Below are 134,422 nucleotides of genomic sequence, written 5' to 3'. Positions count from 1 at the left end.
TCTACACAAGTGACCAAATTCATGTATCTGACATTCAATCTAAAATCTGCGATAAAGAATTTGATCGCTAGTGTGGAGGGCCGTTAACTTCACAGCACACGAATAATAATGAGTACTGTAATTTATTAAGAATCTATCATTAAAGAAGATGATAATACTAAAATATATATACACGAAAAATGAAACAGAACAAGACATAGAATATAAAAATAAAATGGTCACAACTAGGAATTTAACACAAGATCTTTGTCTTACCGGAATAGCGTCTTTAGCCACTCGACCATTGTGGTCACACTAGTTGTGACTATTATCTTTTTTTAATTTTATGTGTCGTGTTCTGTTTCATGTTTCTTTTAGATTTGCTAGTATTATCTTCTTCTTCAATGATGTATTACATTGATGGGTAAACCTTCATAAGTTAAAGAAAAGTTGTCTCAATAAATAAATTTTTAATTCAAATTTAAAAATGGTTATTTTTGTTCCTAATACTTGATCTTCGTTGTTGTTATTATTTAAATTTAAATTTGCCAATCTTTTGCCCGGGTTTATTTCGATTACTGTATAATAATGACTAGCCATTTAATAAATAAAGATTCGAAATTTTAAAATTGGAAATTCATATATGTCATACGGCATATATTCTGGTCTAGTAATGTGTAATTTCTATCACCTAAGAAATTCTAAAAATATAGTACTTTAGGATTCATATGTCTTATACTGATTTATTAATGTGGAAATTCTAACTATACAATTGTAAATGTTCTCAAAAATGCCCTGGAAAGAATCTCAGACTTGTGATATCTCGAAAGAAACCATTCGTCTGTTCTGAATGCAATTACTAATGTTATCCAAATTGACCCTGGTAATAAATTACATCTTTGCGATTCTTTCAAGGATAAAAAAACCATCCTGTCACTTCGAATGCAATCAACAATGTTCTCAAAATTTGTTTTGACAGCATCGCCATTCCATTGTAAGAATATTATGTACTAAATACACAATTTGGCTGCCCTGAAACGGGAATCCTTCCCCAAGTGACAGACAAAGGTTCATTTTGTTTTTTATTGTTTGTAATTTATATATATATATATATATATATATATATATAAAATAAATAAATAAATAATAACACTTTTCATATTATTGGTAATCCGGTTAAAAACAGGGTTGCAGGCCGTTTCCTGATAAACTTTGTAAATTCCTAATACATTTGAACACGTGTACCTGCATTTCCCTTGATAACATATAATTTTTATGAACACGTGTTCCGACATCATGATAATATATTCGTATCTTACTCAAAGTTTATCAGGAAACATATCAATTGATTTGTGAAAGTCCTGCAATCCCGTATTTAACCGGATTACCGAAAATTTGAAGAGATTCTTAATAAATTAGCAACACTCATTTTTATTAGTGCAGAAAAAATTCTGACATATAGCGCCAGTCTTGGGTTTTCACTCAGAATGTAAGTGTCAAAAATGCAATCTGTTAAAACATCAAAAAAGTTTAATAAACAAACCCAGCAAATGACGGGTATGAAAGTTACTTAAGACGTGACTTCCTATCCGAATTCCGAACTGGTGAGATATGAATTTGGTATACATTTTTTTATTCTCGAAATTGAAAGTCTGCAAGAAAATCATCAAGTTTGAAATCTATTACAAATGCCGATGTTTTTGTATAAATCAAAAGAAATTTCCTTTTTTAATACGAATACCGCAGAAGAGTCTCAACTTTTCCCTACCGTCTGGAGCCGGTGAGACTATGGCATCCCCAATCGGGGTAAATTGTGAGGCTGAAGGTTGTGGCGAAGGGAAGGAGATGGGGAAAAGGATGAGCGGGGAATACCTGGCTATTAATATCTGGCCACCAAACAACGTTTCAATTCTAAATGTCAACGTCTTACACCACGGCGATACTGAGAGTATCTTCAATTCTGGAACATCCCGCAAGTATACTATATATTATTTTTAAATTAATAAATGGTGAAAGAACACAAATTAATCAAATAAAATTTACTTGATCACGCTGGGATTTGAACCCGCGACCTTCGGCTTGCTAGTTGAGAGCTTTACCCCTCGACCATGGAAGCCGTTAGTCGATCTCTAATGATGTCTATGGATGTGACTTATTTTATTTATTTTTATTTTAAATTACAAAATGTAGGCTTTGCCAATTATTTGTGTCAGCAGGGAGCAGTTGAGACTCTTGTGCAGTACAGACATAAAAATAAAATTTCATTTACATCAGGATAACAGAGCTGCATTTCGAATTTTTCAGATTTTTCAGATGGGTAGTATCTGGCTATTCTGATCTGGTCACCAAACACAGCTTAAGTAATTTAAAGCAACGTTTTAATTCTGAATGCTGATCTTTACACCAGGAAACCACTCTGGGAAAAAAGATTTAGAAAAGATCTTTGATTAAATCTTTAATTTCGTAATATTTTTGCAAGAATCGGTAGATTGTGTAGGGGATGTTAATTTCAGGTGCGGTGCACATAAAAATACGTATTCCATATATTATTGCAGGCAGTAAGGTAGTTGTGAGATTGTACAGAAGGTGCAGCCTGTTTAGCCCAGAAACTCTGACTTCACGTGTCGGGGGAAATAATTTGAATCGTAAACATTAACCGGTTCATATTTCAGGTGAACTTCAGCGCTTGTCAAAATTTACCATTAATATCTCTAAAATAATATCACTAATATTTTAAAATGATAAGAAAAAACATTTGGTTGCGAATGGAGAATGTTGTTTGTCAGATTTTTTAACCTTTCCGTAACCAAGTTAAAATAATATAAACCATTTCAATCTCAAGATGACACAATAGCATTGTCATAATATTTGAACTGTTTAGACACTTGAAATTTTTTTTTAAATAATTTTTTTCTACGTGTTTTAACCCTTCAGGCCTCAGAAGGACATTACTAGCCACAAACATTATATTCCATTATAGCCTCTGGAGGACAGATCTGACCGGTGCGTCCGTACATTACGATATGATCGCCATTTTAAAGATAAATAATTATTCTTTACAGTTTGTATCAAATATTCATCCATTATTGCATGGATATTTTTTATTTTTAAATGTCATAGTGCATGATTACGAATTTTGGCATTTTTTCATTGACAGTTGAAAGTTAAAAAATTATTTATATTTTTTTTGGTATAAAAACTGGAGTGACAGTTTTATTATTTATTACCTACACCAAAGGAATATGTTTTATAAATATCTAATTATTTCAAAATTATGGACGTTCCGAGTCAAAATATCTGGGTATTTTTTTTTGACATTTTCATGTTTGATATTAAAAATTTATTATTTAGAAAGATCTATGTTTTTTCACCTGCAAATATTTCAAAAATAATCTTATCTTATTTTTAAAATAGTATTCTTTTAATAATAACTTAAAAAATAAGTAATATGTAGCACATTTTAGATATCTCGGGAGCATTCCAAAATTTGAAGATAATTCAACATGTCGTTGGGACTAGTTGGTAAAAATATTTAAAAACCTGAAGGGTTAAATAAAATTATTTGTCTTATTTATAGACCTTTAAACCTGAAATAAGGATAACAAAATCATTCAACCATCAAATTTAATATTAGGCCTTCTTCGAATCGTAGAAATATTAATACTAATACAATTCTTAGCTTTATTTTTGTGATTACGTGCTTCGACACGTTAGAAATAGTTGAAACCTGAAATTTTGTTACTGCTGTTCCAGTTACCGGAGACCGATACAAAACCGGTACTTTATCAAGTTATACCAGAAGGGGGAGAGTTGCCAGAGAATTTACGAATAAAAGGTAGCGGTTCTTTCAACTTATATATTTTTTCGCCTTTTTACAATTTTTGTAATCTTTTTTCGTTTTCTATAAACATTCCGAAAGAAAGCAGTTACAAAAATAATCGAATAATTAAATAAACCAAATAAATAACCAACTAACTAACTAACCATCATGCCGTTTCCCTGCAGGGGTAGGAAGAGAGGACAGACCGCCAAACAACTTGATCATGCAACACACTTCTTGCCTCATTCACATTCACATATTGTCTTATACATACTTTTCTATTTTTCTGACTCTTGACTCCCGAATCGAGTATCTGATTCACTTGATCGTGCCATGTCCTCCTCGGGCGTCCCCGACTTCTGCTATCATTCGTATTTGCATCAAATATCCTCCTTACACTCTTTTCTTCACTCATTCGGACTACATACCCAAACCATCTAAGTATCCCTTTCTTAATCTTACTCACTACGCTTACATCAGCCTTGCACTATTTGCGGATTCCTAACACGATCTAAAATGGTTTATACTAACCAAACCAAATAACAACAAATCAAATGCCTTAGAAATCATATCGACGTTACCAGTGACAGCAAAGGAACTGGTTCTTTATAACCGGGACCAGAATATCGAATATATTTTCATTATTTCGTAACATGCTATGTAATTGATGATTTTGATGTAAAACATATTTTTTTACGAAAAGCTAATAGTTAAGGCTGGTATTATATGACGTATATTTTATTCCACGATATTAAGGATTAAAGAAGCTAGGTAATGTCTTTTGCTATCTTGGATATAGTAAGGAACCTTATTATTAGAATAAACAATCCACTTTGCGCTACAATATTTGGTATTATATTAGGTACATAAATATTTGTCGACAGCAAAAGCATTTCATTGCTATCTCTGGTGGGACCTTACAATGGGTGCATTTTTAAAACGTCTTCACGTGAAAAGTTTCGAGACAGAGGCGTGGCAGTTTGAGAAGCCGTGCAATAGAGAAATGGGCTTACGAAGAAGAAAGTTAACGTCGAACAGCTGACTGCCTTACCGAACCGGTCACGTGGTACACTCACTCACAGACACACACAACCACCAACCAGCTAACCAACACATTCACAACACTGAATATTGCATGGTTGTATTTATATCGTTTACTTGGGAAGAGGATCTTTTATCATGTTGAATATTCAATCATCTCTATAGTACTATAGTATGATCTTAAACTAACCAAATGAGCTGTTTTCCGACATTAAACTATATTGATATTTTTTTACTTTTCGTTCGATGACTTTCATGGCCGTGTATTAAAGATTCTCGGCTACGAATTCAAAGGTCACGAGTTCTACTTCGGGCATATGCAAACACATTTTCTTTTAAGGCTCAGTTAAAAGGGTGTAAAAAGAAAAAGAAGATTCCGAGGGAGCGAACACGGAGAAAAATGAATATTGCTGATTTATTAAAATCCGGTTGAAAACGGCATTGCAGGCCTCTTCGTGTTAAACTTTTATTACATTCCTAAATTATCAAAACACGTGTTCATGCAATTGCATTTGCCCTGATAATATATGATGACGAAATGCGAAAATATAACGATTTTTAAGCGAATAAAAATCTTTTTTTTACTTAAAGTTTAACACGAAACCTGTCAATTCATTCGTTAAGGGCCTTCAGTCCAGTTTTTAAGAGGATTACGAATAATTTGAAGGAATTTTCAATAAAATAGCAATATTTTATAACAGCAAGTTTTCTGCGTGTGCAAATATTAAAAAAAAGATTATTTATTTATTTCAACAAGGCTTTTACATACATATATATAAAAAATATTTACGAAATTGCACACGCAAATAGTGCAGGAAACGACTGAATAAAACAATTGCACAAAATTAAATAGAAAGACAAATCACTGAACTTGATCCACACAGCATGCAGGCACAAAACATAAAAAACCCAAAATATTTTTTTTCCCCTTGTCGACAAAATTATTATGTGTTAGTCAAATTAAATACCTTTATTAAAATATTCCACTAACTGATGAAAAAAACTTCAATAAGGTATGTTTATATATTGAAATTGATGTACTCCACTTCTAAGGGATTGCCTTCACTGGCTTCGATGCCCTGATAGAATAGAGTTTAAGATCTGCTTAATGACCTTTAAATCATTGCAAGGAATGGCGCCAGCCTATATATCGGAACTATGTATCGGACAAAACTTTAGCAATAGACTTAAGCTTACTCTAAGGTCAGCAGATCTAGATGTTAGTAATCGTCTAATCGAACTTTCTAGGTCAAATCGAGCTGTTTACTATGATCGTTCTTTTAGTGTAACAGTCCCGCTCATCTGGAATAGACTTCCTTCAGCTCATACTAATCTCCAGAATTTGGCTGAATTTAAACGGGCTTTAAAAACAAAATTATTTAAAAAATCTTACCATTCATAAATTTTAACTTATTTTCAATATTTTATAATAAGCCATATTCTAAAACTTCCGGTAATTGTTTGGTTTCGGTTGTCTCCTTATTGTACCTTTTTAAAGTGTCTGCTCAGAAAATTCTCATTTCTGAGCACAAACTGCTTCCTGTTTTATATTATGTTTTAGTTTTAATATTCATGTTTTGTCCTGTCCTGCTGTTATTGTTATTCTAAGTTTTGCCATCACTTTATATAAACAGTGTATTTAGTGTTATAATATTAGATCTGTATTGGTTAAGGCACACTGTAGGAATAATTTTAAGAACCACTTATACTGAATTATCTTTGTTTACGTTTGTTATACGAGTAGTTAGGCGCACTTGAAGTGAAATGACACTAAACTGCGCTATATAAATGCCATGTTATTATTATTATTATTAAATATATCAACAACATCGTAGTATTTGTTTCCTAGCTGTTGAATTGTAGTATTGGGACATTGATGTAGACTTTATATATACATTACATTATATCGAATAATAAGCGACAATTGTAAAAAAATATTAAATTTAACACAACTTATGTATTTTATTTTATTTATTTATTATCACTATCAAAAACATATCTAGATAAATATAAATAAATAAATATAAATAAATATTAAATATAAATACTATTCAAGGTAATATATAAGAATAGTAATAGAAATAATGGCACAGTAATAAAGAGACAATAATAGTAGGTAATAGACAATAAGTAGGATATAACCTGTCTAACTAGTCACTAGGCGAACCTGTATCGAGGCAGAATTGTATGCAAAATTAATTCATACGTTTTCTATGGTTTACCAATACTTATAACATGAGTTCCCTTAAAATTATAAAACCACTCGAGCGATTTAAGGCATTTTATGCCAAGTTTGCACAAATTTTTGAGCGATCGTAATTTATGTAACCTAAAAATATTGGATAAATGGGAAAATCTAGGTGGATTCATTGGCTTTAAGCCTCAGTAAACAGTTTTAAATGTTTCCATGTTAATATCTGGCAGATCCCAATGCGTTAAACTCGGAACAACAAAGAGTCAATTTTTGCCAATTAGTTATGGTGTCCCACAAGGCAATGTTATAGGTCCAACGCTCTTCCTAATATATATAAATGAGTTGTGTAACCTAGATATCGATGCCACTATTGTCAGTTTCGCCGATGACACAGTCCTTCTATTTCAATCAAAAGACTAGCCTACAGTATACGCCAAAGCGGAAAAAGGAATTCAAAAGGTAAAACATTGGCGCGACTCTAATTCACTAACTCTTAATATACCTAAAACAAAATACACACTATTCAGTCTCATAAATATCCCAAAGTCAAACCTAAGTCTAACTTTGAAAATACACAAATGCAAAAATTCATCTCTTAACCGGAATTGTGACTGCCCATGCTTAAAACAAGTAAACAATATTAAATATTTAGGTATAACTTTTGACACAAACTTTAATTGGAAACAACATATTCATAACACCAGGAATACAATCCGCAAATCTATATACTTTTTCAAACAAACACGCAATTTTATTGACCTTAAACTTTTAAAATAAGTCTATTACTCACTATGCCAATCACACATAGAATACGGAATTCTAGCTTGTGGTAATGCTTCTTCTAGTGCCCTAAAATAATTCTTAAGGTTCTTCTGTCTACCGGCACTGATACGATCTTCAATACTATCAATGTTATGGACATAAAACAGCTGTATGTAAGATCCATCTTGGTCAACTTACACCAGAACAATAAATCACTATACAAACCAACACAAGCTATTCACAATACCCGAGCCAAAAACAAAGAACTTCTTCAAACTCCTTTTGCTAAAACCTCACTCGGACAAAGACATTTTAAAAACATAGCTTGCAAACTATACAATACACTACCAACTACGATCAGACAAAATTAGAAACAATGACAAAATTTAAACACGAAATAAAGAAATGGATTGCAATCACAGGGCGTCCCACTATTGCAAGCATATGCAAACCAAATTGCACATAGACAACAAGTACTATTTACACACGACCAAATTCAAACATAATTAAAATGATCTATTTATATTTTCCCACATTTGTAATGAACACAGTCTTAACAGGATTAACCCAACCGTTGTTTTGATTGTATTGAAATTATTTTGTATTATTTTTATATTTTGTATTTACCCTTATTGATATTCACTTAACTATATGTATATACATCGATGTACTCTATGTCTGTTTCGACACAGGTTTACCCTAGTGAGACAGGCATCGAAAAACCACTTGTAAAAAACTTTATACAGGTAAATAAATAAAAATAAAAAATATTTTGAGGAATGGTATTAAATAAATACTGTGGTAAATGTATATACAGGTTTTCCAATAAGAGGTGTTATTTTAATATTCAATCGTAAAAGATCAATGGTTTCGTTGCTTGCGTAGCACGTAGCGCCGTTTTGTTGAAAGTAAACGTTGTCTAGATCAATACCATCCAATTTCGGCCATAAAAAAATCATTAATCATCTCTCGATAGCGCAATCCATTCACATTAACTGTTGCTCCAGCCTCATTTTCGAAAAAGTAAGGTCCAATGACTCCGCTGGACCATAAACCGTACCAAACAGTCACAAATTGAAGATAAAGAGGCTTTTGTACAATAATTCTTGGGTTTTCCGAGCCACAGATGCGACAATTTTGCTTGTTGACGAAGCCACCGATGTGGAAATGGGCCTCATCACTCAAGATGATTTGCATTTGATTCACTCAAGTGAATTTTAATAATTTAATGCGTTGTTGAAGCATGTATCGTTCCATTTTTATTAATGGCGTAGTTTTTACTTGTCAAATGTCAAAAAATGACAGCTTCAAAAGTAACATCTACCGAAATAGCGGGCTATTCAAAATAACACCTCTTATTGGAAAATCCTTTATATGACACCAATTACTTGAGTGGTTAGTAAAATTGAGCAAAAATCTCACGATATCTGAGGTAAGTAGCATTTAAAGAAACACTTTGATTTTCACGTTCAGGTTTGTTTTTTTTTTAATTTTCGGAGCATACTTTGCGGTTATCTTCCATGATGGGAATTTCATATAATAAATTTTTGAACTCAGCATCTGAATAGAGATTATCTTCAAAAAATACATATTTATTTTAAGAGATTTAAAACTTTAAGTTTCAAGTGAAGTTTTGTAAAATTGTGTGCGTTTTCCAAATTTAATTAGGGTAAAAATGTCAAAATTTAGTGTATTTGCGACTTGTTTGAGTGGTAGAAAGTCTAGTACCGCCCTAGTGAATGACATCATTTACAATCAAAACGTTGCTTGAAAAATAAGAAAAATGCATTATTACTTAGTGACAAGATCGATAGATAGTCAGTCAGTTTCTAACTGACTCATCCCCCCTTAAACTGGACATGCCATAATCCCATTCGCATCGGGCAGTTGGGACTCTTGTGTTTGTATTCGCATTACCCCTCAGGCTAATATGTTCGCTTTGGAGAACAACTCATATGGTCTCACATCATTGTGTCTCCCTCACTCTCATGGTAAGAAATGTGATCTAAACGGTCTTAGAAAGAGAAAACATCAGAAGGATTAAAATTACACCCCTATGAAACCAAAGGTTCCGAACGCATTCGCAAAAAAGTGAGGTTACAGTAAATGAGTACAACCACAGACATAGGAATTAATAGACGAGAAGATAATGGCGAGGGGTAAATCAACTGTTGAAGAACGAAGGGAGTAAGGCTGACTGTGATTCGTCAATAAATCAATCTGACATTAAATAGGCATCTCGCATTATAATATCACCATTTACTTCTTAAAAGTAAAATCTGCTTTTGAATGAATAGACATTTTTACATGGGAGCGCAAATTACTCGCCACGTTATGAACAAATTTGGGAAGTCCAAATTCGGCAAAAAAAATCGGTTCTATTTTCAGAGTCGAATATTTCGTTTAAGTATTTAGTTAAGACACTTTTATAAATGTTCATAATTTACTTCCCAGCAACCAACCAGCTTTGTGTTTCGCGTCCAGACGTTTCTCGATGTGATAGTATATGTTTCTAAAACTGATCTATATTATACGATGTGAATATGCTTAAAATAAAGTAAAATAATGCTTATATATGGAATGTAATACGACAATTGGGTTAATTCTCTTTTTCAAATCTATTTTTACAAGTTTTCATAGTACAAGTCAACATTTTGCCGTGTTATTTCGTAAAATGAACCGATGATGCCTCGACCATAGTTCGCACAAGAATGATGACGTCACGTTTTCAAATTTCACTTGAGGCCATACGCGAGCACAGCCGGCTCCAATGGAACCGGTATGGGGAGTGGGGATAATACGCTTTTAATCACTTAGGGCAGGTCTACTAATATTCATATGTCTATGAGTACAACACATTTTACTGATATTTTTTTTTGTTATTAATAATTTCATTTTTAATTTTTTAATGTTTGCATTCATAATTTTAATAAATCAAAAAAATAATATTTCAAAAATTTTTTTTCCCATTTGATATCTGGTGATTTGACGTGTTGTTGTTCTTGTATTGTTTTGTATTTATTTTACTTATATAATGCACTTACATAGTGTTGATTGACTAGCTGATCATTTGTGGAAAAGTGAGTGGAAGGGTTAAGTTTTTTCCTTTGGGGAAGACTTAGCCCGGACAACTAAATCGGAAGTTTAAAAAAAAATAATATTTAAATGAGATTAAAAGAATTTGGCATTCTCAGACTATAAAAATATTACCATTTGTTATTTCGGCTACTGGCATTATACCTAACTCTCTCATTAAAAATTTAGGCGTATTAGATCTATCAAAAAATTTATATATAGATGCAAAAGTCGGTCATTTTGAATACATGTAGGATAACGAAAGATTTTTCAAACATTTGTGTTGAGGGATCAGTAGGATTTATAGGCCCTGTTAGGAGTTCTTCCATGCCGAACACTCTGATATGAAAATATCTGGAGTCGGTGAATTATTTTCCCATTTGATATCTGGTGAGTTGACGTGTTGTTCTTGTATTGTTTTGTATTTATTTTGCTTTTATAATGCACTTGCATAATTTTGATTGACTAGATGATCATTTGTGGAAAAGTGTGTGGAAGGGTTTAGTTTTTCCTATGGGGAAGATTTAACCCGGACATAAAATCCAAATAAATGAAATATTTCATTTCTATTTCCGATTTTATGTCCGGGTTGAATACACACAAATTCGAAGAAATTATGCTAGTGGCCTAAGGAGTTAAGCAAGACACACACAAAATAGCGATCGGCAATACTAGTTCTTCAGAGCACAATTCATTAAAATAACTGTAAAACAGACAAATAATATTCTGAAAAAATGGACGCCACAAAGACCCATCCAAAAGCAAAATCATTAAATGAATTTGCATTTTTAACACTTCTTGCTATTCAATTAACACTGTAATATTTCAATAAATTATTTGAGAATTTCGATCAGTCACTGTTCAAAAAACTATTCAACGGTTGAATGGGTTTCCTTTGTGAGCGAGCCAATTGACAAATAACATTGAACTAACTTCAAGATCAATGCCCCAATCAATCTAAATATATATAACTGTTTGTTTGTTTATTTGTTTGTTTGTTTGTTTGTCCACTATAGACTCAAACACTACCGTAGCTTTTATGCTGAAAATTACAAAACTTGCTTTTATTATTGCAAGGAGTGTTTAGAGAATGGTTTGAAGACAGAGACGCCCGAGGAATACTTCGAATTGTCTCTGCACTTGAAAGAGATACGGAGTTAAATAAAAGTCGATGTAATGTAGTTTTTTAGTAGTATCATTGTGGTGTATAGTAGTGAATGTAGTCAAAGGGTAAGGCTCTCGGCTAGCCAGCTAGAGATCACGGGTTCGAATCCCGGTGTGCAAGAGTCAATTTTCACAAAGGGGCCGTTCAAGTATTATGTAAGCACTATAGGGGGGCAGGGGGGTCTTTGCTTTGCTTATTTTTGATGACATGGGGGGGTCGAGATAGTGATTAAGTCAGCACTGCTAAGCAGTAGTTATTTTTTTTACACACTGGCAACTCACACATTGTCTATGTTTGAAAACAGAATACATATTCGGGGATTCCCACAAATAATTAATAAGCTTAGGTACTCGCTTAAAAAACAGAATACATTAATAGAAAAATGCATATAGGTACCAATTTTTACGTAAGCATGGGAGGGGGGGGGGTAAGAGCTTTGCTTACTTTTGGTGACAAGGGGGAAGAGGGGGTAAATAATTGTAATAAATCTGCTTACGTAATACTTGAACGGCCCCAAATCACAAATCACAAATTATTCACTTTAAGATACTCTCAGTATCGCCTTGGTGTAAGATCACCGTTCAGAATTGTCACGTTGCTTAGAATAGCTTTGACCGTGTTTGGTGACCAGATCTGAATGGCCAGGTACTTCCCAACCTTCCTCACTCTTCTCCTTCCTCTCCTCACAACACACCCTAATTGGGGATGCGATAGCCTCACTGGCTCCAGATGGTTGAGAGCAGTTTTTTTTAATTTTTTTTTTATAGTGAATACCTCACAAGAGTCCCAACTGCTCCCGTCTGGAGCCAGTGAGACTATGGCATCCCCAATTGGGGGATGTTGTGAGGCTGAAGGAAAGTGGGGAAGGGAAAGAGGAAGGTGGGGAAGTACCTGGCTATTCAGATCTAGTCACTAAACACGGCTAAAGCCATTTGGAGCAACGTTTCAATTCTGAATGGTGGTCTTACACCAGGGCGATACTGGTAGTATTGGGACTCATGTGCATTTTCACGCATTAAAAAACGTTCTTTGGAATAATATTATCTCCACCTTAAAAATGGATCCAATTTTCAGGTAGGTACACTTTAATCCATAACCTCAAAACTTTACTCCAAACTATTCATATTCCCGAGTAACGCCGGGTACACGTCAGCCAGTACCATTATAAATTTGAGAAACAATTTTTTTTTATATTTAGAAAAATATTGCATTTAGGATTTAAGGTTTAATGGCTACGTCATTAATGCACCCACTCAAAGCACAGAGGCACTTCCAACTAATACATTATTAAATAAAGATTAAGAAATCAATTGTGACATAATTCTGTATTCGATCCTTCCAATCAAAGGAAGTATTCTTTCCTATTATTTGTGTTTAGTTACTTCATCTGCGTTTAAAAAATATTCCCTGCGCCAAGCAATTTGATGGGCATTTATAAAAAAGGAAAATTAATAATACCACTGTTCATGAATCTCTCGTACATTCCTTTGACCCTTTGCCGCAAACGTATGCAGCTATTTTAAAGAAACAATTATATTGCGTTCCTTTTCAATCCGGCTAAAACTGAAACTAAACGCAAATAACGGAAAAAGAGATAACGTCAAAAGGGCTGATCTTTTGATGGAAGGGCCCGAATACTCTATTAAAGTCACCATAATTGACTTCGTACACTTTATGTTGCTCTTTTGACTGCTTTTTAATTTATTAGATATTTGACAGCGGCTCGCTGCGGCTTTGCTGCGCGGGCGTCGTGGGTACGTAGATATTTAAAAAAATTAAACGCTACAACAATAGACGATTTAAAAATGTCTAAAATCATAATGTGGTCAAAAATAAATAATAATTACAGTAAATTCGGTATTATTAAATATTCGTAACTGACTAGGATACATTAGTAAAATAATTTTTCAATCATTCAGAGTTGTGAATACTCTCAGAATTTCCTTCGTGAGAGACCATCATCCAAAATTGAAACATTTAGCTTTAAATAGTTTTAGTCGTGTTTGGTGACCAAATCTGAATAGCCAGGTACTAACCAACGTTTCTTTTCCCCATGTTCTTCCTTTCCTTACTCCCTTGAGTCATACAGCATACCCCAAATGAGGATGCCATCGTTATTAGCAGTAAGAATTGGTAATCAAATAAAAAATTAAAACCTATTTTAATATAAATTGCATAAATAATTTAATTCGAATTTCGATTTAATAGAATTGTCCCTGCACTTGAAAGAGATACAGAGTTAAATAAAAGTCGATGTAATGTAGTTTTTTAGTAGTATCATTGTGGTGTATAGTAGTGAATGTAGTCAAAGGGTAAGGCTCTCGGCTAGCCAGCTAGAGATCACGGGTTCGAATCCCGGCGTGCAAGAGTCAATTTTCACAAATCACAAATTATTCACTTTAAGATACTCTCAGTATCGCCTTGGTGTAAGACCACTGTTCAGAATTGAAACGTTGCTTGAAATGGCTTTGACCGTGTTTGGTGACCAGATCTGAATAGCCAGGTACTTCCCAACATTCCTCCCCCATCTCCTTCCTCTCCTCACAACATACCCTAATTGGGTATGCCATAGCCTCACTGGCTCCAGATGGTTGAGAGCAGTTGGGACTCATGTGCAGTTTCACGCATTAAAAAATGTTCTTTGGAATAATATTATCTTCTTCTTCTTCTTCTTTATGTGCCGTTCCAGGTCCCCCCGACGTTGGCGATCACTCTTGAAAATGTCTCTTTGTCTTGCGCTGCCCGGAATAGCTCCTCCACACTTCTAATGCCGGTCCACTCTCGTATATTTCGCAGCCAAGACATTTGTCTCCTACCAGGCCCGCTGCGACCCTCTATCTTGCCTTTCAATATTAACTGGAGCAAGTGATACTTCTCCCCTCGAAGTACATGTCCCAGATATGAAATTTGTCTCCACCTTAAAAATAGATCCAATTTTCAGATAGGTACACTTTAATCCATAACCTCAAAACTTTACTCCAAACTATTCATATCCCCGAGTAACGCCGGGTACACGTCAGCCAGTACCATTATAAATTTGAGAATCAAAATTTTTTTTATATTTAGAAAAATATTGCATTTATGATTTAAGGTTTAATGGCTACGTCATTAATGCACCCACTCAAAGCACAGAGGCACTTCCAACTAATACATTATTAAATTAAGATTAAGAAATCAATTGTGACATAATTCTGTATTCGATCCTTCCAATCAAAGGAAGTATCCTTTCCTATTATTTGTGTTTAGTTACTTCATCTGCGTTTAAAAAATATTCCCTGCGCCAAGCAATTTGATGGGCATTTATAAAAAAGGAAAATTAATAATACCACTGTTCATGAATCTCTCGTACATTCCTTTGACCCTTTGCCGCAAACGTATGCAGCTATTTTAAAGAAACAATTATATTGCGTTCCTTTTCAATCCGGCTAAAACTGAAACTAAACGCAAATAACGGAAAAAGAGATAACGTCAAAAGGGCTGATCTTTTGATGGAAGGGCCCGAATACTCTATTAAAGTCACCATAATTGACTTCGTACACTTTATGTTGCTCTTTTGACTGCTTTTTAATTTATTAGATATTTGACAGCGGCTCGCTGCGGCTTTGCTGCGCGGGCGTCGTGGGTACGTAGATATTTAAAAAAATTAAACGCTACAACAATAGACGATTTAAAAATGTCTAAAATCATAATGTGGTCAAAAATAAATAATAATTACAGTAAATTCGGTATTATTAAATATTCGTAACTGACTAGGATACATTAGTAAAATAATTTTTCAATCATTCAGAGTTGTGAATACTCTCAGAATTTCCTTCGTGAGAGACCATCATCCAAAATTGAAACATTTAGCTTTAAATAGTTTTAGTCGTGTTTGGTGACCAAATCTGAATAGCCAGGTACTAACCAACGTTTCTTTTCCCCATGTTCTTCCTTTCCTTACTCCCTTGAGTCATACAGCATACCCCAAATGAGGATGCCATCGTTATTAGCAGTAAGAATTGGTAATCAAATAAAAAATTAAAACCTATTTTAATATAAATTGCATAAATAATTTAATTCTGAAGGCCACAAAAGAATGGAAAAACTTAGTTAATCTTATTCCGATCTATTAAAATCCTGTAAAAACGGGACAGCAGTCTTTTCCTAATAAAATATTTATACTTACAGAATATATTGGAACACGTGTTCATGCACCTTCGTTTACCTGTAAATATATAATATAATCATTTTTACGAACTTTTGTTCCAACGTCGCATTAGTAAATTCCTTTTTAATTAAAGTTTAATATGAAACCTATCAATTCATTCGTTAAGGGTCTGCAGTCCCGTTTTTAACAGGTTTACGAATAATTTGAAAAGATTTTTAATAAGTTTGCAATATTTTATATCAGTAAGTTTTCTCCTTGTATGGTTGGGGATAGTTTGTGGAGGTCGAAGTGGGACGCTGAGATAATTCAGCCAGTCGATGGCATCGGGAGTCACTTGGATGTGTCTCTGGGTACATTGTGTTTAGAATATACCTACCCACATTATCACAGTTCTGAACCCTTTAGGCCCCATTAATGTATCGTATATGCACAACGGCTATGACTGCACCGGATACTGGTTAGTCAGGTCAATGTCTTAAAAATATCAACTCCCCCTATTCTCTATCAAAATCCTCCTTCAACCAGACTCAAGAAATGTGACACAAGTCACAGCTACAAATCACCGCTCAATACCCGGGAGTCACTTGAGTCAACGCAATCAGAGACTTATTTAGTATCCATCGGTGCTCCGCGAGAGAAAGGCATCTTCTAGCTGCAGCCTAGCCTATAGAAGCCGTTGAATCATTTCTCCAAACTCGCGTCATCCGCTCAGATCGCCGGAGAAATTGTCGCTCGGTGGGAACACGCTTGTTTCTTGACTTATCGTGAAATTGTTTTTTTGAATTCGCGTTTTCTGGTTGAGCTTGAGTTTTTATTTTATATCTTTTGAACATAACTGCCCTAAAAATCATACATACCGAAACAACTTTTGCATCAATATTAACGTGTTTTGAATTTGTCATTATTTTCTGAGCTGATGTGAATTTTTAATGTGTTACTTCCGAGTTGTTTTAAAATTCCAACGAGAATATTGATCTTGACATTTTAAACTCTGTTAAAAATAAGGTAAACATTAATTAAAATTTTAACGTTAACAAGTGATTAAAATCTTATGTTGAATAAAGTTCACCATTCTTATTATAGCATTCATGCTGAGTTATCATGATATTTAAACTTGATTTCCAAGCGTAACACAACATTCAATATTTTGCTACTTGCCAGAGTGTTAAAGAGTGACAAACTTTGAATCTATTAAGTATAATATAACATGACTATAGTTACGTAAAAAATTTGAGTGTCTACCCAAATATCATTAACTTCGTATATATAAGTGACAGCTGATTTTATCTCACTGTAAAAGGCGTTTAAGACAGACGTAAAATGACATTGAAAGTGAGTGATTTACTTCGAAGAAGTATTTCAAATATTTTAGATTTAAAGACTACGTTATTCTTTGCTGTTTTCGTATTGTTATGTTTACATTCTACAAAGGCAGATGATCGGATAGTGTTTGAAGATGAGACATTAGAAAAAACTGACACCATTGTAGATCAGGTAGATTTCGGGGAAGCACAACCAAGGTATTATAACGATAGACCTTCAGATCATAACAGATGGACTCTTATTAGTAAAACACCTGTTATACCCTTAAATGGAGGTCAAAATAACCCGAAAAGGGTTCAATATTATGAAAACCCAAATCAAAATGGTTTCAATCCAAACAGAAAGAAGTACTATCTAACGACTATTCGTAAACCATTTGACGACAGATATGACGACAAGCCATACATCGTCAAACTAAAACCAGAAAGTCCAGTGAGATATATTGCAAATAAAATCAGCTTTGGAAATAATCAGGACGGAATAAACACAGAAAAAGATCAGCTGAATGGATTTGACGACCAAAAATTTGTCTCAACTTTGACTACAACAGAAAAACCGTTCAACATATTCAAGCCATCGAACATAAAACAAGATTTTGCAATATCTTCACAGAGCGAGTCACTTATTAAGCCCATCTTGGAAACAATCAATAAATACATCACTAACTCCACAGTGGGTTCTGTTGAAGGAAGCAAACTGAAGCCATTGATCTACTACGTGGACGACGATAAGAAGGCTGTGCAGGACTATAACGGAGGAAACGGAAGTAGTGTTAATAGTGAAAATGGCGGTGAAAGGAAGCCAGTGGCTGGAGGAAGCATTAAAAAACCCAAACCTGATGTAGGACATTTCTACGATGATGTACCACTCAAGTCGAAGTTTTTTGAGGATCTTGGATGTAAGTACCAAAACCAAATTATTTAATATTTGTTTATTTTTGTTAGGCAGAAATTTACTGTTAGCCTATTTTCTATTTATGTACATAATAAAAATAGGCAAATAGTCAAACTTTGTGATAAAGCAAACATATTATTATAAGTATGTCAAAACACATCATTGAATAAAAATCAGGTAAGTAATGTGTACTTTACGATATCCCAATAAGTTGTGTTGATATAAAATCATAGATTTCCATACAATGATAATCAAAATAAACTTATAATAAGAAACTTGAGTGAACAATATAATGGCTTAAATGCCTATAATATGTTGTATTTTCTTTTATTATAATTGAGTACGAGTAGAATTAATAATTCTTCATTCAGGACACTCGGACGTCCTGTGATTGGTTGGTGGGTTCTGACAGCACTTAAGAAGCTACCTCTTTTTTTGGTAGAAATTAAGTTAAATATGCGGATAATTTTGTGAAAAATAACAAAAAATAAATAAATATACACAAGTAATTAAATCACCATCGAATTACTGTACCTACTATACTGAAGCCAGACAAAACTAATTATTTTAAATTGAATTATAATATTATTATTGATTATCATCGCTAAGCACCCAGTATCTTGGGGCTGATGTGAGGTAAGAGGAAACTGACTAACGTGAGGCATATTAATGATTTGCCAATACCAAAAATATTTATATATTTCTAGTTGTGTGTGTTCACTAAATATTTTTTCATATACTTTTAAATAAATATTTTCTTCATTCGTATTATCCTTACCGGATGTAAATATCTTAACAAGTAATAGAACATTGAACGAATAACTCTGATGCTTGAGAAGTTTAACATTTACGAGTAGTAGTTTTTTGTGTAAATACCGCACAAGATTCCCAACTGCTCCTGACCGTCTGAAGCCAGTGAGACTATGGCCTCCCCAAGTGGGGACTGTTGTTTTTTTTATATTAACTCCACACAGGAGGCCCTGAAGAAAATAATTTCCCTCAGGGCCTATGTCATCTTTGGGGATGCTGTGTGGAGGGTCTTACTGTGGAGAGGAAGGAGTGAACATGGGTCTTGAAGAGTCCCATGTTGTAGGAGGGAGGAAACACAGAGGCTGGCAGTTCGTTCCACAGCCAAGCTGTTGAACTTAAGAACGAATCGTAGAAGCGACCCGTTCTCATGTGACAAATGTCAACTGTGTACAAATGTTTGGCGTGTATCCCGACTACGCACCAGTGCCGAAGGGATCAATGACGCTAGTTCCTCAGAGCATCTTCCATTGTAATACCGATAGAACAAGGACAGCATACCTATCTGACACCTGTGCTCTAAAGATTGCAGTCCGTTTGTTAAGATTGGGGAATCTATCAAACGGACCGCTATTGTGATGCTAAGTTAAAGGTAGTGTGGAGGAGAAGGATATGGGAGGAAGAAGGTGTGGAAGTACTTGGTTATTCATATCTGGTATCATAGCCATTAGTAACATTGATAGTATCTTCCATTCAATATCATGTGGTAGTTTTTCACACAATTTAATTCTACTATCTTACACCACAAACAAAATTTTAAAACAACACATTACAAGATCTACATTTTATTTTCTTTAAAATTCAAACATGGTTAGAATAATAGCATTTTGATCGCCAAATTTAATAATAATTACACATCCAAGTTTCATATATCCGGCTCACTGTCCATTTCACCATGATGCAATGGGAAATACCATCGCATTTTGACTAAGTATCTACCGTCTGAAAATTATGCAAGAAAACTGACAACACACTTACAAAATAATATGTACTTGATGTTACTAATCACGCCATACGATGGACGTATCTACAAATGTATGGTAGTGTAATATTGATAGTTATTATTTGTGGTGTTGAGTTATGAGAATTTGTTTCGCAATGAAATTTCCCGGATGTCTCGAATATATTTGGTAACCTGAGACGCATTTTACCAGTTTGGATTAAAGACAAATTATGTTTGAATCATAGTAGACAATGCATGGAGATGTTAAGCCCTACGGATGTGTGTATACATGGTTTGGTAAACATAGGCATCGATGTGTGTTTGTTTTACTAACATGGGTAATATGTAGGTTTATCAACAAGGAGAAGATTTAGTTTTATTAACTAAAAGAAGTAGTTTTATTAACAAGGGGAAGATGCAGTTTTATTAACGAGTGTAAGATGTAGTTTTATTAACGAGTGGAAAATGTGGTTTTATTAACAAGATAAAGATGTTGTTTTATTTACAAAGAAAAGATGTAGTTTTACTTACAAGGGAAAGATGTAGTTTTATTAACAATGGAAAGATGTAGTTTTATTAAAAAGGGGAATATATAGTTTTATTAACAAGGGGGAGATGTAGTTTTTGTAAGGGGAATGTTTAGGGGGTTCAGAAACTGAAATGTTATGACTGTTCCTTATTTATATCAAAACTAGGTGACGTGTACCCGGCCTTGCTCGGGGACTTAGAAATGGTTTAGAGGAAAGTTTTGTGGCTATGAGGCCTTTTAAGATATAATTTTTAGTAGTACATTATTTTGATATATAAGGTTAACAATGTAAACACCCAACAATATGTTTTTATGACTTAATTACAAAACATCGACTTTTTCATACGTTTTATAATTAAATCTATATCTAAATGATAGTGAAAACCCTATCAAAATCTGTTGCATACTTTAGAAAAGCTCAGCGCACAAACAGACAGACGTGAAATTCAGGGATAAATATTCTCCATATTAAAAATGTTTTCAATTTAGAAGGCAGGTAAAAATATATATAACTTAGAAGCCTTAGAAATAAAATAAAAATCAACAAAAATGATTATCTTACAATCTCATTTTAGATATGTTTCCTTTCACCGTCCGTTCTATCTCCTCCCTCCACTCTTCACTAATCTTTAGTCACGCTTCCACCCCCACTTCAACACTTACTAATATATTATATTCACCCATTGTTTTGTAATGTCAAGTTAGTATATTTTGCTCTGAAGAATGAAAGGTTGTCCCGAAACCTGTTGGCATATGTGACAAAAATGTAGTGTTTCAAACAAGGTAACATTGTTTCATTTATTAGAATTAACAAAGCTATACGCTAGTCATATTATTATCGATAATCTACAGTACCTACGTGTATCTTTAGCCAAAGTGGGCCACTTTCCTTGTGAAGGAAGGTGTTCCGACCGCATGCATAAGACATCAACGCACGACAAGTCCGAGACACGAAACCCGTATTAACGTGAATTAATTAAATTTAATGTCTGGCTATTTAAGAGCTTGAATTTTTATTACTGAGATGCACCAAATTCATGAAAATTGGTGCTACAAAATCAATCGTTTAAATACGATTAATTTTTTAATATTCTATGTGGTCGTGCGGTTAACTCCTGACAGGCCAAGATCCCAAACAAAACGTCTGTAACCAAGTGGGTCTTCCGAGGACCCCATGAATTTTTCTGTCTTATGGGCTTTTAAATTATAGAAATCTCAATTATTCAGTCAATTATTAACAGTAACTTACGTATGTGCGCAGGAATACGTACAATACTAAAATGATATGTCAAGTATTTAAGCTAATAATATAAGGAGGATAGTAATTTTGGGTACTACCAACTCCCCCACGTGGCTCTGGGATACCTAGTTGGAAATAAAAGTCATCATATATATTTTAAAAATATCTTTTTTTTTCATATTTCCGGTACTTTTCTATACTTTCAGTATCACCACGGCAAGAAACAACCATTTGAAAGTCAAACGTTGCTCGAAATAGCTTGAGAAGTGTTTAGTGACCAGGTTTGAATTGCCGGATCCTACGAAAACTTTATTTTCCCTCCCACCTCCTTAAGCCTCACTAAATACGATAATGATGATGCTCAAGTCCTACTGGCTTTGCGCAAGGATCAGGCAGTTTGTTTGTTTCCTTTTTTTGACAAATTAATCGGCACTTCTAAGCTGAATAACTTTTTAGAGAAATAACGTACCAATTCCGGACTGGAAAAAACCTCATCAAAAAGGTATCAAGCGGCCAGAACTCTACTACTCTACTCGCCGTTTGAGAGTTATTACTAGTTCACGAAGTATTATTTTTTCTATGTAATATAATAATTCTTTCTATGTAATATAATAATTCTTTCTATGTAATATAATAATTCTTTCTATGTAATATAATAATTCTTTCTATGTAATATAATAATTCTTTCTATGTAATATAATAATTCTTTCTATGTAATATAATAATTCTTTCTTAGTATAAAATTTTATCCTCTCATCAATAGATGCATTTTCCCGCATTGTTGCATCAAAATGTTATTTTTTTTATTACTTTTATCCGTTTTGAATTAACATAATATTATTTAACACGAATTCTAAATATTCGACAGGACACAGTGGCGTAATCACGAACTGTCGGGCTCCTGGGCGAACCTGTTTTTTTTATTTTTTTTTTGTTATAGTGAATACCTCACAAGAGTCCCAACTGCTCCCGTCTGGAGCCAGTGAGACTATGGCATCCCCAATTGGGGGATGTTGTGAGGCTGAAGGTAAGTGGGGAAGGGAAAGAGGAAGGTGGGGAAGTACCTGGCTATTCAGATCTAGTCACTAAACACGTCTAAAGCCATTTGGAGCAACGTTTCAATTCTGAATGGTGGTCTTACACCAGGGCGATACTGGTAGTATCTTCCACTCTGGAACGTGCCGCAAATCTGATAGTATTATTGTCCCAGCGTCTGGACGATGTAGGCCCTCTGATTGGTCAAATTAAAATTGTCTGTTTCGGGTAACTTGAATATTAAGACACGATTCCATACTAAAATAGGATCGCCTCATAATAATACGAGATTTCTTCAAAAGCATCGTTTCTGCTCATATAATTTTTGGATAATATCGAAGAAAATATGTTTTAGAAAGTTCATAATCCATTGGATTAATTACATTACAATGAAAATTCTCCACAGTTACGTGATTATGTTTGACGTTTATAAAAATTCACGCGTTTCTTCAAGATGGCCGACAGAGCGCACCTCTGGCGGTTTAAAAACGAACCAAATGCCTGGCGCGAATATTTAAATATGCAGCTCACAATACTTGACTACTTACCATTAACAAGCGTTTTATAAGAAGATTTCTTCTGGAAGCTTATCACTTTGTAATGGCATTTATCATTATTATTTACATTTTTTTTTTAATTAATTATATCTGATTTTATATTGGCATGTTTTCTAATTTCTAAAATTTCAAAATTATTTATTTACGATGCTTTATATCCTGAGTAAAGTATTTTAAGACCTGAATTTTTATCGAAAATGTGATCATTATTCAAAAGATTATTTGCAAACTCAGATTCACTATTTCCATTTATAGCCCTGCGATATTCTTTAGTTCTGACTTCAAAGTTTCTATTAGTTCTACCTTTGTAAAAGAAATTAAAATCATCTCAATTGAGTTTTTAAACTCCTGATTTTTTTGTTTGAATTTTGCTATCTTTATTATTAAGAATATATTTCTTCATTGTTATTAGTGTAAAACGCCAGTTGAATGGTACCAGGATTGTTTATATATATAATTTTAGAAGTATCGTTATCCACAAACAGAATTCTACGCCATTGTTTATTTCTATCTTTAGAAAGACCGTTTGAAGAGAATGTGTTTAATTTTTTTATTTAGTATTTCAACTATCAATTTATTAGAATAACCGTTATTAAATGCTATTTGTCTTATGAATATATTGTTTTATGGTTATATGCTATTTGTTTTTTTCAGGTCTTAAAATACTTCACTATAAATAATTTTGAAATTTTAGAAATGAGGAAACATATTAATATAAAAGAAGATATAATTAACAAGAATTTTTTTATAAACTCTCTTTTAAATATTTTCCCACTCAACTGGTCTTTCCCGTCTAACGATATTGTTATTCCTAATTATTATAAACCCAGCCTACTCTTACCCCTCCCCCCTCCTTCCACTTCTTCTTTCCCAATTGCAATCTATATTTAATTTTTGACTTCGGTGTATACACAATAAAATGTAAACATTATATTTATTTATTTATTGGACAATTTGCATAGCGCCGCTTTTGTGAGATATCACCTCAGGGGCGCTATATTGTAATAATCTACCTTTATATATAGATTTTTACTCTCCTGATGAAGGTGTATATATAATCTAGCTTTAAACTTTATTAGATACAGTAACAGTTGTAGGTAAAGAATTACCACCAGTTGGAGTAAAATTAACACATTTTAATTAAACCGACTGCTAATGTCATCGCACAATTACCCTCCTTTTATTCATAAACACGGGTACAATTAATCGATATGTAATAATCTATTATTTAAGTCAACTTTGTTAAAACTATCTTTAATTGTGACAAACTAAACGATATTGATTCAACTTATAGACATTGACGGTTGTAACACATATTCAAGCACTGCAAGTCTCCTATGAGCTAATTATATTAGGTACGATAACAGTTAATATCAGTTGTAGACATGTAGTCAATAATAGTGTTTCATTTGAAATAATCCATCACAAATACGTAAAATTTCATTTATTCAAACAACTGTCATTCTTATTATGCGTAAATTTAGCATGTTATTATTAATTAACTCCTTCCTGTTCCGTGTTTTAACAATATATATACCTACTCACCCTCTCTCTGTGAATGTTCTAATATCTATCTATTAAATGTAACTGTTGTTAATATCACATAAAATGGGCGAAGCCCAACTAAGAGCCGCCCGCAGGGCCTAGCAGAAAAAAACCCGCGGAGCGGGTTTTTAACTGCTAGTATACTATATATTATTTTAATTAATTAATTGTGAAATAACACAAATCAATCAAATAAAATTTATCTGCGCACGCCGGGTTCGAACCCGCGACCTTCGGAATGGCAGTCCAATGCGTTACCACTGGACTATGCCGGCCGTCAACGGGGTATTTATATTAAATCGATCTCCTAGCAAATAAAGAACCCAAGCGGACTTGATTTGGTTACTTTATTGTACATTTGTGTTTTAAATGTCCTACACTTTTACATTAATGATTTTTTGTATATTTTGGTACATGTTAGGTTAAGGGTTTGATTTAGTGGTCGCTCTTGTTTGTTTTGTGGTTAACTTTGGAGTCGTATTTTGATTGATTTGAAAATACAGGTTAAAGCATGTTTTTTTTGATAAACAGTTCCTTTAAAACTAGTGTTAACGGCGCCATTTTTTCCCTTGTTAAAATTAGGGTTTATTGTATTTTTCTCCTGTTCTAGGGTTTACATTGGTATTAATTTATATTCTTGATACTTCTTGGTGAAAATTTGCACTCTTAACGTAAAAAATAAAAGGAAATTTTCTGTCTACGTCAAAAAATATGCAATATAAAACGCAAGGGTAACGTTGGAGACATCAGCTAGTAATAAATAAAATAAATAAACTTCAATATTTAGCGCTACAGGCGAAATGTTTTGATCACCTTGCAACTACGTTTTGAGTAATGAATTACATTCAATTTCAATATTGTACTTTCACTGTTTTTTTTACTTCCGAAAAAAAGATGTTAAAATTACGACAGTGACAGAATTTTTATTTTATATTTCTGCTGACGATATTTTTTTATAAAAATGACATGATCATTTTTAAGTTGACGTCACGCCGTTCAACATTAGTGGTAAGCGTCTTACCACACATTGGCGTTATATATGCCATAATGACGTTTGCAGCCAGTTGGAACCGTTTCGAAATGCACTCTTAGAGAGTTTTTTAAATCAATAATTACAATAATCGTAATCAAAAAAATAAACTTCCAGACATTGTGACTGCATTCATAGTCAGTGAAAATACTCCATTCAGATTTGTAGCAGAGAGAGTATTAATATTCAATTCTCGCCACTACCCAACAGCCCAGCTGTAAGACAATAGATACGCCACTGTAACGATGACACGCTAACAAACCATCATAACACCAGTAAAATCATTTTATCATAATTTAATTATTGATTCACTAATTCGTATGCAAAAGTTTACCTAAGAGTAATAAGTTTATACGATCAACCTACATATTTTTTTATTCTACAAAGGTTACAAAATATTATGTTATGAGATAGAAACTGCCTTCAAATATTTAACATTAAAAATATTTGCATACTAATATGATGAGGGTCAAAATAACTATTATTTACAGTTATGGTCACAATTCAAGAAATATTTTGTCATAATACAGTGCTGGAGTTCAGCTGGAATAAACCAGAACGCTGATACATCAACAAATTTGGGAACCATTGATTGGATAACCAACACTTTTAGTGGTGATTATCCAATCAATCATATCCCTAGTTCTGGTGATTTGGCAGGGGTGCCCGTGTTCATCGGGTGCAGAGATGTGCAAAATGGGTACACAAAACCATTTGAAATGCAAAATGGAAATGGGTCAAAACTTTTCCATTTGAAAATGCAAAATGCAAAATGGTTTTTAGAAAAGCATTTCAAATGCAAAATGCAAAATACCTATTTTCAAAATGCATTAAAAATGCAAAATGGTTTCTCAGGTCAAACAATTAAAATAATTATAGAATTTTTGAACAATTTTGTCATTTAATAATGGACATCAATGTAGAACAAACATATTACATGATGGTAAATCCAAAAACACCACGACTACAGATTATGAAACCACAAAAAATTTGCACGGGACTAATGTTGCCCACGTAAAAACATAGAAACTGCTATCTAACATTTAATATTACAGCGTCGGTCATGTTCAGTATTTGAATCAGTATTTTTGTAATGGAATTACTCAATTGCCAGGGCTCCTACCAGAGAGCAACTTGACGAATGTAAATTATCTCTCATAGCGAGGTTGAGGACTGACTGATATTTGGGGCTTATGAAAAAAAAGATGAGTGGAGAAAGTAGGAAGAATGTTGCAAAAAAGCATTTAAAATGGAAAATGCATCGAGAAAAGCATTTAAAATGCAAAATGCAAAATGGTTTTTAAAAAAGCATTTAAAATGCAAAATGGAAAATACCCATTTTGCATTTTGCATTTCCATTTGAAATGGATTTATTTGAAATAAAGCACATCTCTGATCGGGTGAGTGTGTTCAGGATGCCCACCAGTTAAGTGGCGTTCGTGATCGGGAGAAGCAGGTTTGGGGAGACCCTAAGACCTCTCCGACTGGTCTCTCGACCTATCGCTTTGCGCCGTAGTGGGAGGAATATATTCATTCGTCCATCACTCCTGGAAACACGGATCCTTAGATTCCTAACCACCCCTCATACCCCTTTCCTTCCCAAAACATCCTCTCTTTCCTTTCCTCAAAAAGACCCTCCACATAGCATGACATGGGGCTTAAGTCAAATTAATTTCCTAAGGGCCTCTTGTGTAGGGTTACTGTAAAAGAAATCAATAATAATACTAAAAACGAAGGTAAATATGATATAGAAGGACTATTTAAGTACAGGGTTTTCCAATAAGAGGTGTTATTTTGATATTCAATCGTAAAAGATCAATGGTTAGGTTGCTTGTGTGGCACGTAGCGCCGTTTTGTTGAAAGTAAACGTTGTTTAGATCAATACCATCCAATTCCGGCCATAAAAAATCATTAATCATCTCTCAATAGCGCAATCCATTCACCGTAACTGTTTCTCCAGCCTCATTTTCAAAAAAGTAAGGTCCAATGACTCTGCCGGACCATAAACCGCACCAAACAGTCACACGTTGAAGATAAAGAGGCTTTTCAACAATAACTCTTGTGTTTTCCGAGCCCCAGATGCGACAATTTTGCTAGTTGACGAAGCCACCGAGGTGGAAATGGGCCTCATCACTCAAGATGATTTGCATTTGATTCACTCAAGTGAATTTTAATAATTTCAATGCGTTGTTGAAGCGTGTATCGTTCCATTTTTATTAATGACGTAGTTTCTACTTGTCAAATGTCAAAAAATAACAGCTTCAAAAGTAACATCTACCGAAATAGCGGGATATTCAAAATAACACATCTTATTGAAAAACCCTGTAGTTAGGTGTATAGGTATAGGTAAAGGCTGGGCGCCTACACACATATCTGAGTATATAAGCAAAAATAGTTTGGATAAACTATGTTAGCGACATCTTTCTTCAGGCGGTTTCATACTAAAAATAGTTCCTGGTCTATCTTCTTTGTGTTGGCGGTTTCATACTAAAAATAGTTCCTGGTCTATCTTCTTTGTTTCTTTGTGTTGGCGGTTTCACACTAAAGATAGTTCCTGGTCTATCTTCTTTGTTTCTTTGTGTTGGCGGTTTCATACTAAAGATAGTTCCTGGTCTATCTTCTTTGTTTCTTTGTGTTGGCGGTTTCATACTAAAGATAGTTCCTGGTCTATCTTCTTTGTTTCTTTGTGTTGGCGGTTTCATACTAAAGATAGTTCCTGGTCTATCTTCTTTGTTTCTTTGTGTTGGCGGTTTCATACTAAAAATAGTTCCTGGTCTATCTTCTTTGTTTCTTTGTGTTGGCGGTTTCATACTAAAGATAGTTCCTGGTCTATCTTCTTTGTTTCTTTGTGTTGGCGGTTTCATACTAAAGATAGTTCCTGGTCTATCTTCTTTGTTTCTTTGTGTTGGCGGTTTCATACTAAAGATAGTTCCTGGTCTATCTTCTTTGTTTCTTTGTGTTGGCGGTTTCATACTAAAAATAGTTCCTGGTCTATCTTCTTTGTTTCTTTGTGTTGGCGGTTTCACACTAAAGATAGTTCCTGGTCTATCTTCTTTGTTTCTTTGTGTTGGCGGTTTCATACTAAAGATAGTTCCTGGTCTATCTTCTTTGTTTCTTTGTGTTGGCGGTTTCATACTAAAAATAGTTCCTGGTCTATCTTCTTTGTTTCTTTGTGTTGGCGGTTTCATACTGAAGATAGTTCCTGGTCTATCTTCTTTGTTTCTTTGTGTTGGCGGTTTCATACTAAAGATAGTTCCTGGTCTATCTTCTTTGTTTCTTTGTGTTGGCGGTTTCATACTAAAGATAGTTCCTGGTCTATCTTCTTTGTTTCTTTGTGTTGGCGGTTTCATACTAAAAATAGTTCCTGGTCTATCTTCTTTGTTTCTTTGTGTTGGCGGTTTCATACTAAAGATAGTTCCTGGTCTATCTTCTTTGTTTCTTTGTGTTGGCGGTTTCATACTAAAGATAGTTCCTGGTCTATCTTCTTTGTTTCTTTGTGTTGGCGGTTTCATACTAAAGATAGTTCCTGGTCTATCTTCTTTGTTTTTTTTGTGTTGGCGGTTTCATACTAAAGATAGTTCCTGGTCTATCTTCTTTGTTTCTTTGTGTTGGCTGTTTCATACTAAAGATAGTTCCTGGTCTATCTTCTTTGTTTCTTTGTGTTGGCTGTTTCATACTAAAGATAGTTCCTGGTCTATCTTCTTTGTTTCTTTGTGTTGGCTGTTTCATACTAAAGATAGTTCCTGGTCTATCTTCTTTGTTTCTTTGTGTTGGCTGTTTCATACTAAAGATAGTTCCTGGTCTATCTTCTTTGTTTCTTTGTGTTGGCTGTTTCATACTAAAGATAGTTCCTGGTCTATCTTCTTTGTTTCTTTGTGTTGGCTGTTTCATACTAAAGATAGTTCCTGGTCTATCTTCTTTGTTTCTTTGTGTTGGCTGTTTCATACTAAAGATAGTTCCTGGTCTATCTTCTTTGTTTCTTTGTGTTGGCTGTTTCATACTAAAGATAGTTCCTGGTCTATCTTCTTTGTTTCTTTGTGCTGGCGGTTTCATACCTAAAATAGTTCATGTCCTTTCTTCCTTGTTATTTTATTTTATGGTCCCTAAAGTTGCTGCTGCAACCAACTGACGAGGGTAAGCGGAGAGGTTGGACCACCACACAGCTCTTTGCTTCATTCATATTAATATATCGTCTCGTACATTCAGTTCTTTTGACTCTTGCCATGATCTTTAATTCCTATTTATCGGTCATATAGAAATAATAATACATAACAAACATAGAATGATTGACACTGACCAAATATTCAACATTTACTTTGACGTACTCGATTTACGCCAAATATACATAAAAAAAACACTACTTAAGTACATTTTTGACCAACAAAATTAAATTTTAACAACCACAAACTAACATTAATATAACAGTTAGACAATTGTACATACAAAACATTTAAAAAAAACTATGTCGATAAACACAAAATCTTTGGACACAGACACCATAAATACCAGGCAATAAAATTATTCAACAACCATTGACACAAAAAAAGAGGGAAACAAAATTTAGACATGGATTAAAGAACAATTTTGTTTTTGTTTTTACTCATTATTTTTATTTCTTAACATTTCATTAAAGTTCGTTTAATTAAATTAATTTCAATACAGTCCTTTTTATTTTTAAAATCGTAAAATAGGGGCCCAAGCACCCAAGGCTGAGATTACCAAATAATGTTGTTGTTTTTTTAAATACTACTAATATATCAATAAATGAATAAAATAATTGTAGAAGATAATGATAATAAATTTACACAAAACATGAAAGAGAAAAATATTAATTTCCCCTGCAAAAAATTAACCTTTTTACCTAAAAACTACCTTAAAACATTGGAATTTTGAAAAAAAGGAATTTATCTTTTTTACTCATAAAAACATATAGAAACTCCCCCCGAAGTTAGCGAACTTTACGACCACTGTATTATATACGGACATTGATGGATATAACCTTCAAAATAAGTTAAAAGAAAAAGTTGTTCATAGAAATTTTTTATTTTAAAATATTCTTTTCCTCTTTGACATATATAAGTGTTGGCATCAGCACCCCATTATGGACTGCTTGCCTCGCTTTTTGTAATCAAATTTTAACTAATAGTAGTTAGAATTTGATTATCATGCTCGTACCATGTTTTCGTCAGGCGTCCTTGACTTCTACCTTCCACACAAATTAATGCTTCACGAAAAGTGATAACTTAAGGTCGAACCGCAAACTGAATGCTTTCTACAAAAATATGTAAAACAAAGTCATTACATTTTTCATATTAAAGTAAGAGTGAACAATTTTCTCAAACTTTATCTTGACAGAGAAGGCATAGCTCAATTTAAAGCCGTAGATTAAATAATGTTGGTACCGAGAGTTAAATAGAATTTCTACGTGCTTACATTGTCAGCATCAGCGTCTGGTGGTAATTTGCCATTGAAAGTGCCGTAAAAAGTATGAAATTACCTCAGAAAAAGAAGAAACTTTTTTCGAGTAGCCGATGCGAATAATGTGGACACCTTTCATTATTTCTCCTTTGCAGAGAGCGAGAGTGAAAGTTTGCTTAACTTCTATTAGCGGCCAAGGTGGGCCAAGGTAGATTATATTTCTATCTCAGAGTTGGGTGTGGTTTTTTAGTGCTCGGGAACACATTCAACACATATTTTCAATAAATGCATATTATGCAGATGAAGTGTCAATGGCTGCCTACGCCAGTGGCGGCTCTAGCACTCCTTCTATGGTGGAGATCGACATTTTTTTCGTGTAGAGAAAATATGTCCAAAATGAATTTTGCTATTATCTCCGAAACCGTTGGGTTTTTAGTTCCCGTTTAAACCACCAGAGGTTCTCTATGACCCGATAGGCAATCACCAGTACGTACAGTCTTGTTGGTATTGCCGTTTGTTCATTTGAGTCATCGCTTTTGTTTGCCAGTCACTTAACTTCATTAAACCTTGAGGTCTCTGGCATATTAACCGTTATATTTCTTAAAAACGGTGTCAGAAAGTCGTAGAATTTGAAAGTATTCCCGGTTCTTAATAAATTCCAAATTAATTTCTGAACGTAATCGATAGCTAAAACTCAATAATACACTCACCTGATATCGTAGATTTCCATCCCATCAAAATGATTAGAAATATTATATATATTAAATATTATATTTGTCTATAGAATGTGTAGAACTAATTAACTCCGCCCACCTTTAACCATCTCCACTTCTTCCACTGTTCAATTGTAATCTATATTTAATTTTTTACTTTAGTATATACTTGCTCCTGATGATGTAAACATTGTTCATGAAACATGTAGAGGTTATATATATATTAAAGTTAGGTAAACAAAGTTATTTGTGTATTATTCTAATAAATAATGACATCACAAAGTGATAAGCTTTTAGAAGAAATTTTCTTCGAAAAATTAATTAATAAGCTTTGAAAATTTTTAAAAGCATCTCTTTGAATTTAAATTTTGTTTTCGGGATAAATACAAATCTTAAAAGTGAAAATTATCCCACTTCCCGACATCCGATTGAGATTGTTGTCAATGACAATGCATTCTGTCAACTTTTGATATACTTTACTTTTACGCAAGCATTCCTCTGAAAATGACATTGCAGCAATTAATACTAATTAATATACTAAATAAATATCGGTCCTACACGATCGGGATTCGGCTCAATTGTTGGCGTGGTTGCCTCCAGTCCTTGGGGAGGAAGGTTCAATCCGCATTCAAACCAAAAAAATATGTTCATATACATGAAAATGGATGTAAATAAAACACCGATATTATTTTTTATACTAAATGTCGACTGGGTTTCGCTATAAGCGTAGCTTCTTCAGGGCTACAGAATGTAATATTTAACTAAACACCCCTGAAGAAGCTACGGTTGTAGCGAAACCCAATCGGCAATCAAGCTTAAAAATGAAAGTTGTGTTTACGTTTATTGAGTTCTTGTTTTATTTTAAATTATAATTTCACATCACAAATGAACAAAAAAATAGATGTAGGTATCATGGAAGAAAAAACGGTCACGTTCATTTTTTTTCCTTTAGTCGGTTTTTAGAATATCTAGTGGGTATCGTTCTCCGCGAAGAAGAAAAGAGGTTCGGTGGCGGAATTGAATAACCCTCCCGTCATTATTATTGGGCTGTTGATGGCACCTAAATCTTTTTTTTATTTTCTCTGATATTCTTATAATGACTGTTGCCAAATATAAATAGGTTTTTCTCATTACAAGACTTCTTTTGTCATCACTTGGTATATAAAGTTAGGGAAATTATATCACCACTTGGTTGAGCAATGTTGTGAGGTGGGTTAAAAAAGGAGCTCTATAAAAATGCTCGGATTTATAACAAATCCGACAGCTTTTTAAATTATATTTACACACATTTTTCGACTTGATAAAGTTTGGATAAGCGACATCTGTTGAAAAAAAGAGAAAGGTAGTAATGGTTCATATCTATGATAAAACAAAACTGACGCCAGTTGAACAGTGCTGTCACCTAGCGAGTTTCCACAAATTTTCATAATTTGATAAAATAATATTGTATTTGTTTTTTTTCTTCTTTCAAACATCCAAACCCTTCGGCAGCTTGAACGGTTATTGTGTTTTAGTTTTTCGGGTTATAAAGGTTCCACTGTTTCACCAAACTTTTATGTACTATTATTTTCTTTTACTATAAAAATACTTGTATTTTAAAATAAGTAAAAACTAACGATTTTTAATTGTTTCAAAACATTTACAAAATGTTGTTGTTTCTCAAAACTTACACAACTGGTTACACCTTTATTATCCTAATGAGGTATTCACCAACCTTTTGATAGCTTATCCATAAGATAACGTTTTAATTACCAAATGCAAAGGGTAGAAAACTCGGCTGACTTATCCGATATATATATCCGGGATCCATGATAACTAAACACAGTGACAATTCAACACACTTTTAAAAAGTGATATAAAGTCATAAGAAACGATGAAAAAAAAAAATTTTTTAACCTAACCTAACCTAACTTAACCTAGCCTACTTAACCCAGTTAATAAAGTTTTTGTTTCGTCACTTTCCAAGACTTTATATAACTTTTTAAAGATGTGATGAATTATTATTGTGATGATATAACCGGTCATCATATATTCGCTATTCTTAGGTTTGATCACTGAATTGCAAAATCGGACCTAATAAAGATTATATCAATCATCCAAAATATGCGTTATCCTATGGATAAGCGAAATAGCCTCTAAGTGGCATTTATGGAATCCATTCTCCATTATCCAGAATATCGAGACTAGTCAACTTGTCCAGACTCGAATTTTAAATCATTGTTGCCAGTCTATACGCAAATAATCTATTAAGAAGGTACTTATCTATTTAGGTACTTTCAATGAATATGATATAAATCATGAACAAAATTATCAAAATAATAATAGAATAATCAAAATATATCAAGTTCAAATTATGATATAAAATTATTAATAAAAAAATGTATTTTTTGTACATGTACGTTAGGGTGTCCCAAAAAAATTAAAGTTGTTATTTTTGAACGCATACCCTCTAATTTTGTTTGAATAATGACAAAACACTTATAAAAAAAAATTCGTTTACTTTGAACAACTGCAACCCGTGCCGACTTGCATCGAAAGATGTCAGTACTTGTACATTAAGACGCCAGCGAGCAAACGTGTTGATGAGCTTGTAGTAACTTGCTATTTTGTTAGTAAACGAAAATCACTCGTTCAGGCAAGATGTAGTTAGATTTACGCACTTCTAAAAAGAGTATATTTTTAATAGGAGTCGTAAAACACCAAATATCGGGTTCTAAACTGCCATCTAATGGACAAGTTCGTGAAGTTTTGTTCTACAATATCCAAAAAGTGAATTTAACTGTCAATATATACCAAATATAGCCATAGTTGGTTTTTTAAAGCTGTGTTTGAAGTAAAAATCAGTAAAGTGACTACAAGCCCTGACATACCACTCTTCAAAAAGTTTCGAGATAACTGTAAAAATGTTGATCCCGATAAAATTCAGTGCTACAGAGAAAATCTCACATTGCACCTAACCGCTTCCGAAATCGATGATTTGCTTGACTTTTACAGTACTGCACTGACAACAAAAATACTTGGAGATGACTATTGAGAGTTTTTAGAGCTCTGTGTGATAGTTTTAGGAGGAGATACAGCGAGAAAATTTAAGATTCGGCCTCCAGGTGCTCGATGGATGGCAAAGGCGCTTTATTCCTTGAAAATATCATTAATTTGTGCGCAATTTAAAATTACCGGTAAGGATAAGGCGGCACTTTTAGACGTTTGCCTGTTTATAGCAACATCCTATGTCAAGCCATGGTTACAATGTATCATAGCAGTTAAAGTACCTTACCAGGACTTGTGCTTTTTGAAATCGATGAAGGCTTAAGAAAAAATTGACGAAAACATCTCAATGGCAGCTTTATTTCTATTCAGTAAGCAGTTATGGTATTTGACCGATGAAGGATCTATTTTATCGCTGTTTGACGACGCTGTGGATCAAACAACTAAAATAAAAATGCTCGAAATATCAAAAAAAATAATTTATCAACCCATGACAAACGTTACATTCCATCGAAGGAAGATTTTGATGGTAAGTTTATAAAGTAGTTTAAATTATGTTTTGTATTGAGGTTTTTTTCATATCATAATTTAGTGACTTTTGTTTCAGAGAAAAATATTTACGACTTCATTTCAGTCAAGAGCAAGTATTTGTTTGATCGTCTGAACACAGATCCCAGTTTTCTTAACGAATTCCCTACGATGTGGTCAAATAATGCTTCGTATCAAGAAGTCAGAAAGAAGGTGTCGCCGCTGAGGGTAGTGAATGATACAGCTGAAAGAACTGTTAAATTAATGCAAGATTTTCATGGCTTAATCTCACGGTCAAAGAAGAACAAAAATAATTTTTGTTACGATGCGTTCAGGAACACCGGAAAATTTATCCTGACTGTAAAAAACAAACTATGAAGAAAAAATTTAATCAATAAACCATTTTTAAATATAAAATACTACATAATTGAACATTTGTGCATTTTTAAATTTATTTATCCGACAAAAATGAAAGTTGAAAATCCTTCCATATTAACTCTGTACCATATGTTTGGCATCAAGTCGGCACGGGTTTCTGGTGTTCAATCAAAATAATATTTATTATATGAGTTATTGGGATCAAACGAAATAAAAAAGAGGGTATGCATATTTAAATTCATGAAAAAAAAATTCTTCCTAAGAGAAAGTCAGTAGGATAGAGCCACGGGTAGTAGCCATACTCCCTCAGGTAGAGGAATCTCAGAAATTTCTCAAAAATCTTAAGTACAATTACAGAATTAAATTGCTCAAGTTTCGCGTTTATTTTGGTACAATGTTCAGATCAAAACCAATATTATATGCATCATATAGGCAAGTTAATACACGTATATTTAAAAAAAATGGTTGACTTGTTAACGGCAATAACCTTTTATTATTTATTGTTTTTTGGTGTCACCTCACTGTTTAAGATATATTCATTTTGCACACTATAGCAAGCGATCTCTCAAGACTTTCTGCAAACTTTGCATAATATGCCAATAATCGTATTTATTTAAAAGGATGTCCAAAATTTAAGAATTTTGACAAAAGAGAAATATCTACTTCTACACATACACATATTATGAATCTGCATGTGAGAATGGCATCAATTTAGATAAGTAATCATTTTGGAACTTTTCGGTACAAATCCATGGTGTTTGTTTGAAATAATGTCAAGTTTGATCAAGAACAAGCGTATCTCATTCACAATTATTCTTTAAATAGTTCAAATGATATTATAAAACTTACATGTCTCTAATTTTTCTGGTTTGAGTTAATCACCTTTTTAATAGATGGGTGAAATTAAAGCTCTTTTCCAATCTGTAGGGAGTTTTCCGTTAAAAAGATTGTTGCATAATCAAAGCAAAAGGATGACTGAGAGTAGCTGCATACTTTTTGAAAACAATGAAGAGGAATTTTATTGGGGCCAGCAGTATTACCATCTCATCATGTCAACCCTTTCAAAATATTGCTGATATTGTGTTATTTTGCTTAGTGAGCTATCTGCATAGATTGCTTGACTTATGGTTACTATAGTGTTGTGTGGTTTATTGATAGAGGTTTTCTCAAATTATGTTGCAATGGTGTTCGCTATGTCTATCTCGCTGGTATCTGTTTCATTGGAGAAGTCATAAAGTATGGAACGAGTAGACACAAAATGGTTTCAATCGTCTGTACACAAGCTCAAAACTTTGTCTGCCAGTTTTTTTTTGTTGGTATTCCAACAGTAAAAAAGTTAGTAAAAGTCACCGCGCAGTCAAAAGTAACCCCAGTATCGCCACGGCGGCGCGGTCACGGACAAACTAGGACCGTGGTGAGAGCTACCACAGACGCGAGCAATAAACACAGCGAACATTCAACGCCCACGTAGGTACCGCAGAGGTACCTGGCTATCCATGCCCACCAGCCACTAGTCACTGGCCACTTTCACTCTCAGACTTGTTAACTGCAAATAAACGATTCTCAGTAACCGAGAAAAACAGTATTCATCTTTGTGAGTTTTGTTTAACTTTCAATTTCACGAAAAATGTATAATTAGACGGAAAGTAAATATTTGCATGTTTGTGGTTTGTGTTATAGGCCGTATAGGGTATCGTAACAAATTTTGAATTTTGATGACCTTATAATAATACAGATGAATCGCTCGCATACAACACGTTTCAATCTTGTTATACGACCTCAAAGAGAATTTTCCAGTGAAATAAAAAAATAAAAAATTTATATAATTAAAAGAACTGCAAGGCTTTTCGAATATTCAAATTCCTTGTTTTTCAATGATACGAAGGCTTAAGCAAGAGAGAAGTTGTTTCTCAGTAACGCTTCGCAAGGATATAGCTGCTGACATCATATACACAAAAACACATCACTTCTGTTTTAATAACGAAATTTGACACTATCCTCCTACTATTGAAAGAAATCCTGTAAAACATAAGAAAAACCAAAATAACGAAATTAACGCCTCTAAGATTTTTTCTTAAAATTTAGAAGGGTTGCAAAGAAGGGGTTGTAAATTTTAAATATGTTTTAGCGATAGATTTATGGCAGAAAAGAGAGAGTCAAGGGCACAAAATTGAAGGTCTATGCCAACTACAAGCTGGTGTGCGTAACTTCGTTAGTCTTGTAAGAAATTAAGGTTTATATGGCTTGAGGTCTGTGGTTCATTTCCCAGCGCGTTCTACTTTAGGGTCAACAACAATGGATATTTACTTGGAAAGCAAAAATTACGGTTATTAACGTTTTGCTTTTTATAAACCAATTTCCCTTTTTATGGGCCAGATCCAGCGATAGTGGGCGGATACAGAACCTACGTCAAAATTAAAATGGACATTCCGATGTATTTTCGAATATTAAACAGATAAATATGGAAGAGAAATTACAAGTTTCAAAGTAATTAAATGATCAACTACAAGTATCTAAAAATGTACTGAGAACAAAGATGTATCTATATGACCCAAGAAACTGGGTTGTACAGAACAGACATTCGAACAGTTTCCAGTCGGGATTTGGTCATCTGTGAGTTTACACTCCAAAGTACGTGATTTGTCTGCTTGATCGAACGGGGAAGACTGATTGGGATATTCGTTAATGCAAAAAATGTCAAAATAGCGAGGTTAGCAGTCCATAATAGTGTGCCCATACCAGCACAGATACATGACTGTGATGCATGGAAAAAATGAGAGTTTATTAAGATAGTAAAATGTATAATATACCTCATATGCATATATGTCAGCAACATGTCATTGGTACCAATTATTGTACTAACTTTTATAATTTTGTAACTATTGTCATCTATGTAATTATGTACTGTTTGTTTCTGCAATAAACAAAATAAATAAATAAATAAATAAGTTACATTACGTAGCTTCACACAGTAAGCCCTGAGCAAAGTTATTTCCTTCATAGCCTATGCCATGTTTGGGGATGTGTGTGGAGGGTTTTGTTCAAAGAATCAAAGGACAGGAAGTTCTGGGAAGGAAACAGGTATGATGGGTGGCTAGGAATCTGAGGGTCCTTGTGTCCAGGAGTGACGGACTTATGAATCCATTTCTTCCACTGCCGTGCAGAGCGATGGATTGATAGAGTCCTTTTGAATAGGTCTAAGGGTCTCTCTTAACTCGTGTCTCCTGATCCGGTATGTGCAGGTGACGCATCCGCCGCTAAGACCTAGAAAAACCTCACCCTATGAACCCGCGCACCCCCGATAAGGCACCAAACGTAGCGAACTGCTTGGGGTGACATTTGGCAGAGGTGTTGGTTAGACAATAAATGGTTTGCGGGGCGGTGGTACCAAAACCCGAATCTCAAATTGAGATAACATATTATCAACAAAAAATAACAGAAAAAATTATAAAAACGATTTCTTATCAACGTTCCCGAGTCCGATCGCATCTGCAAGCGATCTCGCTAACGTAGAAACAACATTCCACATCGAATAAATTAAGAACAATTAATCGTTGAGGAGTGGTGTTCGTTTATTGGCGATCTGTAGTCATGCTTCGGTACGGTAAAGAAAGTGAAAAGTTACTGACATTATCGACAAAACCTCTAGCGATCGAGTGTTCTAGATACCCAGGGCGTAGATTAGCAAAACCTCTGTCTTATTACACTATTGGAAGCACGGTGCAAACATTTTGCGTATTACCATCAACATAATGTACACAGATGATAGCATTCAGGTGTCGGCTACAAAAGCATCGGCTTGTTTGCCATCAACGAATGATACTTAATTAACATAATGTCTTTGAGCTGTATTGGAAGACATTGTTCCTATGTGGAACGTAGTCAATCTCTTGTTGCCAAAAAGTATTTGAGCGCTTGCTTCTTGCATACTAATGTCATGACAACAATTGAGTCTTACAAAGTGAAAGGCTCTCGTTATGAAATAAATAACAATTAAAGAATAAATTAGACTCCCGAGGTTGGACGTTAACACTGTCTCAAAATAGAGTATCTACAACTAAAATAAATATTGGACAGTGATTTTTAGTTCCATGTTAATATTCTGTGTGTGTCACCCTGGTAAAATGCAACCTTCTATTATTGATTTTTTGGTGACACAAAGTATTTTTCAATGCATCTATGTGAACTTGACTATTATTTTCAGTAATGAATTAATGCAAATCTTAGAAGCGGAATTTAACACACTTTACGACATCCGATCAAGCTGAAATTCGGCTCGCAGATAGAATAGACTCTTTGTCGATGACAATGCATTCTATCAACTTTTGGTGGTAATCACGCACATACATTTCAGCAGTTTATATACGAAATAAATATATGTCCTACCTTTTGCCAGGTTTTATATTTTTATAAATATTTTTAAAAAAAAATACTATTTTGGTGACTTTCTCAACTATTATACTATGCTCATTCCCGTATTATAGCAGTGGCACATGATTCGTGTAAGAATAACAATAATAATAAAATATAACGAAAAAGGAAATTGTTATGGTAAAAGTAAAATTTAAAAAATGCACATCTTATAGAAACCATATTAGAAATGGAAAGATAAAACTAAATTAATGATAGTGTAGGATAAATTATAGGGATTTTACATCTCCCGAAAATAATGACAACATTACTTTTACCCACATTCTTGTGAGGCTAGTATCATAAATAATATAAATAATTCATTCTATCTCCATTGGTCTAGTCGCCGGTTTAGCCCTAAATCTAAAGCTAAGCTAGGTACTCATGCATTCCTTAAAGAAGACTCGTCCCCTTTCAAATAGCCAATGTTGAACACGGATGTTGAAAAGGGATATAGAATTAATTGACTTTATATCGGTTTTCAATGCATTGTATATTTTAGGAGCGATGAACCAGGATTGTCGTTGAGCGAATGTGGTTCTAGTTTTAGGGAGCACGCATCCCAGGTTTGATGAAAAGCGGGTGAAATTCTGGATGTTGTGGAGACATCAGCAGGTTATTTTTCCGTATATAGCACAAACGTGGCTAAGTAAATAACTGGCGAAAATCTAAGACCCTAATTTTAGCAAATAGTTCATTTGAGGGGTGGGTAGGTTGGCATTTATAAATAATTCTCAAAATTAGTTTTTGCACTGTAATAACTAAAACTTTGTAGAGTTTTAGGCTCCAGTTCTGGGTAGGAAGGTTTAATCTTCAGTCAAAATAAAAAAAATATTATTATAATTTTTAAAAAAAACACGGGTTGATTTTTTTTAGATTCTTCGTACATTTTATGAAACTTTTTTTTAGCTTTCTAAATATTTTTATAAATATTAGTTATGAACTTTATAATTTCTTTATAAAAGGAGAAACCATTCTGAAATAGCTATTTTATGTGAATAACGCATAAGAGTCCCAACTGCTCCCAACTGTCTGTAGCCATGAGCATCCCCATTATAAGGCTGAAGGTTACGGGGAGGTAAAGGAATGCGGAAGAGGAAGTGAGGGAGTACCTGGCTATTCAAATCAGGTCCCCAAACACGGTTAAAGCCATTTTAAGCAATGTTTTATTTTTGAATGGTGGTCTTACACCAGGGCAATACTGAGAGTATCTTCCACTCTGGAAAGTTTATTAACTAGCCCCAGAAAAAAAACGTCGATTCGAATGGAAAATTCTATTTAAAATACAAATTATATCATCAATAATCATAATTCATTTGCACACCGCATTTCCATTTATTAACATGTGTATAATGTTACTTTCCTTTACAGTTATGTGATCGATTGATAGTAATGGTAAGCTCTCTGTTATCAGTACTAATAATACCTCTTTTCAAATTATTTTTGAGCTACGTAGTGATAAATATTTGAAAAAAATATCGGTTTTCAAAAAAAGACTCCTAAAAATAAAATAAAAAATCATGTTATATTAATGGCACCTAATAGTACTACAGTAAACAAACACCATACGACATTAAGTTTTGACTTAGCGATCTGGAGACGTTTTTTTAGTTTTAACCGTCATTAGAATATATTTTATACAAGCGACATTTAGATATTTGGATTAGAGCGATTCCGATAGTAAAATATTTAAAAAATAAACTTATTTCTCACAACTTTTTACACAATATTATTCAAGCGAGATTATGAAATTGCTTAAAAAGAGATTTGCATCTTTAAATTAAAATGATATAATTTTTTTTAAATGGCAGTTTGCCGAAAAAATAAGTAATTCTGTTGGTTTGGATTCAAAGTTTTAACGGCCATATTGGTTAGTAATCAAAACTCACATAAAATTTGCCTGGGCCTGGATAACAACTTGGGAAAATTACTCAAAAATACTTAGAGATAGAGATCATATATTGAGCCACTCGGGCATTTACCAACTATGTTGTAATGATTGTCCATCGTTCTACATAGGTAAGACAACTATAAAATAAATATTAGAATCACGAAACATCTAAGATGTTTAAATAACAATAATTTTTCAGTGTCAAATCATCTCATTTCCACCGATCATACTTTTAATAAGGACAAATAGGTTAAAATTCTTCACCGTAATAATGAAGGCAAAATATTGAATTATTTAGAAGTACTCGAAATCAGAAAATTTCTAAATAATAAATATATTATAATGAAAAAGTCAATTAATCTATCATTCAGTCTGATTAGATATATTTCCAGTTAAGGCGATGCACTACGTCGTGTAATATTTTAAATTGAGCCGCTATCAATAACGACCCTAACGTAGGTGGCGATAAGGTTTAAATTCCCGCTTAACACCACCCGCCTGTTTTGATTTATGCAAGAAAAAAACATGGCAAAAAAGTGCCTTTTATTTTATTTTGTGGATGTTCAGGCATAAATATTTTTTTTTCGATAATTATATAAATAACTTAATTTGCCACATTATACAATAAAATCATAACCGATAATGGGTTCGTAAGTAGAAGATTTTGAACTTTAAAGCAGTTTTAATAGGCCTTTACATTATTTTTTTCTGGTCTTATAAAAAGACTTATCTAAAAAAAACTCGATTATTTCAAAGGCCAAGATGTATTCTACTCGCAGTATATAATTAAAGCAACTGAAACATTTCTAGGCGACCAAATTTTCAAACCAAAAACACGTGATTTTGCATTACTACGTATGGCATCGCCTTAACCGCTCTGTTCTTCGAGGAAATCCCGTAATTACCTTTTCCATTTTGTCCACCTCTCCCTCATACACCTAGAGTTTCTTGTATGCATATGTCAATATTTTGTATCGTAGATGAGTTTTTAATATTCTCCTGATATAGGAGGGGTTCTTCCGAAACCGGTAGAATTTAAACAAAATTTAACAGGTCAAAAACAAATTTATTTGTTTTTTATTTTCACGTAAAATTATCACAAAATCATGGGTAAAGTCGAATTATTGAATAGATAATTTGTAATAGATTAAGTAGGTACCTACGCTACGGGTTTTTTTTCCAATACTCGAAAATGCTGCGTGAAGAAAATTGAGTATCGCTAATTTACTAAGAATCTCTTCAAATTATTGGTAATCCGGATAAAAACGGGATTGCGGGCCTTAAAGAAATAAATTAACAGGTTTCCAGATAAACTTTTAGAAAACTTTGAATACATTACCACGATGTCGAATAATATATGTGTGGCGATATTTTGATAATATTTTCATGATATTTTTTTTTAATTATATTATGTTCTTTATTCAGTAAGGTTTATACATTACAGTAAACGGGTAAATTTTTGGCCACCACACTAGGCACATGCCCGTGTTGTAGTGGTCAATTTTATGTTAAGTATAATAATACAAATTAAAAATAAGTTGAATGAAAACAAAATAATATAAAAATAAAATAAAATAATTTATACATCTAAAACAAGTATGAAGTATAAAGGAATTAAAAATAATGCAAAATATCTACATAAGTTTAAGATATATGAATATAAAAAATAGGTGTGGAAAACAGGAAAATTTAAAATAATATAAAAAGTATATCACAGAAAATACGTATTATTGAATTAAAAATAATACAAGGAGCATGTATCAAAAAAAAGAAAAAATAGATACAAGTACATTTGTGTATAAACATTTGAGTATATACTAAAAGCTTATCAGGAAACATGTTAATTCATTCGTTAGGGGCCTGCAATCTCGTTTTTAACTGGATCTACCAATACTTTGAAGAGATTCTTTATAAATTAGCAATACTCAATTTTCTTTGTGTTTTTACTTGATTTCTAATTTATAATTATTCATACTCCCAAAATAATGCCTTTGGTGAACATCTTTTCCGACTGAATTATGAGGTCGAAAAATTACGCTGTACGCATCATGGCTTGGTCTATTTCAGCATATCGCTTGCCATACATTCCCATAGGTAGTGCATGGCGAGCGATATGGTGAAAAAGACCAAACCATGATGCGTATAGCGTAATGTGTCGTCTACCTTAGGATAAAATATTGTTACGTTTTTTTACATTAACTTCACATAGAAGGCCCCTAGGAAAATAGTTTCCCTCAGTACCTATGTGATCTCTGGGGATGCTGTGTGGAATGTATTTTTGAGGAGAGGAAGGAGTGAACACGGGTCTTTAAGAGACCTATGTTGTACGAGGGAGGAAACACAGAGGCCGGCAAATCGTTTCACAGCCAACCTGTTGAACTCAAGAACGAGTCGTAGAAGCGACCCATTCTCGTGCGACAAATTTCAACCGTTTTTATATTCTGGGCGCACGATTGGCGTTTTTCGCGATTGTGAACGGGTGCCGAAGGGATCAATGACACTAGTATCTCGGAACATATTCCATTTTGTAATACCGGTAGGATGGTATGACTCCTGTGCTCTAAATAATGTAATCCGATTAAGATAGGGTAATCTATCAAACGGACCGCCCGTTTCTACACAGATTCGAGGGTTGTTTCATGTATTTTGGGGCTCAAGACCAGAGATGGCTGCAAAATTCAACAGTGGGGCGCACTTGCTATTTGTACAGGGTCAGCAGTTGTGTACTATTAAATTATCTGAGGGCCCTGTACAGTATACCCAGCTTCTGAGAGTCTGACTTGACTCTGACTTGGACGGAGCCTCCTTGTCTGAGCTGTTCACAAAAGTCACAGTTACACCAAACATATCAATAGAAGGCATGTTGGGAAGATTGCTTCCGTTGAAGGAGACTGAATGGTCATTTCTATCCCTTTTAGACGTAATCAGACATGATTTGGTTACATTAAATTCGATTAGCTTATTTTTACCCCAAGAGGTAACCCTCCTTAGGAACCCGTAAATTTTCTGCTTCAAAGCCCTCCGAGCTGTTGAAGTTAGCTATAATAATATTAATCAAATGTGCAATATCAATACTAATTAAGCTTGTTTCTTTTCGTTTGCTATGCCGAGTTTTTTCATTGATTAACTAGCTCATTTATAATAGTGAGGTGAGAGGTAACCTCTTCCTTACCTCTCACCCCAGAAGATGGGTGGAAACTTGAGTGCCAAATGGCCAACGTGGGAAATGCCCATCTCATACAGGACCCTACCGAGAGACAGCCTGGGTTCTCATTGCCTCGTAAAACCTGGTCTGCCATCAATAGATTAAGGTGCTCCCATAGCTGCTATGCCCACATGATGCAGAGATGGGGCTTTGTGTGAATGTGGTGGGGTGCAGACTACTGAACATGTGGTCAACGAATGCCCGCTCCATTCATTTCCTGGCGGGATTGATGAGGTCCACATGGAGACGTCTGAGGCCCTAGACTGACTCGCAGACCTAGATGTCCCCCTCTGACCCCCCCACCTTACGAAAGAAGAATAGTAAGGTGCCTAATTCGTTTCGTAAGTAAGAATGGTTTACAGTTTCGTTAGTATTTACGTCAATATGAAAATTAATATTATTTTATCCGCAAATTCTAACAGTCAATCTCATTGAACAGTGAGTGCAATGTACACAATGTTAATTAATATGTACCCTCTATAAGTCTTTATATGGGCTGCTAAGGAAAACTGAAAGTAACGATGATGACACGTTACTAATATTCTATGACCGTTATTTGTCATGGCTTGCAATATGGTAAGGCATGGCATATCACGCAACAATCCTATATGGAAAATCGATCGACCATCTGTACAAAACTGTCGGAAAATACGTGAAAGTATGTCAGAAAGAAGAAAATTCATTGGTGGAGGAAATAAAAAATATTATCATATTGGTGTTACAAAAATAAAACAACCATAATATAAGTCTGGACTGGTTCATTGTTATCTTATATCTAAATAAGAGGTAAACACTAATTTATGTATTCAATACGTTTGTCTCGACACAGGTATATCCTAGTGAGACAGACATCGAAAAAAACACATGTAAAAATTTTTTTAATTGATAGTATTTTTTTTTAAATTATAGAATATAAAAATATCCAACAAGCAACTACACGGAGACAAATTAGAACGTTTTTTTTATAAAGATACTGTTAAAAATGTGACTGCATGATCATTTCCCAATAAAACATTAGTCATTCGGAATATATCTGAAGAAGTTTTCACGCTGAATTGGCATCGCGTTTGGGTCCCACCCAAGCGTAGTGTTTTCAATTTCTCGGCTGGATAAGTCCTCTATCACAACACAAGCAACATTTTCCGCTTACTGTGGTGGTAGTAGGAGATTTTCAAATATTGTCAGGCGATTTGTAACTCGGGAGTTTTCGTCATTCTTTTATATATGTAAATATTTTAATGGACGATATGCGACAATATTATTATTTTGAAGAAAACGTGTTCCTATTTCCTTATAAAATATTAGTGCTTTGCTGACAGTTTGTTATAGGCATCCAGTCCCATTTTTAACAGGAAAACGAATAATTTGACCAGATTTTCAATATATCAACAATATTTCATATCAGAAAGTTTAAGATGAAAAAACCTAGTATAATATTAGCCTAGATTTAGGAATCACACTGTTATTTTCGTTGTTATTTTTTTTATGTGAAACTGCACGACAGTCCCAACTGCTCCCAACCGTTTCGAGCCAATGAGACTATGGCATCCCCAATTTGAGTATGCTGTGAAGATGAAGGTCATGAGGAGGACAAGGAGATAGGGAAGTATCAGGATATTCAGATCTGGTCATTAAACGCGGCTAAAGCAAATTTTTCAATTTTGAATGGAGGTCTCTGGAACGTACCGCAAATATACTTTATATTGGTTTAAATTAGTAAATTGTGAAATAACGAAAATTCATCGAATAAAATTTACTTGCGCACACCGGATTACGCCTTCGACCTCCGGCTTGCTAGTTGAGAGCGTTAACTCTCACCCACGAAGCCCGCCAAATGTAGAATCTTTGAAACTTACAACGAAAAATACAAGCTAATCCTGGGCAACATCAGTGAAAGACAAAGTCGAAAAAAACCCCACACTACATGGGTTAAAAATTACTAGTTCGGTGCAGCTCCACGTTAATCTGACGTTCCTGGTACGAGTGCAGTTCTGCAAAGTTATTCTGAACTGCAGTATTCAGGGTAAAAATTGAACATAGCCTAACCTAACCTACGATAGCACATGGCACCAGTGAGAAGAATAATTATTGACATATCAAACTTATATTAAGTTTTTACATACAGGGTGTTAAGAGACGTAACTGACGATTGGTGATTCTCGACATTATTGGTTTGCAGTAAAATAGGTATTGGAGAGTTAGGTCGGAGTAGAGAGTTACTAGTGGATTACACGGCAGCGTTTCAGTGACGTCCAGGGAAAACTATTTTTGTTTATTTGAAATTGAAAAAAAAACAACAGAAAATGTCACTGGACATCAAAATTTAATTTATGTACATTTTTACCTCATGTGATCAGTCAAAAATCACTGGTTAAAATATGTCTGGTATGATTCTATATAACTGTTAGGATAAAATACTGTTATTAGGAATTTAGTTGAATACAAAAACGTTAGGAGGTTCTCAAACCATATATGTCCGTCACTTCTGGACATAGTGATCCCTAGATTCCTTCCCACCCCTCATACTTTTTTTCTTTCCCAGAACTCCTTATCCCACCTTAAAAATACCTTCTACACAGCATCCCCAAAGGTGACATAGGTTCAGAGGGAAATTATTTTTCTCAGGGCCTCCTGTGTGGGGTTAATTTAAAAAAATATCTCTGAACGAATCTGTATCGTAAACATTATCAAAATAACAAATTAGAAACAATGTGTAAAGGACTAAAATAACGAACAATTCAACTCACTACTTTTTCGCGTTTAGATAAATTGCTTAATGAACACAGCAGGTAAACAGAACTCTGCACTTACGTGCACTAATTGCCACTTGCAATAATTGCAATACCTTATTTTGGTGAACCTATTAGATGCAAATAACTCAGAGAAAGATTATCAGCCCGTGCTATAAAACACGTTGAAGTACGTTGTTTGTTTATTAGCAAGAGTGCACAAGGTTTCTAACTGTAGAACTATGGCATCCACAATTTGAGTATTTTTATTAGGCTAGAGGGGGTAGGCAAGGGATGAAAATGAGAAAGTATATTATTATAAGATAGTTGCGACATTGTTTTATCATGTCACAATCCAGGGCCATACTGGGTTGTTTTTTCACTTTGGAATAAGTTGTGTATATATTGTGTTATTATTTTGATTTCGTACAAGAATTCCAACTGCTTTAAGCCAGTGAAACTAAGGCATCTCTATATTGGCCATTCAAGTTAGACTGAAGGAGGTAAGAGTGGATAAAAACAAGGTTGTCTAGTTATTTAGATCTGGCAACAAAACGTAAAGTTTCGTTTCTGGATGATACAGAGAGAATCTTCACTTTAGAATGATGAATATTATACAGTCATATTTTTACATATTGTCAGGTTTTACCATGCTATGTCTCGAAGCTATGATTATTGAGTATAAAAATATTTAAGAGAATCTGTGTATTCGATATTAGACAACTTTACCATAAAAACAAATTAGCATACTTCTTCTAACACAGTACTCTATTTGACAATAACAAAACTGCTAGTGATACTAGATCGTAGACTAGACTTACTTATCAATTTTGCTAAAACAATATTTAGCCATAGAAGTTTTAGATAATTTGTAACAAAGCTAAACAGTGCACCTCCACTGGCCAACAAACAGACAGTCATTAAATTGGGCACCAAATATTGGATCGTCAACTAAGATAAATCAAACGTCAAAGATTGTTTACCCTTTAACCTCCTTATTAGTATTACCAACTATACGAGGTTGATTGTATTTTCATTATTTATTTTAATCAGGATAAATTGTTACGTGATATTTTGTAATATTGTATTATACACTGTGCCAGCTCTGTACACTGAGACAGGCAATATTAGTAAAGTTTAAATCAAAATTATTATATTGACATATGAACCTTTCAATCAACAATTTTTTACGCAAATTTTTGGACACTATAGTATCGAAATTATCGAGCACTATATATAGTATCGATATTATTAGACACTATAGTATCAAAATTATTGCGCACTATAGTATCGAAATTATTGGACACTATAGTATCGATTACAGAAAAAAAACAATATTTAAACCTTTTACTAACTTAGAGTTTTTTAAAAAACATTTTTTGCATTCCTTGGGCATTAACTAAAGTTATTGTTCTTTAAACAAACAGAACGGCGTAATATACGCCTTACAATTTTAACATCATATGGGTTTTTCTAATGTTACCTGGCTATTATAGCCTTGGAGGTCTTGTATTTTCTCGGTAGGGAAAAAATTGTTACCTAAAACCCCTTTTATGAAGAGTTTTATTTCAATCATTTATTACTTAATTTTGATTTATTTTTAACCGGCTTGGACACATCCCTGTAATTTACTAGCAACCTTAAAATTTATGCAAGTACAGAATGATTAGATTTTATTAGCTGAAAGAATTGTGAGGGGTGATTTTGGGTAGGAGGGGGATAAAGGTAGGAGGAGTCAACATAATAAATGTAAAAAAAACTGTTTTAAAATCGAACCAAACGAAGTCATAAATTATTGGATCGGGTTCCAACGCGTTAATCCACGCTTTCGAACCCGCACACCGGAACAGCGCAAATATACCCAGCCCACCGTGCCACCAACCACCTCACCTCTCCTCCCCACGGTCGCTTGTTGCAGTTCTTAGTACTGCAGTGCTCTCACAGCCGTCTTGTCACAAAGACGCATCGTTCTGTGAGACCAACAACTTAAAAAAATCAACGTATTAATTAAAATTTAATTCATAATATTATCAGCGAATTTACGAACATTAAACGAAGTGCAAAATATTAAAATTAAATAGTGAACTTTTTTTTGTGTTTTTAAAAAAGTGTCGTGTTTTTTTTTTTAGTGAAAGATTTTTGTTTATAAAAATTATTACGAGGTTAAAATTTTTCGGTTTTTATTTTTTCATTAAAAAAATCTGTCAACATTATTTTTTATTAGAAGTGGGGTTGAATTCAATTATATTTCTTTCTAAATATTCCTATTCGAATAAAAAATTTAATAACATATAAAAATGAAATGAATTTTTAATACACCCATAATATTCGGATAATAATTTATTTTTTTTAAATGTGGAGCAACAATATTTAGATTATTATTTTCATATTTGAGTCTTCGCTTATTTTTTATTAATTATGTAGGTATAACAAAAGTCGTATCGGAAATGACATTGTGAGCTTAACATAATTGCAACAAATTGAAAATACTGCATAAAAATCTTTAATTTGCATGACGACAGAACTTTTGCTGGTCCACAAAAAAGCTGTTCGAAATATTTACAATTTTTTTTTAAATCATTTTCTTCCGTATACTTTCTGTGATTATTAATATTTAGAAAAAAAAAAAAACAAAAGGGTCTGAACAAAATTCTTAGTGATGATTTACCTATGATGACCTATGATTTTTAGTTTCATGAGCAATTGTTAAATTCAAATTCCCAGGCACCGATAAAAAAATGTTTGCATGAAACACAGCGTTTGTAAAAAAAATATGTAAAATTTACTCATTTTTTTACATTATTACTTTGCTCGAATTTTAAAAATGAACTTCTCAATGTGTAGTTATTTAGAAATGATTTCTTGAGAGTGGTAAAATAAAGATCACTGATTTCAGATGAATTTAAAATCATTTAGTGAAATCGAAAGTATAATAATCAAATCAGTCCGTTGATTGCTTCACAGTGACCTTAACGCACGAAAGCGTGAAACCTGTCCTTGCATATTGATGACTTTATAGAGTGATTCATATTACTTTCGTTTGGTTTTCTTCTGTTTTGTCGACTATCTTTCGAGTAATTGAAAACAAAAGGTATATTCCAAAATAAACTAAAACTTCAAATCTCAATAAAAACTATAGCATTGAAAACCATTTTGGACCATCAAGAAACTTTACTATGGAAGAGCGATTTTATTAACAAATATATTCGTTTTTGTAAAATAATCAAATCTCAATGACCGAGTAGATTGAGGCGTTGTCCCGGTAGGAAAGAGATCCTGGATTCCGTAAACTTTTTATTTTCTGTCTCATTCTGTTTTTGGTCGCGTTTAGATGTATTGATATTATCATTTTCAGTAATTAAATTAAATTTCTATTTTATATTCTTTTTTTGTTTTTAAATAATTTAATAATTTTGAAATGTTTATTAATAATTCTGTTAAATCTTATGGGGCATTGTTAATAAATTATAAAAATAAAAACTTACTAAAAAACGCGGAACAAAAAATACGTCGCATTTATACATCAATTTTGACTATTAAATAAATAGGTACCTATTATAAAACTCTAACAGTCACTGTAGTAAATATTTTTTAAAACCTAGATATGTTAAAAATCAGTGTTAATTTTATTGCGCTAGAGCTCAATATTTAACGTTTCATTTGTTGATCAATTTTGTGATGTATCACAGCACACAGATTTTCTGCTGTATCGCTAAGATAAACGAGTACTTTAAAATCTCTTTCTAGCTATGTCCTTCATCATTTCTCTACGTAAAAAATTTGTAAAGTAGAAAGATAAATTCAAATTTGATCAGGTTATTCATAACTTTTGAATGTGTTTCTTTTTTTAAACATTAAATTCGTCAAAGAGATGAACCGCCGCTTCCAAATTCTCGCATAGAAATTAGAAACTAATTTAATGGTTAGCGTACTTTTCTTATCAATTTAAAACATTATTTTGATAAAAATTCTTCATTTATCAAAACTGATAATTTTAATTGAATATTGCGATTATGGTGGTAAATATTTCTAACATTTCATAACAAGACGAACGCATCCGTTTTATTGAAGGACCATGCAAATCCGCGTTCGTTAAAATAACCTTTCGGAATGAATTGATAACATACACTTTAAAATAATTAATGGATACAGAATGTGATATGTCTTCACCAGATTATTATTTAAATTATGGGTTATATTTCTCGAAGGATGTATGTGAAAAATTGGCAACCTTTGATTACAATTAGAGTTATTTAGATGAGGCACAATACTCCCTATTGCTTGGAGCCAGTGGAACTATGTCATTACTATTTTAAGGAAAATTGTGAGACTGAATTAAGCGAAAAAAGCCAGGAAAACGACAAAGAAGTATGAAAAGTATCTGGCTTTTTGGTTTGGGCTGGTGATGTTATCACAAAACGTAGGTTATCATTTTTAGCAACGCGAAGTAATTACTGACAACTGGTTTGTCTAATAAACCTCAGCTACAAATCTGGAGGTCGCGTGCGCTAGTAAATTTTATTTATTAATTTGTGTTTGTTCACAAATGATTGCACAGTATATTTGAGGATTGATATTTGAGGAGTTGTAGATACTTCATTATCGCTCTGGTAAAAAGCCACCATTCAGAATGCGATGCTTGAAAAGGCTTTAGTTTTGGGCCAGATCTTAATAGACAGGCAATTCCCCACCCTCTCCCCATTTCCTTAACATCCCCACAACCTTTAGCCTCACAACATACCCAAATAGGGATGTCATAGTTTTACTGGCTGCAGATGGCTTAGACTCTTGAGCGGTAGGTACTTTGAAAGAAAAAAACAATCAACAAAATTCCATTGTTTCAACGAAATTTCGAAATCAACGATATTTAATTTTTTTTCATTTAGTATATTTCATAAATGAAAATATTATGTTCAGTACCTTTCACCTCAGTTTAAAGATAATTCGCTTGTTGGGTAGGTACTGATTCATCAAAAGTGACCAAATTTTAATAGACAGGTTGTGTCAATCTTCTTACAAAAGTGCCTAATATCGAGGGTGCTTTTGTCCCATTGACTCTTGGCAAATAGAAGTTTTTTAACTATATCATAAACAAAATAGTTTGCATATTATATTGGAGACTTCCATTACCTTCTTAGCTCTGCACATCACCGGATATTGAGCAATAATTTTAGATACAGCAATTAAATTTTTATCGGCAAATGTATGAAGCACTGTAAAGTTACGTAAATTTTTATATCACTGAGAAAATAATTGATAAAGTGAGATTACTTAATTACTCCTTATCTTTAATAAATTTTCATTTAGTAGCTGTTCATCTATGACTGTATGAAGGTCTCACCGAAAAAAATATTATCATATGCGAAGTGCGCGGGGAGAAGAAAAGAGGAACAATTAAGGCGATGCCATACGTAGTAATGCAAAATCATGTGTTTTTGATTTGAAAATTTGGTCGGCTAGAAATGTTTCAGATGCTTTAATTAAATACTGCGAGTAGAATACATCTTGGCCTTTCAGAAAAAAATAATGTATAAGGCCTATAAAAACTGCTTTAGTTCAAAATCTCCTACTTACAAACCCATTTTCGGTTATGATTTAATTGCAAATGTGGCAAATTAATTTTTTTATAAAAAAAAAATTATGCCTGAACATCCACAAAATAAAATTAAAGGCACTTTTTGGCCATGTTTTTTTCTTGCATAAATCAAAACAGGCGGATGGTGTTAAGCGGGAATGTAAACCTTATCGCCATCTACGTAAGGGTTGTTATTGATAGCCGCTTAATTTAAAATATTACAAGACGTAGTGCATCGCCTTAAGTTGCTTTTGTCTGTAAAGTAAAGATGTGGTGACTAAACCTTAAATTTCCGCTTCTAACTATGCTGCAAGCAAACTGGATATTTTGAAGTCTTTTAAGACGTGTTTTTTGCTGTTTGAGCCTTGCTTAAATGTCATCTTGCTTGTTTTATCTTTAACCGTTACGTATTTACCCGCAGGGGTGGGCAGAAAGGACGGACCGCCAAAAAATTCGGTCTCTGCACATACTTCTCGCCTCTTTCATATTAATACATCGTCTCACACATACTTTTCTATTTTAATGACTCTTTACATAGCCCAACTCAAGTATATGGTTCACTTAATCGTTCCATGTTTACATCTGGCCTCCTAGACTCCTTATACCATTCACATTTAGGTCATATATTCTCCTTACAATCCATTATTCGTTCATTTAATCTGCATTCCAAAACGATCTAATCCTTTGTTAATCTTACTTATTAATTTGATTTAATTTCTCGCACGATACACGTACGCCTCACGGATTTCATTTCTACAGCCTTCAGTCTGATAGTATTAATATCCATACTTTCAAATTCTAATACACATTTCTAAATCTTGATTTCTAAATGTTTAAATATCCATATACATTGTGAAGATGTATAACTTAAAGAATATATTATCCCAGTTTGACATATTCTGTAGACTTAAGGCGGTATATTAACGTCTAAGTAGTGTGAATAAACGTGAAGTAATGTTCAAAACTATTATAAACAACGTACATATTTTAAATGCTGGCATATCACCAGGGCAAAACTGACAGTATCTGAAAAAAAGGCCCAAACACCTTACTATATTAAATAATTTCGAAATGCAAATTTTGTTACTAAAATGTGCCAAGATGTTTGTTCACATCCAAAAAACTTACCGCTGGGCCACTGATGCAATTTTTAGATTGTAGGTACTTTTCCGCATTCTAGAAAGAAAGCCTAAACCGTTATACTTCTTAAAGATGATGTCAGAAAGTAGTTTTGTGTCTTTCCGCTTCTCAATAAATGGAATATTTCTGAACGCATCCGAAAACTAAAAACTGTTGTAGAAAGGTGATTAAATACACTTTAATTTTTTTTATTAGAAGTAAATATACATTTTTTTAAATGTTATAATATTGAAATCAAACATAAAAAAAATAAAAATTGTAAACCATACGTTTTTTCGTCTAAACGCTGACCTAAAATTACTGATAGCAAAAAAATCACATTTTATTAGGCAAATGTATTATAAACCTTACTGTCACCCGATTTTTTTAAGGTTCCATTCAAAAATAATTAATGAAAATAGAGGTGTACATTTAAATAATTCCGTAGTAAACTTTAATATATATTTTTTTTTTATTCTATGACTAAGCAGTTTCCATAATATAATCATTTATGCAAACCAAAGTAATTTTCAAAAAAACCGCTTAAGAATTTTTTTTATGTTTCTCTTCTATAGAACCAGGCGCTTGTGTTTTAAATATATATATATATATATTTTTTTTTTTTAATTATTTATTACATTTATTATATAAGTACATTTTTGTTTATTTGTTACAATATAAGATAAAATATTTCAGGACCCCTCTTCCATAGAAGCATTAGCTTGTGGCTGGAAGAGGAGTGTACATTGTTTTATTGCAATAAGTATGTAATTAAAAATAAAATGATTTTAAACTTATTTAAATGAAGTGAGTTATTTTTCATTAATACCTAGGTGATTATCATGATAAAGAATATTCTTTGTCTGTAATTAATTTAATGATTTAAGGAAATATGATTATTAAAAATATATGTTAAAATAAATAAATTAAAATTTATATGAATTAAGAAGATAAATTCATCATTTTAGTATTTTTACATTAAATTATATTTTTATTACATTGTATTTTTACATGAAATTACAATATTTCAAATCACTTTTAGTAGGTGTTTATCGTTTTCGATTGTTCTGATATTTTCGGGTGCCGTATTTTTTTAATTTATTTTTCGGGTGAAGTATTTTTTTCTCTATATGTTAGAATTTTGTGCAAATGTGATGTTACATTTTCGTGCTGGAAATATATTTTTTTGACGAGTTTGATTTTGTTTATCTTTAATAATATAAATCTTGGTGTTATCTATTTCTAACACAGTTTAGTTTACCGTATTGAAAACACAACAATATTGTATATTACAAACAGCTATTACTCTACGGGAAATAGCTGTTTGTTTTCAAAACTGAACAAATTAGTCTAAGGAGTAAAAACGCATCGCAAACGTCTGATTCAGAAGTTTCTTTCACAGAGTGAGAATATAATATCTCGTTGAAGAGCTATATAAAAGTACTTAACTACGAGTATTACCAATACTTATTTGTTTAACTCTACTCACAAGGTTAACACTTTCTAATGCACATGTTTATTGCACACCTCCCGGCGGTAATCTACTGCTATTACCTACACCACGAGTCCATTTTACTGCCTACAGCTTAGGCTCGGAATAACATAAAGTTTACCATTCAAGCCGCATATATTTTGAAATCGTAAGTGAAAATTTCTCTTCGAGAGAACATTTACTTGAAAGCAATGAACATTTCTGTTAATTAGTTTCGTGTTATTTTTGTACACATCTTAGCTGGGGTATCTTAAAGATCTCCATGGAGGCAAACAAAAAAGTAATTAACGAATAAACGAATTATGTTTTAACATTCCAGGATTACGATTAACCTGAAAAATATTTCAATTCCTCTCACTTCCATCATTATAAGAGGAATATTTTGTTTGTACAACGTACTCCGAGATTGAAGCGTATTGCTCATTTATTAGGAATATCTTCAATTTATTTGTAATCCGGTTAAAGACGGAATTGCGGGCACTTAACGAATGAATTTGTAGGTTTCCTTAAAAAATACGAATGTATTAATACTTGTTCGTAAAAATTGTAAGATTTTCGCATTTCGTCATAATATCTTATCATGACAAATGCGGGTGCGTGAACACGTGTACCTCAATATTAGCAATTTACTAAAATTTTATCAGGAAACGGCCTGTCATCCCGTTTTTAATCAGATTTCCAATATAACATATTTGTAATAAGCATTTACTTTGTGGCTCGTCATAATTTACAATAAAAGATATAAATTTGTTTTAGACCACTTTAATTTTAATTGTACTCTACCGGTTTCGGAAGCACCCTTCCTTTGTCAGGAGAATATTAAAACTAACCTATGACACAAAATGTTGACAGATATATTATGTGTGTATATATCTGTCAATATTTTGTGTCAGGTTAGTTTTAATATTCTCCTGACGAAGGAAGGGTGCTTCCGAAACCGGTAGAGTAGGTACAATTAAAATTAAAGTGGTTAAAACAAATTTATATCTTTTATTGTAGATTTCCAATATTTGAAGAGATTCTTAATAATTTAGCGATAGTTATTTTTCTCCAATTAGGATGATTTCGAAATAATAATATAATATAAAAATCCCTTAGGCGTACGTGTGGTAAAACCGTGTACGACAGTGTCAGAAATATAGAAATTCGGAAAGAATGCAAGATTGATGTAAGCCTAGTGAGTAAGAATAAGAAAGGAACGCTTAGATGTTTTGGGCATGTAGAACGAAGAAATTAGTTTAAGGAGAATATAAGGCGCTAGAATGGTAAATGAAATCAGGGACGCCCGAGGGACACGCGGCTTGATCAAGTGAACAAAACACTTGGGTCGGGTCTTATCAAGAGTCAGAATAACACAAGGGTATTTGTATGAGACAACGTATGAATATTAATGACGCATGAAGTGCATGTTCAGATCGAGTTTTTTGCATGCGAAATTATCATCATGCGAAAAAAAACAATACAAATTAGCAATAACAACGAGTGTCAACAACAATTGCCGCCATTTGAAAATTGTTGTTGTTCGATGGCACTGACTTGATCACGTGACACTTCAAATCCGTCGCGCACTTCGGCCTGTACTCTAGTTCGCCTCGGTTTGTCAAACGCTCATAACAGAATGTGAACTCGCAATGGAACTCTCAGCGGAAGGACCATAAGCGATGAATCATCAAATAAAATTGAACGCTCGTTTCTTTATTAAATAAGAAAGCGAATAACAAAATAATCTCGCCTTTCCGCTGATTTTTGGGTGTTCCACTCGATAGTGGTTATTTAAATTCCAAGAGTTTTAATGCAAGAAAATAATCAATCCTTTTCAGTCATTTGAATGACCTGACTTCCGGAATATTTGAATCGACTGTTTTAAATACAATCTATATTACTAATAGAGCGTTATCATAGAAAATAATAATAAAGTTAGCCAAAATTAATACAGACATAAGCACTTATTAATTAAAATAGAAAAAATACCTGGAAAAAAAATGATTGGCGGTTCTAAAGCTTCCCGCAAATATACCATATATTATTTTGAATAAAACACAAATAAAATTTACTTGCGCACGTCTGGATTTGAATCCGCGACCGCCAGCTTACTAGTCAAGAGCCTTACCCCTCGAACGCGGAGGCCGAAAAACATTATGGTCATGTCCTTATGCTTAACAGCTGATCATAATTTGAACTAACGCTTAAACGGGCTGAGAATCAGCGTTTAAGCCCCCGCATCGCCATTTTCTACGGATTCATGACAAGTTACTCTTTAACTATTTAAATTTTTATGTTCCAAAAAAAATATTATTTTTGAAGATTGAAGACCTACATTTTTTATGCCAAAACGTTAATTATATAAAATTCCCTCGATAGGAAAAATCGCAAAGGTCGGGAAATTATTAAAAATACATTTTGTTCTGTTATTTAATATGTTATAGGCATGAAAAAATCACAGTGTATCTTTAAATGCAGCTAAAGCATTTGTCGAAGATTTTTGCTCTATTTAAAAGGAATCGTGTTTTATTAAATATTTTCACCATTTTCGATTAATTATATATTATGTTAGCGCACTCCCTCTAACATTCGTGTTTACATACAGGGTTTTTCAATAAGAGGTGTTATTTTGATATTCAATCGTAAAAGATCAATGGTTTCGTTGCTTGTGTGGCACGTAGCGCTGTTTTGTTGAAAGTAAACGTTGTCCAGGACAATACCATCCCATTCCGGCCATAAAAAATCATAAATCATCTCTCGATAGCGCAATCCATTCACCGTAACTGTTGCTCCAGCCTCATTTTCGAAAAAGTAAGGTCCAATGACTCCGCCAGACCATAAACCGCATCAAACATTCACACGTTGAGAATAAAGAGGCTTTTCAATAATAACTCTTGGGTTTTCTGAGCCCCAGATGCGACAATTTTGCTTGTTGACGAAGACACCGAGGTGGAAATGGGCCTCATCACTCAAGATGATTTGCATTTGATTCACTCAAGTAAATTTTAATAATTTCAATGCGTTGTTGAAGCGTGTATCGTTCTATTTGTATTAATGGCGTAATTTCTACTTGTAAATGTCAAAAAATGACAGCTTCAAAAGTAACATCTACCGAAATAGCGGGTTATTCAAAATAACACCTCTTATTAGAAAACCCTGTATATCCATTTCAAACCACCTTTGAAGGCTTACTACGGAACCTTAACAAGGACATTTAAAATTATATACTATTTATAATTTTACAGTGAACCCGAAGTTAATAAATAAACGAAATCTGGTCGGTACCAGGACGGTAAAAATAATATTAAATTAATAGTGTCTATAAAGTGCAAATTTTTCAATATTTCGCGTTTAAATATTATACTGGGTACTTTATAATCATACTTCTACGATTTCTTTTCACTTTTCTTCTTTTGGTCGATAATCTTGAATCTGTAGCAAATCGTGAAAATTTGGTACAACAAAACAATTAAAATCTTTTCACGTCGTGGCATTCAAATTAACCATAATTTTTACGAGGAAACGAGAATTTCGTAAATTCCGCACGAATACAAATTACGATGAAAGTGTAAATAGAGAAGTTTTCGCTAAAAATCTCATAAAAAAATGTCTCGTCTCAGCAGGTTTTCTAATATAAGTTTGTTGAGAATTTACAAACAAATTTTTAATAGCACTAAAAATAGCAGGTAGCTACTTACATTTGTGTCTAATGTAAAATGTATGCTGGGTACAAAAAAATCTGATAATAATGTACATAAATGAAAGTGATATTTCTAATTGGAAAACTGGAAAAACTTACCAAAAGACTCCAACTGCACGTAACCAGTGTAAACACTGTAACCACTGTATTGTGTAAGTTGCTTGGTTATGTTTCGTAGTTATATGACATTTGAAAAGAGAATTGGTTAGTTTAGAGTTACCTAGCTGTTCAGATCTAGTAGTTATGTGAACAGTCCAAAAATTATGTTTCTAATATTCACTTATTTAATAAATCTCACAGTAGGTCATTAAATTCATTTTACTTAATTATGTATTCTATGAAACATTTTTTTATTTCTAATGAGGAATTATAAATTTTTTTCGGGTACCTACTATACGTACAATAATATTGAAAAACTTGTGGTAATAATGTATAGACAATCGCCACGCTTTCACATTTAAAGAAATACTGTTTATAGAATCAGTAAAACGGCCACCATATTGAAACGGAAACGGACCTTTGAGGTATTCTCTTGCTCTTCCTTCTTGAGCCTAAGTTTCGGACAGCCTTTCAATGTCAATCATCCGAGCAGAAACGTTGGCTCACTCAGTAGGAAGAAGCACAGCGCCTTCAATTAACATTATTATATTAATGCCGTTTCCAAAAATAAAGATACCTTTGCAGCCGTGCAAATTATAAGCGCTGTTTGTATGACGTATAATATTTGATTTGCAGTTAAACAATTCCTATTTTGCAATAATACTATTCATTTTTTAGTAAAGCTTACATTATGTATTTTTACATAACATTATCGCCCGTCCAATCTAAGATTTACAAGAACAATAAGCAATGAATAACAAATTTAGTGCAAAAAACGAAAGTGAATCTCCACCAACAGCAACACGATTTTATCGCATCTAAATCAGAATTCAATATGAACGAAATCAACTTGTTTATACACGACTGTGTTCGGTGGACTAAAAGCAACATAACCTCAAAAACGGTGCTAAAAAAACAGTATTCAAACCTAAAAAACGAAGAAGAAAAAAAGTGTCATAAAAATAACGGCTTAAAAAACAATAAAGAAGCAGTGGTATGTGAAACAAAAACAAATGAGCATCGATCTTTCAATTTTAAAAACAAAAGAAAATATGTTTTCGAAATTTCTAAAACTACGTTTGGCGCCATTACGATATGTCTTCTATTTTTGAATTTTTGTGCTGCGTTTTCATTGGCTGATGGTTCTGATGTCATCAATCTGGATCTGGACCTACTGCAGAATGGGGATAGGATTTTCCCCTCAGATAGGGAGCGACCTTCAAGTCAACAGGAGAAGGATTTGATGATTCTCGATGCTTTGGCCAGAAGGAAAGGAGGGTATCAAAATCAGGAGACGGAGGAATCTATAGTGCATCTGCTTGGAAGAAGTAAGAAGTGGTTTGATTAATTTCTACGTCTGAAAATTATTATTGAGAATTTTATTTCGTATGGTTGTCTTATGTATGGTAATGTATTCTTATTTATGAGCGTCTTTCTAGATTCTTACACGCCAAAGATATTAGAAGAACGAGATATGCTATCTTGGTGTCAGACCGTAGGCGGAGTACTACCTAATTAGGGTACTTTGAATACTATCGGGACGTGTACGGTGTACGCACAGAAATCTGTTCTATGTATTAGTGCGGATACCTTAGCGTAAGCGAAGGTATGCAGTAGTATTGGTGAACAAAGTCGGCGACACTGGGCAAAACAATTCCACACAGTATGAACTGCTCATAGCACATCTCGTTCTTCTAATATCTTTGTTACACGCCCATTCGAAGTTGGTGTGGTAAAGCCGGCCTTGAGCGTGGTGGTCCAAACAAACGCCACGGTAATAATTCAAGTTTTTCACTGTTCTGACCTTAAGTGCCGCGTAGTATTTACACGACGTTTTGTTGGAAGGGTGTGAATGTTTTAATTTGTAATGTGAATTTGAATGAATTGCACACTATAACCCAAAATTAAAATAATGATGATTTAATTGCACACCGTAGCCCAAAATTATAATGAGAATGATTTGAATTGCACACTATAACCCAAAATTAAAATGATGATGATTTGAATTGCACACCGTAGCCCAAAATTATAATGAGAATGATTTGAATTGCATACTGTAGCCCAAAATTATAATGACAATGATTTGTATTATTCCATATTATATGTACACTTCGAATATTACTAATGTTTTGTTACGTTTTAAATACCTACCATACAATTTTAACTAAATAACTTTACAAGACATTAAACGAACGATTAACGTCATTTTTAATATGTTACTAATGATTTCCAGAAATCCTTCAAAAACCGGTATATTAATATAATTTTTGGTAACCCGGCAATTCAGGACAGTGGTATTTCAACACACTCTTGAAAAGTGATACAAAGTCATGAAAAACGGCGAAAAAACTATGTAATTTTTTTTTAATTACTTTACATCACTTTTAAAAAGTATATTGAATTGGCATTGTCCCGAGTTGCCATGGAACTGATTTTTTTCGTATTATATTTCAAACGCTATTTTTGTTTATTTTACTATAGCTCAAGAGTCCTCAAAGGCAGGAGTCAGCAGGACTATGGCATTTTTTTAGAAAGGCTTTGGTGAGGGTTAGGCTGTGGAAAATGGGACAGAGGATGGTTGGGAATTACAGGGCTATTTAGATCTGGTCATCAAACAGGTTAATGTCATTTCAAGAAAAGCTTAGATTCATGCCTTTCTCAATGGTCTTTCATCTGGCGATGTAGATATTGTCACGTCTGAGGAGCATGGACCCTTTTCAATCACCAGGGCTATGATGGGGCTAAGGCAAGGAGGCAGAATGTTTGAAAGCATTGAAGAACCTTGATCATGTTTTCATGTCTGAGGGTGAGCAGGACGACAGGTACCCGCAAAATCCGTATAAGTTAGCTCCGGGTAGAGATTTGTGGGAAGGAGTGCGCGAGGCCATTTTCAATTAACCAGCATCCATTGAACGTTTGGCAGGCTACGCGGAGACAATGATGACTCATCTCACCTACGGTAATAACCGCATAATCCAACGAAAGTTTTTATTTGTTTCGAGTTTTTGGTTCCATGATAATTCATCAAAATAACAATTCAACACACCTATAAAAAGTGTTATTAAAAGTGATGAAAAAAAACTAGGTTAAATACTTACATATCCAAAACATACATATTTGCGACCTCTGCATCGGTGGTCGTGGTCGTATTAACCACGGAGGTTTTATAATATGTGCAAGGAATAATTTAGTAAAAAACTAAAATTTTCCAGAACTGGTACCAGATTATATGTTAAAAAGTGTTCGAATTAATAGTACAGATCATGGCTCTCCTATAAGGAACTACAACGATTTTAGGCTTCCTGTACCAAATCGAAAACGCAAAACAATATTTATTACAAAGATTTTAACATGTTCAATGAACTCATTTTAAATGTTAAGGAGCTGTATGCAGACTGATAGAACCTATGGGCAAGCCAAATACTAAGTTTGGTGATCGCGCTTTCGGAGTATCTGGGCCGAAGGCTTGGAATACACTCCCTCCGGAACTAAGATCCATAACAAGTCCAACAGAATTCAGGTCTAAACTAAAAACTTACCTTTTTAAGCTGTCGTACCCTTAAATTAAATATACCATTCCTAAGAGAAAGTCCAGTTATATTCAATTTTCCAATTATGTCCTAAATCCTGTAACTAAATTTCGCTAATAAACAATTAGATAATGTTAATTAAGTGTTAATCTCAAGTGACCTACCAGGTAAGTATTGTACTGTATATTATCTCCATAAATAGTTAAGTAATAACAAAAATCACTGTAGAAATGTATTATAAGTTTGTACAGCGCCCTTGAGGTGATTTTGCACAAAAACGGCGCTATGCAAGTCATCCAATTATTACTATTATTATTATGCTAAAAGTCTTGCAGTTATTAGTGGGTTATGTCCAAATTTGAGCACGTAGGTAATAGAATAGTATTATATTAGTTTTATATGAGATGAAAACAATGAAAACAAAATTTAAAAACTTTATAATTCAAATAAATATTTACAGAAAAAAAATTACAAAGATAAGTAATTTGCGTGACCTTTATATTGCCGTTGTCTCGATTATTACAAAAAGTAAGCATAAAAACAGTAAACGATCACTCTAAACATCTAATCAGTATGTTTTCAGTTTTATTCGGATTTTTTTTAAAACAGGTTACATTAACATAATATAAAAAATATTTTAGTTCTTGAACGAACAAAATTAAGGCGATGCACTACGTCATGTAATGTTTTAAATTGAGCCGATATCAATAACAACCCTTACGTAGATGGCGATAAGTTTTAAATTCCCGCTTAACACCATCCGCCTGTTTTCATTTATGCAAGAAAAAAACATGGCCAAAAAGTGCCTTTTATTTTATTTTGTGGATGTTCAGGCATAGATATTTAATTTTTTTTCGATCATTTTATAAATAACTTTATTTGCAACATTATACAATAAAATTACAACCGAAAATAGGTTCGTAAGTAAGAGATTTTGAACTTCAAATCAGTTTTCTATACATTATTTTTTTCTGGGCTTATTAAAAGACTTATCTAAAAAATACTCGATTATTTCGAAGGTCAAGATGTATTCTACTCGCAGTATTTAATTAAAACATCTGAAACATTTCTAGGCGACCAAATTTTCAAACCAAAAACATATGATTTTGCATTACTACGTATGGCATCGCCTTTAATCATTTATGCATTTCAAAACCCCTTGATTTGCTCCAAAGACCACCTTTTCAAACACTTAAAAAAAAGCTCGAGTTGCGTGGGTATTCGCATTAAGTATTTGGCAAACCAGGAAAACGTAAAAACACAATGGTTTCTTCCAAAATAAATATGTACTTAAATTCCTCGTATGATTTACATTTCGCAATCTTTTTACGTTCATTCTGTCAAAATGATTATGTGAAACATCGAGTTATGTAGCAATGTCAACCTTTTTATTACGATGGTATCTGGTAATTATGATGTTTATTTTATTTTCGGCGGAAATGTTACATTAAATCCTGACCCAGATCAAAAAATTATTTTTAACATTATTTTGTCGAAATACGAGGAAAAACCAAATCAAATAATCATTTTCTTAACTAGACGCAACTTGTTTCAGTTAATGTTTTTCAATGTATTAGGACAACCTCTGTAGTCCTCGTCTACCAATCGTGCGCAAATAATTTTCAATTTGTATATTTATGTATATTTTCATGAATAACACATATTTGCGACACTTTTCACAATGGAAGATACACGAAAAAAACTATTGCTAATTTATTAAGAATCTCTGAAAATTATTAGTATTCCTGTTAAAAACGGGAATGCAGGCCATTATCGAATGAATCGATATGCATCATGATAAAATTCAATTATTGATTACAAAAATCCTAACATTTTTGCATTTTATAATGATATATTATGAAGACAAACTCAGGTAAATGAACACGTTTTACGATATAATTATGAATTCACTTTATCAACACTTTATCAGAAAACGGCATGCAGTCCCGTTTTCAACAATTATATTTTTCGAGAAAATTTTATCAAATCAGCATTTTTCTCTGTGTACTCTCAGTATCGCCCGTTTGAAACACCGCCACACAGAATGAAAACCTTCCTTGAAATGGCTCTAACTATATTTGATGAACAGTTCTGAACAGCAAGTACGGCACGTTCCAAAGAGGAAGATACTCTCAGTATGGCCCTGGTGTAAGACTCCTGGTGGAGAATTGCAACGTTGCTTGAAATGGCTTTGGCCGTGATTGGTGACCAGATAGGTAGTCCACCACCTTCCTCTACCTCATCTCCTTCCTCTCCTTACTACCTTCAGCCTCACAACATACCCAATAAGGGGATGCCATAGTCTCACTGGCCCCAGTAAATTGGGACTCTTGCGCGGTAATCACATTAAAAAAATACAAATAAAACATTTATCTAAATAGTACACAGTTGAAAAAGTATATAAGTGTTTTATTTAAAGTCGATTTAAGTAAGGGGAAGTGAAAATGTTTTAAATAAAACGTAATTTAAACAATATTAAAACTAGAAAGCCATAACTAAGAAATCTAGACTTAATAGAGAAACGATGTAAAGCTGCTGTGATCTTGAACAATGAGGAAAACAATGCATCTGTTCTCACCGATGCACTTCCGTGGGAAAATGGGATTTTTTATTGGGTACATTATGGAAATGAAAAATTGGAGAAAACTAGATTCAGCTCTAATCCATCAATGGTGAGAATAAGAGTAAACGTGAAAATATACTCATAAGAACTGGTGACACACATTTTTTTGTTTATTAATAATAAACTTTTAAGCACCTGCTTCCTCAACAAATTGCAGTAATAGCTAAACCGTTATTCGTCAGACACTAACAACCAAATTCTAGCAAAAGTATTATATAAGATATATAATCGATGATCTAAATTACAAATAAGAAAAAATAATAGATTAATCTAGCACTGCCACCCAAAAATGTATAAAATGTAAAAATACATTTATCTTTCGATATTTATCGGCAAAAAACTTTTTTTTTAAGACAAACATTTCAACTTTACAACATTTTGATTCTTTAAACTCCTACTCTTATCTTATAAGCTCAAAATGTTGCTTCTGAAATGATGGAGGACTTAGCTAACAGAAGATTTGATCCAACAACGCAAGGATGATGACTTGAAGCATTTGTCCACTCCGACAAAGTATCTAATTCGAAAAAAAATTGAAGAATTGTTTAATTTTTTTTTTAATATCCCCGTTTCGGTTGTCAATTTGACAAATTAACTGACTGTTCACTGACTGATAAATAACCACGTTGGCTTTGTTTTTGAAATCCTTACGGCTCAAATGTTCAAAACAGCACTTCCCACAAAAATGATTCAATTACAAAGGTATTAATTAAAACGTATTTAATAAATCGTGTGCCTTAGAAATTCTTCCCAAACCGAAAAACCACTGAAATTCATCATGCAACCGACTTATTGTACTCGTATGTTTATTCATTTCCTGAATACTACCAGATTATATTGATGCTATTGTCTTTGTGATCTTGAAATATTTAAAAATTGCAAGAGTGTAATAATATAATTATGCAATGCTTACGATATTGCGGAGTGTGAAAAAAAAAACTTACCAAGTTCGATTAAAATCAATAATTACATATAAGTAAAATAAATAACTTTGTAAACCAATGAATTCTTCGTCAGCATTGACATATAACGAAAATTAAATTTTTTAAAATGGACGGTAAAATTGACGATGTATTAAAAATTTCTTAAAATTATAGGTAATCCTGTTAAAAAGGGGACCGCAAGATGCTGTCTAATAAAGCAAATTCATAATATTATCAGAACCAGTGATCATGCACCTGGGTTTGTCTTAATATTATTTCATGACGAAATGCAAAAATTCGTTTAATGAACACGTATTCGGACATCGTAACAAAATATTGGTATTTTACTTAAAATTTATCAGGATACCTATCAATTCATTCGTTAATGGCCTACAATCCCGTTTTAAACATTAAAAAAACAAATAATTTGAAGAGATTCCTAATAAATTAAAAAAATATATACCAAAAAATTTCCTCCGTTCATAGATAAAAAAATATTAAAAAGAGCGGAGATTAATTAGTTTTTATTATAAAATATAAAAATAAATTTAAATTAAATCATTTTAAAATTGATAATTATTTCATAAATGCATACAACAAAAACTATTATAAATTAAAATGACAGAATTAAGAGGTAACTATGGCGTCTAAATAACAAAAACTAAAAAAAAATAAAGTTATTATTGTTTTGAAACATGTCGATCCTTTCTGATTAAATAGTTGTGTTTACAAATTTATTTAATATTAAATGAAAAAATACACTTTGTAAAACACCATTTTTATTTTGAATTAATATTAACAGCCAACCAGGTTTCGCTTAGCTCAAGCTTCGTCAGGGCTTATTATATCAACTAAAGTTATTTTCATACAGACACATATATTTGGATGAAAATAAAACACTGTGTGAAAGAGATAGAAATTAAATACACGAGTGAAAGAGATAGAAATAAGTAACTTAAATATAATAAGATAATAACTTTAGTTGATATAATAAGCCCTGACGAAGCTTGAGCTAAGCGAAACCTGGTTGGCTGTTAATATTAATTCAAAATAAAAGTGGTGTTTTACAAAGTGTATTTTTGCATTTAATATATAATGTCACATCACAAAGTGTTTGCTTCCTTCGATAATATTTTATTTAAATTCAAATGACAACACAAAGTGATTTTGCAATTATTGAAAAAATAAATAAAAACTGCCGCGTTTCTTCTTGACACGTTTCCTTTTCGATTTTAGATTAAACAGAAATATCATATAGTCATTTTACGAGTATATGAACATTTTTATATTTTTATTGCAAACTGAGTGGAAAACAGTGTACAACCGGGGGAATTTGCTTTGCCTGTCTCACAAGGAAGTCCTGTGCCGAGACAGACTAGTTTACAAATATTTTATAATATTAAAATAAAGTACATTTTTCAATAAAGCAAAAATATTTGACAAAAAAATTCAGGTTGGTAGGTAGTGGTAACAATTAATGAGATAGAGGATTATATTTGGGAGAGGTGACTAATTATTGCACAATTTTTATGTTTTTTTTTTTCGATGATCCATTGTTTGATAAGGATTTTGTATTTGTTAATATTTTCTTGTTTTTTTCAGCTAGGTTATTGGATATTTTAGACGCAATATATTTGAAATTTCTTTGACCAAATGTTGTGTTTGTTTTAAGTGTTTGTATGAGTTCTTTGGTTTTGTGCCTCGTGTTTACAATATTTTGGGTATTTTCCTAAAATGTATGTGTTTTATTTTTTTACAGATCAGTTAAGATAGTTTTTGTGTAAATTTGTCGAATATCTAATATATGGAATTTTTAGAATATATCTTTAGTGCTTGTTTCAAAGGGAACTTAAAGAATAACTTTCATAATTAATTTATTATATGGCTATATCACTGGTCAACGTTGTGGTGCGGGATAAAAACTGAATTGTGGAAGGCTTTCGTTGATGCGGATCTCGTAGTGGTCTTTATTAAATAAAAAATAACGAGACATAAAAACGGCAAAGGCTGTTTCCGATATTAATAAACAACTTTTAATCAATTTGAGAGGCGGGTTTGTGTACCACCGCCCCGGGAATCATGTATTGGATAACTCAATACCTCTGCCATAGGTCACCACAAGTGGTTCGCTACGATTTGTAATTTAGTAGGAGGGCCCGGGTTGATTGGGTGAGGTGTGTTCAGGTTGCGCCAGCCGGCCAACTGGCGTGCCAGATCCAAGATTTTGAGGCTGATTTTGGGAGCTGAACTCCCCAACTGGTCTTTCGACCCCTCGTCTTGTGGGAGGGATAAATTCGGTGACCGGACAAATCATCACAATAATAATTCATCACATCTTTAAAAAGTTATATAAAGTCATGGAAAGTGATGATACAAAAACTTTATTAACTGGTTTAAGTAGGTTAGGTTAGGTTAAAAAAAAATTTTCATAATTTCTAATGACTTTATATCACTTTTTAAAAGTGTGTTGAATTGTCACTGTGTTGAGTTATCACGGAACCATAAATTCATATGTCTGTCACTCCCGGACACACTGATCCTTCCCAAAACATCCTTTTCTTTCTTTCCCTGAAAAAACCCTCCCCACGTCATCCCCAAAGATGATACAGGCCGTGAGAGAAATTATGTTTGTCAGGGCCTCCTGTGTGGGGTCAGTGAAAAAAAAAAATTTTTTTTCGAGTTACTCGTTGGTTCTTTTAACAGTCTCAGCAAGCACATATATGTAGGTACATTCGTGCGTTAGATATGGATTGTTGACAGAACGATGAAATAGGTGAATTGTCATCTTTTGCACAAAATAACAAAAAATACCGCTATTCAATAGTTCAATTACATATTTGTTTATTTATCGGACTTACTTTTAATCTATACGCAGTTAAAGATTCGGCAAGATGGAAATTCTGAACCAAACATTTCGTAGATGCTTAATTGTTAACCTCGATACAGGCTTAGTCCTAGTGAGGTTGATTTTTATGTGAAAAAAAAACGTGTTTTATGTTTAGTGAGATGCAATAAATAAATAAATATTTTTTTTAAATAAGGAGCAAAGGATTGAACTTGCCACGCCTGGGTGGGAACCCGGTGCATTTATCTGGTCTAGGCAAGATATTATATTTGTTCAATTTCTGGCTATGTTTATCAGCCAACTAAATCCACCACACTTTCTAACCGAATTCAGGAGCAATGACCTAGAATGCTAAAGTCACCGAATTAAGGAACAGGGTGGGAAAAATAGAATAGACCTTATGAAAGATATCACCCAGCTTCTTACTTCAATCGGTTAATAAACGCAATCACACCAAACAGCCAGTGTTGTCATTCTGGTACTCATCAAAACGCCCAGGCGGCAGCCAATCGATTGCCACTGACATCAGTATTAAATCACTTAATAGTGCGTCAAGACAAACCCCTACATGTTACAATTTAAGGTATCTTTCTGATCACACGAGAGTTGTGTTTTTGAAGTATCTTTCTAATATTTATTATTTTATGTTGCAGTGATCCCTCAATCGTGTCGCTACAAGGGCGCCAAGTTTGAGTGTGGACTCAGCATCTCGTGCGTGCTGGGCGGCGGTCGGCCTGTGGACCTGTGCTCCGGGGGTATGATCTGGGCGTGCTGCGTGGACCGCGAGCTGCCAGCCGACAAGCCAGAGCCTGCCCTACTACATAACGTCAGTAAGTAACAAACTGGTCCTGATATGGTGGAGATAAGTAAACCCGCAGATTCCCTCCGTGCCGTTTCAAGTGTGCCAAGTTTGAGTGCGGGCTCATCATCTCGAGCGTGTTGGGGAGCAGCAATCAGTCCGTCAACAATATCAGTAATAGCACGCCCGCAATCAGCGACGGTTTTTGACAGTAATAATTGACTAATCATCGGTTAGTATATCATCCCGTCCGTCCCGAGAAAAAAATTGTCTAACTTGTTTGTGAACGAAGATATATATGAACTGAACGAAGTTTTGCAAAATGTTGGGGGTAACAATTAATAATTGGTGTAGGTAAGTTACACTAAGCCGCATTGGAAACAGCAGTTAGTGCGGTTAAATCTGGTTTAGACTAAACGATCACCAGATGGACGAAGAGTTTGTTTGGAAATAACGGTATCTTTCCTATTCTGAGTGGGATATACTCTCATCATCACTATGATGAATGACCAACATTAAAAATTGAAATGTTTCTTAAAGTTGCTTTAACTGTGTTTTATGAAAGATCGATCTGAATAACCATGTACTTCCTAACCTTTCTCTTCCCATATCCTTCTTCTCCCCATTTCCTTGAACCTAACAAAGTAGCACATTCGAAGATGATATGTTTCTACTAACTGCAAAGAGCTGGAAGCAAGAGTCTTGCGCGGAATTCACGATTTTAAAATTCACTCATAAAAATTAAAATTCTGACCTCATTGTATTGTATTGACTTTGCATTGATCCTTCCTACCCAGAGACTGTTAAAATGTTTTACTAAACTTAAAAAAAAAATTGTCCGACTGAGTATTGAACCTTCATACCCAGGGAGTTAAGTCAACAAAGCAAACAACTGCCAAACCAAATCCCGATTTAGTATGACTGACATTTATTTTGTAAATTATCTGCTGTGATGTCATCCAGATTCATAGAACTGCGTATATCTCCGCTGGTGTATGCTCGATTGCCATCTAAAGTTGATAGAATGTATTGTCATTGACGATTAGCCTATCTACCGAGTTTCAGCTCAATCGAATGTTGGGAAGTGGGTAAATTTCCACTTTCAAGATTTGCATAAATTTATTCACGAAAACAAAAGTGAAAAAGCACCACTTTTCATCATCATTATAAGGAGACCTAAAAATCATAATAACTTAGCCACGTTCGTTCCCCTTCATTTTCCTTTGCTTGCAACAATCTCAAGCATCATTACACCATGCAGATTAAATGCACCAAGTGTTATAAAACCACTTGTTAGGCACCCATCCGCCGAATACATGAGTACCACTTGATAGGTAATTGGTTTAATACTCACCAATTAACGAGACATGCTCTGATTCCAGTGTTTTGTAACCTGCCTCAGTACTGCCTTAAGTTTGATGTAATTTCGTTGGAGTAGGAAGTCTATACAAAGCAATAAAAGTATTTTTTCACTTTGAGGAGGTTGTAACATTCAAACAATACAATTTGGAAATAACTTAACTAAAAAGGTTTTACATACTAGGTGGAGGATTTCTCTTTCTCTGTGTTGATCTGAAAAGGTATTCTGGTCCTAGAAACATGCGAACGGTAGAGTGTGTGATAAGGTCATTTTGGATTAAATCTATTCAATAATATTATTACTATTTGTATCATATTAAGATTGCTTGCTGAATGGTTGCTTCGCATTCGAAAAAGAGAGGGTATTCTATTAAAATTAACATGTTATAATAGTCCATTTGATTTTTTGTAAATACTTTTGGCAAAAACCTTGATGTAGACCCGTCTATAAAACTGATAGTGTTCGCTCTCCTTTAGATGTTAGGCTCACTAAACGGCACCATCACATTTGCCATGCAAATAATATGATCTACAAACGGGACCATAAAGACGATAAAGTGTGAATATGAACAACGAATACAAATAACAGAAAACATTGGAGAAGAAACGAGCAGCAACAAAGCTTTGCCGTTTAAACTCTGCTTAATTGATGATAAACATATCAATAACCGAAGTTTAATTCCATTTAACAACAATATAGTTCTCCCCACCGGCATGACCATTGGCATGTTAGTCCTGCCGGCTGAAAAATTAAACATTATATGCTGTCGGTGAAGAAGATAACAATCAGGAACATAGAAATGAATGCTCTCCATGATAGTCGAGTTTTAAAACCATCCACAAATCAGTCTGAAGATATGTGAAGCAATGGTGCACATCCCGTTTGACGCGTAGATGGTTCATTCAGTAGATGGACACTGTAACGCTATCCAAAACATTGACGGAAGATTAAATAAAGAAGGAGGAAACGCAACACGGCATAGTAACCCAAAAATAAGCAGTATAACACAGTACCTAGTCTAAAAATTTCAAACCAATCTGAACGACCGTGAATATTTCGCGAAGTATTAAAAATAATGCCGTGGCAGGTAACTGTGGCAGTAATAATTAGCGCAGTGACAATGAAACTGCTCCATAGGAACAAAAGCGACACTATTTCAAATCTTAATAATAGTTATAATGACGATGATGTTTCCGAACCTCCCATTGTCATCGCACGCAGGTGATAATTTCATCATTGGACTGCTTCCTCCGTGGTACCATCCACTGACTTCATCAGTACATCTCTTTCGCTCTTTCTTTTCGTTGGCGTTGCGTTGGTTCAAATGTACCAAATATTAACAGTGGCGGATTCACTTTGAAAGCAGATAACAATATTCAATTTCATGCTAAGAAACTATACGTAACGCTCTACAAAATTAACAAAAAATAAATATATTTAAGGCTAAATTAATAATAATAGTAATTAATAGCCGAGAGAACACAGTGATGATTAAGACAACTAGAAACTAAATGATTTTTTTTAAACTACAAACCGCTTCAGAACAGGAATTTTCACAGTACACAAACTGTAACTTTATTATTTTAAAAACTTTGCCGTAGAAACGTATTAAAACAAATTAGTTATTATTTTTATATTGTAGAAACAGATTGTTAATCCAATCACAGTGATATCTTCTCATTCTGACACTCTTAAAATCTTCTAAGATAATTATACAAAAAAGCCTTAAGGCTATTTACAGATAAATTAAATAGATCCTATGTTAAATATGATTTAAGATTTTCACGGCCAAAAGTATTTTTGTTATTTGTTTTTGGGGTATTATGCCGTGTTGCGCTAACTCCTTCTTTAGCCAACGTTTCGGACAGCATTGCAGTGTCCATCATCAGGGCAGATGTCTTATTTGAGGTTGTGTTAAAATGTGAGCTTAAATATGAGGTTGTGATACCGTGTTGCCAGCTCCAACCCTCTGAGCTAACATTAACGTATCATTTTTTTATTTAAAGTGGTTTTCTTCGTTTAGCTCTGGTGTATCCGTCAATTACCGGATACCAAGAACTATTAAGCTTAGCTCCATCGTCTCTATTGATGTTTACGGGATTTTTATGAATTTCAATGGCCTCCGTAATCAGCCGTGCTCTATAAGTTTTCGGTCTCCCCAGGATTTCAGGAACAAATCCAAAGTAATGCCCGGTGTCAATCAAATGCTCGGCAATTGCCGATTTGTCAGGGTGGCCGAGTTTACAAGCTCTGAAGTGTTCCGAAATTCTTTTGGAGATAGTCCGCTCTGTCTGGCCTACATAGACCTTGTCACATCCGGAACAGCTGAGTTTATACACTCCATCTGTTTCCAGAGGAAACTTAGTCCTTGCAGACCTCAGTAAGTCCTGTATCTTTGTTGTTGTTCCGAAGACAGTCTTGATATTTTCCTTTCTCAAAAGCTTGGCAATTTTGTCTGTCACATTGTGCACATAAGGCAGGAAGGCACAGCCTTTCGACTCTTGTTCAACTCTGTCTTCGTTTGGTGCAGATTTGGCTTTTATGATTTGCCTTGTCTGACTTGCTGGGTAGCCGTTACGCTCCAGTGCATCGGTCAGCTTCGTAAGTTCCGCTCCGATTTTATGTTCTTCGCATATTCTGGTCGCTCGGGTCACCAATGTATGGATATCCATACATTGGTGACCCGAGCGACCAGAATATGCGAAGAACATAAAATCGGAGCGGAACTTACGAAGCTGACCGATGCACTGGAGCGTAACGGCTACCCAGCAAGTCAGACAAGGCAAATCATAAGAGCCAAATCTGCACCAAACGAAGACAGAGTTGAACAAGAGTCGAAAGGCTGTGCCTTCCTGCCTTATGTGCACAATGTGACAGACAAAATTGCCAAGCTTTTGAGAAAGGAAAATATCAAGACTGTCTTCGGAACAACAACAAAGATACAGGACTTACTGAGGTCTGCAAGGACTAAGTTTCCTCTGGAAACAGATGGAGTGTATAAACTCAGCTGTTCCGGATGTGACAAGGTCTATGTAGGCCAGACAGAGCGGACTATCTCCAAAAGAATTTCGGAACACTTCAGAGCTTGTAAACTCGGCCACCCTGACAAATCGGCAATTGCCGAGCATTTGATTGACACCGGGCATTACTTTGGATTTGTTCCTGAAATCCTGGGGAGACCGAAAACTTATAGAGCACGGCTGATTACGGAGGCCATTGAAATTCATAAAAATCCCGTAAACATCAATAGAGACGATGGAGCTAAGCTTAATAGTTCTTGGTATCCGGTAATTGACGGATACACCAGAGCTAAACGAAGAAAACCACTTTAAATAAAAAAATGATACGTTAATGTTAGCTCAGAGGGTTGGAGCTGGCAACACGGTATCACAACCTCATATTTAAGCTCACATTTTAACACAACCTCAAATAAGACATCTGCCCTGATGATGGACACTGCAATGCTGTCCGAAACGTTGGCTAAAGAAGGAGTTAGCGCAACACGGCATAATACCCCAAAAACAAATAACAAAAAAAAAAAAAAAAGATCCTATGTTTCTGAAATTTCATTCATTAAACAGCGCCATTCCTCGTGTTATACTATGTTGTGCTAGTGCATCTGTTCTGCCATGTGGTATCTTGAACAAGTTATGGCGCCGACTACGGTTAGAGTTTTAAGGCACCTATAAGCCGTAAGCCATGCCGAGAGGAATGGGCTATCAATGGAGTTTTGAATTATATCAAATTTAGATTAGATTATTACTTGGGTATTGCAAGATTATTTTTAATACCATACAAGAGATTACTGAACCTTACCTAACCTAACGTATGTTGGGAGGTTGTTGTATGCTGAATGGGGTGGAAATGGGAATGGGAAGAAGATATGAAAGATGAAGGTTTAGAAAGTACCCAGCCACTAAACACGGCTAAAGCCATGGCTTATTTTATGTTACATACTTAAACACTTTTCCTTACAATTTCTCGACTACATGCCATTAAAAAGATTATAACCGCAACGTGACGCCTAGCTGATATTATGAAACATCAAAATAAATTTTTATTGAAGAAAGTGAAAAAAAAAGTTAACAAATCTTTATATTTAATAAAACAATTCTTTATTATTATTATTTAAATATGCACAGAGAAATATATTACAAATTGAAAATTCGTCATCATTTAGAATAAATCCATTGTCAATTTTAGTGAGAATAGAAGCAAATATATCGCGCAGAGTTTTGGCGGCCGGGCGGAAAGAACCGAACAACCAAACAACCGAACCAAGGATTACTTTTACCAACTGGGCGCGCCAAAAAATGTTTCACATAAAATATAAAATGCTTTATTTTTACCTATATTATCATGTACATAGATTAGATCATCTCACTTCAAAGAGTTCTATTTTCTGAATACCGTGTACGTGTACACTCATGCCATACACCGTATCAACATATTTTTTGTGAAAATACCCATTCAATAGGTCAATAATGCTTTTTTTAAGTTCCATCTTTTTCGTTTAAACAAGCGCCCTTCTTTTGACTTGACATTATCTCCCGGCCCGGTAAATCTATTTTAAGTATCCGGCTCTGTTCTCCAGGTAGGTACCGTCCATGAATGAGTACGGGTAGGTACCAACAATGGACAATAGAGCCTCGCGGCCAGCAGAGCGGAACCGCAGAAGGAAAGTGAAATGAAGAGAAAGAGCGGAATAATATTATTATCTCTGTACGTTGATAAACCATAACTTGAAAATTACCACTGTTTGGTAATAATTGCATGCGAATTATTTCAATAGAGAGAGTCGAATTATATATATTTTTGAGAATCATTCAGACATAATGTCATGTTATGAGAAAATCATTCGAAAAATCCTCATATTTCATTCAATCTTCTCAAATAAGTTTTTTGTCCAATTCCGTGTCCATATATGTGTCACTTATTAATTTTTTCAGCGTTTTTTTTTTGTCTTTGCTTTCCATTCTTATTATTTGTCTGTTCTTGCTTATTTCTTTTCATTTGCTCTCTTTTGTTCTCTCGTTAAAGTTTAAGCAATTTGTTTTGTTTTTTCTGCTTAATTTAGTTTATTATTTTTTCGACCCACTGTTCTTGTCGTTGATGATACCTTGTTCTTTGATCAATCTAAGCGTGTAAATTGATAAAAAAGACAGGGATATTTAGATAGTTTTGATACCGGATGAATTTTTCACCCAAAGCCTTGACACTGCAGATCGGAATGGAGACGTGCGTGCAGCGTTGTGCTGCGACCAAACATTTTTTGCAGCTTTTTCAGTCATAATAATCGTTATCACGTATTTTTTGTTATATAAAATATCTATCCTTAGTTAGAAGCGTTACATATTCTTTTCTTAGACATTATATCGTCAAGGTCGACTATCCATTTCTCTTGCCAATTTTTCTGAGATAGCTGTTCACCCATTTTACCAAGTTTTTTCAAGGTTTGCGGTGAATCCAGAGGCATCAAAACATGCATACATTTTGGATCTCAAATTTACAATGTCAGAGATTTTTTTCCCTTGGAAATCTTGGACAGGATTGAACTATCATGACCGGATTGCACACACGTTGTTACAGAATTAACACAGAATTATGAAAATGTGGATAAGTGCAAATAAGAACGGTGGTAAAATATAAGATATCTACTCCACCAGTTCCCAGGAGTACATCTGATTTAAATGAAGGGATGCCATTTCAGCAATATGATGTTACCACTAACACAAACTAAAAGAAGAAGAGAAAAAACACTTATATTATCAAAATTGAAAAACAAATCCGACATTAGTCTTAGACCGATTAAAAAAAAAATGCGGCGGACAGTTCAAAATTAAAAGGCACGTAACTATGACATAAGTCTAATATATTGACTGAAAATTGGATGGCCACCACCAACATCAACTAAACGAAGACGAGAAAATACCTTGTTTGATCAAAATTTGTGGATAAACTTTATATTCAGTCCTTGGCTGGTCTGTTTAAAAAAATAACCTAAGTCGCTAATTTAAATATTAGAGTATTTTAAGCACTGCCCTACGGGGTCCATGGTCATTGATCAAGAAGATCCTCCGCAGAGGTCCAAACTTTCTCCTTCTCGGTTCGTGGCGCCCATCGACGAGGCGGATTTACCCAACTCCAGCCGAGCGTGACCAAAGTGTGTGACCGGCATTACGCGGTTCACAGGGGTCATGGCTCGCCGGGCGGCTAAGTGATGGACAAAGTGACAGTGACTCTGAAAACACTTGACAGTTGACTTATCGCAGGCGACGCGTTACTGGCTTTAATGTGTCTGGCGTCTCTTGTCAGAGTAAAATCTTGTAAATGGAACTTCTTACCAAGAGTTCAATAAAATTCAATTTATGATTGATCAAACCATTCGCAAGTTTGTGTCTTATCCTCTTTCAACCCGATCACTTTCATTAATGTCGAATTTTTCCGGTGTTTATGATAACGTAAAGATTGAACTCCTCAGGCCTATTCTGTGAGAAGGTCAGAGTATTTTCGCCCTGCAATAAAATCCAAATAAATAGAATATCATTATTTTTTAACTAATGTTTATAAGACAAGGTTTTTATGCATAGCACAAAGGATAACAAATTATTATACGCAATATTTAGTCACCTGAAATATCCATACGAATTAAAATATCTCCCGAGTGAAAATAAATGCCGCCGACGGGAATTTAACCACCTTCTGATGTCCAGTAAGGTTCTCTGGACCACTGAGCTACGTCGGCTTATATAATATTTAATATGTAGAATATTTAATATATAGAATATTTAATGTATAGAATATTTAATATATAGAATTTTTAATATAAATAGAATATTTCTGAACACATTCAAAAATTGAAAACTGTTTTTGAAATGTGATTAAATACGATTGCAAATTATATTATTAATGGTAATCATTTTTTGAAATGTCAAAATTTTAAATGCAAATAAATCTAATATGTTTTTTTTTCAAATTGCGGTCGAAACCTTCTATTTCATAAAGATGCACATTTCAATTCTAATGTGGTTAACTTCTAGATTTTAATTTTAAGCTTAGTGTTTTTTTTAATTTTATTTATCGCACTGCGGCTGGCGTTTTAACTTAAAGCGATGCACTACCTCGCGTAATATAACACCATTCGCCTGTTTTGATTTATGCAAGAAAAAAACATGGCCAAAAAGTGCCTTTTATTTTAGTTTGTGGATGTTCAGGCATAAATATTTTTTTTTTTTCGATCATTTTATAAATAAATTAATTTGCCACATTATACAATAAAATCATAACCGAAAATGGATTCGTAAATAGGAGATTTTGAACTTTAAAGCAGTTTTCATAGGCCTTTATATATTTTTTTCTGGGCTTTTAAAAAGACTTATCTAAAAAATACTCGATTATTTCAAAGGCCAAGATGTATTCTACTCGCAGTAGTTAATTAAAACATCTGAAACATTTCTAGGCGACCAAATTTTCAAACCAAAAACACATGATTTTGCATTACTACGTATGGCATCGCCTTGATTCTATTTCATGGTGGTACTGAAATAGAATTCAGTTAAATCGCCATCTGCAGTGGGAGTTTGTACGCCTTTTGGCGTTTTAATCTATTCCAAAACAGCTCCGTTTAACCGCAGTGCGTGCACCTGCTAACACCATTTAGATCATATTTCTCACCACAACAGTAAAGAAGATACAATAAATTTCTGTGAAATCATGTTAGTTGTTCCCTAAAACGATAAAATCAGCCCAAATGGTTAAACCTTATTTTCCTACCTCAATAACGTTTTCTGCCGATTTCCACAATAATTTATTTCCTCAAAATAATAATGTTATTATTCTTATCAAATTATTTTATGTGAAGCCTGCCATAATAATATGTAGAACTGTAATACATAATGTTCGTTTTGAAGTAGTTAATTCAAAAGTGTAAAAAATACATTGTACTGCCACCTTGCGGCAAAAAAACTATACTAGCTCTCTAAAGCATGCAACCGCGTGAATCGAAGAACCCAGCTATATTCCTGCGAGTGATTGTCTTCGCTAGAAAAGCTAAATTTCATGAAGAAATTTATTACGATCAATGGAACTTAAGAATTCAATAATTATTTTGACAAAAGTACCCTTTACCATTATCATGTTTATTTAATCAATATAACTATCAATCATAACTCATATTAACACTTCATCTTGTCCACAGGTGACCTAATACAACTCGTGGGCCACTTCCCATCAGACAGTTTTAGCAACTTCGACAGTCTCATATCCAACAAACCACTAACAATATACGACGAACCCATCATCTACCACAAACCACAAGACTACGACAGACCTAAACCTAACTATGACAGACCCAAACCAGACTATGATAGACCCAAACCAGACTATGACAGACCCAAACCAGACTATGACAGACCCAAGCCAGACTATGATAGACCTACCCAAGCTTATGACAGACCAAAGCCAGACTACGACAGACCAAAACCAGACTATAACAGACCAAAGCCAGAATACAACTGGGTCAAACCGGACATAAACTTTTACAGACCATCAAAACCTACAGTTGTAGAAAATTTTGACCAAAATCCTTTCTTTCATGTCAAACCATCTTACCACAATCACCATGAGACTACAACAAATCAGATTCCTCAGCCTGATGATTATTATACTCCTGACAATAACTACGAACAGATTCCATTGCAAGGTCAGGACGGAGCCGGGAACGGATATTACGATGAAGGCGGTTCTAAAGATCCAAGCTTTCGGGGTAAATGTCCAATAATTTGTGCAATTAATGCACCAAAGATTTCTTGCACTAGAATAAGATAGATTTTCTTGCACCCGCTGCAATTCTTCTAGACCACATTTCCTGCACAACGTTAGTACTACAAACTAATTAACTTGATTTACTGCATCTTCTAGGACCATCAAAAATGCCTCGATCCCCAGTCCCTCCCCTTTTATAAAATCTTATTTATTCACTGGCCTAAATTAGTGGTTTAAAAATCTGTCTGTCTTTTTTGGCTATTGTCCAATGTATATTTTCTTTGGCCTATGTTTTGCTTGAGTTTTTATCTGGTCTGCAGTCTTCAACTTTCATTTTCAAAGTTTATAAACATACATTAACACTTACAGGTCTACTTACTAAACAAACTAACCGCTTTGAGTAAAATAACTAACAAACATCATTATAACATGTAAAAAATACACATTGCACAAAATTAAGTAGAAACACGTGGATAAATATGTGAGCCCAGAAGAAAAAAAGATCCTTGTTTAAGTGAGTGAACAATGTTCACAGGTTTTATTCGGGTCCTTAATGGAGCCAGGTTAGAATGAAAATATTTTCTACTATAGGCAAGTGTCTAGAAATACAAATTGTCCACGTAAACCCAAGTAACAACAATTATAAAACTCTCTGTTCCTTTATTATCTATCATCCAAAAACATTTAACAATACATTCGTGGCTTTTATTCTTGAGAGGCATAAGTATTTTTTTAAAGATTATTGTAAGTGGCTTTGTACTACTCTCATGGAAATGATATATTGATTATCAATTTGATTTTATATAGATAGATAGATAGGCTGACAGTTTTTGGTCTACCTTTCTTATTTGTTCATCGGAAATTAACTCAAAAGTCGAACAGTTGTAGGCAGACTAGAGAAAAATATGATAATTTCGTAAAACTTTTTCTACTGCTTTCGTTAGTGCGTTTCTGAAAGTCCAGAAAATATGCGCTTGGATGAGTTTTTGCAAAATACAGCGACTTTGATATCTACTTCACGAGCTGGTGTTACATATTTTCTGATCTCTTCTTCTTATTTTCAGGCTGTGGAGAACTTTATACCCGCTCCAACCGCATAGTCGGAGGTCACTCCACCGCTTTTGGTTCGCATCCTTGGCAGGCCGCTCTCATCAAGTCTGGTTTCCTGAGCAAGAAGCTGTCCTGTGGAGGAGCATTGGTGTCAGACAGATGGGTGGTGACGGCAGCTCATTGTGTTGCTACGTAAGATAATAATTATTTTTTTAGCATTTAAGGTTTTTTTAAACTCACTAACTTTTTAATTACTCTTGTTCAAAGAATTTGTTTATAGTTTTCACAAGAATTCAGACTACCCTTTAATTTTTCAAGAAGAAAAATACTGGGATATTTTGCTTAACTCCATTTTCCCCGAAAAATATATAGGTAAAAACATAAAAGGTTTTTGACTGAGCGACTGAGCTTGGCGATGTCCTATCTTAACTGGACCATTTTTTGTTGGATACTTCCTTTTTTACCCTGAAAAAATTCGCATGATCGTGGTTCTTACTAAGAGCCATCAAATCAGGATTATCAATACTGTGTTATCTTTTTGTAAATACCGCACAAGAATCCCAACTGCTTCCAACCGTCTGGAGCCAATGAGACTATGGTTTTTCCAATTAGGGTTTATCTGTGACGCTGAAGGTAGTGGAGAGGGTACGAGGCAGATGGGGGAGTACCTGGTCAATCAGATCTGGGCACCAAATACGGCTAACGCCGTTTCAAGCAACGTTTCAACTTTGTTTTGTAGTTCCCGGATAGAGCGTTGGAAGTCAAATCAGACTTATTGGACGTACAAAAGTGGAACCTATTTTTCGTTTCACGTCTCATCAAAATGTAATACATCAATGACTTCAGATATTAAATACTCATCACCCATTAAACACCAAAGTTCAAACAATATATTTGTGATTCCAGCACCCCTAACTCCAACCTTCGAGTCCGCCTGGGCGAGTGGGATGTGCGCGCGGCGGCAGAGCGTCTACCGCACGAAGAGTATGCAGTGGAAAGAAAGGAGGTGCACCCGTCCTACAGCCCTACTGACTTCAAGAACGACGTGGCTCTAGTGAGGCTAAGCAGGAATGTGGCCTTTAAGCAGCACATTTTACCGGTAAAGATCATTTCACACTTAATGTGGGATATGACTTTTGTGTGCTTTTCTAATACAAAATTTACTGCGGAATAGTTAGATAGCTTTTATGTTTTATCCTTCCTAAAACCTGACCCAGATTCACGACATTCTTTCCCCAAAGATAACCTTAGGTTTTTTCGGGACCTTCTTTGTAAAAACATAGACTTACTCTTTAGTTTTACATGATCTATTCTAAATGACGATGAATTTTTAATTTTTAACAGATTTTAATAATAATGAAATATGAAGATTTGTTCAGTGACATTATCACTTCCTTCAATAAAAATCGGTTCCGATCTTTCACATCGTGCCTCTCCATGTTAATATGAGTTTTTTAACCTCTTTCCTTATATCTGCAGGTATGCCTTCCGGCTAAGGAGATGAAGGTGGTGGGAAAGATGGCGACTGTGGCAGGATGGGGAAGAACTAGACACGGGCAGAGCACAGTTCCAGCTGTATTACAGGTAATTGTTGTGTTCCCACACACACTTCTCCAACTCATCGTGGAAGGAGATTATAAATAACTTGTTCTTTGTGATAAATCTGGGATTTATTATTACTTCGCGTATTACAATGGTGACTCGATAGTCGACCTAACTAGAAGCTGGCTAATGGAGATCTGAGAACAATAAGTTTGTCTGGGAGCATTCCCACTGGCCTGGCGACTACTGGCACACAAGCTCTATGCACTACCCTCTATGAGTACATCTGTGAAGCTCTTACTTCCCAACAGTAATACTTATCCATCAGTATTCAGTTGTAAACAAATCTGATTTGCTTCCTCATATCTGTTTCAAGTACAACTGTATTTCAGTTGGTGATTAAAAATTTACGAAATATTATTTTTATTTTTAGGAAGTGGATGTTGAGGTTATACCAAACGAGAGATGTCAGCGATGGTTCAGAGCAGCTGGAAGAAGAGAGACTATCCATGATGTCTTCCTTTGTGCTGGATACAAAGAGGTATTCATTTTATTATTAGCGCAGAAAAAAAAATCAGGGGATAGTCTGAATTCTTGAAATTCATATTTTGAAAATGTCTGTTAAAATAGTGTTCAACTGTAATTGTTAACACACCTGAATTCAAAGCAAATTTGAGATTTGAACCAGATTTCACTTTCACGCAGAACTAACTAACGAACAGTACAGACAACGGAAATCAATATACCTTTGATATTTACCATCAACATTAAAAGGAAAACCATTTATTTTTTGAAAATATGGAGCAATGCATAAAAAGAGTATTATTCAATGCAACTTTTGAAAAAAAAAATATATATACATATATATATCAATACAAATCTGATAATATCTTTAATTGGTTTGTGGAGGGTGCTGAGTCAGCGACAGTAGTACGGCTGCCGCCTCAGCGCCACGAAAAGTACAAAACGACAACACGTCTGTTTGACGAAAAGACCATTTAATAACTTTTTTGATAGTTTTTAGTCTGCATACTATGTATATGTTATAATGCATAAGCGGGGAGAGCGCAACGACTCAAAGCTGCATTATACCCATTAAAAAATTGACATTATATCTTACTAGTTGACGTATACCCGGTGTTGCTCGACTTTTCTTTACTTTCTATAAACTCTCCAGAAGAAATACTCTAAATGGTAGTGAAAATCCTATCAAAATCAGTTGCGCAGTTTAGAAAAACTAAGCGCACGGACAGACACGGATAGCAACTGTTTCAGTAAAATAGAGATGTTTTATCTTTAAAATCTATGCACATTTTCTAACTGACTTTAGTGCTCAATAGTTTTTTGGATTGTATCATGGATATCACAAGTTTGCAGAAATAGTCTTTTGGTGATTAATGATTCAATTTTCCTATTTTCCAGGGTGGACGAGATTCCTGTCAAGGAGATTCTGGTGGTCCACTAACTATGAAAGTTGAAGGAAGAAACACCCTTATTGGACTGGTCTCTTGGGGCATCGGATGTGGCAGAGAACACCTACCAGGGGTTTACACTAATATACAAAAATTCGTTCCCTGGATAGACAAAGTCATGAATTGAGAAAGCTACGAAACTCAAAATAATAACCAACGTAGAATAACATAATTGAAGATGATTTAAGAAGAAAAAATGGTCTTAGAAGAAGATTTAGTTAAATAGGAAAAGAAAATGTGTTTTAAAAAATTTCAAAATTTTCAGAATTTTAGAAATTTTTGTTAAATGTGTGTTAGAACATTATAAAATTAAAAATACTGTACCTACTTTTATGTCACATATTTTTAAGATAATATGCTAGCCGGTTTCGGAATAACCGTGCTTCCATCATCGCAGATAATATAAACAGTTTACATCATCCCTGTATATTTAAATTCACTGAATTTGTCTCGAGATGAAGAATTCTCTGAAGATAGACATTCTCCCATGTGAAAAGATGCCAGAAGAAGAAGTTACTTTTAGTTTACGTACTAACTATCCTGCTGAAAGTGTGCTTGTGTCAAAACTGGTATGCATGTTGTTTTAAATATGCAGAATTGTGTAGTACACGGAGTTATTGCGTTTCATTTCATAAAATTATGAAAAATAACGCAAAGAATTTTAAAGAACGTACAGTAACCAGAAAGAATAATCGAATCAAAGAATTTTGGATATGTGTTGACAATTGAGAGGGCAGTAATAATTTATTTGTTAGAATTAATGTTACTTTTATAGACATTGTTAAAATCAGTTGTTGACAAGGAGACTAGTCAAACTTTGTTTGTTAGTTTTTTTTGTTGGTGTTTGGGAGAAAACGGGTCCAGAAAAGAATATTTACTGTATTTAATAAGAATTTTTTTTTTTTTAAATTTTGTAAAAATACATTAAGGTCAATCGAGATGTTCGTTTTAATATACGTGTTCATAGATGGCGTTAATTTAATTATTTTATTAAAATAATTAAAGAATTGGATTTTTATACGGAGAAAACTATTTATTCATATGCAGAGGCAGCTTCATTTTGATTCACGGAGTGTACGGAGGCATCATAAGGATGAACTATTCCTGTATAAAGTAGTTAACAATAATATTCAATGCCCAGAGTTGCTAAACAAGATTCCATTCAATATATCTGCGCGTTCAACACGCTCTTGTGTCCTGTTCAGGGTTTATCAAAGCAAAACGAACTCTAAGCAGAATTCTTGCTTGAACAGACTATGCAATAATTATAATGGCGTATTATCCAAGGTTGATATTTTCAGTTGCAAACTTACCAAATACAAGAGGTCCATAAAATAATATTTCTCTGATGGTTTGTAAATAATGTGTATGTCTCTATTGTTTATATCTCTATTATGATTTGATTTATATCTACAACCTCTCTCCATGGCTATAAATGTATTGTTTTGTAAATTTTTCGTTTTATATAATGTTTTGTTTTGTATAATTTTTTTAATTCATATTCCTTTCTCTAAAATTTAAATAACTTATTCCATATTATGCTGCCTCAGTTAAAATCGCAAGGAGGAAATCCATAATTTGTTTTATTTTACTATATAATACTTATGTACAAACTGATTAAATGTAAACTGTCGATTTCCCGAAAATGAATAAATAAAATAAATAAATAAATATTGCATATGCACGGGCGCAAACAAATAAATTGGCTTAGTATTGTAAAGTATAATCTTGCAAAAATTTAATAAGACAATTAAACTGACGCCATCTATAAACACGTAGATTATCACGAACGTCGCGTTTAACCTTAAGAAAGACTTTTTGATTTGTTGATAAGAACGTGAATTATAACTATTTGTAACGTAATATCCCACTAGTTACCTTTTTAAAAACACAGAAATATTTTTATAGTTATAAGTAGGAAATAGTTTTTTTACTTCGCATCGTAGGTCATAGTGGAAATTACGTAGTCAGTTGAAAATCAGAAATATTTTCAACAACTTTGAACTCAACAACATTCGATTCATTTTATCACAGAGAATGTGTGCCCTGTTAAAATAAAATATGAACTTATGCAGCGAATACTATAATAATACGAATTTCTAATTAATTATTAAGCATTGATTGTTTGTAAATATTTATATTACATGCATAAATTATTGATTATTGTTAATTATGTACGATAAATGTAAGATTTGATAAAGTGACGCCATCAAATAATAATTTTTAATTTGCACCATTACGCTGTGAACTTGTTATTTAAGGAAATAAGATCAATAACATTATTTTAATACAAATTGAAGGAATTATCTCAATTATTGTTTAGTTCTAACTGGGTTCAAATAAATGATTTGTTTTTATTTGCCCATCAATGTGATTATTGATATTACTTGCTTCTAATAAATTGCTATTTTTTATTACATTTGTTAAACTAACTGGATTTGTGTTATTTTTTTACTAAATATTTTCGTAGGAAATAAAAATTATTGAAATATGTGATTTATTTATTTACGACTTTATAAATATTATTTTTTTACATTAGAGTTAATGTGGAGCCACACAGAAGGTTTTAAAGAAAGAAAAAAATTTCAGAGCCCATGTCATCTTTGGGAATGTAGTGTGGAAGTAATTTTTAGGGAAAGGAAGAAGATGAAGTTATTAAAGGTGGGGAAGAATCTGGCGGTCAATGTGACCAGGAGTGACGGACTTATGAATCCATCCCTATCTTTGTGCAATGCGATGGGTCGATGGAGTCTGGCTGAAGAGTTCAAAGGGTCTCCCTTAACCAGTCTCTCCTGATCCGGCCCAACATACAGCAGCCATCTGTGTTTAACTTCCGTTAATTCTTGTATGACAAAGTTCTAACATCAAGCTTTCATTTATTCTTTAAGATTCTTACATCACTTTGAATCTTTTGTAATCGTAATTGTGTTTTTATCTGACAATTGTTCGCCGTTTCGAGGCGCAGTGCAATTCGTCACTTTGGTTGGATAAAGTTCAATCATTTATTTAAAAATTCTTATTCTGAGATTCAATATTTGGTAAGTATTTGAGTTTGACTTCTTTGGAAAATATTTCAATAAGATGTAGCCCTATCTTGGAATGGCAATGTTGAATGCTAAGAGTAAATGGGACTCGTGGTTAGAACCTTGTGCAATGAATATTTTTTGTTCTAGCTGATTGCAAATGATTCTTTCTGCACGCGTTTAGATATGTTCGTAAACGTTATATTCAATAATAATAATAATAACATGGCATTTCTATGGCGCAGTTTAGTTTCATTTCACTTGTGCGCTTAACTATAACAAACTTAAAAACAGTAATTCAATATTAGTAGTCATGTTCTTAAAATTATTCCTACAGTGTTCCATGCCCAATATAGATCTAATATTATAACACAAAATATACCTTTATACAAAGTGATGACAAAACTTAGAATAACAATAATAACTGGACAGGACAAAACAAGAATATTAAAACTAAAAACATAATACAGGTTTTTCCAATAAGAGGTGTTATTTTGAATAGCCCGTTATTTCGGTAGATGTTACTTTTAAAGCTGTTATTTTTTAACATTTCACAAGTAGAAACTACGCCATTAATAAAAATGGAACGATACACGCTTTTTATTAAAATTCACTTGAGTGAATCAAATGCAAATCATCTTGAGTGATGAGGCCCATTTCCACCTCGGTGGCTTCGTCAATAAGCAAAATTGTCGCATTTGGGGCTCGGAAAACTCAAAAGTTATCGTTAAAAAGCCTCTCTTTCCTCAACCTTTTACCTTACTTTTTCGAAAATGAGGCTGGAGCAACAGTTACGGTGAATGGATTGCGCTATCGAGAGATGATTAATGATTTTTGGTGGCCGGAATTGGATGGTACTGGACAACGTTTACTTTCAACAAGACGGCGCTACGTGGCACAAAAGCAACGAAACCATTGATCTTTTACGATTGAATATCAAAATAACACCTCTTATTGGAAAACCCTGTATAAAACAGGAGACAGTTTATGCTCAGAAAAGAGAATCTTCTGAGCAGACATTTTAAAGAGGTACAATAAGGAGGCAATCGAAACCGAACAATTAAAAAATTAACGTTTCAATAAATAAAAACAATAATCAATCTCAAAATCTGAAACTGGTAAATTTGCAAACTTTGACACCTCATATTTCAGAACAAGGTAAAGTGTTATTCTATTATCTTTGATGCAACCAAAGGGTCGATTAATTAAAGTTAATTATGATACGGTTTGGAAAACCCTGCGAAGCATTTCAGCGTATTTATTTATTCAATAGAGTCAATATAAATTACCTACATTATTAAATTTGCCCGCAGTAGTTCACTAGATTTATGTACTGTTGTTATAAAAGCCTTATCGTCAGTCTCGCTAGGTGGCGCTAGTTGTAATAGAATAACGCCATCTACCTGTAAACGTAAAAAAAATTGATTTTATTTTCCCATGCTTATAAATTAACAGTTATATTAGACGGTATATCACCATCCTCTTGATGGCCTATCCATAGGATAACGTGTATTTCTGATAACTAATCAGTACTCGATTTAATTAACAGTTCGCACGATCTATTGAGGCCCCGTAGTAAGCGTTCATAGATGGTTTCAGATATGTAAATACGAATGTTAGAGGGAGCGCGCTAATATTAAAAAAACGATAATAATTAAGCAAAAATGGTGAAAATATTTAATAAAACACGACTGGTTTGAAATAGAACAAAAATCTCTTGACAAATGCTTTAGTTATATTTAAAGATACACTGCATTTTTTTTTCATGCCTATAACATATTAAATAACAGAAAAAAAAAGTGTTTTTAATAATTTTCGAAAACTTACTCTGCGATTTTTTTTATCGAGTGAATTTCATATAATTAACGTTTCGGCATAAGAAATGTGTAGATATTATATTCTAAAATAACATATATATTTTTTGGAACTTAAAACTTAAAGAATCAACCAAAAAAATTATAAATTGAATAAAAGGGGCATTAAAAATACCTTGGTACTTTAAATTAATAACACCCTTAAGGTTATTAAATATTTTAAATTGTGCCGCTATCAATAACAACCCTTACGTAGATGGCGATAAGGTTTGAATTCTCGCTTAACACCATCTGCCTGTTTTGATTTATGCAAGAAAAAAACATGGCCAAAAAGTGACTTTTATATTATTTTGTTGATGTTCAGGCATAAATATTTAATTTTTTTTCGATCATTTTATAAATAACTTAATTTGCCACATTTTACAATAAAATTATAACCGAAAATGGGTTCGTAAGTAGGAGATTTTGAACTTTAAAGCAGTTTTCACAGGCCTTATGCAATATTTTTTTCTGGGCTTATAAAAAGACTTATCTGAAAAATACTCGATTATTTGAAAGGCCAAGGTGTATTCTACTCGCAGTATTTAATTAAAGGGTGGTACACACGCAAAGCTCACAACAACAGATAATATAAAGCACAATAGCGCTCGCCATACAATCCCATACAGATCCGACACATGTAAGAAGATAACGCGCTATAAGTGTGGTTCTGAACTTCGCTAACCGAATTTATTTTACGTAACCGCTCCCGACGCGATATTTGAAAAGTTATGCGTCCCCCTCTCCGCCGTAAAAAGGAGAGGGGTCATTTTAATTACGGAGCTACCAACTAAGTTCCGTGTTCCCTTTGACAGCCATGACATAAGCAGCCTAATAATGCATTTCTTATTTATTATGTTAGCTCATATCGTCATGTGTGCTAGTAAATTTAGAAACATAAAAAAAACTTTATTTGGCAAACATACTTTTGAATACAATATTAGAATTTGAAGTAAACAAATTTTCGCCCTTTCAAAATTAATCATATTTTTAATCTCAGTATGTTTATATGGTAATATCATTCGGTTTTTTGATAAAGTTGGACGGCCTGATACCTACATAGAGAAGCTTCTAGTTTGTTCGTTTGTTGATTGTTTTCATTTGTTTTCCTGGGTAATCTGGTTTGCTCTCGTCAGCTCTCGTGCTCTCTTCTCGTTCCCTGCCCTGGTGTTGGTCCTTGCCGCCTTTGCCTTCGACATTTTTGGAAATCGACGTGAACTTATTTTACAATAATTTATTATATGTCGCTGTCGAGCTGTCCAACAGATCCAGCAATAGGCGACAAGTATCATCCATTTCGAAAACGTGCTCAAGCTGTCAGTAAGTAAAGTTGTCACTTTGACAGATGAAATTATGTTCCTCGGCCGCTCTCGAATTCAACTGACCCCCTCTCCTACCATAGGAAGAAATATTTGATAGCGTCGTGTGTCGGTAGAAAAGATGATGCGCTGTACATTAACTTTTGATGTGAGCTTTGCGTGTGTACTAACTTTAAAGCTTCTGAAACATTTCTAGGCGACCAAATTTTCAAACCAAAAACACATGATTTTGCATTACTTCGTATGGCATCGCCTTAAAAATATTTCGCTTCAAGTAGGCACTGGTCATTTTGTATAGTCACCATAAAATTAATGATATATTCATGCTGTGTTTATGTGTGCGAAAGACGTAAATTTTAGGGCGAGTAATGATGTACCAGACCGGCCTGGGAATATTTTTATCATACGATGATTTTATTGCCATTTTACCGTTATTTGCCAAGGCAGTGTTACTACATACATTAATTTTACAAAGAGAGTCGATCCCAAGAAGCTTTTAAAAGCAAAAGGTTTTTTTTATAATAAATATTTCCGGCTAACACAACAATAATTGCATTCCCACTATTACCATCATTATAAAGGGTAAAACGTTACTTGTGCAGTGTATGAGGTTTGACACTGACGATTGTTTTACCCCTTGAGCCTGGAAAAAAAAACTATATTTTTATTGAAACAATAATTTTTTGTTGAAATGACATCCTTGAGGCGTATGTGTGGTAAAACCATGTACGATCGCGTGAGGAATGTGGAGATCCGGAAAGAGTGCAAGGCTGATGTAAGCGTAATGAGTAAGATCAAGAAAGAGACGCTTAGATGGTTTGGGCATGTAGAGCGAATGAACGAAGAAAGGAGTTATAATAATATAAAGGAGAATATACAATGCAATTGTGAATGGTAGCAGAAGTCCGGGACGCCCGAGGAAGACGTGGCACGACCAAGTGAATCAGATACTTGAGTCGGGCCATGTCAAGAGTCAGAGCAATAGAAGAGTATGTATGAGACGATGTATGAATGTGATTGAGGCAAGAAGTGCGTGCCAAGACCGAGTTGTTTGGCGGTCCGTCCTCTCTGCTTACCCCTGCGGGGAAAGGGTGTGATGGTTAGTTAGTTTTTTTTAATTTTTTTATTTTTATAGTGGATTAAACAATATTTTTTTATTGGAATAAACAGTATTTTTACAGTGGCATAAACAATATTTTTATATTGGAATTAACAGTATTTTTAAAGTGGAATAAACAATATTTTTAGAGCGTAATAAACAATATTTTTATAGTGGCATAAACAATATTTTTATACTGGAATAAACAATTTTTTATAGAGGCATAAAAAATATTTTTATGGTGGAATAAAGAATATTTTTATAGAGTAAAAAACAATATTTTTATGGTGGAATAACATAGGTACTGATTAAAACCTCAAAGTGTAATATTTAATCATTGAAGATAGCTAACAGTCCACAGTGGAATTCCGGTACCTACCTTGATGTATGGCAGTGAGGCATGGAGATGGTAGAGGAAGAATGAAAGTAGATTAAGAAAGGTCACTCGGATTTTTTTGGGCATCTAGAGCGAATGAACGAAGAAAATAGTGTAGGGAAAATAGGTGTAAAAATAAGTCGTGGAGGCCCGGGAACGACATGGCACGATCAAGTAAATCAGATACTGAGTCAAAATAATTTAAGAGTATAAGACAATGTATGAATGTGAATGATACAAGAAGTGTGTGCCAAGACCGAGTTGTTTGGCGGTCCGATCTCTCTGCCTACTCCTGCAGTAATGGCGTGATGGTTAGTTTGTTATTGAAGATAATATTAACAACTCTCAAATGCAAAATGGGAGGCAAAAATCTGAAAAATACTCGGTCGCATCTAGGAGTTGAATCCAAGACCTCTCTATTGGCGGGGACTTGCTCTACCACTGAGGTAGTTGGACCATATTATCAACTTCGGTCATATTTAAGTTTTACCATGCTGAACCTAAATTCTGGCGAATCGGGTACATCATTTCCAATTCAAATCTGTGTTCCATCATCATAATGGGGTGGCAACAATGTCAGGAAAGAAGAGAAACAGAACACGTGCTAAATGGGCTAGAACCAAACGGTATTAAGTTAGTGGCGACAACATTGATATAATTTTTTTACTGTTTTTTAGTTGAGTCCCAACCGCTCTTAACCCAGTGAGAATATGTCCTCATCCCCAATCGGGGTATGTTGTGAGGCTATTCAGATCTGGTCACCAAACACACCTAAAGCCGTTTCAAGCAACGTTTAAATTCTGAATGGTGGTCTTACACTAGGGCTATACTGAGAGTATCTTCCACTCTGGAACATGCCGCATGTACACAATATTTTATTTTAAATTAATGAACTGTGAAAGATTACTCACCGGACCGGTCGGTGGCCGAGTTGACATCGCGTTTGGGTCCCAACCAGGCGTAGTGTGTTCAATCCACGGCTGGCTAAGTCCTCCATCACAACACAAGCAAAATTTTCATATTACTGTTATGGTTGTAGGAGTTTTTCTAATATTGTCAGGTTATTCGTAACCCAGGGTTTGTCTTTCTTTAAAAAAAAAAAAATTTAAAAAAAAAATTTACTTGCGCACGCCAGGATTTCAAACGGCGACCTTTGGCCTGGTAGTAACCTTACCCCTCGACCACGGAGTCCGTCAACGGGCGGCATTCGTTTAAATTCAAATTTACACGGAAGCAAATACATTTCTAGTGTGTATTATCAATTCAGAGATTTGGATGGAAAACAATTTCACCACTAACGTAGTACCTTATAAGATCAACAGCTAATCAACATTGAGTCTGTACTCTCTCTCTCTCATTTCACTTCCTGACATCGTATTTATCGTTTCATTTGTACTGAGAATCCCAAATTTCTGAATTTGAAAATAATTGGCAAACTTTTGAATCAAACATTTTTTGGAAATTGGATGAAATTCCCCAATGTCGCATTTCTTGTGTTCTTCTTTGGAATAGTATAATTTTCGTTTGCGTAAAGTTATGGTGACATTTTCAAAATTGGAACTGATGAAAATTAAATCACGAAAAAATCGATAAAGAACTGACGTATATAATAATATATTATATTATTTGAAAGCATGATTATTTTTATTCTATGTTTGAAGTAGTTCCATGGCTACTCAGAACTGTGACAATTCGACAACACAATCTTGAAAAGTGATATAGTCATTAAAAGTGATCTGTGACGTAACTTGTTTAACCTACTATTTTTCATCACTGTTCAAGAGAATGTTAAAGTTCCTCTGTTCTCAGTGTATATTTCCTTTTCCGTGTTCAAAAACACGCATGGGTTTGTTACGCTAATTCTCTTTCTAAACACGTGTTCAATTGAGTAAACACGAGTTTAAATACAAAATTAGCATTGCCCGGTTACCGTTTGAAATATGTAATTTTTTTTTGGCTAGTCAAGCAATGTATTTGATTTTTAATGGGTAAGAACTACAAAAGGGTTAAAAATGATCTTAAAAAACCTAAAAAACTCGGCACAGGTTCTTAGGGTCTCCATTAAATTATGAGTTTGTAATGCAAGGGAGTTTATACGGGGAACGTTTGAAGTAAACCTGAAGAGACCCATTTTGTTATAAGGAGGAAAACATGATCTTGTAAATCGTTTCAGACCGGTGATTTTAAATATTAATACCTACGAGTTGTAAAACATAGTTATTTTATGTTAGCAGTACAGTGCAGTGCCTTTTTCAGATCTTGAAAAAAATTGTGAAATCTTTTGTAGCCGAAATGTTTTTTTGGTAATAATATCCGTCATATGAATATTTTCTACCCACCTATCTGTGGAAAATGATTGCAAAATTTAAGTTATTTTCCAGAACGTTATTAATTAAAATTAGAATTTTGTTATTTAAAAACCATAAAAGTAATGGCAATTTTCATGTATTTTTTTTTCAAAGCAATCCGTTTCAATAATTGGAAAAAAAACATATAAAAGATCATACTTTGAAACATGACTGAAAAAGTTGACTGCCTGCTTCTAAAGGAATTATTCCCAAAATAAACCTTCAAAATTTGTTGGTGGTGTCATAATCACACTGGGTTCTGGTAGAGTAACTTGTAGAGTGACAAATTGAATAATCCAATCGTCTCTTTTTTAATCTCCCCCACTCTGGCTGGTAAACAAAAATGCTGTTCCACCTGCCATTGACGTACGTTTATAATTAGCTGCGTATTCTCAATATTCTGCTGCGGATTTCATGCTTTTTATACCTTTATTCTCTGATGGCCGTTCCTCTTCTTCTCTTTGTAACACGGTAAATCCGAGCGAGATTTCTTCTAACCCTCGAGGGGTGAATAAATTCATAATTAATTCAATGTTTTCTGGGATTTGTTATGTTATTGACGCCGAGCTCTTCCAGAAACGAGAGTTTGGGAAGCTTAGACGTCGATGACATCATAAACTTGTGCTGAGGGCGAAGGTATGTTATTTTTTCTATCTTTTCAATAAACCTTTTGTGTATGTAATTTAAAATGTTTTACTTCGGTTTCATATAAAGTGGTATTTTTACATTTCACAAAAAAACAATCGGTAAGCCACTAATTATAATCTTAATCTCCAAATGAATCTTACATTAACAGTATTTTGTTCTGAAAAACGTCAAAAAACAGCGATTCTATTTGAAATTGAACTAAATGAAATATTTCAAAGCATATCATATTCTGACAGGGTATATAAGTGACTTGACGACAAAATCAAGTTTCTAATCAAGTTTTAGTCTTTCGAATAAATTACCTAAAACTTACTTTTCAAAGATATATTCTTTAAGTATCATTGAGAGCTATTACTTGGGTTTTAATTCAAGGTGTAAACAAAATCTGCACACGAAATTTCATTGGCAAGCTTCTTTCGTATTTTCCTCATTGTTGGGGATGGTGACCCGCACGCCAATGGGATATTTTCACAAACTAAGGATACCGATTAATGTATTGAAGTTTTATAGATCATATTCATACTTCTTCTTCTTCCAATTTAAAATTTTTCATTCCAAACCAGTGATTTAAAAAAACGACCCATTCCTAGACAGTTCAAACTGGCTATAATGTCAATATGACGACACTGAAAACCCCATTGGCTGGTAAGACGGTTGTCACTGACATTAGCTAGCGTGACTTCAACAACGCTACATTCATAAACATATCGTTTAAGGTGAAAACGTTTTTAAAAAGGCTCCCATACTAAGGTTTGTGATGTTTTAAATATCCACATAAATAAACGATAAATAATAAACGAACGTGCTCTAAAAATTTTTTTTGTCTAGACTAGCAACATGGGATAGATTATAGGCCTTGAAGTAAACACATTCCGACAGAAAGGGATAAAATAGGGGCAGTCGAGTCTTGAACTTGGATACGTTGACAGCCCCGAGAAATGGATACAAATCAGAAGTGTTGTGTGAAATTACAGTTAATTATGGAATTCAAATGGTGTTAGAAAGCTTTGTTGTATATTGAATTAAAGTGAAAGATTATTGAACCGGTGTTTGTGTGAAGTGAAAGTGGTTCGACTCAGTGAAAATACAATTAATAATAATGACAATAATAATAATTGGATAATTTGTAGAGCGCCGTTTTGTGAAAAATCACCCCAGGGGCGCTAAGGGTTGGGCGATTGCGATTATAATATAAAATGTGTTAAATTAAACGTGATTTCGTAAATGTGTAGTTCAAACTAAATTACTTGTCTTAAAAACATGAAAATAATAATAATATAATGATTGCGTTTAAAACAGAGTGAACGTATATAAAGGCGGCAAGTTTTAATCGGGCTAGGTTATTGATTTGGCGAGATGGCATTCTATCCACGGAGACCGAAAACCAGAGAATCAAATAAATTATTAACTGTGGGTTCGAATCCTGACAGATTAGGGAGGTACAATTTTATTTACAGGAATATTTAATTACCCTTTTATAAGCGTAGGGAGGAGGTCGAAAATTAAAGTGATTTAGCTATATAGTGTAACCAGGTAAGCTTCACGCTGAGAATGAGAGGTGACTAACTGGGTGAGTTTTTAATATTATTTATTAAATTCCAGAGGACCCCTTTTAAAAGACGGATACAACCGAGGTACAGGAACTAAGTTTACGACACCTGCCGCCCAAATAATGTTATCATTAAAAGGAATACCCTAGACGGATTGTCAATCAGCTGTGAGTGAGAGACAGGCCAATGACTTTTTCATATATAGGCTGAGAGGCGCGGTGTACAGTCAGTCAAAAGGGGAAGATTTGCTAGCGTATGCCCTCCCGAATTGAAAGCGATCGGATGCAACCAGACGGAACAAAATGAAAACTTTTCTTCTGTTATTTGACTTTCTAATTTAATAATTTTCATCTATTGTTTGACTTTCTAAGTTACGAATTGGGATGCACAAAAACAAATCTAGAGTCAAAAGAGGGAGGTGGTAATCTCCGAAATAAAACTACCAACCGAACAACTTTTCTCAACAGGTACCTTTCGAGAAGTAGGCAGCCTCTTTAAATTAAATGCAAAAATCAAACCAATTATCCGTTTATACCTACCTGAGAGGATAGGTATTCAGTAGAAGTTACCCATACCTAATACACGAGGATGCTAGTAACCTCATAAAATAATTACTAGAACCAAATATTAAAATACAGACAGTCCTCATCCTAAATTTGGCATCTCGAGTAGACCTTACATATATCTCACATGATAATTGGCTGAATGGGTAGGCACACAACCTATCGCTAAAAAGCAGGCTAAATGTCGACAAGATTGTCGTGTGTTATCTATGTTATTGACCTAGAAAGGGATGTAAATCCCCGACGACGAGGGAGTTACAACGTTTTCTAGAGGTGGCACGTAACTTAGGACCTTACGTGTCACATTTTCGCGACTAGATTCGTGACAAGGGATGTCATGGCTTTCTCCTTCTACACTCAGTAAAGTAGATTTCCTGGAGGTGTTTGAGGTTGGGGCAATTCTGAAATTGGTGATGAGACCTGGTTTTCTTTATTCTGGCGTGACGGTTGCCGATTTGGAACAAGGGGAGACCCGGCCGGTTGTGATATCCAGACACGCAGATATCGATCGCCTTGCTCAAATTATGATCCATCGGTTTTGTTTGGTAAAGAGGAGGAGCCAATCTTAACTTGAAAAAAATTCATTCCCTTTCCTCTCCTTCCCCTCCCAAAATATATACATGGATGGCGCCGACAACTAACACCATAAATTTATCGTATGTATATCACATATATAAAATCTAACACTTTATTATACTCACATAATCCTATGACAGGTAGACTCACGTAGCTAGTTTGAAGAGCAGGCGACTCAGAAAAATCTGGTTTATGAGATGGCTTTAAAACACAGCGGTAATGAATTCAACTCACTCTATCTCAAAAGAACCAAGGGATACCACACATACATAGATAACTAGGTTTCTAAACCGAGAAACAAAAAACCAACACAACGTTCGGTGAAGCCTTTTTATACTGAACCGTCACGTGAAATGAGTACGTTCAAGGTCGTACGTCACGTAGACAAACTAGGATGTACACACTTGAAGGGGTGTGTAATAAAGAGAGAGGCAAGGGATTGAAAGACGGCAGGGAGGACCTTCCTACCCCGGATATATACATAACCAAAGCCTTATGGAAAAGTTACCTATGGGACTTAAAGAAAATTTATCGTAGAAAGAAGAGAAGAAAAAGTTGAAGTAAGAAAGGTCAGATCATTACAGGTTCCGTCAGAGTTAGCGAAGAAAAGCTTTTGCTGTCGCAAAAACTTGATAAATATATCGTGGCCCAAGGGTTGTGGCGCCAAGTGCAGTGTATATTTATAAAATAGACTGTTGTCCATTGCTTGTTGGTGCGCTTACGTCATCTAGCGGGAAGGGGAGTCAGATGAGAGCCTCGAAATTCATTCTGTGCGAGCAAACAATCACTCATGACTCCGCATCGGAAAGGGTTACATGAGTTGTTCGTACATCATCGTGTAGATCTTGAGGTGCTCTAAAAAGAAAGATAAGCAAAAAAATATAAATTATAACGGTAGTATAGTTACTATCCACCAGACACCCCGGACATAGGTAATATTATTTGATCACTCTAACGCCACTTCAATTCGTAGTCGTGGGTTCAAATCTTGGCGTGCGCAAGTAAATTTTATTTAGTTAGGATGTGTTATTTTACGATTAAATTATTTAAAATAAGTATATTTGTGGCACCTTCCAGAGTGGAAGATACTCTCAGTATCCGCCATTCAGTTTTGAAACGTAACTTGAAATGGCTTAAGCCGTGTTTGGTGACCAGATCTGAATAGCCAAGTACTTCCCCACCTTCCTCCTCCACATCTCCCTCTTAGTCTCACAACATCCCCCAATTGTGAATTTTGGGATGCCATAGTTTAACTGGCTCCAGACGGTTGTAGAAAACGCATCGGTGATTGTCCTCTGGACCTTTAGCTTTCCTGTTAAAAACGGGATAGCGTGCTGTTTCCTAATAAACTTTTAGTATATTCTTAATAATGTTCATGCACCTGCGTTTGTTCTGATAATACACAATGACAAAATGCGAAAATATTAGAATTTTTATGAACACTGACATGGCCATAACACATTCGTGTTTTACTGATAGTTTATTAGGAAATCTGTCAATTCAGTTTATAGGCGGAATACGAAAAATTTTAAGAGATTCTTTAAATTAGCAATATTTTATATCCGTCAGTTTTCTCGGTGTACGTATAAAAAGTATCTTATTACTAGCGGTATTTATTTAACCCCTTGAAAGTCACCGCAGGGTTATCACCTGACTTAATGTACATCGCCAACTAACATCGATTTACTTCAGTGCAATCCCGGCCGTGGTGCGGTCAAGGTAACCGACAACCGCGCTAAACCTCGGCTCAGGTTTAAACTCGACCGGCCGGTTACAACTAACACAATCGGTTATCTCTGACTAGTGCGATTACCAGCTTACGCAATAACTTCTACTAAAAAATTTATAAAAATAAATAAACAATTATGTTAGATTACAAAGGAAATGCTCGAGTTTATTCTAATCTTGAAAGAGCCTTTTAAAGTGATATTTTAAATTGTGATTTAATTCTTTCTTTTTTCGAGGAAAACAGAGAACTTTATTGCCATCTTTTGATAAAAGGTATGTTATGTTTTTGTTTACTGTAGGTACTGCAAATTACCTTTTTAGTCACTAAATAGCCAAGAGTGTTCACGTACTAAACACAGCTAAAGTCATTTCACGCAATTTAGAGATTTTACATGGCGGTCCTCATCAGGAAGATTTCGAGTAATTTAAAGAGGCTTTCTCTATAAAACGAGGTACGTAATACTTTTTACAGTCCATGTAGAATGATATTTATTTTATACGCCCATACGTGCTTTTTCAAATACGTTAATTGTATGATTAGTTTGTCGAAGAACAAGATGAAGAAATAAACTTTTTTAAGAAATTGTAAATTACACATGTAAAAGAAAAATTGAAACTAAATTTTTTTATGTTATTATAGCCTTCTTGTAACTATATTCCGTGCATTTGAACACATCTACTATTTCTGAGAAAGTATTACCAACTGCATGCAATCTAGGTACAAGCGAGTATCTAAATGTCCTGATATTATTGTTGCAATAAAAAATAATTTTTGATCAAGTATTTCCAGTTGGTATAAATGGAAGGTAATCAGCAGGGTTGTCTATAACAATCAACAATTTTCAAAATGAAAGTTAAGTTGGAAACGAATTTCATTTTTTGTTACAAGTAGAGATTATGATATCCTCGCTGGAATCTCCCATGCTGAGGATTTCACTTACATATTTAAATTTATTAAATTAATAATATGAATTAACTGAAATAATTTTATAAATACATTATGTAGTGTTTTGTAGATACCTATATCATGATAGACATGAGTTTTTTTGGTTTTCCATTTTTTTTTATAATTTACTCGGTAGCTCTGTTTCTTTACACATAATGCATTTTGTATTTATTTATCTATTTAGACATACACAGTGCACTATGATACAATATTATTAAAGTGTATTAATTTAAACATGGTTAAAGAACCCATTATGTATGTCCTTACAATGTCTTAGGATGTGTAGTTTCACAGAATTTATACAATTCATCAAATTTAAATGTTCATTTTCGGGTTCCGTGAAAGTCCTTTTCTCGTTATGCTATCATATCATTATAGGCTAGTTGCTTGATAGAACTGAAATAATAACAGAACTTGAAAAAATATTTCACAGAACATAAAAATTAACTTTGAAATTGGAAGAAATTTTCTAATTCTCTGAAATCACCCGTTCTTTCACCAGTCATTTCGTATGGAATAAGAAAACGGTACTTAACTAACTAACTAACCATCACGCCATTTCTCCGCAGGAGTAGGCAGAGAGGACGGACCGCCAAACAACTCGGTCTTGACACATACTCCTTGCCACATTCACATTCATACATACTCTTATATTATTCTGACTCTTGACATGGCCCGACTCAAGAATCTGATTTACCTGACCGTGCCATGTCTTTCAGGGCGTCCCCAACCTCTTCTACCACTCTCATTTGCATAATATATTCTTCTTGCACTTCTTTCTTCGTTCATTCGCTCTTCATGCCCCAATCATCTAAGCGTCCATTTATTAATCTTATTCATTACGCTTTCATCAGCCTTGCATACTTTACGGATCTCCACATTTCTCACACGATCATACATGGTTTTACCATACATACGCCTCAGGGATCTCATGTCTACAGCTTTCAGTCTACTTTCATCCTTCCTCTGCCAGATCCGTGCATCACTGCCATTAATCAGAGTACGTACCAACACTCCTTTGTGGACTGATAGGTTTGGTTCTTTGGACATTTTTTGTTTATTACAGCTGAACAAAGCGGTGAGTGCTATTCTCTGTCTGCCATATAAAAGCGAACATCTAAATAAACAAATAAATTAACCGATATTAAGTTGAAAATAAAATAAAATAAAACATATTTAGCACTTAATGGATTTAAATCTGAACTAATGAATATATAATAATAATAAAAAGGAAGCAATTATGTGGATAATAAAGAAAAATATTAAAATCAAGAATCATTAGTAACAGACTGTTAATAAAAGTTTAACGAAAAATCAAGTGTAAATATTTTTTAAATAATTTATTCCATTCTAAAAAAATAATAAATTAATATTGTATGTCAGCAAAGAATTATATCCAAATATAATTTCCAAGTGCAGTAATTTTTCGTAAGGGCGAAGCTTAATGCAAAATCACTATTTCGATTAATCTTTACAATGAATTGGTGTACATTATGAATACCAAAAATATGCTTTAGATAAATTGAAGGTTTTCCTATCATTTTGCTTGAGTATAATATAAATAATGAAATATTTGGGGGTAATAATTGATTCCAAATTAACTTTTGCTCAAAATACAAAACAAATTATTAAAAAGATTGCCAAAAAAATCTCACTGTTGGGAAGAATAAGAAGATTCCTTAACACAGTTTCCAGTAAAAATGTGTACAACGCAATTATTGTACCACACATAAATTACTTTAGCAGCATTCTATTCTTATCCAACGACGGTTTAATGAAACAAATGACAATTCTACAAAATAGAGCAATGAGAACCATATTGAAGAAAAATAGATACACAAAAATTAAGAACATGTTGAAGGAGTTAAATATCTTGTCATTTAAACAAATTATTTACTTTAATACCATATTTTTAATCTACAAGATAATCAAGGGCCATACGTCTAGTGAATTCCTAAGAAAAATTGATAAACTGCAGAACAAACACACACATGAGACAAGGAAAAGAAATGAATTGAGACTCCCCTTCAGGAAAAAAACACAGAGTCAAAAGTCATTGATGTACGGAGCGTTGAAGATATTTGGAGAGCTACCAGAAGAAATAAAATCAGAAGAAAACATAAAAAACATTTAAAATTAAATTAAGAAAATATGTGATTGATTCATTTTAAATGTGTTACCATAATTATAATGTATATGTATATAAGGATTGTATTAGGACATAGATAACTATGTACCTACTTAAAATACCACAATAAACAATAAACAATATAATACAAATAAAAAAACAAATTACTCAGTAAAAAATATAAATGTAAACCACTAAAAAATATATTTTTCAATAGCAATGTATGAACGCATAAGGGAAACAACTTTAAAAAATACAGTATTATAGCTAAGATTATCTGTGACAGTTTCATCTTTTTTGCTTACTTATAAAATTATTTACAAAATAAATAAAAACCAGTTTTTTGCTTGAAATCGAACGTTTCTAGACTCCGTTTGTCAAGCGATTTTAATGCCTATTACCTACAATATAAGTTATACCAAAACATACACATTTTTGGCTTGTAGCTTCCTCTTAATTGGTGAGTCATTTGCTGCATTAGTGTCGGTGGCTTCTATATGAAGAAGAATGTAATAGTTATCCTGCGTTATCACCGGAAGTCTGACGCTGTCTGAAGACTTCGTGAGTATATCATCTGTCTTCTTTCCATCAAGCTGGGACATTGGAATCAATTGCGAATCTGTTTTTATTTCATCACATTTCAAACAAGTTAAAATCTTTTGTTTTCCTATCCCAAAATTTGCCCTTATCTACTCGTGATCTGCAGAACAAATATTATTTTGTTTGCATGGAATCGCTTTATTGAACAGATAGGAAGATACGTATTATATTTAAATATTTGTAAGGCTTTTAAAAATATTCTAATAATAAGTTAAACCTATAAACCATATTATTTGTTGTAATGAAGACAATGGAGCGTGAATCCATCCGTGATTATTAGATATTATTAAATATTTGGTTCTGTACCGGGAAACACGACAAACGCACTTTTAACATATGTATACCGTTGACATTTATCACATGAGAACGGGTCGCTTCCACGACTGAGTTCAACAGCTCGGATGTGGATTTGCCGGCCTCTGTTTTTCCTCTGTCCTATAAAAAGACAAACTCCAAACAGTATTCCGAGAAAAGGCCTCCTATGTGGAGTTAATGTAAAAATTAAAAAAGACGATCCGTATATACAACGTAGATATTTTGAAAAAACCGGTTGCTCAAAGCTGCCGTTTTTACAAGAGATTTAAATTCCTCAGGGTCAAGAGTCAGGAGTGAGAATTAAGAAAAAAATACAGAATAGAACATATGGAGCAATGTGTTAACTTCCATGAAACAAGTATTGTGTGCAAGATAAGAATTGAACGTTTTACGTCTTCTGTGACCACGACTGACTATTATAACTGGTAGTTTTTAATTAATGATCGTAAAGAATATAGACAGCGTCCACTTGTGTTAGTTAATCGTTATTACACAGGTTTTAAATTGCATATTTTAGACAAATTAAGACGAGACAATATCCTAAAATAAAGCCAGAATCTTAACGACGTGCGACATAAGTAAAGCAGCCGTGCACAACAATATGCAACGCGCGGCCCTTGTGTATTGGACAGACCTACGGTTGAATTTACCCTGTCAAATCTCTTAAATTAAGTTGGATTCTTAACGACATAATTGATGAAGTCGTGTAATAACAATATGACAATATGAAAACGCGGGACAATCACTACATTGCAGTGAGTAAATTTTACATAGCAAAACAGCGCGTAATATCAACACGCGTGTCAAAGAACACCTAAGATGCTTAAACAGTAATGGGTTCTCCGAATTTGCAAATCATCTCATATCAACCAACCATACGTTTGACAAAAATACTGGCGCCAGTCTATTACATAAAAACGGAATAGGTCTTAGGTTGGATAACTTAGAGGCGCTAGAGTTAAGGAAAGCCAAAAACGTCAATAGCAAAGTCATCAACAACCAAATAAACCTAAATAAAAGTCCTATACTCAGATTGTTTCCTATTGACAAAGAGCACTCGCCTCTCAAACTCCCACCTATCCCTACCTCTTCCACTGTAGCTCAGACTGTCCACTCACCGTGATATCAACACATGTTAATTTAGATTTTAGATGTTTAGTATTATACTGCCCTGATGAAGCTTCGGTTGTAGCGAAACCCGGTCGGCATTAAGTATTTACCTATAAGTGATGTTTACAAAGTTATTGTTTAATTTTAAATTATAATGTCACATCACAAAGTAACCGCTTCATATGAAGAGATAATTTTATAGTTGAAAAACGTCTTTAAATTTAAATATTTTAGTGGTTAGTTGCTGTTTTTATTCATCTTAAAAATAAATAACTTACATCAGTAGCGATCCTTCTAGAAACATTTGAGATTTTAGTAATACGTTCATCAGAAATAATTAACATGTGAGCGTCGAGCAAACCCCCGATATTAGAGTCTTATGTTGCCTTAAAACGGACTTGGTATATTTACGTTGTAGGTATTCTACACGAACATTTTAGATAGTAAAACTAATAAAACTGACCAATTTATAAATATTTAATTATTTCTACTTGGTTGTCTTAAGACTCGATATGATTTTTTTTGAACTTCTTAACTAACAAGTGACAAAAAATGAACGAACCCTATTTTAATATAATTTTATAAAACGTATTTAATAAAATATTATTCGTTGCCCCCATTATTGAGAATGCCATAGTCCCACTCGTTCCAGACAGTTGAGAGCAGTATTTACCCTTGTGAGATATTCACATTAAAAAATATATATTAGAGGGGTATTTTACCTCCTCTATAAAAACTTTTTACATAAAGAAGATTGTCTGTGGCGGGCGGGCTGAGTGGATTAGATTTAAATACAAATCAACATTTTTATTCCGAGATTGATGAAATTTTGCACACAATTAAAACAAGATATTGGTCACTGTCAAAAACCACCCACATCTCCTTATCGCACAACTTTGATTTGTAACACATCTTGAGGAAATTTTACATACTAAATTACTGTGTACATCTGATTTCAAAAACTGCGTAAAGCCCGGTCAATACCGGGGACTTCAGATAGTAAATAAATAAATACAATCTATAGGTAGAAAACTCGGCTAACATATCCGATATATATACAGCCACTATTCGTTGGTTCGAGTACAGAATACGAATCACAGACTTTATACATAAATACCTATATCGTTAAATTGTGATTCCAAATAAGTTCTTCCATGGTTGGCGCTTTTGATGGATTATCGAGAGATTGGTGAAAGTCGTTGATAATAATATAAATATATACTAATTTACTGTTTAAGGCGATGCTTAATGCCAAATCAATATTTTGAATATCTTTATAACGAATTGGTGTGCATTATGAATACCAAAAAACATGCTTTTGATAAATTGAAGGTTTTCCTATCGTTTCTCTTGAGTAGAATACAAATAAAAAAATAAATTATTCAATAAAAAATACAAATGTAAACTACAAAAAATATTTTTTTTCAATAGAAATGTATGAACGCATAAAGAAAACAACTTTTAAAAATACAGTATTATTGCTAAGATTATCTGTGACAGTTTCATTTGATTAACTTTTTTGCTTTCTTATAAAATTATTTAAAAAATAAATAAAAACTAGTTTTGTGCTTGAAATCGAACGTTTTTAGACTCCGTTTGTCAAGTGATTTTAATGCCTATTACCTACGATATAAGGTATACCAAGAATATACACATTTTTGGCTTGTAGCTTCCTCTTAAGGAAAGTGTCTACCCTTCACCCCTTTTTACAGCAGAAATTTTCTAAGACCTCTAGCCTAACTGTAATGATTGATTATAACTGTAAATTTCTAAAAAAAACTACAAGATTCCACATGGTTTGCGAGCTAATCATGTTGTATTTTTTTTATCTCGGCAAATAATTAAGTTATTATGTTTACGGTCTGCGAATTCAGTCTATTAACCCTACAGGCTAACTTGTTCGCTTTTGTGAACAACTCACATGATCCCACAGAAATTTTTGTATCTCTCACTGTTGTGGTGAGAAGTATGATCTAAACAGTATTGAAAAGAGAAAACGCCATGCTTTATATTATAATCTAGAAGTCAACCAAGTAGAATCAAAATGTGCACCTATATGAAACCAAAGGTTCAGACCACTGACAAAAACTTGTGAGAAACTATGTGAATTTTTTATTAATTATTTTGTTAAATTAAACGACAGAAAATTGGGTTCCATTAACGTTTATAATACATAATACGTTTAAAATTATGAAACACATAATATATATATATACATTATAGCGTCTAATAAAAAAAGGTGTACCCATATATTTTTCGTTCAGTAATTTTAATTACAAAAAAATTTTAACAATTTTTTTTTAATATTTACCTTCAAAATTTTACCTTTTAAAAATATATTTTTACATAATATGGATTTTTAAAATACTTCGACATTCTCACAGAATATGTCTGAGACCTGAGGAGTTTAAGGTTTTTCCAACAACTGTAGTCTTTAAAAGACAGGACAAAACTTAAAATACCCACTCTTGTAATTTTTGATTGGTAATAATGACATATTATACGTTACACGACTACCGGGAAACCATCCAGTTTTACGGTTATTTTGCCAAATTGTACGGTTACTTATGTGTTAATGATAATTTAATACTATACATAATGATGCACATGATTTTTTCCGGTTTTATGTGATCATGCGTACATTTATTTATAATTTTTCTTTACGACAACTATAAAGTTATGAAAGATTCTTTGTTCTTCTCTCGTGGGGAAGACAAGCTAGATCGACGTTTTTTGGAGATATTTTCATCTTCTTTATATGCTGCCAACCGTCCGATGCGAGTGAGATTATGGAATCCCCAATTGAGGTTCATATGTTGTGAGGCTAAAAGTTGTAAAGAAGCAAATGAGATAAGAAAGGGAAGGTTGTGAAGTATATTGCTAGTCAGATCTGGCCAGCAAACACAACTATTGTAATTTCAAGCGTCTTATGTATTTTAAATGTTAGTCTTTCATCTTTCGAGTGTATCAAATATGTGCTTATTATATAATTGCTTGATATTTATATGTAAACTAACACAAATAAAAATAAATTCAATTATTTTTGTGTGCGCCGATATTCAAACCCGATAAATTTAACCGCTCGGTCAGGGAGATTGTGGACTTGATAATGTTGAGTGCACTGTAACTCGAAACGACTCCAATTAATAAAAGCTGTGTAATAAGCGTTCAAAAAAGAAGAAGAAGATGGTAAGTTTTTAGATTTTCACGGCCAAAAGCATTTTTGTTGTTTGTTTTTGGGGTGTCATGCCGTGTTGCGCTAACTCCTTCTTTAGCCGACGTTCCGGACAGCGTTGCAGTGTCCATCATCAGGGCAGATCCGAAGATGTGTAATTGTTGGTTTTTTTTTATTTTATGGATTCTTTCGTAATCCTCTAACTAGCTAGGGCTTATAACAATACCCTTCTAACTAACTAGTACTGCGGCTGATTAGCCTTATTACTATTACCATCTGATGGTTGTATTTAATTGACTGAATTTATGTTACATTAATAAGTTTTATGAGGAAAAATTCTTAACTGGATAAAAAACCTCATACAAATGACAAGAAAAAGAAAAAACAATAAGTTCTGAACTTTTTACGCTGTTTGACGTTGTGATTTACTGAATTTAAGTATTTCATTTTTTGGCTGCGTCCTTTTCGCTTCGGTGGTCCTGCAAAAAAGTTTGTGAGAGAATTCCTGTGGAAGAAAAAACACATTTTGTAATTGTTGGTTGTCAAGTTTGTGCTTATTTACTTGGAAGCGATACCGTGCCGCCAGCATCAATCCACTACGAGCCTGTAGGTATTACAGTACAAGGGAACTGCAATTTAAGTGAAAGCACAGTATTTACGTTAGCCTGGGGCCCGTCCAAGTGCGAAATGCCAACGGAAGTGGCGACAAGAAGGAGTTAGCGCAACACGGCATAACACTCCAAAAACAAACAACAACAAAAAGAAGAAGATGGTTTGAGAGGGACATATGTAAATACGAATGTTAGAGGGAGCGCGCTAATATCAAACATAAAACACGATACGTTTACAATACAGCCAAAATCTCTGGACATATTCCTAAATAGCTTTTAAAGATACACTGTGAATTATTTCATACATATAACATATTAATTAACAGAATCAAATGTGTTTTTCATAATTTTCGGAGCTTACCGTGCGATCTTTTTCTATAGAGGGAATTTCATATAATTACCGTTTCGGCTTTAAAAATGTATTGATATTATTTAAAAAAATAACATATATTTTTAAGGGAATTTAAAGCGATCAAAAAAAATGTTATAAAGCGGAAGAAATTCGAATACGGGGGCCTTAAAATTTTTAATATAATTTCTTTTAAATACTATTTACCCACAGTGACAGCAATTATAATACAATATCATTAAAAATAATTGCCGCTCAACCAAAAAAAAACAACTAATAAGTTTTAGTTAAGATTGTCAAAGTTTCCTAAGCAATTTCGTGTACTTGGCTTTATGTGATGGCCTATTGTTAAAGTAAATAACATGTTATCTAGCTATTGTTGCTATTTCACCATAGGCAGATAGCATCTCCGGAAGTGCTTAGATATTACCATTAAACTTGCAAAGTTCAATGGGAAAAACGAGCTGTGAGAGACCCATGGTCAAAGAAGCAATAAGATTGACCAATCATAGGGTCATTGCAGGGTCATCAAACAATAAGGGTTTTGCAGATGTTCTCATTTGTGTAACTCATAATCGAGTTACACAAACGCAGTTATCTATACATAATATTAAAGTAATACGTATATATTAAATTACGTAAAATACTCAGTTAATGCAAAATCATGTGTTTTTGGTTTGAAAATTTGGTCACCTAGAAATGTTTCAGATGCTTTAATTAAATGCTACGAGTAGAATACATCTTGGCCTTTGAAATAATCAAATATTTTTTAGATAAGTCTTTTTAATTTTTCACTTGTAGCAAACACTTTGTGGGTATACATAATTATAATAATTAAAATAAAATAACTTTGTTTGAACACCACTTTATTGTATATATTTATAAAGTTTTTCAAGATCTGTCACATGATAATGTCAAATTCCTCACGAAAAACCCAAAAATCCCAAGATTATACGGATTTTTAAAGACTTTTATTTTTATTAGACCTGATTTTTATTAGACCTGTAGTATCATACTGTAATTCCCCAAATTACAACTTAGCTTCATTTGTGACTCACTTATTTAATAATTCAAATGTATTTTCCCCTGTGTATACAATTCCTATGAATTAGTCAATAATTTAAAAGATTTGACTCTACCTAATAAATGTAAATTAGTTTCTTTCGATTATGTAAATTTATTCCAAAATGTACCTGTACCCGGATGTAGAACTATATTGTCTAATTTATTAACAAATTCAAACCTACCAAAAGATCTTTCTGACGATCTTGCCCGAATGTTTCACATCTGTCTTAATCACAACTACTTTAAATTTAATGATGCTATAGTCCAACAAAAATACGGACTACCCATGGGTCTTTCTACGAGTCCTCTATTTGCTGACATCTTCATGGATAACTTAGAAAAAAATATTTTTAGTTCTAACTCACCTCTTTTAAGGCTGGCCGCATACATACGTTTTCCGTATTCGGAATTCCGCGAGACTAGCGCAAACGTTCGTTTTTCTTCATTCGGAATGTATAAACGTCAGAACCAGTGTTGCCAACAAGGGCGATATATCGCCATTTAGGCTACTCAGAGCGAGAAGAATCGGCGCCGAAAAAATCTAAAAGGCGACTGGTCGCCAATTAAGCTACTTCAAAAACATCATCAATTTTAAACATGTCCCGAAATTCTCTAGCCAACCCCCCCCCCCCCCCATTAAATTTATTTTTCGGGGACAAATTTTATTTTTTTGAAATTCTCTAGCCACCCCCCCCCCCACGAAATTTTTTTTATTTTCACGTAAAAACATCAATTTTAAACATGTCCCACCTAACAGCAAATTCGGCTACTTTACGCTACCTTATGTATGAGAAACGGCGATATTAGGTCAAGATCCGTTGGCAACACTGAATTACGAACAGAAATTTCCGTACGTTTGCGTCGGCACAAACAAACTGTATGCAATAGCTGCGTTCCACATGACGTCATTAGGTTTTTTCCATTCGTTTTCTCCGAACGCGCCGGCTGGCATTCGGAACGTGCGTAAGGAATTTGTTCCGTTCGGAACTAAAACGAACGTGTGCGGCAGTTAATGTATTTTCTACTGATTCCGTGCATTCGGATGTCCGAATACGGAAAACGAATTCGGAAATCGAATACGAAAAACGTATGTATGCGGCCAGCCTAAATAATGTATTTATGAGGAAACATTATGTTGATGACATTTTTTGCATATGGAAAGGTACAGAACGTCAATTTAATTCCTTCTTGTCCCTCCTTAATTTTTTTCAAAAAAATATTCAGTTCACAGTAGAAATAGCTACTTTTTTTTATTATTGAATAAATAGTTAATACATATCAACAAACAAGTCCTGCTAAGCCAATTGAATTGGCTTGTCAACAGGTGCTTAAAGTTTAGTTTCATATACATTTTTATAAGTTATAATTTACATCTTATATCTACAGAATCAACAATTTTTTCATACATATTAAAGTAAATATTTTTTTTCTGATAGCCAATTTTTCACCATATATTTAACCTTATTCATAGATTTACATTGCTTTATAGTGTCAGGTAATAAATTAAATATCTTCGGTATGTTGTATTCAAACGTTCTCTGTCCGTATTTATTATTAAATTTCGGAACTAATTACTGTTTAAATTTTATAGAACTATTCCTTTCCATTATTAATAAAAAATTCAATTTTAATATTTATAGAAAACCTACTTTTACCGATACAGTCATTCATAGTACTTCAAACCATTCCATTTCCAATAAACATTCTGCCTTCCATTCTATGGTCCACAGACTTGTCACTATTCCGCTATCTAAAGTTAACTTTTATTGAACTCTCTATAATCAAATCTATCGCCATAAATAACGGATATACCCATAAAAATTGGATTAACGGATATACCAATTGATAAAATCCTTGCAAAAAAACAGCGACTCATATTTTGTAATAAATTCCTGTACAATAGTATCCCCAACATCGCAGTAAATAAAAACCACGGTTGGCGTAGAATTTTATGCATTAATAATTTCTCGTCCTCATGTGTTTTAAAATTTCCAACAGAAATTAAAACCGCTTTTTATACCAATAATAACCTAGGTAAATTTTTAATTAACTCAAAGGATAAAGAAACTAATTTAAGCCATTCGGGCATCTATAAACTTAAATGTAATGATTACGAAGCATTTTACATTGGTAAAACTGCAAGAAATGTTCAAACGCGGGTAGTTGAGCACTTGAGATGCTTAAACAACATAGGTTTTTCGGAATTTGCAACACATTCAATAGATAAAGATCACTCATTTGATAAGTCTTCAGGTATAGATGTATTACATAGAAACGGGATAGGTCTACGCCTCAACAGTTTAGAAGCACTCGAGATAAAAAAATTCCGTAAAGTCAATAAAATCAATTTATTAAATAAACAATTAGATTTAACAAACAGCCCCATTTTAAATATATTTTCATTCCCTGCACCTATGTTTACCCCCTCTCTCCTACTTAAGTCTTCCTCCCCCACCAAAGTTGATGTTCTCTCTCCCTCTTCCAGCTTAACTATAAGTACCCATACACCTCTGTAATTAATTCAATATGTTTTTATTAACCCTGATGAAGGTTTGGGTTGAACTAAAACCGGTTGTTATAAATATATACAATAAAGTGGTATTCAAACAAAGTTATTTTACTGCTTTAAGTTCAAAATCTCCTACTTACGAACCCATTTTCGGTTATAATTTCATTTTTTAATGTGGCAAATTAAGTTATTTATAAAATGATCGGGAAAAAATTAAATATTTATGCCTGAACATCCACAAAATAAAATAAAAGGCACTTTTTGGAAATGTTTTTTTCTTGTATAAATCAAAATGTTAAGCGGGAATTTCAACCTTATCGCCATCTACGTAAGGGTTATTATTGATAGCGGCTCAATTTAAAATATTACACGACGTAGTGCATCAACAAATTATAAAACCTCACTCAAATGATAACAGAAGCAAGAGACACATATGTAAGTGTACGTATTTCAGAAAAGCATATTTTTTACTTAACCCTAGTAGCTATTCCGGCTGATACTATTTTCGTAATAACTTACTTGTTTTTTTGCAAAATGATGTTTTTCTAAATTGCAATGTCTTACCAGATAAAGTGTTAATGGTGACCGGATAAATCATCACAATGATAATTCATTACATCTTTTAAAAGTTATATAAAGTCATGGGAGGTGATGAAACAAAAACTTTATTATCTGGGTTAAGTAGGTTAGGTTAGGTTAGGTTAAAAAAAATTTCATCGTTTCTTATGACTTTATATCACTTTTTAAAAGTGTGTTGAATTGTCACTGTGTTAAGTTTTATTATATTTCCCAGCTAAATATGCGTTCCTTACATTAAAAAAATAAGTCATATGAGGTTTCCTGTTCATAAATACAGTACTGCATCTTTTTAAAACGAAAAATAAAAAATATATAAAATTTACAAGTGACGAAACGACGAGCAAGAATAATATTAAGTTACCTGCATAATTTTCTTGCCAAGCAAATAATGTTGAATTTAGTATACTTGGAGAATTTCATAAGGTTCAAAATATAGTATTATTTGTAAATAAAGTTAAGGCAAGTGCGGCTGTGAGTCCCTAGTAAATTCGAAGAGTTAAAATAAAGACCTGACAATATTTAAGCTCCTTTTACTATAAACTTCAAGTTTGTTTTAACTTTTTAAAGGATGTGTTCCTTTGAAAGAGTATAGCATTTTTGCATTTATTTGATGATTTAATAATTTTTTTAAATTTATAGGTACATGGTTGCAGAAATTAAAGCATTTTCACGCAATGTCATGAATATGAACTGTCAAATATTTATAACGGGATCGATGCTAAAATTATATCAATATAAAGAGGGCAAGGCTCTCGACTAGCAGTCCAAAGATCGTGGGTTCAAATCCAGGCGTGCGCAAGAAACATTTATTTGATTAGTTGAAGACGTAAAAAAATTCGCAAAAAATAGTTCACGATACGTCTTTTATGACTCAACTTTTCAACAATACTGTTTTTTAAGAACAATCTTGACGGCCTCCGTGGTCGAAGGGTATGGCACAAGTTGGAGGTCACGGGTTCAAGTCCCGGCGTGCGCAAGAAAATTTTATTTGATTAGTTTGTTTTATTTCACAAATTACTCATTAAAAATAATATATAGTATATTTACGCACGTTCCAGAGTGGAAGATTCTCTCAGTATCACCCTGGTGTAAGACCATCAATCAGAATTGAAAAGTTACTTGAAATGGCTTTGGCCATGTTTGGTGACCAGATTTGAACAGCCCCTAACAACCCCACCTTTATATTTCCCATTTCCTTCCCTCCCACCACCTTCAGCCTCACAACATACCCCTATTAGGGATGCCATAGTCTCACAGGCTCCAGACGGTTGGGAGCAGTTGGGACTTTTGTGCAAATTAAAATTAAAAAAATAAATGAAAATGGTGTATTTTATTTGAACTTCATAAGGTTATAAATCTGAAATCTACAGGCACAAAGTCAAACATCATATATTATGCATCCTCTTAGGTGTGTTTAATTTATTTTTCCTAATATTGTTTAAACTTTCTTGCTAGTAATTATAAAGAAGCAATTCTGTATGATTTTATTTAATATATACAGCATGAATCATATTAAAGAGAAAAAGATTTATAAGACGTTGTATTTAAGATGATCGGGCTAAGAAGAATGCTTTGAAAGAAGTGGAATGTTAGAGATGAGGAAAATGTTATAAGGAAAGTTTGCTCACAGGAAGAACCATAAATAATTTAATCGCGGTGTTAAAAATAAAATAAATTGAGCGTGCTTCTTTTAAATTTAAATCCATTGGATTAACTTGTGGGGCCAAAGATAGTTTGTAGGGGAAAGATCCGAGGAAGAGGAAGGTGGGGAGATGCCTTTCTATTCAGATCTGATCACCAAACCTGGCTAAAGACATTTCAAGCAATATTTCAATTGCGAATGGTGGTTTTTCACAGGGCGATATTGAGAGTATTTTACACTCTGGAACGTGCCGCAATATTTTAAACAAATTAATTGTAAAACAACCTTAATTATATATTTTGAATAATCACTTGCGCATGCCGGGATTCGCACCCTCGTCTATGGATTAAGATAGATCAATCTATGAGATCATTTTGTTCTTAGTTAGGGAAATGTCTTAGTCCCTCCGTTGGCGTCGGCCCCAATATTGCGTAGGAAAAAAAAATAGTACCTACTCGTAGATTACGTTCCTGGAAAATAACAAATATATTATTTGCTCCCATCTCCTTTATCAGTGTGATATAAAAAATAAGTTTTGTTACGTAAGTAAGCAACCTACGGTTGCATTGGGTGGGGATGTAGAGGAAGAACAACATCAAACCCATTATTAAAGGAACAGAAATCTATTTTACGTGTTATTATGAAGAAACCTTTCAGATATTCGAGCGACGCTCTCTTCAAGGAATTTAATATACTTGATGTCCGACAGTGTTATATAAAAAAATATTAATCCATGTTCATAAAAATAAAAACAAAATGAAAATAGCCGAACACAAACATCAAACCAGAAGTAAGGGAAGAAATGACCTTTCCGTTCCAACAAACAACAGAGCGGCTTATCAAAAAATATCATATCTCGGTCCTTAAATATATAATAAAATCCCCTCTCAGCTGAAACTGTGTGAATTGTCATCCTTCGGTCCAAGGGTGACAAAATGGTTGATGGATCTAGGCAGGACTGATTCTGAAATGTTACTAAAAAATGTAATTTGATAATTATTTATCACGAACGCCTTTTATATATCTTTATGTATCTTCGTTTTAACATACTTATTTTCCTTAGTTTTAAATCCTGTATTCCTCTAGGATAACTTGAGACCTGTAAATTTGACTGTCCTCAAATGGGAAACCATCCTAGTTGGACAGTCAAAAGATAAAAAAATAAATAAAAATAAGAGTCTCAAAAGACTTCTAACGAATTTATTCCCTCCTCCCTCCTTCGCCCTTGCCTCCCCACCAGGGACAAACCTCCCTTTCCCCGTCATTAGGGTCGAACTCCTCTCCCCCTATGTTAATGATGTGGCTATTCCAATGATAAAATCTGTTGCTTTATGTGTTTCCTAAAGCAACAAACACCCCCAAACCTCGGACTCAGGCATCATGAAATTCGCCTTGTTTTGTGTCTGCAATTTTTATGCTATTTTTACTATTTTCAACCCGTTATTTTTGTTGTTCGTCCCATGTTTTTTTTTCTCTGGCGGAGCCGGGTTATGACCTACTAATAATGATTAAAGATCCATTGTTTCTCACGCAAATAGTTGTATTGTTTAATTAAGTTATTTCTATTGTTATAAACATTGAATCATTAATTTATGCTTTTGTGTGTAAAGAAAAGTAAACGTCCTACGTAAGAAAAATGTTGATTATTTAGGGGTTCTGTTTTGTGTACCACTTGAACGGAATACAATAATTTAATTTTTTTATTTTGTTGACTTTAGAAATTCGAATTAGTTCAGCGATTTTTTTGTTTAATTACTTAACAACATTACATTAATATTTCAAATTTGCTCTGCGTTACCACCGAACTGTCAGAAATTTAATGGTCATATTCTCTAAGCGCTCATAATTTTGTTTGTATTAGACAATTAGACAGTTGATCGTTTTTACAAGGAGCAGTGTAGTTCGTCAATTTAGTTTGATGTTCTGTGGTGTCAAAGTTTGCAAAGACGATTTCTCATAATTAATTTAACATTATCTTATTTTGAGTTTCAATCTTTAGTAATGTCAAGTTAGAACCCTGTCCAATTAAAGTGACAAAAAGGTTTATTCTACCAGAAATACATGATTAAGAAAAAAAGAAGTTTTTTAATCAAATCAGCCTAACTTGCCGCCCCAACGCTGTCGACATCGACTAACATCGTATCTCTAACCTGCAATCTTCTGGTTACCATTATTATAGCTATTAACAGTTACCCCGGCAGCAATCAGCAACCAGCTATCAGTCGACTTGCAGCGGCCAGCCAAGTCCAACAGCGGACGTGGTCAGTTGGATCAAATTATACGAACTTGGCAATGTGGGGAGAAGGTCACTGCAAGTATAATGAACCCTGAGTGGGTTTGCATCATGGCTATATTGAAATAAAGCTTTGTGGGCAGTCCATAGATGGCAGTATTAGAAAATTAATTCATCTTAGACAAAATTGACCACGAATTTTGTGGTTTGAATAATCGAAATTACATGGGTAACTACCTACTTTGCATTATGCAGATTCAGAATAACAGAAGAGTGAGATGATGAATGAATGTGAATGAAGCGATCTATCCTAATGGTTTGTTGGTTAAGAATGTGAAGAAGACGTGAATGACCGAGAACGAAAACAGGATGTGAGGAAGGAATTTAAAGCGAGGAGTCGATTAGATTTATTGACTCAGATGGTCGAGGAATGTTTGTGCTTGCGCACTATGAGCAGTGGGCTCTGTCCTTTATGCTAAATTTTATAAGAAATGGGATTGAATGGAGTGTTTTATTACGCGTAATGATTAAGGTAATTCATAGATAATTACTTTGTAAACTAGCAAATAGTGTAGGCATCCTAACCAGAATGGTTATTGCTTTCAGTATCGCCCTGGAGCAACAACATAATTTAGAATCGAAACAATGCGCGTTGCTTGTAATGGCTTTAATCTCTTTGGTGACCAGATCTGAATAGCCAGGTTCTTCTCCACCTTCCTCTTACCCATCTTCTTTCCCCTTCTCAACCACATTTACCAACTGTTGATGCCAAAGTCCCAAACGGTTAGGAGCAATTGTGCGGTATTCATATAAAAAAATAATTACTGTAGAAAGCAATCACTTTGTGGTTTGACATATTTAATAAAATAAAATAAAATATTTTTTGTTTTAAAACCACGAGTTTTTAATAATTTTTATAACCGACCGGTTTCGCTTTACTCAAGCATCTTCAGGGTAGTTTTTGACATTTTCACATTTCACATTTCCAGTGCTTGAAGCATTGGAAATAAAAAAGCTGTAAAAACCAAAAGTCCTATTCTTAATAATCAATTTGATATATCAAGTAGTCCAATATTAAGTTTGTTTCCAATAAACCATTAAAAAATGTCCAAGTTCTCCTTATCACCATATTGTCAGTTGATGCTTTGTTTCTCCATATATATTATTATAATCCCTTAGTCTACATAATTATCTTTCGGTTTTTCCCATGTCTTTTGTACTTGTGTAAATGTATTGTATGATTTCTCTGTGTTTGTTATATTTATATCATGTTGTCTCCCTCAAAATGTTTTTTTATATATAAGCTCACACTCTGTACTTCTTATCTAGTAATAATTTGTACCCTGAAGATGCATGAGTAAAGCGAAACCGTTCGCTTATAAAAATAATTAAAAACTCGTGGTTTTAAAACAAAAAGTATTTTATTTTATTTTATTAAAAAAATAATTGACAAGAACAGATTTACTCACACAAATACGCATTGCTTGTCTCAACTTTCCTCATTTTTTCTTTAATAATTATATTTTAACAGATCCCTTGAGTTTTGAACAAAAAATTTTTTTTACAAATTTTCTATGTATCTGTTCAAAATATTTAATCGTCTCTAATCTCAAAAGACGGCGCTGCTGGCGAACATCTCTTCACTCTAGCATACAGATACCAATAGTCCTTATAAAAGAGTTGTATTTTTTATGACTGACAAAACCTAACAACAAGTGAATTCTTCCTATATTGTCATTTAAATAGAGCCATCAGATGGTAATAGTAATAAATCCAAATGAGGTGCATTACTGGTTAGTTAGAAACATGAAAGGGTATTGTTATAAGCCCTAGTTTGTTAGGGGATTACGAAAGAATACAAGAAATCAGAAAAAAACCTTCCTATATTTATTCTGCTGCGATGGGGGACTTAGCTAGCTGATAATTGAATCTGCGATAACTGGGTGGGAACCATTGCATTTAACCACTGGACCACACCATCTGATCAATGTGTCGTATAAAATGATCAAACGTAAAATAAACACATGCAATATATGCAAATACTCACAGTGCAAGTGGAGACGGCTATATTCTTATTCCTGAAATAATGACAATGGAAAAGAAATACAACAACATTGCCTGTGTAAATGTTTTATGATAAAGCTAAAATACAGATTATCAAAACGTTTTTTCTGTAATCTAGACAAAGCTCCTCCACTTTTGGTCCTCAAACATTATTTTTGTTGGCAACAGGCAAACATACTTCCCAACCGACTTCCTAATTCTCTTCTCCGTCGCTTTCCCCTTCCAACTTCAGTCCGCCTCAACGTATACCCCAATTTGGGGTGTTATAGTCCCGCTGAATCCAGTCAGTTGAGACACTTGTGCGGTATTCATATAAAATCATCATTTACACTAATTTTTTGCTCGGTTTAATATAAGTCGTCTTGAATAATCTGCCTTTATGATAAACACCGCTATGCTGTCTGAAACGTTGGCTGAAGTAGTGGCAAAAGCTTAAAAACATAATATTACTGTTTAGAATAGGAAACTATTCGGTGAAACTCTTAAATCATCTCCATCAAAGCAGTGTTCGAAATGAATAGTGCGGGTACCAAATGGCACCCTTTGGGTACACCCATTAACTCCCTAGCCGAGCCGGTAAGCCAATTATAACTGTCAAGTCACAGAAAGCACAGTTTGAGCAGCGGTCCCGGCAAGCGTGGTGCATAAATTACCTTTATTAGTGGGTCAAACCAACCTATAACACAGATATACGTACACCAACACTTATAGTACATATACCGAATACAACGCCCGTACGTTGTCTTCTTTACCCGCAGTAGCCAGGCTGGTGATACCGTTAACACTTTAACAGTGCGCCGTCGTTAGTCGCTGAAGACGGTCGTGGCCAATTGTGAAAAGATCTTAAGCTATTAAAATAATAACAAATAAATTAAAATTGACGTAATGAGATACAAAAATTATTAATTATTATGTTGTGAGTGTTAATTAATTTAGGCGCCTTTTTGAAGGTATCGTTTTAATTAACAGTAATTTCGGGAGGTGTATCAGTTATTTATTAATTGTAGATGGTAATTTATTGATTTAATTTTATTTGTGAATCATTTAGTGATAAAAGACATTGGTTTAAAAAACTGTGCAATTGGAAAAAACCAGGTATTTAATATTGATAATATATTATGACAGCATTTAATTTCATCTTCTTCTCTGTGTACCTTCTTCTTAACTATCTAAATAACCATCTCGCCGTTTCTCCGCAGGGGTGGGCAGACAGGACGAACCGCCAAACAACTCGGTCTAATCCCTCACTACTTCTTCATTCACATTCATACATCGTCTCATACATACTTTTTCTATTATTCTCCTTATATAACTCCTGACATGTATCTAAGTACCTGATTCATGTCTTCCTAGGTCGTCCTCGACTTTGTCTATCTTTCACAATTGCCTCATATATTCTCTCTTTATTCCTTTCTTCGTTCATTCGTGAAATTTAAAACGTTAATCAAATTGCTTCCCAAAGGTTTTGCCAAACGGTGAAGGGTTCAATCCTTTGCTTGCTAAGTCATCTTTAATTGCACAACCAACTTTTTTTCACTTAACATGTTGATAGTAGGAGGAGTAGTAATATTGCCAGGATATTAGTAACCCTGGAATGTTTGTCTTTATTAAATAAATAAATAATAAGAAATGAATAACACTTTGTAATAAACTGACACGTTTTCATTCGCCTTTACTGAAAAAATACACGCAGAGGAAGTACTTATTTGGTTGTATTGGTAACGGTTCAATAAGGAATGTATTGCTTCCTTTTGTATATTAATTATTACAACAAATTCGGGTCTCTTCGGGAGCCGGATCAACTGGTTTGCAATCGAACGGTATTCTTTACAAAAACATACTGCAATAAGAATGGGTCTAAGAAATCTGATATTAGCTTGTTTTTCCGCAATAATTAACACCAATTAAAATTGGTTAGTTCTACGTTTCCAAAGATGATAAAAGTTCATCTTAATGCTATGAATTCATTTTATTTACTCCCAGAACTATATATCAAATCAAGTTTCACATCAGCTCAAAGAATAATGACTTATTTTATTTGTAATAGAATTCACGAGCAAACTCAGCACAACATAAAAATCAGGAAAACTAAATATAAACTACAATGCCAGGAACATTGGAAAGGTGCGTTGAGCTTTTTTAAATAATGTACTTACTTCCGGTGACCAAAAAGGTAGAACCTTGATGACTACGTCTTTGAACTTGCTTAAAAATTGCACGACCCATTTCTTCGTCTTATTCATTCTATTCTGTTTCGAAGTGGCTAGGGTTTATAAAAGTAACTTATGAAGACAGCAAAATTTTTATTTTCAAAAATAAATATTGTTTTAACTCAGTATCTTACTCGATTCAAATTCTACTTGTTCATTCTGCTAAATAAAGATCTAACAGGTTACGAAAAGTCGAGACAAAATTTGACCACTCTTTCATACAACGCATAGTTAAGAGGATTATAATGTATTGTCTGCAAGAAAATTGCACAGTTAATAAGAACTACGTATTATAATTGAATTGAATGTCCATCATCATAAAATCCATCCTTACAGCAGACCAAAATGCTTATTGATACTGTCTTAAAGATACTTCTTTTAAAAATAAATCCTTACCGACTTCAATCTGTCAGAAATATATTAAATGTGAGCAATCCGATACTGAGCCATCTATTTTAATCATTGAACTATCTGAACAATTCTTTATATTACCTAGTTCAGTTCTACAATATGTCGAAATTTTTCATTTCAACAATCTGTCAAATTTCCAAGAAATGATAAAAGTTTTTAAGCAATTACTGTCAGTTCTCTGATCGGTCAAATCTAGAAGAAAGTGACTAGTGAGTTTTGGAACCACTGTCTCTAGGAAGGATATTGCTGTGGAATCGGAACACGGCCTACAAGGACATGACCTCAGTGACCTCAAAACGTCATCACCACGTCCTCGTCACCTCTTTCTCTTACCATCTCCTGTCCCTTTCTTTATCACCGCTAACACTCTCTCGCTTGTGGTCACCCACACTATTGCTGAAAGAGATGTTAGTGTGAAGATTTTATTTAATTATACTGACTTCTATGAACGCCTTGCAGAGGCATTTAGTTATATGGAAATGGAAATATTGACAAATCAAGTAACCGGTTAGTAAATTATTTTTTTCCCGAAATTTGCGTTATTTTTGGCGAAAATCACATTATTATGGGGATTAAGAAAAGTAATGTAAATGTAAAAAAAAGCATTTTTAAAATTTAACGAAAAATTAATAGCAGTCCACGGCTTATACGGAGTGAAGTTAGCTGCATTCCATTCTGTAGCTATTCAAGCTTGTCTAAAATTTTCGAAGTTATTTTCCATTAATCTCGTCAATTCTTTTATATTTATTTATTTATTTATTTACGCCCTGATGGGCTTTTACAAAAGTAGTTAACAAGTAATACAGTTGTGTTACATAGTTTACAATAAATTATGATTTTTGATTGAATTAAGGTAAATTCAAATGAATAGTGTGGATTACGGAAAGCTAAATATGTATTAAGGAACATATACATATAAAAACAAAAGTGTATTCACACGGAGTTGTGAATTCATACATCTCAGTAAAATGATTAAAAAGATTTCGTTTTATAACTAATACGGAATTTTTAAACATGCCTACAATATTCCAAAATTTATTGCCAAAATGATGTAGTCTATTTATAGGTGTATGAGCTTCATAGTTGGTTTTAAAATTGTCACAGAAAAATGTAGCACTGTGCCTCGTATTTCTAGTCGGTACGTAAAATTTTATTATTTTATTAATAATTTTATTTAAAAGTACAAGGACAGAGATGATCCGCCTATCTGATAGCGTTATTAAGTTAAGTTGTAAATATATTATTTATATAATATATTATATTGTTTAAGGCGCATTTTTACCAAAAAAATACCGATTTTTCGGGTTCTCATTAGATATGTGTGGCGTGATGAAGTTATCATGCTATTTTTTATGCATTTTTTTATCATGAAATATGGCAGTCAGAGAAGGAGCGATAACCAGGGTTGAAATATGACTTAATGGTGTAGTTCGGATAGTCGGAGAAAGGAGACAGATGAATAGCTGACATGCAGTGGAGGAAAGAAGATTTCGGGGACTCCCTAGAAAAAAATGGCACGATAAAGTGTATGAAATACTTGGGTAGGGTCACGCCAAAAGTGAGAATAATAACAGTGCCCACCATGTTTGTACAACACGAAATAAACACTTTTTTTAAATTTTCCCAACTGTAATGAACAAGTCATTAGTATGAAAGGAGATGTGAAAGAGGGAGGTTTTAAAGTACCTGGCTATTCAGACCTGGTCACCAAACACGGCTAAATCCTGTTCAGGCAACTCAATGTTTCGATTTTGAGAGGAGGTCTTACCTGAAAGATACTGAGAGTATCCACAACTCTGGTAAATTTAAATAAATCAAGAAGGGATTACTGAGATATAACTATACAGCATTACATCAACTCTGCCTACCCCTGCGATAAGTAGCACAACGGTTTATTTTTTACTTATAATTTCTGATCATAGAATAAAACAGAAAACTAGATGTGTCTTCTATACAAATTTGAATGGAAAAAAAATGTGCTACTGACTAGTATCTTTTGGTTCTGAACCATTTAGTACGCGGTCTGTTTCTCTTACGCTTGCTTGAAATTGTTTATCGCCATCCCATTTGAATTTTGTAATCATGGTGAAACACAGTTTTGTATGGAAATATAGGCCCAAATTAGGCTTATTTCAGCGGAATGACACAGTCAAATTATAAACTATCTTTACGTAAAGACAGCAGCCAAATGATATGCGTTATTAAAATTAACATATTGTTGGTATTCTCAGTTGAAAAGCAGTTAAAAATGACGGAAGTTGATATAATCGAATTAGCCCAATAGTCAGACCACTTCCCCAGCAAGGCAGAAGTCCTGAGTTCAATATCCAAACGCGACCGTATCTTTTTCTGTCTTTTCTGATTCACAAATTTTATTTAAGAATGGTTAATATTGTCTTCAATGATTAAAAAAAACTTTCTCTTTTTTTTTAAAAAAGAAAGATAAACATTCCCGGGTTACGAATAATCTGACAATATTTGAAAATATTCTACTACCACAGTAAGCGGAAAATGTTGCTTGTGTTGTGATGGAGGACTTATCCAGCCGAGAAATTGAAAACACTACGCTTGGGTGAGACCCAAACGCGATGCCAATTCAGCGTAAAAACTTCTTCAGATATATTCTGAATGACTATTTTTTTATTGGGAAATGATCATGCAGTCACATTTTAACAGTATCTTGATAAAAAACCGTACTCATTTGTCTCCGTGTAGTTGCTTGTTGGATATGTTTATATTCTATAATTTAAAAAAAACATTATTATCAATACAGTCGAGGAATTGAACACACTACGCCTGGGTGGGACCCAAGCGCAATGTCAACTCGGCCACCGACCGGTCTGATCCGAATTATTATGACATATATAACTTTCAATGGGGCATGATGTCAATGAGGTCTCCCAGAATCCAAAAAACCCATCAAATGTAGATAGTCCTCATTTAAAACCCATTAACGATAGACTTCAAATCCTAATTATATATTTATCACCATTTCGAACAATTAAGAACATGGCTGACGACTTATCTCATCTTAGAATAACTATTTTATGTACGTCAAATCGTTGTCATTAATTGGGTTTATTTACGTAATTTCAAACAAATATAATCGAAAGATATTTTTATGAAGAAATTGTATTAAAATCAATCAATATTCCAGAATTGCTGCATTCGGAGAAATCGGGATTTATTTCATTGCAGAAATTCTGGTACTAACTACCATATGTATTCCTCATTGCTCAGAATACTAAGAGAAATAATTATAACGAGTCAGTGGACATCTTTATTTTATCACTTAACAAATACAAAATATTGTTAATGAGGTTATTTAGATGTACTTTATTAATATATCATTTTTACTATTCATATGTAAAAACCCTAATAAAGGCGTTAATACAGTAATAAATAGATAAATAAATAATACACGGGATATTTTAATTCACATTTTGAAAAAGACAATAATAATAATTTTAGGTAAGTTAATCTTAATCCCTAACACAAATAGTTACAATTTTAAAATCAAAATTTAAAGCAAAATTTGAGTTCATTAAAACGGATTTCACTCGGAAAACTTTCACGGGGCACACAATTACGCACAGACAACCGAAATTATTATCTTTGATCTTCCTACCGACACATATATATATATATATATATATATATAATTTAACAACTTTATAATTAACTCTACACATATATTATGCTATTGGGGAATGTGTGTAAAAGTTTTCTAAAGAAAGGATTCAACTGGATTTTAAAGTGACCCACATTGTAAGAGGAAAGAAAAAACCTACCGATTTATTTTAAATATAAACATGACTTTTATGAACTCTTAAATTTCAAAGTGCATTGGGGTTTTTCCTGTGTAAATGTCTTGTCCTTTTTAATGCCAGTAGGTAGAAGTGTAGATGTGCACAGCAGGCCGTGAATTTTTAATCAAAATAAATCATTTTTAAATCTTATTTTTATAAATTAAAAATACTACACCTTGAAAGGATATTTAAATGACTTACCAAATTTATTCAATATTCGACGTTTTTGCTTCCCTTCACTTAGATAAATATATTTTAAAAAAAACGGGACATATTTATGATACAGATGATCAAAGAAGAGCGAGTAAACTCGCTATTTTTCTATGGCTGGCCTGCTGGGCACGGCCAAGAATGCGAGTAAACTCGCTCTTGGCACAGAAGAAGTTATAAGACTCGGAGGCAAACGGAGTAGACAAATGCGTCAGGTTCCCTAAAAAAACATATTAATGATCGATTTCGTGTCTTCTTGAGGTGTAAAAATTATCTCAGTTTTCTAAATTGAAGTTTATGATGAATCTTAACGCCAAAATGATTTGTATTCATTTGTTAATAACTAATTTATTAGATTCCCTTATCCTAACAAACAGATTGAAATCTCTAGAACACAGGCGTCAGTACATTTTACGCGTCTATTTTTGTAATATTTATATTTTCTGTAATACCTGCATCAACTGTAAAGCGCCCCTGAGGTGATATCTCACAAAATTTTCTCCATGATATATTGGTGTATAACCGTTTCATGAAGAACATGATTAAAAAAAAATAAAGAAAGAAATAAAATCGGTGCTATACAAATCATCCAATAAATAATAATAATACATGGAAGATACTGCGAAGAACTCGCGTCTTTGATCTCTGCAACACCGGTGGATAGTCGGGCAAGAAGCCAAACGCGCGCCCAGGTGATAGTAATAAATTAAATGCATATATTACGTTGTTAAGCCCCCTTTTGGGTGATTTTCTCACGAAAGCGGCGCTATACAAATAATCCAATCTGATAATATTAATACTCCAGCGTCTGGACGGTGTAGGCCCTCTGATTGGTCAAATTTAAATTGTCTGTTTCGGTTAAATTCCGCTAACTTGAAAGTTAAGACACGATTTCATACTAAAATAGGATCGCCTCATAATAATACGAGATTTCTTCAAAAGCAACGTTTCTGCTCATATAATTTTTGGATAATATCGAAGAAAATATGTTTTAGAAAGTTCATAATCCATTGGATTAATTACATTACAATGAAAATTATCCACAGTTACGTGATTATGCTTGACGTTTATAAAAAAAATCACGCGTCCCTTCAATGGCCGATACGCACGGCTATAGATGGCCGACAGAGAGTGCACCTCTGGCGGTTTAAAAACGAACCAAATGAATGGCGCGAATATTTAAATATGCAGCTCACAATATTTGACTACTTACGATTAACAAGCGTTTACTAAGAAGATTTCTTCTGGAAGCTTATCACTTTGTAATGGCATTTTTCATTATTATTTATATTTTTTTTGTTTAAATTATAACTGATTTTATATTGACATGTTTTCTAATTTCTAAAATTTCAAAATTATTTATTTGCGGTGCTTTATATCCTGAGTGAAGTATTTTAAGACCTGATTTTTTTTATCGAAAGTGTGATCATTATTCAAAAGATGATTTGCAAACTCAGATTCACTATTTCAAAGACCGTTTGAAGAGAATATGTTTAATTTTTTTATTTAGTATTTCAACTATCAATTTATTAGAATAACCGTTATTAAATGCTATTTGTCTTATGAATATATTGTTTTATGGTTACCTATATGCTATTTGTTTTTTTCAGGTCTTAAAATACTTCACTGTAAATAATTTTGAAATTTTAGAAATGAGGAAACATGTTAATATAAAAGCAGATATAATTAACAAGAATTTTTTTATAAACTCTCTTTTAAATATTTTCCCACTCAACTGGTCTTTCCCGTCTAACGATATTGTAATTCCTAATTATTATAAACCCAGCCTACTGTTACCCCTCCCCCTCCTTCCACTTCTTCTTTCCCAATTGCAATCTATATTTAATTTTTGACTTCGGTGTATACACAATAAAATGTAAACATTATATTTTTTCATTTATTGGACAATTTGCATAGCGCCGCTTTTGTGAGATATCACCTCAGGGGCACTATATTGTAATAATCTACCTTTATATATAAATTTTTATTCTCCTGATGATGTTGTATATATAATCTAACTTTAAACTTTATTAGATACAGTAAAAGTTGTAGGTAAAGAATTACCACCAGTTGGAGTAAAATTAACACCTTTTAATTAAACCGACTGCTAATCTCATTGCACAATTCCCCTCCTTTTATTCATAAACACTGGTACAATTAATAAATATTATGTAATAATCTATTATTTAAGTCAAATTTTTTATAACTATCTTTAATGGTGACAAACTAAACGATATTGATTCAACTTATAGACATTGACGGTTGTAACACATATTTAAGCACTGTAAGTCTCCTATGAGCTAATTATATTAGGTACCTAAGATAACAGTTAATATCAGTTGTAGACATGTAGTCAATAATAGTGTTTCATTTGAAATAATCCATCACAAATACGTAAAATTTCATTTATTCAAACAACTGTCATTCTTATTATGCGTAAATTTAGCATGTTATTATTAATTAACTCCTTCCTGTTCCGTGTTTTAACAATATATATACTCACCCTCTCTATGTGAATGTCCTAATATCTATCTATTAAATGTAACTGTTGTTAATATCACTCAAAATGGGCGAAGCCCAATGAAGTGCCGCCCGCAGGGCCTAGCAGAAAAAAACCCGCGGAGCGGGTTTTTAACTGCTAGTCATTATTATTGTAACATTTGTACGCGGTAGATATTAGTTACATGAGAAAAAGTCGTTCTTACGACTCGTTCTCGCTAGGCTGTAGATCGATTTGTCACTCCTTCCTCTCTTCAAATGATCCACACAGCATCCCTAAAGATGACATTGAGAAAAAATATTTTGATAACAACCTCTTGGTTGGAGATAATGCAATTTTAAAAATCCTGAAAACTTTACTCGGTTAGGTAAAATAAATTTTCAATTACCGTTCAAACTTTCGATTTTCATTGATTTTCTCTGCGAAGCAAAAGTATTTAACTAATTTAAACAAATTCCCACATCATCTCATCTCACGTGTTGGATTTTTCGCTTTTTATCTCGTGCGATAATATTGTGTGTTTTGCAATTCAATATCATCAGTTAATATTTGAAGACTACCCAAGCTGCTTTATTTTAAATGTGAACAAGCTCAAGAGTCCCTATTCTTTTTACTGTCCGAGATACGTTTGTAGGCTAAAGGAAGCAGCAAAGGGAAAGATATAGGAAAGATAAGTTTTACCATCACCCCCTATCGGTGATGTATTGGATTGGGGGTGCCTTCAACCCTTTTGGTTCCTCTTGGGAATTGAATGACAAGATTTTTCTATCGATTGTCCACTATCCAGGTATTTTTTTCTTTATTACTCTTTATTTAAATCCACTTCATGTGGACTAATAAAACCTAGGTACAAATTTCACTATAACTGACTCTTAATTTTCACACTTTTCTTTGAATTTTATTAAAATAGGGACATTTTTTATTTACTAGAAAGGAGAGTAGGTATCTTTCACTTTGTAACGTGGCACAAATTGTATTTTTATTAATCTGAATAACGTTTGATGATATAAATAAAAATAAATGATTGCTTAACGCATGAAAAAAATTCTTTTGAAATACTGTCTCCGAGTTCAATCCAAAATGGTAAGGAAGGTTAATTAATTTTTTCATCAATATATAATTGGAATAATGCTTCCAAACATCATGACATTAAATTATCCATTGATGCAGGTACAGCTTTCTTTTGTGATTACATCATTAGAAAGGCAGTGTCAATCATCAGGCAACCCCCATCGTATAATAATGACAACTACATATTACCTACTTAGTTCAGAATATTGCAAGGGCACTTATGCAATGCCGTCATACATTCCATAATCTTTAGTGTCTTTGTGGCTCAATCGATAGCAGTCGTACTTTAAGTCAAAATTCAATACTTCTTACTCTTCTATGATATACAACATTTATGAAAACATCACAAGTACATGAACTCTACACAAGACAAAATAAGAAACTGTACACAATTTCAGTAAAGACTGAAAGTGGTTAAAGAAACATAGGCCATTAACGTGTGCAGGCATAAAATCTCCTTCCCGATAGCTTGACAACAGTAAATAGATTGAATAAATTTAAGAAAAAAACTGTATGCTCGTAAGATTAGTGAGTAAAATTACAACGTACTTATTTAAGTTAGGCAGTAAACAATAATATTTAGAATTTTCGTTAATGTATATTTTTAAGTTAAGACATTTTTAACTTAAAATAAAAATAATATTAAACAAACTAACCACCACGCCTATTTCCGCAGTGGTAGACAGACAGGGTGGACCGCCAAACAACTCGGTCTTGGCACACACTACTTACTTCATTAACATCCATACATCATCTCATAGATACATACCTTTTTGTTTGGCCCGACTCAAGTATTTGGTTCACTTGATCGTGCCATGGCGTTCCCGAATTCTCCTATATTCGTGTCGTGTATTCTTTTCACGGTGCTTTTTTCGTTCACTTGCTCTACGAGTCTATTCCACCAAAGAGTTCGTTTCTTAATCTCACTCATTTTTCTTTACGTTAGACATGCATTCTTTGCGAATCTCCACATTTCACACATAATTAAACATGGTTTTACCACACACACATGCCTCAGGGATCTCATTTCTACAGCTTTCAGCCTACTTTCGTCCTTTCTCTGCCATGCCTCAATGCCATCAGAGATGTGCTTTATTCCAAATAAATCCATTTCAAATGGAAATGCAAAATGCAATATGGGTATTTTCCATTTTGCATTTTAAATGTTTTTCTAAAAACCATTTTGCATTTTGCATTTTAAATGCTTTTCTCAAAGCATTTTCCATTTTAAATGCTTTTTGCAACATTCTTCCTACTATCTCCACTCATTTTTTTTCATAATCCCCAAATAGTCGGTCCTCAACCTCGCTATGATAGATAATTTACATTTCTCAAGTTGCTCCCTGGTAGGAGCCCTGGCAATTGAGTGATACCATTACAAAAAATACTGATTCAAATACTGAACATGGGGCCATGACGCTGTAATATTAAATGTTAGATTTCATTTTCTATGTTTTTACGTTGGCAACATTAGTCCCGCGCAAATTTTTTGTGGTTTCATAATCTGTAGTCGTGGTGTTTTTGGATTTACCATCATGTAATATGTTTGTTCTACATTGATGTCCATTATTAAATTAAAAAATTCTATAATTATTTTAATTGTTTGACCTGAGAAACCATTTTGCATTTTCAATGCATTTTGAAAATAGGTATTTTGCATTTGAAATGCTTTTCTAAAAACCATTTTGCATTTTGCATTTTCAAATGGAAAAGTTTTGACCCATTTCCATTTTGCATTTCAAATGGTTTTGGGTACCCATTTTGCACATCTCTGAATGCCATACAGCATTTTTATATTGTTTATGTGTGTTTCTATTTTCTATTAGCTATCGGTATAATTCTTTTTTTTAAATATATTGCATTACGTAAACATTGGTTATTGGGTTGAAAGCTATTTTATTAAACGTATGTACCTAATATTACCAACCTGTTAATGTTAACCGAATAGGAACACAAGACAAAATGTAACATTCTTCTGTAATACATACAAAACCAAATATCAGACACACTAGCTTACCAATTGGACGCATGATCTAGGCAATAAGTTTGCGGGTACTATTGATATATTTAATGACATCATTTATAGAACTAAGTGTAATCTATACTAGCACTTTGTTGAATCCTACAAATTATAGAAGCGTCTGTAATGTACTTTTAGTAATTTGTCTTACATGTTGTATTGTTCTAGTTTATGTTTTATTTTATGTTACTGTTGTGTTTTACTAACATTGTTTCATGTGTAGTTTTATTTTAAAATTATTTTTTATTATATTCTCATTATCTTCATCTAGTTTGTACCTCCTTTATGAAGGATTACATATTGTTAGTATTTACTATATAGTACAGATATTCTCCTGTGTACTGCATCGTGTATCACTTACATGTAAAAGCTTATTTAGGTCTATAAATAAATAAACGAAATTATTGTTAAAAATCAGGATAGGTATCATCACTTCACAGTTTGGACTGTTAGCTTTACTTCTTTGGATAATTTTCAATCTGCAATTCTGTTATACATAGATTACATACCATTGGTAACTCTTATACTATGTTAGCTGATGTTTTTTATATGCCGCTATTGTAGTATAAAGATGAACTAATTAAACATTTTAGCAGTGCATATATTAACAAGGTCGCTGCATAGCAGGATTTTTGTTTTTATTTCTTCTTCATTTATTTATTATTTATCCTAAATAAACAATTAGACTTCAAATAGTTCTATTTAAACATATTCTCCTCCCCTTCACCTACTTTTACCCCTCTATCTCTCCTACCTCCTCCTCGCCAACCCCAACAAAGTTGATATTCTCTCTTCCTCTTCTATTTTACATATAAATACTCTGTAACTTTGTTATTAATTTAATTTTTAATATAACCCTGACGAGGATTTAGGCTGAACCGAAACCGGTTTGTTTTATTATTAAATATATATACAATAAAATGTTATTAAAAAAATTCTTTTATTTTAATTATGTATGTCCAAAAAGTGTTACATGCGTTAAAAGCTACATGTGAAATCGAATAGAATTACTTTTTTTTCGAATAAAAAATATTTTATACCTTCTTACGGTGGGTGAATTTTCGGTACCCACTTTAAAATTCAAACTCAATCCGCTCGACTACCTCCCGATCACCCTGTTTTCACAAGAACATCAAAAACATTAACCATCTTCAAACCAATTAAATAACTGCGAAATCATTATACGATGCCTGCATCGTCTTCAAAAATCCCCGCTCCGCATTATTAATTATGATTGCCGTTCCCGTTCCTGGACGGGAAGCTCCGGGAGGGGCGGTGAGGTATGGGGGGACTGTGGGGATGTAGAGGGGGGGCGATCTACCTCGCTGTACTTAATATTTGAACCGACTGCGATTCGCCGATGGCCGCTAATTATATTATACGATGGTAGATGCTATGAACCTACAGTGGTGTTCGTTATTCTGGAAACCTCGTGTGATTGAACTGTGATATATTAATTTTAAATTTTGATCCTTTTATATATTCAATAGTATTTTTATTAAATTTTCCAAAAAAATATTTTATTATCAAACAAGTTCTGATGTGTAATTATTATTACACGTGACAGCTGTTTCGTCCTCTGAAGGCATTCAAACTGTGTCTTTACTTTGTATGTGTCTGTAACTGTAATTACACGACAGAACTTTTTAAATACTAAACTGTTTATGTAAAATTAATAAATAATAATAGTATTGAATATATAGGGTTTTCCAATAAAATGTGTTATTTTGATATTCAATCGTAAAAGATCAATGGTTTCGTTGCTTGTGTGGCACGTAGCGCCGTTTTGTTGAAATTAAACGTTGTCCAAATAAATACCATTTAATTTCGGCCATAAAAAATCATTAATCATCTCTCGATAGCGCAATCCATTCACCGTAACTGTTGCTCTATTCTCATTTTTGAAAAAATAAGAGCCAATGACTCTGCCGGACCATAAACCGCACCAAACAGTCACAAGTTGAGAATAAAGAGGCTTTTTAACAATAATTCTTAGGTTTTCTGAGCCTCAGATACGACAATTTTGCTTGTTGACGAAGCCACCGAGGCGAAAATGGGCCTCATCACTCGAGGTGATTTGCATTTGATTCACTCAAGTGAATTTTAATAATTTCAATGCGTTTTTGAAGCGTGTATCGTTCCATTTTTATTAATGACGTAGTTTCTTTTTGTCAAATGTTGAAAAATGATAGCTTCAAAAGTAACATCTACCGAAATAGCGGGCTATTCAAAATAACACCTCTTATTGGAAAACCCTAATAATAAATAATAATGCCACGAAGTGTTTCATAGGAAACGGATTTAGCAAGTTTACATAAGACAATTATTGAATATTTAAACTCGAACCCAAAACTAAAAAAAATGTAGGGCCGTCTTTGATACTTGTTTTTCCTCCTTCTTATAATTCGGGCATCTTCAAGTCTTCTTCTTCATTCAAATGGTGGAGGGTCAGAGGGGAAAACTTAGATTATTGAGACTGTACATGACCTCAAGCATCGCCCTGTGGACCTCATTAATCCCGCCTGGGAATGAATGGAGCGGGAATTCGTTAACTACGTTCGGTGA

At 33.6% G+C, this 134,422-nt stretch overlaps 1 protein-coding gene across 1 annotated transcript; it reads left to right on the top strand.

The window, feature by feature from the left end:
• The first annotated feature begins 17,503 nt into the window (after positions 1-17,503).
• On the top strand, positions 17,504-85,502 carry LOC149410687 (uncharacterized). Its single transcript, XM_089648312.1, has 11 exons — positions 17,504-17,515; positions 17,615-17,677; positions 18,119-18,367; positions 61,491-61,638; positions 70,885-71,061; positions 80,588-81,154; positions 82,218-82,395; positions 83,110-83,302; positions 83,683-83,787; positions 84,179-84,286; positions 85,168-85,502. Exons 1-11 carry the CDS (start codon positions 17,504-17,506, stop codon positions 85,342-85,344), a joined length of 1,977 nt encoding a protein of 658 aa, XP_089504438.1. The 3' UTR covers positions 85,345-85,502.
• Positions 85,503-134,422: the final 48,920 nt, after the last annotated feature.

This window comes from Hesperophylax consimilis, chromosome 27, assembly GCF_061612785.1.
Source record: "Hesperophylax consimilis isolate HC1 chromosome 27, BYU_Hcon_1.0, whole genome shotgun sequence".
NCBI classification, from domain to species: Eukaryota; Metazoa; Arthropoda; class Insecta; order Trichoptera; family Limnephilidae; genus Hesperophylax; species Hesperophylax consimilis.
This window is presented reverse-complemented; position numbering and strand designations above follow the sequence as displayed.

Coding starts and splice junctions, on each gene's coding strand:
- LOC149410687 (XM_089648312.1), top strand. Junction 83,303..83,682: donor TTAAGCAGCACATTTTACCG/GTAAAGATCATT, acceptor TTATATCTGCAG/GTATGCCTTCCGGCTAAGGA. Junction 84,287..85,167: donor TTTGTGCTGGATACAAAGAG/GTATTCATTTTA, acceptor CCTATTTTCCAG/GGTGGACGAGATTCCTGTCA.